General features: G+C 34.4%; 5 protein-coding genes across 21 annotated transcripts in view; 2 read left to right on the top strand and 3 right to left on the bottom strand.

Annotated features, from left to right (window-relative positions):
* The first annotated feature begins 2883 nt into the window (after nt 1-2883).
* On the top strand, nt 2884-97726 carry rap1gap2a (RAP1 GTPase activating protein 2a). Of its 14 annotated transcripts, XM_051129052.1 has the most exons (26): nt 2919-3002; nt 18012-18047; nt 18806-18912; nt 66988-67072; nt 77320-77355; nt 80443-80475; nt 80914-80946; nt 81370-81591; nt 81961-82064; nt 82160-82238; nt 84065-84118; nt 84453-84536; nt 84623-84723; nt 84961-85090; nt 86527-86682; nt 86761-86832; nt 86914-87000; nt 87194-87334; nt 90311-90457; nt 90599-90714; nt 91716-91811; nt 92048-92171; nt 93646-93745; nt 94265-94332; nt 94604-94642; nt 95920-97726. In XM_051129052.1, the coding sequence occupies exons 3-25, from the start codon at nt 18896-18898 to the stop codon at nt 94610-94612; spliced, it is 2094 nt and encodes a 697-aa protein (XP_050985009.1). In that variant the 5' UTR covers nt 2919-3002; nt 18012-18047; nt 18806-18895; the 3' UTR covers nt 94613-94642; nt 95920-97726. The 14 variants fall into 14 exon arrangements, with proteins under 14 accessions (XP_050985008.1, XP_050985010.1, XP_050985009.1 ...); XM_051129051.1 differs by lacking the exon at nt 18806-18912 and having other exon boundaries at nt 2884-3002; XM_051129054.1 differs by lacking the exon at nt 80443-80475.
* A 393-nt stretch (nt 97727-98119) lies between these two features.
* Nucleotides 98120-101756, bottom strand: si:dkey-52l18.4 (uncharacterized protein LOC560708 homolog). Of its 2 annotated transcripts, none has more exons than XM_051129064.1 (5): nt 101152-101756; nt 100418-100753; nt 99083-99229; nt 98539-98567; nt 98120-98445 (listed from the first exon to the last, which is right to left on the bottom strand). In XM_051129064.1, the coding sequence occupies exons 1-5, from the start codon at nt 101207-101209 to the stop codon at nt 98344-98346; spliced, it is 672 nt and encodes a 223-aa protein (XP_050985021.1). In that variant the 5' UTR covers nt 101210-101756; the 3' UTR covers nt 98120-98343. The 2 variants fall into 2 exon arrangements, with proteins under 2 accessions (XP_050985021.1, XP_050985020.1); XM_051129063.1 differs by having other exon boundaries at nt 99083-99232.
* An 11911-nt stretch (nt 101757-113667) lies between these two features.
* On the bottom strand, nt 113668-122372 carry tsku (tsukushi small leucine rich proteoglycan homolog (Xenopus laevis)). 2 transcript variants are annotated; one of them, XM_051129905.1, is made up of 2 exons: nt 122137-122372; nt 113668-115019 (listed from the first exon to the last, which is right to left on the bottom strand). In XM_051129905.1, the coding sequence occupies exons 1-2, from the start codon at nt 122185-122187 to the stop codon at nt 113970-113972; spliced, it is 1101 nt and encodes a 366-aa protein (XP_050985862.1). In that variant the 5' UTR covers nt 122188-122372; the 3' UTR covers nt 113668-113969. The 2 variants fall into 2 exon arrangements, with proteins under 2 accessions (XP_050985862.1, XP_050985864.1); XM_051129907.1 differs by lacking the exon at nt 122137-122372 and adding an exon at nt 117331-117457.
* Nucleotides 122373-126136: 3764 nt separating this feature from the next.
* On the top strand, nt 126137-139392 carry gucy2f (guanylate cyclase 2F, retinal). The gene is given in 20 exon segments (XM_051128498.1): nt 126137-126805; nt 128021-128814; nt 130351-130652; nt 130740-131094; nt 132923-133007; nt 133102-133198; nt 133288-133416; nt 133505-133585; nt 133665-133757; nt 133759-133842; nt 133958-134114; nt 134581-134730; nt 134876-135024; nt 136309-136472; nt 136566-136758; nt 136838-137012; nt 137119-137217; nt 137316-137410; nt 137729-137814; nt 139176-139392. Coding segments are annotated over 19 exon segments (3324 nt in total). The 5' UTR covers nt 126137-126805; nt 128021-128069; the 3' UTR covers nt 139261-139392.
* Nucleotides 139393-142555: 3163 nt separating this feature from the next.
* serpinh1b (serpin peptidase inhibitor, clade H (heat shock protein 47), member 1b) overlaps nt 142556-144179 on the bottom strand; it is a 3592-nt gene continuing 1968 nt past the window's right edge. For both annotated transcript variants that reach the window (XM_051130289.1, XM_051130288.1), the window contains 4 exons: nt 144073-144179; nt 143852-143950; nt 143527-143759; nt 142556-143446 (listed from right to left, as the gene is read on the bottom strand). The exon at nt 144073-144179 is cut by the window's right edge and continues 507 nt beyond it. In XM_051130289.1, the coding sequence (XP_050986246.1) occupies nt 143144-143446; nt 143527-143759; nt 143852-143950; nt 144073-144179 (742 nt within the window). In that variant the 3' untranslated portion in view covers nt 142556-143143. The remainder of the gene's footprint in view (nt 143447-143526; nt 143760-143851; nt 143951-144072) is intronic.

Genomic DNA, 144179 nt, shown 5'->3' on the forward strand with positions numbered 1-144179 from the left:
AAACAGACAAATGAAAGAACCAGGCTATGTTCAACAGGCTCTTTTAGTGGAAGACTGCATTAGCCACTACTTGAGGTTGTTGCTGAGCACAGGGTGAGCAAAGATACGTTTTTCTTGTGACGTTTCCACAAAACTCGTCAGATATGTCATGTGCCCTTTCACATCTATAATGTACTGCTCGTGAATCCAGATTATTGATGTTCCTCCAGTATGTGCGAGTAAGAGTGTATGTGAGTGGACATTGATTTGATTGGATCCCAGTGGTGGCTGACCGCATTGACCACATGCTGGTCTAATGGCCAGTGAGGCACATGTGTCTGCATGTGAAAAAACAACTGTGAAGTGGAATCTTCCTCTTTGAGCAGATTCAGGTTCTCATGTTCTCAAAGCTTATTGTGAAAACTTGAGCTCTGAACTGTTTGTTTTCTTCGCTCATGTGTTAAAATCTAATAACGTCTTTACACTGCAAAACCAGAAGCTGTCTAAAAATGCATTTACATTCTGTTTCATGCTGCTTATAGGCAACGTTTTTTTATTTTTTTGCACGATGTAACTATATTATCGCCCAGCTCTCTGTAAACTTGGACTTATAGAATGCTTGCATATATAGCATATCTTAACTTAATTGCTTGTATCTTTGCAAAATGTAAACTATTTATCAAACAGCACTAATCTGCTAAAGGCCTGAACATATTAAGGTGATATGAACATTAACACCATTATTTTCTTTAAAGATAGCTTTAAAACAGCGTGCATTATAGTCATATCTCGCTATTTTTGGAGGAATTGAGATACGCCATGTTTTTCTATTTTGGATTTTAAAACAATTTGTTTTAAAACTTTTATTTCACTTCCTTTCCAATGTTGTCCAGTGAAACAATGTTCATATTAGAGGCTATGAAAAAATATAGTGTAGCATATGCTATATATTATGTACAAAAAGGGGTTAAAATCACATTACTTTCTAACATTGTAACATTACAAACTAAAAACAAAACAGTTACTGCTATCATAAAAATACACTTACTTGTAGGTTTAAACTTAAATGGTGCATTCATTGGCCAGCAAAATTAAGGCTATATTTTAGTCAGAATTATTGTGCTCCTAATCTATCCACCTTATTTTTCCCATTTGTAAATTTTATGGGTTTGGCTTTAGGTCTTATATAGCTATTTTTAGCTGTACTACAAAACAGCTTGCTTTGCTGTTTGATACTGAAAATTGGTGTGTCGTACCATTTTATAATGTTTTATCTTAATAATGCCCTGGTGAAAAAAACAGCATATGCTGGCTGGTATGTTTTGATGCTGGGATGCTGGTTAGGTAGGTTTTGATGCTGGTTTAAGCTGGTCCTTTGCTGGTTTATGCTGGTCCTTAGCTGGTTTAAGCTGGTCCTTTGCTGGTTTTTGCTGGTCATGTTGCTGGTCAAGGACCAGCAGGAACCAGCAAAGGACCAGCTTAAACCAGCATCAAAACCTACCTAACCAGCATCCCAGCATCAAAACATACCTACCAGCATATGCTGGTTTTTTGACCAGGGTGAACACACTGGTTTGTAGTACAGTTTTACTGTTTACTGCATGCTACTCTTAGGGCTATTTGCCCACAGCGGCTAATAAACCGGAGGTCTCGCCCATATGCTTACTCCCATGTTTGAAGAATAAGGTGTTAGCATCACACAGCCTTTCTGTCAGAGTATCTGACAGGTAAAGTCGCTTTAAACTACACGTGTTAACTAAATCTTACGAGTTATTTTCAAACCTTTAATATAAAGCATGTCTCATGTTTAGTGCTATGCACGTTCACTCCATGTATTCTGCTATTTTTCACATGCTTTTGCCTCGTATCAAATCACTGTATCATCGTATTGTTTACAAAAATATATCAATATGTCATACAAACTCGATATACCTCCCAGCCCTAGTGAAGAGCATTTACACAGAAATTTCAATGGCAAAACAGTGCTATGAAATTATTGTTTTAATATTTTTATTTTTAAATTAGAAATGTACAGTACATTCTGTCATGACAGGCTGGTATGATGCTGTAATTCTGCATTTCATTAACACTTGAGATGTACACTATAATAGAGGTTTTGCACTTGTGTCACGTTTTGTTACATATAGTATCATATTATTTATCAGCTGACATTAGATATTTTGTCTTTTAATTTATTGATATCTGTTGATATTGTATAGCCTGCATGTTGGCTGACATTAAATATTACATTGTGCATGTTAGTTTAATAAAGTTAATTCTTTAAAAACACTAATTTGTTAACACTATTAAATGTAATCTTTAGCTGACAATTTCTCAAAATGAATATCTATTTTTCATTTTTGAATAGAATTTTTAATTTTTTGTGTTTTATGTGAATTTTAATAATTCAGAATTTTAATATCAGCCATTTAGCATGACAAAATTATTATCGGTAGCTCGGTTTTAGTATCAGCGATTCCTAATTAACACAGAACCGAAGTCGCCTTTGACACTAGGGCCTTAAATCTGTCAAAGACGTCATAAATCTTTTGAATTCTGCATGCATTTAGATGGAAAATTTCAACAGAGGTGTTTTTTGCTTGCGAGTTATTAATGCTTTATGCTTTTCCAGCCTCATATGACTGTGCCTGTGCCATAAATCTTCTGTAAGTATGGCTTTCGAGGCTCTATTCAATTTTACGTCTGAGAAATTTTCCTCACCCCCTCACAAGCACATCACGTATTCAATGCCATAGCAACTACTACAACTACTATCTGCATTCTTACACACATATACTCTCTCTCTCTCTCTTGCTGTCTCGCTCTCTCTTCTCACGATTCGCTCACATTCTCTCATCCTTTTCCCTCCCTCCACAGTTTTGTTCTCCCTCTCTCTCTCTCTCTCTCTCTCACACTCTCTATTTCCCTGAGCTATTCTCTCTCCTCACTCGTGTTGAACCAGTCGTTTCATGCAGCACTGCTGTGTTTACTCAGTCCTGCGAGCCTCTGATGGCAGATTCAAGGTAAGGTGGTGTTTTAATAGATACTCAAGTGCATGATGGACGAGGGAGTAAAACGCATTTCCTGGTTGATATTTGTCACACTAATGAACAGCAGTGTGTGGGTTTGAATGGGACCTGACTGAACTGTTGCTTTGCATCTTAGGGTGTGTTTGTATTTGTATCTGTTTTCTTACTTGCTGTTTTTAGGAGTCATGCCTATGAGTTGCATCAGGCTCCCTAAACTAATTTAGAGTTTGAAACTCGTACATTTTCTCTCAAAAAGTCCTAAACCGCAACCATGTCATATTAAAACACACTCCGCTGTCTAAATTAATAGCTTGTTTTTTGCTTGTGTGTGTGTGTTGCATTAGTGACTCATTCCCTTAGTGAATGCCATTGTTTGTGGCAGCCAGAGGGACATTTTCAGCACGATGGCTCAATTTTTAGAAATAAAAAGTATGTGGATCATGCACATGAGTCATTTTGCACAGGCTGTGTGGGATTTGGTAAACAGAAAGTGATCATAAATCACAAAGAGACGTATATATTGATAAAATGAAAGGGACTCAAAGGTGTGAAAGCAGTATTAGCATCATTCATGCACAGTTTAAATATATACACAGTCACATTTCCTTGTGGTTGTAGCAGGAAGCGAAATATGATCTTGGGTTTAACATGACAGAACATTCTGCTGAACAACTGCGGCTATTATTGCAACCTGTAGATTGACCTCCTCCTGAGTGTAATTTTAGTTCGATTACTTGTAAAGCACATACATTAGTGGTAAATGGACCATATGTTGCAGGAGTGTCACGATGCACAGTTCACCTTTACGCCATAATTACGTCTTTTGTGGCTCCTGCCGTGCACATCAGCCTCTTTTGCTTTCTCTGTTGTTCTCCTTTCTGTCCTTATGCTTCCGTTATTGGCGTACTTATCCGATCATTTCTCCTTCGCTCATTTTCTCACTTTCTCTCAAGTCTGTTTCGCTGTCTTCCCCCCCTGCGGTCTCTCATTAGTTTGCGGCGCACTCGCTCCACAGCTCATTTTCTCTGCCTCCTCCCCCTTCGTACCTCTGTTCTGTACCTGCCCTCTCTTGATTCGCTTAAGGGAATGAGTGATGAGGAGAAACTTAAGTGGAGAATGAGTCACTGTAAAGATGTAAAGGGTGATAATTCCACTTATCATATTATTTCTTCTTATCGCATCTCATCTCATTTCTTCTCTTTTGGCTTGTCTCTTATTCTCATTTTGTCTCATTTGTTTCCTGTTTCATCTATTTGCCTCATCTTTTCTGTTGTCTTTCTGTTCTCAACATCTCATCTCCTCTTTTTTCTTTTCTTCTTACTTGTTTTGTTTCATCTCAACTAGTCTCCTCTTTTCTAATCCAGTCTGTTTTCACCTAGTCTTGTCTTTTCTCATCTGTTGCTTCTCATCTGCTGTCATCTTTTGTTTTGCATCTCATCTGGTCTCTTGTCTTGCCTCGTCTCGTTTTGTCTTATTTTCTCTTTTTTCCATTTTGTTTTGTCTCTTCTTTTTCTTCCTCTTTGTTTAGTTTCCTTTCATTTTTGCCTTCATCACTCTTCTTTTATCTTGTCTCTTTTGTTTTGTTTTTGGTTTGGTTATGGTATTTGTGCTTGCAACATCTTATGTAATTTCTTCTTTACTCAGCTCTTCTTGTTTCATTTAATCTTTTTGTTTGTTTGTTTTGTCTTGTTTTCATCTGGTCTCTTCTCCTTTTGCCCCTCATTTTGTCTCATTTATTTTTGTTTTGTTTTGGTCTCATTTGTGCTTGCATCATCTTATGTCATCTTCACTCATCTCTTCTTGTTTCTTCTCATCCCTTTCATCTTTTTTGGTTTGTTTTGTCTTGTTTTTATCTGGTCTCTACTCTTTTTGCCTCTCATTTTGTCTCATTTCTTTTTGTTTTGGTCTCATTTGTGCTCTCATCAACTTATGTCATTTCTTCTTTACTCATCTCTTTTTGTTTCATCTCATCCCTTCCATCTTTTTTGGTTTGTTTTGGCTTGTTTTTATCTGGCATCTACTCCTTTTGCCTCTCATTTTGTTTTGTTTGGTCTCATTTGTGCTCGCATCATCGTATGTAATTTCGTCTTGTTTCATCTCATCTCATCCCTTCCATCTTTTTTTGCTTTTGTTTTGTTTTCATCTGGTTTCTACTCCTTTTGCCTCTCATTTTGTCTCATTTCATTTCTTTTGTTTTGTTTTTTTTGTTTTTGGTCTCATTTGTGCTCCTTTTCTGTAATTTCTTCTTTACTCAGCCCTTCTTGTTTCATCTCATACCTTCCATCTTTTTTGTTTGGTTGTTTTGTCTTTTTTGAATTTTCTCTACTTTTTCTACTTTTTGTGTTTTTTTGGGGGGGTTTGTTTTGTTTCGTTTTGGTCTCATTTGTGCTCATATTATCTTATGTCATTTCTTCTTTACTCTTTTTATCTTGTTTCATCTCATCCCTTTCATCTGTTTTTTTTTTTTGTTGTTTTGTTTTCATTTGGTCTCGTTTAGCTTCTCATTTTTTGTTTTAGTCAAATTTTTGCCTTTCATTTTTTTTCTCATTTCTTTTTGTGTTGTTTTGGTCTCTGTCTCGTGTTTTTATCATCTTATGTCATTTCTTCTTTACTCATCTCTTCTCATCTCCTCCATCTTTATTTTTTTGTTTGTCTTGTTTTCATCTGGTCTCATTCTTTTTGTTTTGTTTTGGTCTCATTTGTGCTCGCATCATCTTATGTCATGTCTTCTTTACTCATCTCTTGTATCATTTCATCCCTTCCATCTTTTTTTTGTTTGTTTTGTCTTCTTTTCATCTGGTCTCTACTCCTTTTGCCTCTCATTTTGTCTAATTTCTTTTCTTCTAAGCGCTACATTTTGTCTCGTCCTACTTTCTTGTCTTTTCTGTTCTTGTCCCATCTCTTATCTCTCAGTCTTGGTCTCTTCTTGCCTAGTTTCTTCTTTTTCGTTTCAGATCTTTCTGATCTTCTGTTCTCTTTTCTTGCATCACTTTGCATCTCATCTCATGACTATACTGTCATCTTATCACTTCTTTCTGGTCTCGTCTCTTTCTCTGTCTTATCTCTTTTCTCTCATTTTGTTGCATTTCATTTTGCCTAGTTTCATCTCGTCTCAGGTAAGTTTTACAGGGAAAGGAACATAAGACAAGTCATAAAGATTGTCTAATGACATCATGGGTGAGGCGCATAAACCATAGAGCTGTGCTGTCCATCTTTCCCTGTAAGTGCAAAAAGATAAAGTACTGCATGAAGAGCTCGAAGCACTGCAGAAACCATCATTTGTTTCTGTGTGTGCACGCACACATATGTGGATGTGTTTGATGTGCCGGTTGGGTGGGTGTAAACGGGTTGCAGGCTGTGCGTGGGTGTAGTAGCTGAGCTCTTTGTCACGGCTATCGAAATCCTCTTGCGCACCACGGAGACGGGTGAGAGATCGGTGTTCATCGCTAATGAGTGGATCAGAGACAGAGTCAAGCATGGGAAGTCCAAATGTGTGAGAGAGAAGTTAAGGGTGAGGCTGAAGAGAGGACAACATTTCAAAACATAAAAAAGAGTAGACTGAAATTAAGTAGAAACACTACCGAAGGTTTTATGGAGAGGTGAAGGGAAAAAATAATGAGGTGGAATAAAGGCAAAGCAGAATCTGTTGCCCTGATTTCAGGTTTTGGTGGCTTGATTCCAGTGACAGATAAGGGGAAGCCCAGACAGTAGATCTAATGAGCCAGATTGTGCGAGCGCTGTGTGTGAGTGATACGACCCCCTCTCTACCCACTAATCTAATGAGAGAGCATGCCGTTCATTTAGTGGCAGCGCTGGAAAACAGCCCCATCAGTCAGTCTTGGCTCAGGGCTGCTGGAGCCCACAAAACACTGTCTTCAGTCCATTAGGTAGAGCACAATCATGCCAAGCGCCTCGCTTAAACTGTTCAACACAACTGCAACATATGCAGTCACTGGAGCAACTGCACACTTCAGTGACTGCAGAATGCAGAACACCAAGTCTAACATCTTTTGGTGTAATGGTTACAAATCTGAGCTGGATCACCATACTTATTACACCTGAAGCATTTTAATGTTTGCCGTTAAACTATGACATATATATTAGTACACAGCAATATTAGTGCAAACACCGGTAGACGATAATAATCTGTTTGTGTACATTATCTGTAAATTTGCTCTGGAAGTGGACTTCTCATTAATGTCAGGTGGATTCTGATTGCCATCAATGGGTTTATTGCTTTATCAGCTGAAAAAATCATTCTGAAAGTGATTCAAGCGGTAACATTCCTCTGTAGCTCAAACAGCAGAGCGCAACACTACCAACATAAAGATCATGAGTAACTGATTAAATGTGTACATTAAATGCAATGTAGGTTACTTTGGGAAGAAAGTGTCTTTTTAAATGCATAAATGTTAATGTTGTAGTTGTGGTATAGACTTCCCTATTCTCACAGAATTAGAATAATTATTAAAACTTTAGAGTTATAGTTATTGTTCTAGTTAGCATCTTTGGTGTGAATAAGCTTTTAGGCCTGGTGTCAGCAATGCAACAAGTTTTCAGCCTTGTTTACACTGTCAGTTAAATGTTACCCTATTCCGGTTATTTGCTCATATGTGACATAGATCGGATGTGTTCTGTGACCGTGTAAACAGGAAAAAAATGTATGCAGTCGGATATTTCGAGGTGGAAATAAATCAGATATAAAACAGATGTGCCAATTTAACTGTCATGGTTACAGGCAGATCTGATTTTCTGAGGCATTGGGTTCTGTACGTCATTAAAACTGCGAAAATTTGGTACTTCTCCTTGGTTTAATGACATCATATTATTCTCAGGAGGAAGCACGTGTGGGGGTGGTAAATGACAACATCATGGTGATGTTTGGCGAACTTCGCATATATCACAGAGCTAGCATCAAGCATATTTCACGTTCGTCTATCTTGCCTGGTGCAAGAAGCATGCACAATGTTTTAGATGGTATGGCAAGTGTAAACTAAAGCAACAAGCCACAAGAAGCTGTGGTTTACAGTGAGTTTTTAACAGCAAAGGGGAGTTGTTAGGCACAACGCGAAGCAGAGCTGTTATACAATCACTGTAAACCACAGCTTCACAGGACTTACTGCTTTTATAAAACGTTTATTCCATTTATATTGTAAGCGTTCACAAAACAGAGCAAATAAAGTGTAATGATATTAATAAAAACATTATTCTTCCGCCAAACAATGTAGTTCCTCAGAAATGGTTGTGGTTGCAACAAAGTGGTTGCTGAGCAACACAGACGTAAACAAAGGTGTATGTTTGTAGAGTAATTTACAACAGCTTCGAACATGGCTCAACCAATCAGAGTCAATAACCAGGACTATTCGTTTGATAAACATGAATCAGATATGGGTCACAATTGAAAGAACGTGTAAACTGACGGTCAAAAAAATCAGATATAGGCAACAAATCAGAATTGGGCATCAAGACCTGTAGTGTAAATGAGGCCTTTAGGCTAAATGCAAAAGTGCTTCACAACTTGACAGAATTATAGCCAATTAGAACATATTTGGTGGGAGAAGCAGGATGTTAAACCTAGTGATTGACAATTTTCTGACCCTCATCAGTTGTCAGGCATGGCTGGTTTGGACAAAAAGTTATAGTAAAACATTCTTAACCTATCAACTTGTTATTTCTAAAAGTAGTTAATGGTTAAGGTGGGACTGTGTTTAAAGAATGTTGTTCCAGGAACAACAGGAGACAAAATCTCCTTTGAAAAATCATGGTCACTAAGTTGGAATCGTATGAGCGTTGCGCTGTCATGCTTTATGTCGCACTCAAGTAGGACTTGGTTTTCTGGACCAATATCCTTAAGTTTATTGTTAGAAATACTGGTAGACCTCACAATATCAACCAATCACTGCCTTCAGTTTTGAGGTTAGGGATAGTTTTAGGGGGTTGATTAGTTAATAGTATGTTGTTTAACAACCTAGAAAGAATGTTCATTATTTAAACTATTGTTGAAAAGTGTGGGGTCAGTTGGACTTTTTAAAGGGGTCATCGGATACTAAGTTCACTTTTACATGTTGTTTGAACATTAATATTAACATGTTTTGATGCCGGAGCAGGGATGTATGTTAGACAAGAATTGAGCGATTGAGGTGTTGTGTTGCTGGATGTAATAATGAACATAGTGGTCATCATTTACTCCCGACATCTGAGCTGCTGAAGATGCAGTGGATTACGTTTGTTTGTGAATGGAATGGGCCTCCCGATCTACATATATCCGTCTATGTTCACGCGAATCATTCGTAATCCAGCTTCACTTATGGCAGAAGTGAGTATAAGGGTTTTTTTAAATCTTTGCAAACGCCTTTCCTAATAATGTGCTAGTTAGCAAGTTAAGCGGCTAAACGCGGTTAAATGTAGCTAAAGTAAACAGGCTCGTCACTCCACAGAGAGAAGAGAGGGGCGGGGCGAGCAGAGCTCATGTGCATTTAAAGCAGCCTCGACCAGAATGAGATGATTTTTGCAGAGCTGATTTTGACAAGGTAAAAAGGGTGTTGTTTTACACTACCATTGGGAATTTTTAACCAAAGTATATTATAGACTTTTCATTAAGACCCTAAAGAATCATATCAACTTGTGGAAAATAGGCATCCGATGACCCCTTTAAAAGAAATTAATTCTTTTATTTAAGGACACATTAAATTGAACGAAAGTGGCAGTAAATACTTTTACATTTATACAAAGTATTGATCAAATAAATGTAGCATTGGTAAGCATAAGAGACTTATTTCAAAAATATAAAAATCTTGCTGACTTCAAACTTTTCAATAGTATAGGTACTTGGGTAATTCATATTATGTGTGTTTTTTCTGGATGCTATTGGTGGTTTGAGCCTAAAATATGTGCATTAATCATTTCTTTGGATAAAAGTGCCTTTGAAATGACTACTTATGTCTTTGCCTTGTGGTAAAATTTAGCATCATTGTATTTTACAGTGAGTTTTACATTTACTCTTATTGGACTTGAGTTGAGTCTCCGCAGGAAGTTCAAAGGACATTTGAAAATGAGATTCAGGAAAAAAGTGGTTTCCAAATCAGATAAATGTGTAAGAGAGAGACCTTTTCACTTCCTGCCTCCCACTTTTCACGGGTTTTGTAAGGTATGATTAACCTTGAGTTTGTTGCAGCACTGCGCTAAGCCTAATGCTGCTTTCCATTTCTTTCTTTCCTTCCTTCCTTCCTTCCTTGTTTCTCTCTCGCTCGCTCGCTCGCTCTCATCACCAATTCACAACATGTACGCCCTTCACTCTTCTTTATCAGAGAAGAAATACTGCTGTGTCTCTAGAGAGGAAAAGGTAAACTGTCCAATAGGGTGGTCAGTGTTTAGCATATGGCTAGTAGATGCAGTATGTTGACTGTAAAATTATTTTTTAAATTGTAAATTGTAAATTTTGCAGTATGTTTTAAAAGAAAATATAATTTCAGTCTTTCTACTTCAAATTTTCACATTTAATTCGGCACCGTTTCTTTGTAATTTTTGGTGAAATAATAATGGTTTCTACACCCAATTTTTTCATTGTGGATGATTTTTTATTTTTTAACACTCGTTTTTGTTCAAATACAGCACAAATGATATATTGGTACCATATATTGGAGATTTTCTATTTATATATTATTGATATTGTATGTGTAACTGTACATGCTGATATCCCATATTTGTACATTAAGATCATCTTCGCATAATGTTAAAATTATAATCACTAATTACTTTAAACCACTGCTAAATGTAATCTTTAGCAAATCCCAAATTGAATATCCATTATTTATACTGTACATCATAATGTCGTGATTAGATTTTAGTGTTTTATTTAGACAAAATAATATAGAATTTTAATATCTAAATGGCTGAATATAATTCAAAGATCAAAAATGTTTTTCATTGGATTTGTTTTTAATCTATTTACTTTCATGCACAAACTCTGTTACATAAAGGTGTCAATAACTAGAGACAGTCGGGGATTCAGTAGATCAGGCATCAGACTATTTCAGCCCACGCTGAGTCATCGCTTTATAAGCTTCTGACTTCACGCCATGGGGAACGGCCTTGAATTTGTCGACGGTTGACAGCTTGCATTCTGTCTGCCATGACGCCACAGCTGTTATCTGGGGTCCGATGCACTTAGATAGATCATGTCTGTCATATTTGTGTGAGTGCGGCTGTCTGTATGTGTGTGCGTGTGTGAACAAATCCTTTTTTAATCAATGCCTGGGACCCGACATGAAACCTCTCACCCTTTCCATTCGTTACGAATCACAAAGCCGGTGAGGAAAGTTCAAGTGATACTTGTCTGATTACCACATATATTGATGTTACGCCATGGCCAGCATTAATCATTATTGAAGCGGATGTTAATGCAGGGGTGCGGAAGAGAAGTGCATGGCCATAGCGATCATGATTTGTCCTCTCTTTATTTTAAAAAGCTCTCCAGCTGTCTAGGGAATGAGGAAATGAAAATGAATGATTTCAAGCTGTTACATCTATTTTCATTAGCAAAATGCATCGCCGCTATACCTGAACAAAATGTGTTCTGCCCAGTAAACAACACACATGAATAGTTTGGTTCATTTGGCTAGGACTAAAAAGGAAAATGATACATTTGGTCCTGGTCAGCTTAGCGTTTACACTGGCATTTTTGATATCGAACCTAAAGGCATAGTGATACGTTCACACATACGCAAGGTTTGAATGATGTATATTTTGTGAGAGAACTCACCAAACACCCCAAACAAAAGGAAAAGGTGAGTTCGAAATTAAAGCGGGTTGTGAGTGTATGACATCAAAGTACCCATTCACTGATCGTCTACTCAGCGCCACTTTAAGTTGAATACACCTAATGCTGTCTGCTGGACTAAGCACGCTCATTGTTGCCTGTATATCATTTTATTTTCACCACTTGCAAAAAGAGCTCATACAATTGCTCCATGTTTGCCCTCTGCTCATTTTGTTTTGAATACCTCCTCATTCATGTCCATGTTTGTAGCCCTCTGCTCATTTTTTAGAAGTATTTCGTCCATATTGCGTTCATTTTAATTCGAACCGCACCAGAGTTTGTTTGGAAGTGGGCCGAGACCCATCTTTTTAGCGATCTTTGTCCGCTTGTTTGGTGCGCACCAGGGTTTGAACCAGCGTTCACCCTTACTCAAATGAACCTCACTAACAGAGCAATCGCACAGAGGTTGTTTTAAAGGGGTCATCGGATGCAAAACTCACTTTTACATGTTGTTTGAACCAGAGGCGTTGCTAGTGGGGGGAAAGGGTGACAAGATGAATAAGACTAACGTTACTTTAGTTTTTCAAGGGAATACGCCAGTCCCCGATCTACATGTGTCTATGTTCAGTTGAATCATTTGTGATTATAAGGGTTTTTTGCAAATCGCCATTTTAATAATGTGCTAAGTTTTGCGACTAAATGTGGCTAAAGTAAACATTACGGCTCGTCAACCCAGAGAAGAGAGAGGCGGGGGAGCACAGCTCATTAGCATTTAAAGGCAAATACAACAAAATGTCTTGCTCTAAAAAAGGGCTGATTTTGACAAGGTAAAAAAGGGTGTTTTTTATACTACCACTGAGAAATTTTAACCAATGTATGTTATAGACTTCTCATTAAGACCCTAACGAATCATATTATCTTGTGGAAAATGGGCATCCAATGACCCTTTTCATCGAACCAAACATGACTAGTGTGAACACACTAGTGTGAACTAGTTCACACTAGTGTGTTCACACTAGTTCACACCAGTGTGCACTAGTGTGAACACACATAAGTGCCACCTGCTGTCAGAGAGTGAAATTGCATCTTATTCAGCCCAGCTAATGTCACACTATTCTATTTTGACTTTAAGGTCAACTGAAGTGCTTTGAAACATGCAAAATTATTCTATTCTGTTGATGTAATTTCAACTAAAACAGGAAGACAGTGCGTATCGTGCAGTCCCGCCCCCTTTTTAAAATAGCCAATAGCGTTTCATTTATATCACAGCTTGGGCTCGAGCCATTGAGCTCAGTAAAGCTGCGTTTCACAGCATATGGCAGCCACAATCTCATCCATATCATGATAAAATACACCATTCTGTGTAGAATTCAAATGGGTCCGATGCATTTTTTTTTTGGTCTGCACCAACTCGTGCATATGATCCGCTCCATGCTAACGTGTCTCTGGAACGGTGCAGTGTGTGCACACTGTGTCAGTTTGTGTGAAACAGAGTGAAACAAGACTTCTTTTACCCCAATGGAAAGCATATTTACACTGTTTGAATCGTTCCCTATCCCCTATATAGTGCCATTCACTGTACATAAAATACTAGTTCTGTGATTTCAGCCACAGCTTCAGTGTCTATTTGTAGTGTAGGGGGCGGGGTGCATCGGATTCTAGGGAGCATTTGATTGGACAGAATGTTTAATGAGAAGTTGGAGTGTGGGGTGATGTCATCAAAATCGTTGATCCATGTTGGCATAAGTTAGAGACTGCGAATTTTGAATGCATAAATCATGTAAATGTGATTTTTGTCACTGTTTTGAAACACACTAGCTTATAGATAACCTAAAGGCTAACATATTCATACTAAAAGCCAAAATCTTCAATTAATGGGGACTTTAAATTTTGAAATGATAACTAATGATAACTAATCTAAATTGCATGCATTCCGGGAAAAACTTTTGTGAACTTGAGGGGAAATGGCATTATGAAATCCACTAAAAATCACCTTGGGACCAATTGGTTAAAAGTCAATACATAAATGGATTTGTACTTCCTGTGCTGGTACTCTTCTGGAAGTAATGAGTAGCCGGTGTGACCCGAAAAGCCACACATAGACACATTTATAAAGTATAGAGGGAGATGAAGTGGAGAAGGGTGGGCGGTTAGGGGTGGGAAACAGGTAGGAGGAGGCATCAGTTTTCCTCCTCTCTTATCCCTTACTCTTCCCCCGGTGGCCTCCCCTAGATGAGCGGAAAGAGAAGAGAAGTCTTCTGTCCGTCACCGACAAAGAAAGCGAAAGACAGAGAGAAAGTGCCGTGGTCAGCATGTACAGGAGGAAAAGAAGTGTGTCATTTGGGGGCTTTGGATGGTAGGATACTTTTTTTTTTGCTCCCTCTGGCCTTAGACAATGACTCAAAATGTGCTTCAGTAAAGTACAGTTGAACTCAGTGCATTTGAAGGTTTTTTTTTCTGCTAATTGAATTTCTCAGAAATGAGTTCACTTGCTTTCTAGGAAGATGGCAAATTGTACATGGTCATATTTCCTTTTTCAAAATGCACTTCAGAGATTTTAATTTAGATATTTAACTAGATGTTCTGGGACAGTACATCATCAGGCCAAGCAAAATTGTCCATCTAGTAAAGATTACGTGTTTTAGATTATTCCTTTAATTTATTTCTAATACATCTTTTGAAGTGCCTTTTGGCCTTTATGAAAGGTGAAATGTGTATGTATTGACCTTAAGGCTGATGTTTTCTTTACAAGGCCAAAAAATGAAAAAGAAACTGAAAATCATTTCAGCTGCTGTCAGGGTTATTTAGTGTGCATAATAGAGATTTATTTTTAGAAAAGAAAGACTGTATGATTAGAAAACAGTTGACATGTGCTTATTTATGCACATAAGCTACTGTTCGAATGCAATTTAAAATATAAAAAATACAGTAGAAACAGTCTCACAATAACCCAGTTATTATTATTTGTAACATTAATCTGACAAATCAGCATGCACACTTTCTGCTCTTCAAACAGTGCAGTATGAAATATTCATAACAATAAATGAACTCTGCAAAACATAGAACCTGAGGGAATAATTTGAACAGTAGACAGGAATGGTCTTTTGAGGGCAAGGAAATGGTGGAGGGAAAGGAGGAGTTGATATGTGACCAAATGTGTGAGTGTTTAATGCATTTAGAACAGAACTCTTTGGAGAATCTTAAATGAACAGAATCTTAAATTTCTTTACATGTTCATGCAGCTGCAATCCATAATGAACATGCATTGTGGTTTTAAGGTGGTGCACCTTGTGGCTGCATGGTTGGCCAGTGCTGATGTTTTGATAGTGACGGACAAAGCTTGCCACATCTGACAATACACACTGATTAGTTGACTGCGTCACAGCTGGGACCGTGACGATACCGGTTTTCATATCCCACACCTTAACTTGCATCAGCGTCACAGGCTGCTCTGAACTTAATATGAATTTCATTGTAGAGAGCACGTTTTGTTGAGACAGATAATCAAAACACAATCAAATAAAAGTCATGCAGAACTGTTTTTTTTTCCTTCTGCTGTGAGGGTCACTGGCTTGGCTTACTAAAATACACATTTGTGACTATGACTAATGTAAGAGTCAATTTTATGAAATTGAGATTTATACATACGTGGTCAAAAAACAACTATTTGAAAATCTGGAATCCGAGGGTGCAAAAAAAAAAAAAAAAAAAATCAAAATATTGAGAAAATAGCCAAATGAAGTTCTTTGCAATGCATATTACTAACCAAAAATTAAATTGTAATATATTTGCAGTAGAAAATTTACAAAATATGTTCATGGAACAAGATCTTTACTTAATATCCTAATGATTTTTGGCATAAAAGAAAAATCAATAATTTTTAACCATACAATGTATTGTTGGATATTGCTACAAATGTATCCGTGCGACTTCTGACTAAAGGTTGGAAGCTAATTTAAGGCATTGTGGATTGGTTTCTAGAAAAAAAATTAATAAGTCAACTCCTCTTTGTATTCTAATGTATTCATTTGTGTGTGCTGTGGGTTAAAGGTGAATGATTGACGCTTGACCCTCTGACTGGAATAGAACATTGCAGTTTCGTCATTGGGCTGTAAATGTTCACACATTCAAATGGGCAAAATGTTAGAAATGTCCTCAGTCTATGCGAACGGTTCGCTGAAACTCTTTAGGGATATGTTGATGTAGGTCTGAAGTGTTTTTTTTGCATGTGAGACAGAAATATAAACACTTTCTCCATGGTGCCAGCAAATTACCAGCGTGTGTTTGGCTCATCACTCATTTAGCTGAAATGATAAACCTCATGCTGTTCTCCACATCAGGCCTAATAGTAGTAATTAGGCCTCAGTAGAATTAGGAAAAAAACCTCAAGAAACAAATTGAACAGAAGTATAGACTCTTTTTTAAAATCATAGACAGACCGTTTCATCAGATCTGCATGTACAATATTTCGTACTCTCAGAAAGTGGATTTGAATTTTTTTTTTTTAAGACTAATTTTTATTTTATTGCAATTATCAATGTCTTGTAATAGCTGATGGGGATCTGCTGCCTGAGCACCACATCTTGTGTTTAGTGCATGTTTGCTAACCTGTAAATTACAGCTTTATAATATTTCAAGATGTAATTCAACTAAGAATACAAATTCTGACATCATTACTTCCCACAGTGTTGTTCTAAACCCATATGATAGTTTTACTTCAGTGAGACTCGAAAGCAATTTTTGAAAGATTATTCCAGAACATCATGAGTTTTCCAGAACGTCATGAGAGCTGCACCAAAGAGCAAGATTTTTAGTAAATAATGACACAAATTTAAGGTCTATTTCTTACACAACGCTGTCATATAACTTCAGAAGACTTGTAATATAGTGAACGAGTCTTACAAACCACTTCAGTGATACTTGTATGGGGCTTTTTTTGTCATTTTTGGAGCTTGATACCCCTAGAATTTGAATAAAATGATGACAATTGAATAAATACATAATATATAATATACACTACCAGTCAAAAGTTTTTGAACAGTAAGTTTTTTTTATATTTTTTAAAGAAGTTTCTTCTACTCACCAAACCTGCATTTATTTGATTTAAAGTACAGCAAAAACAGTAACGTTTTGAAATATGTTTACTGTTTAAAGTAACTGTTTTCTATTTTAATATTCTTTAAAATGTCATTTATTCCTGTGATTTCAAAGCTGAATGTTTAGCATCATTACTCCAGTCACATGATCCTTCAGAAATCATTCTAATATTCTGATTTGATGCTCAAAAAACATTTATTATTATTATGTTGAAAACAGCTGAGTAGAGTTTTTTTTTCAGGTTTCTTTGATGGACAGAAAGTTCAGAAGAGCAGCATTTATCTGAAATAGAAATCTTTTGTACCATTATAAATGTCTTTGTCATCATTTTTCTATCATTTTTTTCCAAAATAAATAAATAAATAAAAAATATATATATATATATATATATATATATATATATATGCTGACTCCAAGCTTTTGCATGGTATAGTGTATAATGCTACAAAAGCTTTTTTTTCCGAAAAATGCTGATCTTCAGATCTTTCTATTCATTAAGAATCCTGAACAAAATCTGCTCAACTGTTTTAAATTTTGATAATAATAAAAAATGTTTCTTGAACAGCAAATCAGCATATTAGGATGATTTATGAAGGATCATGTGACACTTAAGACTGGAGTAATGATGCTGAAAATTTAGCTTTGATCAAAGGAATAAATTACATTTTAAAATATATTCATATAGTTATTTTAAATAGCAAAAATAATTCTAAATTTTACTGGTTTTGCTGTACTTTAGAACAAATAAATGCAGGCTTGGTGAGCAGAAGAGACTTTAAAAAACATTAAAAATCTTACTGTTCAAAAACTTTTGAATGATTGTAAAAAATACAATTATCTGTGGCTTTTGTATTATTAGAATTGGCCTTAAAATATGTACTTTGTATATAGAATGACTGTATGGCAATTTATTTCATTTTTTAAAGAGTTTATGGCTTATTCATTTTAAATGTCATTATTTCCATTTGTCTGGAATATGCTACAGTATGTATTTTTTAGCTTAAAAATCAGGTTCAAGTGTCCACATGGCATGCATCTATTTGTCTCAAAGGGTGTAGCAATGATTTTGACTTTGGTTTTTGATTTTGGTCTTTTATTTTTTAATTTAGTAATTTTCTTTCTCTTTCTTTTTCCCTCCTGCTCTGCAGGATTGACAAGTCCGGCATTGCCGCCCTGAGATCCCGGTGAGTCTGTGCGTGTGTGTGTGTGTGTGTGTGCACGTTGAAAAAAAAACTCAATCTAGTCCTAGTAACACACCTAAATATTCAGTCAATACATCTGCAGTTGATCCAGCAATCATTTCACTCTCCGTGCCCATTCTAATCTGACTTTGTGGGAAGTCTTTGGTGTGAGATCTTCAGTTCTGTATGACCGTCTCAACCTTCAAGTGTCTATCAGCCTGTCTGCCGGGATGAAAGAGGCGAGCGGAGGAGTGGAGGCAATAACCATGAGCTCAGTATAGACAGAAACTGACATCAAAGTCCCCCACTGTGGAGTAGCACAGGTGGCCTTTGTGTGTGTGTGCGAGGACAACATGCTCACATTTATATACGTTCAGATTTTGTCATGTCACATTTCTCTTTGTGTCTCTCTATGTGTTTCAGTCGTGAATAACAATCCCTGATGCTGCTTACTGTTTATATTGGTCTCCATGGAAATGAGTTTACAAAGCGAGGACCATCAAAAAATGTGTGTGTGTGTCTAAGAACAGGTTGGTGTGTCCAGGTTGTTTGACTATGTAAGGCTGTGCTTTGCGGAGCAGAATCCCCCATCCTCTTCCCCCCCATCGCATCTGCAACTACAAAGTGAATGGTCGGCGCTCTCCACCTGAAGGACAGGGCCACATTAGAGGAACGGCATAATCAGGCCCTGTGTGTGTGCCTGTTTATGCAGGTGCTTTTGTTTATGTAATAAAGCTTAGTGTTATGTGACTATGCTTTAGAAATGGAAGGACGCAGAGGGAAAGACAGAAATAGAGAGACTGAGAGGGAGAGAGAGCGGCGTATTTTGGGTGCACCTCTTACCGAGTAAGATGCCTCGCAGAATCTGGTGAGTTTTTCTGGGGTTTGCTACTGATTTTCCAAAGGTTTCTGCTGAGTTTTGAGTATTTTGTGTTGTGTTTGGATATTTTTTTTTATTTAAAAGGGTCTGTGTTTAGAAAATAGAAACAGTCAAACCAAAATTTATTCAGACACCTTCAACATTTCTCACATTGAGAATTTTATTCACTATAGTTAAGAAAATTGTAATAATGTTTTACAATAACTGTCAGAACAAAATTAATTTTGATAATATCAGATAACTTTGATAGAAAGATATGTAAAGGTACATTTAACCAAAAATTCAGACAACTGTTAGTATGACAATATTTACACAACTATCAATACTTTGACCAATTACCAAGCAATGCTTGTAAAAAGGCTGCATTAGCAATTAAAGAAAAAACACTTAAGCAAAACATGGACAAGTCAAAATGTCTGAATAATGGTCCCAAATTTTTATCAATTTTACTGGTAGTCCACTGTATGAAAATTTTTTGGGTATAATATGTCACAGTTTACTTTATTTCGCTATCCTCATTTACATAAATGAACTAAAGTGTCCTGCACCCATTAGTTAAAAAAATATAAAAAATGATATCTGGTGTCTGAATAATTTTTGGTTTGACTGTAGATAGATACACATTAAATTAATCAAAAGTGGCAGTAAAGAGATTTATGATGTTACAAAATATTTCTGTTTTAAATAAATGCTGCTCTTTTGTACTTTCCATTCATCAACGAATCACAGAAAAAGTATCACTGTTTCCACAAAAATAATAAGCAGCATAACTGTTTTCAGCTTTGATAAGAAGAAATGCTTCTTGAGCATCAAATCATGATGTGACATCAGATAATGACACTGACAACTGTAGTAATGGCTGCTAAAAATTCAGCTTTGCATCAGGAATAAAATACAAATTAAACTGAAAGTTTTTAAATTTTTAAATTGTAATAATATATGTTATTACAATTTAAAATATGTACTAAGTACATGTAAAATATATATTAAGTTTTAAACTATATTCTTTATAAAAGTTTATAGTAATAATAATTATACATTTATATAATTTATATAATTTATACATTTATTTTAATTAATATTAGAATGTTATATTTGTATATTTGTATGTGAAAAGTATAAAATGTAATAAATAAAACGTAATAAATTATATAAAATATGTTAATGAAAAATATCAGTTTTTAACCTTCGCTTTCAGAAAGATCATTAGGAAAGTTGTTTCCTAAGTCAGTGGTATCTTTGGGAGACCTAATGAAGATCTCAGTTAAGTGGTATGAATTTTGTTCCAGGTATTTCTCCTAAGTGTCCTAGGAAAAAATACTGTTGACACAGTGAGATTGATGTGGATTGCATAGGATAGATCAATTTATCTTAGTAGAATCTTGGCAGGCTGTCTTGGCAAGTAACCTAAGCAGACCATATTACATTTTCGAGATCTCTGAAGCCCTGGAGGAGACATTTTAATTAAGTTAAACGTCTCTAATATATCTCTATTCAATTTTCTAGCTACATTGGAGAAACAATAATAAAGTAAAAAAGAATACAATATAAAAGATGTTAAAATGATCAGTTCCAGTGGGATGGTATATTTCCATTTTCAGTGCAGTTTTGAACAGCTTGATTGTTTTTTTTTTTTCTTTTTTTTCAGAAGTCTAGCGGTTTCATGTTTTTTTTTTTTTTTTTTTTTTTTTTTGGCTGACTGTGCCTTTAATCAGATTGCATGAAACAGTTGCAGAACCACTGCATTTAATCACAATCCAAACAAACATGTATAGTAAAAGCAGTTTTTATGTAAGTTATATTGTGTAATTTCAATATTTAAAGCAAAAACAGAATGGTCTGACCTTAGCTTTGTTAAATTATGCTAAATAACATATCTGCACGAAACAGAAACAGCAGAGGGGATGGATGAGACGTAAATTCACTCTCTGACAGCAGGTGGCGCTTGTGGAACAACCGCAACACAGCATTTAATTGCTTATGTAAACAAAGCAGCGCTGCTTTTAATACTACATTAATATGCAATGTACTGAGGTAAGATGAAAATAAATATCATCTAAAGACAGTAAGTTCTGAGACACATTCATATAAACACACCACCCCAATTCAATATTTAGGATTTTCTTTAAGCTGGTCCTTTGCTGGTTTATGCTGGTCCTTTGCTGGTTCATCCTGGTCCTTGAGCAGCAACATGACCAGCAAAAACCAGCAAAGGACCAGCTTAAACCAGCATCAAAACCTACCTAACCAGCATTCCAGCATCAAAACATACCTACCAGCATATGCTGTTTTTTTCACCAGGGGTGTTGTGAACAGTGAGCTAATCTGCCTGCTAGCATGTTCTCCTCTTTGTGTTCATCTTCAGCGTCTCTTGCTTCGGTTAGGGTTGGTTTATTTGCACAGTTAAATAATTAGTTATGTGTTATTATTAGTTTTTTAACCATTAGTCAGAAGTGTATGCTGTTAATTGGGAACTCCTCTCAGTTCACCAGTCTGTTTACATTGCTTAGCCGGTGTCACCGTTTAAACCGGTATATCACCCAGCACGAAAGTGTTTAAAAAACGTGTTTTGAACCATAAATGCCTAGTTTCACAGGCAATTGAATTAGATTGCTGTCTTAATACAGGACTGAAGGTAAAACGTCTGACACTTAAATGAAACACCGCCTGAAGAGCTGTTTTCAGCTGTCACAAACAATCACATCCCTACTACCGTGATTTAATTATCTCCCTCCATAACGATCTAATATTGGACTCCACCGCCTGTTCTACAGGGGTGCTGTGAATGGCTGACAGCAGTGACATTAAGTGACTCTGAAAGACTGTTGTCCTTTATCTATAAACTAATTTGGTAGCGGGTCAGCAACCTGCCCCTGAAACCTTCTGCTTATGAGGCTATAGGCTTGATATGGGCTGTTTAGGCTGAAAAGACTGCTGGGAGCGCTCTGACTGAATCATTACTGTGCCTGTATCAGGGGAGTGTGGGACTGAGCTGCTGTTTGGGCTGATCTGAAATCGGTATGACTGCTCAGTGCAGTGTCTTTTGGGATGGTGCTGTGTCTCCAGCCACATCTGCAGCTGTCTCAATTATGCATGTAGTCCTACAGGAGGCAATTAGAGGCATAGACCCACAATTACCCATTACACTGAACGGAGACTGAGAGCAGCAACATTCACGACTCCAGACGGTATGGAGATGAGTTTGCTCTTGTATGAAAATGTTAAATGTCAAGGAGCATAAATTTCCTTTTGCTCTGACCTTCTGCTATATTTTTGTCTTTGCATATTTAATGAAACATATTAATGAGTGTATCCATCAATAATTTATTCATGGATATGTACACAAATCTCACTAGTTTTCTCCAAGTTTTTTATGGATTTAAAACCTGTTTATTCACTAAAAATCCTGTTTTGTACCTAGCGGCCAACTTTGACCTTTTTGTAGGGATTAATGAGAACATGGTTAACTTAATTTGCATACACTTGTATAATATCACAATAGGTTTCACTGAGCTGTGGCACTAGAGGGCAGTAGAGATGCAGGTATTATGCAGTTTTTTTTTATTAATTGTCCTCCAGAGGGCAATGTTCTTGAATGTTCAGGAGGACATTGTTTATACTTGATAATATACTTTTTTTTCCCAAAGTGATTTGCAATTTGTAAGGTCTGCATTTTATTAGTGTGTGTTCCCTGGGAATTGAACTCATGCCATGACCATTGCATTGTTAGCACTGTGCTCTACTTGTTGAGATGAACACATAGTACATATATTTATATGATATATTCATATAATGTTAGTATTATTGTACTATTACTACTATATTTAATAATAATATTTACTGTAAATAAAAGTTAAAACTGTAAAAAAAAATAAAAGTATAACTATGCTAATATTATTAAAATAAAAAATATATAACAGTTTATTATTATTATTATTATTTTATTTTAATAATTTAAACATACAAAATAACTTGCTGCAGTCTGAATAGTGGTTTGCAGTGGTTTTATCATTATTCTAATTATTATTATTATTATTATTGTTATTGTTGTTGTTGTTATTGTTATTAATAATAATAACAGAACCAAAAGGGCTGCAAACCACAATTCAAACTGAAGCAGTTTATTAAATTATTTGAAAATGCAGTAGTAGTAGTAGTAATAATGATAATAATTTCATTAAATAATAAATGTTATTAATAAACATTAGAAATAACAACAATAATAATAATATATTAAATATTAAATAACAATATCTTAATATTAATAATAATTATTATTATAAAAAAATAAATATTGTTATTATTAAATTAAAAAAAAAACAACCAAAAAGGGCTGCAAACCACGATTCAAACTGAAGGAATTTATCAAATCATTCGAAAATATAATCATAATAATAACAATAACAATAATAATAATAATAATAAAGTATAATTTTTTATTAATACATAATATTATTAATACAAAATGATAATAATAGAGCCAAAAGGGGCTGCAAACCGCTATTCAAACTGAATCAATTTATTAAACCATTTGAAAATATAGTAATAATAATAGAAATAATAATAAATATTATTAATAAAAAATAAAAATGATAAGTATTATTATTAAATATAATCAATAATAAATCTTATTAATAAAATTGACTATATATATATATATATATATATATATATATATATATATATATAGTAAATAACAATATAATAATAATAATTATTATTATTATTGTTAAATAATAAAAAAATAATAAAAATCATAATAAATATTATTAATAAAATGATGATGGTAATAATAATAATAATAATAATAGAACCAAAAAGGGCTGCAAACCCTAATTTGATTATTATTATTGTGAAATAATAAATATTATTAATAATAATATAATTATTGTCATATTGTTCTTGCTAATATTATTGAAATAAACACATAATTGTTATTACTATTATCATCATCATCATCATCATCATTTTAACAATTTAAACATACAAAATACATTTCTGCAGTTTGCAACCCATTTTGTTTCCATAATGTGGATAAAAAAAAAACTGCTTGAATGTAGAATTGAATGTAGCCATTGGGAATTAATCAGATTGTGAAAAGTGGGTGTTATTATGCCCAAACTAAATGCGAGTTTGCTAAAACAGAGCCAAAAGAGCTATTTAGCTAAAAAGCTTTTCTTTTTTGGTTCAGATGAATTGTTCACGATAAGACTGGGAGTGTACATAAAGAGTGTAAATATTCTCAATATATTTGACTGGTGAATTTAGCTCATTTTTAGTTTAAAATTGGGTTATTTCCAATCATAATAGTGTAGTCTCATTGTTTTTATTTTTTAATGTGTGTCTTCATGAAAGGGGGTCTCCTCATTTGTGAGCAGTGAAGAAAAAGGCTCAGCTTGTTGACAGTGTGACACAGTCTCTCGTGGGCTACGGTCATGACAATGGAGTAGCAATACATCAGAGACAGTAGAACATTCCAGCCGATGAGAGCACTTGTTGCCATGAGAAAGACAAACATGACGAGAGCTTCATTGTTCATCATTAGTGTGAAAACACCTGGTGCTGATTGACAGCGCTGGAGTTTGGCTGTGGGATCATTTGGTTCAGCTGTTCTGGATGACACTGGCATTTGGCACGGCTTTGGCCGGGACAGCTTGTGTTATTGTTATTAGACCTACAGCCACAGATGCTTAATGATTATCACCAACTGTAGAATTATTATTTCTCTTCACCTCCTACTTTTCCCTCTCTCTCTCACACAAACACACGTCGAATGCCAAAATCTGTCCGGGAAGGCGTGCGCTGTTGCGGACTCATGTACGACTACTCCTCCTCCACAAATCTGTCCTCAGAAGCAGCTGCCCGCGTCTCCTGACAAATATTTACTACTCTGCCCCCAATGCAGTGTTCTGACGGCTCTGATAAGGGCGCCATCTGGCAGCTTGATTTTAATGGGGCTTTTAAGGGCCATAAAGAAGCCGAGAGCCCACTGGGAGGATGGCTCATGCTCCTCTCCTCTCTGAATAGGTGGGTAACAGAGACCTGCGGCGGGCCAGAGCGGAGATCTTGAAAGGAGCGTTTAGCTTTGGTCCTCTGAGTACATCTTTTTTGCCTTGATTGATTTCACATAAGGGCTGAATGTCCTTGAGATGTGGTGGGTTACAGTGATATTGGATGAATAAATCCCACATAACGCTTCTGGGATGTGACACTCACCGGGTGAACTGTCACTCAGCTTTTGTTTTGAATTCATCTCGTGGCCCTAAGTCTCCTGTGACGTCCTGTTATCTGCATATCCATTGATACTCAAGCATAAATGAGCGGATGTACAAAAGCCTGGAGATATATATATAATTATCATAAATATTATAATCATTATTATTGTCATTGAAATGATTTAATCATAAAAATAAATAGCTGCAGTTTTGCAACCCATTTTGGTATTATTATTATTATTTAACCATACAAAGTAAATAGAGTGAAGTTTGTTTTCCTTAATAATAATACTTATAATAATAAATAGCTGCAGTTTGAATGGTTGTTTGCAACCCATTTTGGTATTATTATTATTAATAATAATAATAATTATTATTATTATTATTATTTAACCATACAAAGTAAATGAGTGTAGTTTCCATTAATAATAATAATAATAATAGTAATGAAATATAATTTAAGTGTACATTATTATTTTTATTTAATACTGTTATTATTATTATTATTATTAATATTATTTTATTATTATTTAATTAATATTATTATCATTTAAATTTATTTAAGCATAAAAAATAAATAGCTGCAGTTTGAATGGCTGTTTGCAACGCATTTTGTTATTATTATTATTATTATTATTTATTATTATTATTATTTAACTATACAAAGTAAATTAGTGTAGATTGTTTCCAATAATAATAATAATAATAATAATAATTAATAATTAATAATAACAATAATAATAATAATAATAATAATAATAATTATTATTATATGAAATTTAACTATACAAGGTAAATTAGTGTTATTTATTTCCATTAATTATTATTATTATTATTGTATGTAATTTAACAATACAATGTAAATTTGTGTAGTTTGTTCCCATTAATAATAATATTCATAATAATAATAATAACAACAACAATAATAATAATAATAATTATTATTATTATATAATTTAACCATACAAGGTAAATTTGTGTAGTTTGTTCCCATTAATAATAATAATAATAATTATTATTATTATTATTAGTAGTAGTAGTAGTAGTACTATATAATTTAACCATACAAGGTTAAACAACATTAATTTGTGTAGTTTGTTCTCATAATAATAATAATAATAATAATTTAATTTAACTGCTACAATTTAATTGTAATTTAACTGTGCAAAATAAGTTACTGTAGTTTAATTTTGATTTATTATTATTATTATTATTATTATTATTATGTACATTTAACAGTACATTATTTGTATTATTACTATATGTAATGTAACAGTACAAAGTAAATTACTTTAGTTTGACAAGCTGTTTGCTACCCATTTTAGTTTCTTTATTATTATTATTATTATTAATTAATATTATTATTATTATGTAATTTAATTGTACAAAGTAAATTACTGTAGTTTGATGAGCTGTTTACAACCTGTTTTGGCTCCATTATTATTATTATTATGTAATTTAAATGTACAAATGTACAATGTAAATCACTGGATTGCTGTTTGCAAACCGTTTTGGTTCCACAATGTGGATTTTTGTGTGAAATAGGATATTCAATTATTCAGTTCATTGCAGGACAGAATGTGATTTGAGGCAGTGAGATTGTGAAAAGTGTTTTTGTTTTTGTTTTGAATTCATCTCGGTGGCCCTAAGTCTCTTGTGACGTTTCCATCAAAAACTCGAGCACAAACGAGCTGACATCCCAAAGCCTGGTGACTTACTGCATATACAGTATGTAGAAAATTAAAAACCACCTTGGTGACATGAAAGATAAGCGTGTCAAGGACTCGTTTTATTGATTGAAGTGGTGTCAGGCAGCTTGGAAAAATGAATTTTGATGAGGATGTGCTGGGCAGCGGCACCACAGGAAGAGTTTAGCATCTGAAAGGGATCAGGGTGAGAAAGAAGAATAAAGAATAAAGTACAGAGGAGGGAAGGTGGAGGATGGTGTAGTAAGGCTGCTTTTGCTTCATTTGTCTTCGCTGTGGATTCACACTCAAAGCCCCCAAGGTGTAGGCCGGTCATGTGACCAACCAAGGAGGACTATGATACCTGGAGAGAGCTATCTGTTTACATTCTCATTCATCTCAATTGACCCTTTGCACAAACCTGCCCTCCTTATTTACAGTTGCTATGTCTGATAAACGCTCTCACACTACACATCATGTTCTCACGTAGTGAAAAATACATCGCGGAGCAAAGAGGAAACTAACAGCACATCGACAGAGCAGGTTACTTCTTGGTGTGAAACAAAGTTTTATTGTTAGAAATTGTTAGAATTACTTTTATTAAATGTATTTATTTATTAAATTGTTAGAAATACTTTTTATTCTCAAACGCTCGTCTAGCTCAAGACAGTTAGGGTATGTCGAAAAACTCCAATTGTATTTTCTCCCTCAACTTCAAAAATCATTTCAAAATCATCCTACATCGCTGCAGAAGTTCCGACACAGTCTTCGCAAAGTAAACATGCAAAGGAGATCAAACACCATTAACAAAAAAGGTAAAACAGTGATATAGGACGATTTTGAAGTTGAGGGAGAACATGAGATGGGAGTTTTTCGACATTTCCTAACTGTCATGACCCGGAACAAAAACAGTTTAGGCAGAGTAAGACAAGACGAGCGTTTGGCATTAAAAAGCATATAAATTGTATTATTTTTATGAAAATAACTGATCGTTACACTAGATGTAACCAGCTGGGATCATTTACAACCGCATTTGGGATTGTTTGAAGCCGCATTTAAACTGCATTTTGGAAGTTCAAAATCGGGGCACCATATCAGTCCATTATATGAAGAAAAATGCTGAAATGTTTTCCTCAAAAAGCATAATTTCTTCATGGATATCAGATTTGGATCGACCCTCTATGACCGATACCCGAGCCGAAAAGAAAAGCAGTATCAGAGCCGATACCCAATATGAAAATCGGATTGGCGCATCCCTACAAATATCCAGCAAAATATCAAGTATTGGCAGATACTGACAAATGAGAAAGCTGTAATACTGACTGATAACCAGTGTGATACTGTTATATTGTGTGTCTGTACTTGGAAAACATGTTTATGCATTTCTATCTGAGCATTACCAGTGCTGAGGGTGCCATTAAAGCACAGGCATGGTTCAATCAACATTAGAAGGTTGAGAACACAAGTCCAGGTTGCATGAAAGCTAAAACATGCCTGTTTTCAATGAGAGACACGCCGCACAGGATATGTCCAAAAATTTCAATCATATTTGCTAAATTGACTTTGACCTCTGTTGTCCTCGTCTTCCTTCTCTCTTTGTTCCTGTTCTCTGTCTTTTTGCATGAAAATAAGACCTGTAGCTGGATTCGGTGTGCCTCCTATCTGCACTCATAAATGACTTGAGAGAAATCTATTAAAACTAAGGCCAGCGACTGCATTCTTCCTGCGTCACAGATGAGAGAGAGGAAATCAGTTTGCTTGCTTGTGGGTTTCTCGTTTGTAGCTATTATTGCCGTTTTGTCATAGGAGCCTCACGGCTGTGGTATTGCTATATTGCACCGTATATTGTATCACTCGCACGGTGTTTACTCTTCTCCTATCAGTCTATCCTGTTGTTCTACTTCTCTTCCAGCAAGCAAACACCCTTCTCTAAAGGGAATCAGGGCACGGGTTAAACAATTGTCAGACCAAGCTTTGTCGAACCTCTCCACAAACAGAAGGATAGGACCAAATTGATTTATGACTCAAATTAAATAAATGACATTTGCTGCAGAATGGGAAGAAAGGGTTCGGGAGGAGGAGGAGGAGGAAGAGGAGGAGAGGGGGGAGATCGGTCTGGGTCTGGTTGACTGGACGCATCACGGCAGAGAAAAAAAAAAAGCATGTTCTGTCTGGCTGAGAGGAAAAACAGACAGGAGACGACGGAAGGAGTGTGGAAAAGTATTGGGCAGAGATTAGATGCAGACGTCGTTTTAAATCTGTGCATTCAATGAAAAAATCTTATTTTCATAGAGAGCTGTGGAACAATGGTGCACTCCGTGTCTCTTGAGCCAAATTAATCGGAGATGATAACCTGCTTTTCCAGCACGGAAGGGCGGCTAAGCAATTAGTAGCTGCATAAAGATGAGAAAACGTCAGTCGTTGCGCATTTCAGAGACCATCTTTTATATTTGAGCCACATTTCTATTAATGGATTCACAGTACATTGATTTCAGTGCCAGGCTGTGCTGTTTGTCTTTGAGAAATATTGTTGAAATTTTGGATCGTTAAACCAAATGGTTGCTTGTTTAAAGTCAGTATGAAATCAAAATTGACTGTATTTACACTCTTTGCATGTTTCTGGTTTTATTGTGAATGATTCATAGGTCCACAATGACTGCACCAAAGAAAAAACTTTGTCTTAGTCTTTCTTTGTGATTTTTAATCAATGCACTTCCTCTGAAATGACTTTTTTTCATGTTAATGTCACTAATGAATGATAATCTTAACTATAGGGACGTAGCAATAGTTTTGTTTTTATAAAAGCGAATCAGTGTTTTTAAATTCTACGAGTCAATTTTTTTTAAACACTTCTGTTAAAAAGTTTGGAGATGGAAAGATTGGTTAGTTCTTAAGCTGCATTTATACAGTAAAAACAGTAATATTGTGAAATATTATTAAAGTTTAAAACAACTATTTAAATGCATTTAAAAATTTATTTCTGTGATGGCAAAGATGAATTTGGGGGGGTGGCTGTACCAATGGTATGGTACGGTACTGTTACTTTTTAGGTAACAGTTACTTTACTCTTTACTCTCTGTACATTTATTTTAGTGAAAATATAAGTCAAAAAATCTCAATTTCAGCATTTTGAACAGTGAAGGCATTAAACATTTATTTTTAATGAAATTAAAATTAAACTCTTTTATTTGTTGCCAAACAAACAGAGTTTTTCTGTTAAAATTAATACATGGAAGAAAAATTGTGTGAATATTCTGTTTAAAAAATTTTAATAGTAATTGTAGAATTTTTTTTACAATTAGGTGGTTAATGTTGTAATATTTATTATTATTTTTTTTTAGCATGTAATTGTTTTATTTAAACATTATTCCAGAAATAGGAATATATAAACACATACATTATACTGTACTAAAGTAATACAAGACTAATGCATTTCTGTTACATGTTAAACCGTACTTTTATTTTGACAGCTTGCCGGTTAGTTTTTGTGTGTATACACTATGATATGATGCTAATTTTCTCAAATGAAATGGTAAAATTCACATGAAGTGACTCTCACAGCAGCTCTGGAGATTGAGTTCATGTGTTTATGTCGTCATATAATGAGACCCAAAGGCCAAAAACCACCACAAGCCCCACATGTGCTTCACTATTTGTCTAGTAAACAAAACCGCGTCTCCGCCATTCATTCATACAGAGCCAAGCGGAACATGGAGGATTCGTATTCGTATTTGCTATTGGTGGGGGCGGGCTGCCCCCTAATATAATGGCAGGGGAAACACTGGGAAGCTATGATACATTTTTTAGGATTCTTTGATGAATAGAAAATTCAAAAGAACTGAAAGAAGAAGAACTGTCACATTTGAAATTAGCAGGGCTATTAAATATTCATTTTAAGTAAGTGTTTGATGCTGACAAAGGTCATCCAAATGTAAAAACAGACAGAAATGAGCTTTCAGAATTAAATATTCAATATCAACCAATAAATAGTCCCTCCAGCATCATATAAAGTTGAGGTCAAAAGTTTACATACACTTTGCAAAATCTGCAAAATGTTAGGTATTTTTTTTACCAAAATAAGAGGGATCATACAAAGCGCATGTTACTTTTTTAGTACTGACCTGAATAAAATATTTCACATAAAAGACATTTACATTTAGTCCACAAGAGAAAATAATAGTTGAATTTATAAAAATGACTCTGATCAAAAGTTGACATGCGCTTGATTCTTAATACTGTGTTGTTAGCTGAATGATCCACAGCTGTAGAGCCCAGGTAAAAACTTATTGATTTTAAAGATTATGGTAAATTTAACTTATTTTGTCTTCTGGGAAACATGTAAGCATCTTTTGTAGCTTCTGATGGGCAGTACTAAATAAAAAAAAAAAGATATTTAAGCAAAATATGAAAAATGTAAACATTTTCATTCTGTTTAAAAGTTTTTACCCCCCGTCTCTTTAATGTATGGTTTTTCCTTCTGAAGCATCAGTGAGCATTTGAACCTTCTGTAATAGTTGCATATGAGTCCCTCAGTTGTCCTCAGTGTGAAAAGATGGATCTCAAAGTCATACAATCATTGTTGGAAAAGGTTCAAATACACAAAAATGCTGAAAAATCAAAGAATTTGTGGGACCTGAAGGATTTTTCTGAGAACAGTTTAACTGTACAGGACAATTGAGTGACTCATGAACAACTATCACTAAACCAAAAAAAAAAAACAAAAAAAACCCACACACAATTGTGGATCATTCAGGTAACAATACAGTATTAAGAATCAAGCGTTTTTATAAATTCAGTTATTACTTTCTCTTGTGGACTATATGTAAACATCTTTTACGTGAAATATCTTATTAAAGTCAAAACTAAATAAAAATAACATTTTGTATGATCCCTCTTATTTTGGTAAAATAATTAACATTTTGCAGATTCTGCAAGGTGTATGTAAACGTTTGACTCATTATCCAAGTTTCCTGTCACTCTTCTCAGAGGTTGCAGAACTTCTATAAGACAAAGATTTTTCATGCTAACCTCCAGGCAGCCTGTCATATTGCCTGTCCACAGGGTGCAGACACTTGCAAATGATAGATGATCTGTCGGCTAGTGTCCCGGGTGCCCTGCGTCGGAGCAGAGAGGTCTTAATAATTACAGTGACGATGTCTTTTTCAGAGATGAAGTTAGAAGCTGCCATAAAATGATGAGGTGTGAGAATGAGATTCTTGCACTCCTGAGTTCATAGCAGAACGGTGTGGGAAAAACACAGCTCCTCAGGGGTTTGCCTGGAAGCTAATAGACGTCAGATGAGAATCTTTTATTCCTCAGGTTTTAATCTTTGTGTCTTGGAATTGTTGTGGCGTGAGCCTGGAGGGATTCGTTTCATGATGTTACTCACCGTACCTCAGGTGACCAATCCTTCACCCGGCCCAGAGGGACGGCGGCTCTTCTCTAAAGTGGAAATTGAGATAAATGCATTTTTGAGAGATCAAGAAAAAGTAAAAGAGCTCTTTGTAATCAAACAGTTATTATTCTGCTTACCCAGGTGGGTTTGCAGTATTGTTTTAAGATGTTTTCACATGTGAGACTTAAAATAGGCGAGCAATTACTCAGATAGAAGTCTTTTACGCCTTTTTGACACCATTTCTGTCTTGAAATTTCTCAGTAGAAGTTATCGTGCCACATATCAATGACATTTGCAAAGGTCACGCTCAAATCAAGCTTTAATTTCCATAACATTTGCATTTTCTCATCTTGCAGATGCTTTTGGACCAAAGTGACAGTGCAAACAGTCAAGTTGTGTAACAAATACAATTACAGAGAGCATGTGACTCGGTTAATACTGAGGCAAAGCCGCAGAGAATGACGAAGACCTTCATTTTGGATATTAACTTTGGATCCCCTGCTCTTAGAACAGAGCAAAATTACCTTTGTGAACCTTCGAAGTAATAACAGAAACATCAGTGCAGTGGCATAATGATACTCTAGGGCAACCCGACAAAAAGTATAGTGCATTATAGACATAATAGACTAGTTTAATGTACTCAAGCTAGGTTCGAAATGAATGTTCATGACCTCTGATTGTTTGTTTTTGCTTTCAAATGTTGTTACTGTAAATGTAAGCATGTCATGACCTTGCTGTCTTACTTATATATTGTTAAACATAATTCTAGTTGACCTTGACCTTTAAAATGAGCATATTCTTTATTTTTACGAACATGTACAGTGAAAACACACAGTAATCTCTTTAATGTATGTGATTATGAGTGCCCTGTAGCCTATGGATTATTGAAATCAGTCTTAAAATATGCATGCGCTAATGTGCAAACATTCTTTCATTAGGACATGATCCAAGAAGATTTAAGTGGTGACGGCTTGATCCTAAATGATGTTTGAGGAACGACAGTCGTAAATTGAGTTTGAGCATGGCCCTGGAAACACATTACGCTGGAGAGTTGTCATCACTGCCGAATGACATATCTCACCTTGTAAAAACATTTGCATTGAAACGGCCATAAAGTTTCCATGAGATCTGGTGTTGTTATGCAAGTCTCTAGAATACTTGATTTTGGATGGCCAGTTGCAAGCATATAATGATCCTTCCTGCCTGGTTTCATGTCTCTTGTATCAGTTGACAGGCCAGTTATTTTAGTATTATTTTAGTATTTATTATAGGGGACATCGGATGCAAAATTCACTACAATACAACCACCCTACGATGATAAAAATCCATTCTCTCCTTTTCTATCCACTCCTTTTTGTAATCCCCAAAAAAACTAATCAACCTCAATTTTTACGCCGTTTTGATTTTCTGAGCAGTATGACATCATATTGCTCAGGCCCCACCCACGACCGCTGACGGTATTAGCACATTTCCGCCCTCGGCCAGTTGTACTCTGTCATTTTGTTGTGCTTTTGTCATTTTATTAGTTTTTAAGATTCAATTTATATTAATTTCAATGTTAATTTTAGTAATTGTAGTTAATTGGAAAAACATTCTTCTACTTGCATTATGGAGGAGATATCAGTTAATAATCAATTATATATTATCACACAGTTCCTTAAACAGTACTGTGTTATGACTTAAAACATTTGTACCATTGGAACATGATTGTTAACTAATAATATCCATATGTGAAGCTTTTCTAATGTAGTAAAGTTGATCTGAAGCTAATCATTAAAATAATCCGTGTGACATCAGTGGTTCAGCTGTAATTTTATGAAGATACAAGAATACTTTTTGTGCGCAAAGAATAAACACAAGCATTGACTAGTGTGGCTGCGTTGCAGAGCAGGCTCCAGGGCACCTCCACTGGGGGGCATTTAAATTTCTAGGGTGTGCACAAATCACGTTGAGAGGGAGAGGCTTTCCCATTACACTGTTGCATCCATTAAAATAGCTCAGTTTTGGAGGCATGGACATGGAGGCGCCAGTGCAATCACTTGCAAAAAAAAAATTAAATACGCCGTAATCTTTGCTCATAAAGGTAAGCGTAATATCATCCGGAACTGTAAAGGGTGTAATATTATTTGCGTGCACTCACAATATTAACAAAACGTTGTGCTTTTGTAAAAAGAAAACAAACAAGATGCGTTTTCTGATGTCTCAGCGTTGGAGCGCTGCACAAAAATGAAACGAAACTCAGCGAATACTTGCCTTACAGATAAATATATCTATAGAAAGCTTTAAATTATTACTATACTACAAAAACTCTTTAATTATAAAATCCATAGAGCTGCATTTCTCTCTAAAGGCGCGTCAAATGAGCAGATGGCGGGTCGAGATCATCATCTAGTGACACTGGCTCAGAAAACACTAGTTTATTAATAATTTATTCAAGTATGTCCTTATTTCCCTCCGACACATTCATAGTAATTACTTTTCCCGGAGTTTTGCAAGCTTTAGCCTATTGTGTGTGTATGAACGCGGATCTCTTCCAGCAGCTGCGAAGGCACTTGTGCTCGCTGCTGTTGCCGGTGTTATGCTCATTTTCGACCCCTGCCAAATTATTACCCCCTCTGGTTGAAATCGCTACCTGATTTGCCTAATCCTAAACCCACCCCTAATCCTAACCCCTCCCCCACACCTAACGCTAAACCTACCAATACTAGGGGGGGGGTAGTAATCTGGCGGGGGTCAGAATTTGGCATAACACCGGCAGGGACACTAAACACGGCCACGGCGGAATAAGTATTGTAGAAACACTGTATTTTATGCTTGTTATAGATTGTGTGACATTACATGCAGTACCGCCGGTGGCAACCGACCACCGCAGTGGCGCTGTTGTCATTGCGATCGTCACAGCCCTAGGTGCAATTGCTTTCTTATGTGCACTGTTTTTCGGTTTCACTTTCGAAATCGACCATGTTCAAAAAGGTGGGGAGAGGATGGAAAAGAGGGCACAGTAACTCATTTTGGGGAGCACGACTCGTGAATAAATTAGCACAATAATATTGTGTATCAGCGAGCTCACAGGCTGACAACAGGATGATATGAAAATTGAGCATATTGGCCAACACTAATTTGCGCTGCGCTTGGTATACTGCATTGGTCTATATGTAAATGAGATGTTGCATCTGTGTTCTTTAATTTGCGCGTTGTCAGTAGGGTTGCAGAAAGCTGGAAAATTTCCAGTAAATTTCTGAAACGTTCCAGAATTTTCCAGGATTTTTTGGAATCTTCCAGGGATTTTTGGAAAGTTGAAAAATTCCACCCCTTTGCAACCCTAGTTGTTAGTAAATCACCCGCAGAAATTTCCACGCCCATTGTCGCTGTTTTGGAATTGTGCTCGCGTGCTAATTTGCCCAGTTTAGTAAAACTGGCCCTTTATTTCTGAACTGCTGCGAAACATAACAACCATTATATATAAAATGTTGCCAGATTCAGGTTAATCTGTTTTGGATAAAACTGGACATTCTCACCGCTCACTAGAAAGTGTCATTCTATTTCGAAACGTAGTATCATTGTGCATACGTTTTGGTACAAGCACGTATTTGCGATGAACCTGGGTTTGTTAATTTAATTTTTCAAGGCACAAGGAGGCATTTCTAATTTTTGTTAAAAGTAAAACATTTTTGTCTAATGTTTATCTTAATGTTTATCTTAATGTTTAAGTTCCCGCAGACTCGTTCATTTTTGCATAAAAAATTATTTCTGCTCAAATCAATATTTCATGTCTGTTTGTTTATTGATTCAGTAAGTAGCCAAGAAATAAGTTGGCTTTTGTCCAATCAGCTGGCCATTATCACAAAAATAAACCTCCTGAGACCTGCCAAATCGCCAGGTCTGTTTTGCAATAATGAGCAGCTGACTCTATCCCTGAAGTTCAGAAATGCCAACCAGAATTCAACATTATTTTCACTTTGTTATGCCTTACAAAGTTTAAATATTGCTTACTTGCAGACTTTGTTTGTCCTTCCCAAGCTAATTTACAATAAACTTTTCAGTAACTATCCAAGGTTAACCCTTACCTGTGACCTTTAAATTCGCCGTTGAGTTTCAGCACTTTTTTTATTGATAGGCTCCGTCACACTGTGTTTTCACATCAGTATTTTTGTTTCCATCAAGCTAATTATACCAGTAAGATGAGGTGTCCAAGTGTAGGTGTTTGTGTAAGAGGCTGCCATAGTGTGTGTGTATGTGTTTCAGAGATTGTGAATGAGCTTATCTTTGGGTATGTGAGCCTGTGTGTTAGTGTGAAAGTGTGTAAGCACACACTGATATTGCACTGTGCTCATTAAGGAGCTCTGGCTTGGCTGGGCTTGGCTCCAGGGCCACATGTTTCTCCTGTGCGGTGCTCGGCTATTTCTGTCTGCAGTGTTTGGCTTGGATTTATACTCTCAGCTGCTCTCTCAGTCACCTTGTCTTGTCTCATTCCTCATACAGCGTTGACGCATTTCTATCTAGGCTGGCTAATAGACCTATCTACTGTACACTTGTTTTGATAAATTTAGAGCACATGAGCTTGAGACAGAAACTGGATTGATGGCAGCCTTAAAAACTTTGTGTTCCACTAGTCTGGTTCAGTGTTAGTCACCTTCTTTGTCTCCTTAAAGCAACAGGTTTTGAACTCAAGTAATTCTGCAAAATCACTTATTTCTGAATATGCTGAGTGTGAAATAATGTTGGGTGGGACGTACCCTTTGAGATCTGATTGGTTAACTTATGTTTGCTAACATTATGTGCTAGAATATTATTGGCAGTTATTATTTATGCTAGGATATTATTGGGTAACAGTTTTTTTGCAATTATTTATGTTCAGATATTATTGCCTATTTGTGCCATTTTGGCTAATATTATTTATATTCTGATATTATTGGCTATTATGCTAAAACATTATTGGCTAATATTATTGCAAGCATTTAATGGTTAATGTTATTTATGCTAAAATGTTATTGGCATATTATTTATGCTAGGAAATTACTGGCAAATGTTATTTATGCTAGGATATTGGCTAATTTTAGTTAGGCTAGCCTATTATTGGGTGATGTTATTAATGCTACAATATTTTTAGCTAACATTATGTATGTTAGGATGTTATTGGGTAATATTATGTATGCTAAGACATTATTGGTTAATATTATTTATGTACTATTGGCTAATATTATTGCTAGAATTGTATTGGTTAATGTTATTTATGCTAAGATGTTATTGGCTAATGACTTGTATATTTGTGAATAACATTTAGGCTACGAGTTATTATTATTTATGCTAAGTAAGATATTATTGCCTAATATCATTTATGTATTATTGGCTAATACGTATTTAGACTAAGATATTATTGGCTAATATTATTTATGCTAGGAAATTATTGGCTAATGCTATTTATGCTAGGTTATTGGCTAATATTAGTAAGGCTAGGATATTACTGGCTGATGTTATTTATGCAATACTACTAGCTAACATTATGTATGTTATTATGTTATTGGCTAATATTATGTATTCTAGGATTTTACTGGTTAATGCTAATTATGCTAGAATGCTATTAGCTAATATAACTTAATTTTTATGCTAGGATATTACTGGCAATGTTATTTATGCTAGGTTATGGGCTAATGTTAGTAAGGCTAGGACATTATCGGCTGATTTTATTTATACTACAATATCATTAGCTAACGTTAAGTATGTTAGGATGTTATTGGCTAATATTATGTATGCTAGGATTTTTCTGGCTAATGCTATAATGCTATTAGCTTATATTATTTATATTTATGCTAGGATATTATTGGCTAATGTTATTTATCCTACAATATTATTAGCTAACATTAAGTATGCTATGATTTTTCTGGCTAATGTTATTTATGCTACAATATTATTAGCTAACATTAAGTATGCTATGATTTTTCTGGCTAATGCTATTTATGCTAGAATGCTATTAGCTAATATCATTATTATTGACCAGTGTTATTTATTCGAGGATAGTGGCTAATATTAGTAAGGCTAAGATATTACTGGCTGATGTTATTTATGCTACAATATTAGCAATTGTTATGTACGTTAGGGTGGTGTTGGCTAATATTATGTATGCTATGATTTAACTGGCTAATGCTGTTTATGCTAGAATGTTATTAGCTAATATTATTTATATTTTTGTATTATTGTCTAAGATTGTTTATGCTACATGGTTTTGTTTACTTCAGATTGGATGTTTTGTCAGATTTGGAGAAAATGGTTTTACATTAAATTTTCAAAAAAGTTTGATCTTCCCTTATGAAAATTAACCATGGTTTTATTATAGTAACATTGTAGTATCCATAGTTTTTTGACATACTGACTACCATTTGTATGACCACAGTTTTACTACAAATACCATGGTTAAACTATGGTTAGTGTAGCAAACGTGTGGTTAATTTTAATTTAAGTTACTACGGTTTAACTATGTTTTTTTGGTTTTATTTATAGTAAAACCATGGATTTTTTTTGTAAGGGTTTCACTTTCAGTTTGCTCATCTTTTACTCCAGGAACAGTGAACATTTTGTCTCTGACTGCATTTTAGGGGTTGATTTTGTGTGCTTTTTTTGTGTTAGCATGCGTTAACCTTCACAGGTGTGTAGTTTTCAGGTGACCGACACTCTGCAGGTTATGTGATGTAACTTGCCGCCATTCTTTAGTCACTTGAGATGCTCAAAGTGTGTTTTTGCACCTGAATGAAGAAGACCACTGGGATAGCATGTGAAGTGCAGTGAAAGGTGTGAGAGATATGTGTTGCTCTGAGCTACTACAGATGTTTGGAGGGAAGAATTTGTGATTTGCTATAGGATATTTACTGTATACTATGCATCCAAGTGTGTGTGTGTGATGTGCTGAGGGGCAGTGGGAGTTGTGTTTGTGTGTGGAAGAAGACGAGGGAGTGGGAGAGGGGGATGTGTTTGCCCATGCATCTGTGTTTGTGGCTCTCTGAGGGGTTTAGCCTGAAGCTTCATAGTCTTTGTGGAAAGACTGCTCACTTTGTGTCCATTCTGGACCTCTCGCTCTCCATCTAACTGTTGAGAGAATACAGTTCACCTTTTCTTACCAGAGACGTCACACATTCATTTCGCAGTACCTCTCCGCAGATACAAGATACCGAGTCTCTTCCACTGATCACATGACCTGGCTTGCTTGTCAACCAGCCCCTTCCCCAGAGGAAGCTCAGGGTTGCCGTGGGGATGAGGATCCTGGTGGCAGATTTGGGGAATCTGAGGTGATGTTACCATGGCAGAGCCTGAGTCTGGGGAAGGGGTACATTGGCTCTTCGAAGCACTTGTTGTTTGAAGCAGCTGTTTACTTGTTTTTGTCTCATTTTTATTAATTTTTGCACTCATGAGGGAGCAGTATCTTACATTCAACAAAGTCATAGCTCAGTAGCTTACCTTACAAACTTCACGTCACATTCATATGTAATTTTAAATCCAGTTTACTGCAGTAATTTAATGTAAACTATAGTTCAAAAGTTTGTGGTCCGTTTGTGATTATTTAAAAAAAAAGGTTAAAGGGATAATTCATCCAAAAATGTCTGTCATTAATTACTCACTCTCATGCCATTCCAAACACAAAGTATCTTGTAGCTTCATAAATTTAAAGCTGAACCACTGATGTCACATGGACTATTTAATCATGTCCTTACTACCTTTCTGAGCCTTAAACGTGTCAGTTGCGTTGCTGTCTATGCAGGGTCAGAAAGCTGTCGGATTTCATCAAAAATATCTTAATTTGTGCTCTGAAGATGAACGATGGTTTTACGAGTTTGGAACGACATGAGGGTGAGTAACTAATGACAGAATTTTCATCTTTGGGTGAACTGTCCCTTTAAGAATATGAATGTGTGCACTGAAGATCAGGAATGCGTTTTAAGAAAGTTAAGCAGAAAAGTCCATTTTGATTTCATGTCAACTTTAATCCTTATTGATTATGAGAGAACCAGCTGGCCACTGTTTCTATTTTAGCTTTCATTTTAGTTGTCAGAGAACCATCTGTTTCTGCAGACATGGGTAGTTAATCTTTTGCAAACAGAACAAAAAAACTGGAAGGGTTATGGCCATTATTAGACACAAAGAGCACATCTGACTATAAGCGGTGGACAGCAATGAGATAAGGAAATGATCATGACATTACTGTGCCGTGACACACTGCATACTTCCAGTGTTGATTGGGCGGCAAAGATCAACCAGCACCACAGTTTTTATAGAAACTGGTGTAAAAGCAATTTTCACTTAAAAAATCTCAAATATAATGACAGAATTGTCAAGAAGTGATTTGAATTAAAGATGTCATGACATGAGAAACCAAGTTTCCCTTGATCTTTTGACATAGAAGAGGTCCTTGTATGCTTGAATACGTCTTGCAAGTTTCATAACTTAATGTCCTCATCATCAATAAAAAAGTGTTTATGTAATAACCCTTAAAAAATGGCTCAATTGAATCCGAGGTGTGAGGTGACATCTGAATGCGGTCGCTGATGCTTCAGAAGGAAACAATGCATTAAGAGCCGGGGGGGTGAAAACTTTTTAAATTTGAAGATCAGGGTAAATTGAACTTACTTTGTCCTCTGGGAAACATGTAAATATCTTCTGTAGCTTCTGAAGGGCAGTACTAAATGAAAAAATATGATATTTAGGCAAAATAAGGAAAATGTAAATATCTTTATTTTGATCAAAAGTTTTCACCCCTTGGCGCTTAATGCATGGTGTTCTCCTCTGAAGCATCAGTGAGCATTTGAACCTTCTTTAATAGTTGCATATGAGTCCCTCAGTTGTCCTCAGTGTGAAAAGATGGATCTCAGATGGATTAAGGTCAGGACACCAAGCCAACGGTCGGGCAACTTCTCTCTAACCTGAGAGACGTTGCCCAACATAACTGATATTCAAAATAGTAAGTAGGCGCTGCTTTGTTTACATTTCGTATATCTGTGGTAATCTCGTATGACTTCGTTTCGGTTTCTCCTTTTGAATGCTGATTATATATGCTATTAAAAGCTGCTGATATAGACAGGTAAATGTTCTCGCGCAGACACAGAACGAATGTTAGTTTGCAGTCGGCTGAAGTCTGTGCGGTGTGTTCAAGCACAGCTTTTTGGTCCAGATGCTGTCGAAGCGATGTGACAACGTCGTCGGCTTTTGTGCGCGCTAGTTCTTTGCAGTCGCCTTGGTGTGTCCCAGCCTTTAAGGATCAAGCGTATGTAAACTTGGAACGGGGTCATTTTTATAAATTCAGCTATTTTTTTCTTATGTGGTTAGTGCGCCAACGTAGCATAACTGTGTTTGCGGTGACCCGAGTTCGATTCCCGTCTCGAGGTCCTTTGCCGATCCTGCTCCGCTCTCTCTGCCTAGTACTTTCCTGTCATCACTCTACTGTCCTGTCCATTAAAGCCACAAAAGCACACCCATATCTTATTCAGGTAGTACTAAATAAAAAATAACATGCATTTTGTATGATCCCTCTTAATTTGGTATGATAATTAACATTTTGCAGATTCTGCAAGGTGTATGTAAACTTTTGACCTCAAATGTATCAGAAGGATCCAAGCGTAAAGAACAAGTGGATAGTTTATTTTTAATGGCATCCCGGATCATGTCAGAGGATTGTTCGGACTTTTTGGTATGTTGTTTTGTAAGCGAGGCACAGTGTCATGTAGAGTTCGCAAAGAAATATTTGTTGAAAGATGAAGCGCTAGTAGATCTGACTGCAGCTGCATCACAAACTGTAAGTACATGGTTTCATAATGCTTTGTCTGAAAATGACCGTTTTTATTTTGTACATGTTGTCAAAACACTCACATGCAATAGTGAGGGGGCGCGGCATTGATACGGTTTCCTGTGTAATGAAGTTTTCCACATATTTGTTTTTTTTTTGGGGCAAAAAACTTGTGAACCTCATAAGTGAACTTCAAGGAACGTATTCAAAAAAAAAAAAAAAAACATGTCATGACCCCTTTATTCTGTCATTAATTACTCACCTTCATGTCGTTCCAAACCTGTAAGACCTTTGTTAATCTTCAGAACACAAATTAAGATATTTTTGTGAAATCCAAGAGCTTTCTGACCCTGCATAGACAGACACGCAACTGACGAGTTCAAGGCCCAGAAAGGTAGTAAAGACATTAAAATGGTCCATGTGACATCAGTGATCCAACCTTTTATGAAGCTACAAGAATATTTTTTGTGTGCAAAGAAAGCAAAAATAACTTTATTCAACAATTGAATTTTGCTGAATGCACTTGGTGAATAAAAGTATTAATTTCTTTGAAAATAAAAACCTACTGACCCTAAGCTTTGTTATTTTTATTTAATGTGGTGCCACAAGCAAAAAAACATTACTTCTGGGGGTTCCTGCACCAGCTGAGCAGCTGCCACTGAGATGAATAGAAATGCTAACGGATAGCCTTCTCCAGGTATTATAGACCTCCTTGGGGCAAATGCTCAGCAGGTCCACACATTAATCCGTCTATGAGCGAGATGTGCATGGAAAGAGTCAGACCCAGCGCACTAGGCAGACAGCAGAAGAGGGAGTAACTTCCTGCAGTGGGAAAAGGCAAACAGAAAGAGAAGATGAAAGACAAACAGAGACAGGGGCCAGAAATGAAGAACAGGTCAGACAAGATGCTGGAAGGAGCGAACCGCAATATGTGCCTTCAACCAGACCGTGGCAAATACAAATGCAAATATGCTGAAACATAAGGGAAATTCTTAGTTTGGTACAGCGAGGTCACTGCCTTATATGCCTGATGTTTTTGTGATGCTAAGAAATGCCATAGAAAACAGAAAAAGGGGTCAAGGATGTTGACTGACCGAGAGTTTCTTTCTACACTGAATAAAAGGTGCATTTTGATTCAGAAAGATGCAAGATGCAATTAAGTTAGACTGTAGAAGAGGGCAGGAGAGGACAGATTTTTTTAGATTGAACGAGTGTGGAAAGGTCTGGCAACTCAGAAAGCCGAGTAGTCCAGGAACAGAGCGATGGAAAACGAGTGGAAAGTGAGAGAGGGATTGGGAGGGAGGTGCTGGAGAGAAGTGGGCGTGGCTTGTATTCTATTCTGCCTATCAGATCCAGACAGGGGCAGGCAATGAGAACTGGTGTAGGAGCGAGTGAGGGGAGGAAAGAGAGAGAGAGAGAGCATGAGAAGGAAAAAGGTTGCTGGAGATGTATATTCTCAGTCCCTCAGCCCGTGGCAGAGAGCTCGGTCATACCAGAATAGCGCAGGACGGTCCTGGTCCAAAGTCTGTTTCGGAGTGTGGGCCGGCCAGCATGTCGGATTCTGAAGCCAAAGTGAACTCCAAAAAAGCCGGCATTCGGGCTGCTGTCATTCTGATCGGACTACTGCACAAGTCCAGACGGCAGAAGGAGAAAGAGAGGGACAAGGAGCGGTGGGTCAACTTTTCTTTTTCCCACCCTCTAGTTTGACCTGTGATTCAGATCTGGCTGCTGGCATTCTCTGGTTGACCTGTGTTCTTGTATGAGGTCTGGCTATGTAGGTCATTGAATGTACACTTTATACATTTATTGTCGTCCCAGAGTGTGTTGTAATTGGGTCAGTATATAGTAAAGGACCGTTTTTTTTGTGGCTCAGTTGAAGATGTTCTCGTTACGAGCTCGTCTTCCTCCTCATATGCCCCAAAGCAAATTTTCAGACTTGGATATTTCTTGTTCGTAACTCAGGAAACTTAATGGAGTTCTCAGTTATGTGTCATTGAAGTATCTCTGTTTCTGATGGAGAAATAACATAACATATGAATAAGACAATTGTTGATATACAGTAAAAGTGTGTATGAAATGATCATGGATTGTGAAATGTTTAATTTAATCCCAGATTTAGCAAATCTCAGCAAAGTTTGAGACATTGCATAGCACTGTTATTTACGTACTATTATAGTTATTCATATTTTAACTGATGTTCAATGTTATTTGGGTACTATTATAGTTAATATTTTGAATGAACTTTTATTTTTATATTTTCAGTTTTTATTTATTTTTGTATTATTTATTTTGTAATATTGTCATTTTTATTTGTTTGTTTTATTTTTTAATATTATTATTTAGGTTTAATGTTTATAATTTTAGTTTTGAGACATTGTTGATAGCAGTGGTATGTATGTACTATTATAGTTTTAATATTTTGAATGAGCTGTTATTTTTATATTTTCAGTTTTTATTTTTAAAATATATTTATTTATTTTTAATTATTTATTTTGTAACAATTTTTTATTAGTTTTTAAAATTTTATTTATATTACTATTTAGGTTTCATTTTTTAAATACATATTATATTTTTTTAATTAATTAATTAATATATTTATTTTTAGTTTTCTGTTTTTTAATATTACTTTTTAGGTTTCATTTTTTCAAATTTCACTTGTTATTTATGTACTATTATAGTTATTAATATTTTGAATGAGCTTGTATTTTTATACATTTTTTAAATTATTTATTTTGTAATATCATTTTTTATTAGTTTTGTATTTTTTAATATTAATATATGTTTAGTTTTTTATTTCAGTTTTGAGACATTGTTGAAAGCAGTGTTATTTATGTACTATTATATTTAATTTGAATGAGCTTTTATTTTTAGATTTTCAGTTTTCATTGTATTTATTTATTTATTTATTTTGAAATGTAATTTTTATTCTTTTTTACTGTATTGTAATTTTTTTTTATTTTAGTGCTACAACTTTAGTTGGCAACATTTCTAATTTTTCATTTAATGTATATTTTATTTTCATGAACTAAAATGCTTTAAATAATTTTACAATTTATTGTAATTTATTTATTTTGTAATATAATTTTTATACATTTTTATATTACTATTTAGGTTTAATTTTTTATTTCAGTATTGAGACATTGTTGATAACAGTGTTATTTATGTACTATTATAGTTATTAATTTTGAACTTTATTTTTATATTTTCAGTTTTCATTTTATTTATTTAGTAATATCTTCATTTTTATTTTTTTTTTAAATATGACTATTTACATTTAAAATTCATTTTAAATTTCATTTTTTTTTATTTTAGTAACAACTTTAATGTATATTTTATTGTTATTAACAAAAATGCTTTAAATAATTTTACATTGGTTAATAATATCAATAATAGTTAAGAGTCTTATAAAGCTCTATGTGAGTTCGTTGAGGTCTTTTATTTTTTTAACTTTCTATCTAATCTTATTTCTGTTTAAGAGAAGCAGTTAAGATAATAAGACAGCATGTGTATTTTTCTTTCCTATGTAACAGTCCAAGTACAAAGAGTTCAAATCAAATACAGCTCTGTTATAGCAAACAGAGAGTAAACAGAAAAAGAGAGAGAGAGCGGCAAATCTCTCCTGGTCAGGGTCATCCAGGTCAGATTGTACAGTATGTGGAAGTAAATCTCAGAGGATGAGACCATGAAACTATTTCTCAGCTATCATTTACTCAGCTTCTCCAGTGGATGTCTGCTCAGTAGTATCACCTGGCATCATTATTGCTAACAGTGGCCCCAGTGTAAACTTCGTCTAATCATTAATTAAAATCCAATTTGACTACACACTAACACAAACCCAAACACACTCTTTTACGCAGGTGTCGTGCCGCGTGGAAGCACACAATACGATTTGTGTTCTCAGGCGCTGTGTGCGTGCCTCCATTTGCATAGATCTCATCGATAACTGGCATGGTTACTGACATCACTGCGAGACGGCCCAGCTGGAGTCGCCGATTTTATTCCCCCTAGATCAGTTCTGTCCTGTACTTCAGCTCAGATGTGCACTCTGTGAGAAGAGAGTCTATAAATCTAACAGGCTTTCAGATCTGTTGTGTTTGAATGGGGGCAAAACGCTATAATGTGTTTCACTTTGATGGTTGGTTGTTTCAAGTTTGGTCTGTCAGGAAGGTTATTGCTCCCTCTTGTTTTAATCGAAAAGTTGATTGCTGTAGTAATTGCATTGTTTTATCTTAAAATTAAATGTTTTGTACCAGATTCGAGAGCACTTCAGAGTGTAATTTGTTCCCAGATTAGAGTTGATGGACGTTCTTTGAGTAGGTAAAAAGCTCTTTAAAAAGCATTTTGTTTTTTAAGCATCTGTGTTTTTTTTTATCTTGTTTTCCTTTAAATATATCATAGAGACTATCCTTTGAATTAATTGAATTGATAATATTTTGCCTTGAATTATTTATTAATAAATAATAATAATGTATTATTTGTTTTTACCTCATTGGCAGATTTAAGAACTTTTTGGGGCATAAATAAAATAAAATAAACATATATTATAGAGACTGTCCCTTAAATTAATGTATTTTCTAATATTTCATATTTAATCATTTATTATTAAATAATAATTTATTATTTGTTTTTATCTCATTGACAAATTTAATAGCTTTTTGGTGCATAAATAGCATAAAATAAAAATTATCATATAGACAATCCCTTGAATTAATGCAATAATATTTCATCTTAAATTATTTAATAATTATTTATTATTTGTTTTTACCTCATTGGCAGATTTAAGAACTTTTGGGTCATAAAAAATCACAGAGACTACCCCTTGAACTATTTTAAATTATAATATTTCATCTTGAATTATTTAATAATAAATTATTATTTGTTTTTACCTCATTGGCAGATTTGAGAACTTTTTGGGCCATAAACAAAATAAAATAAAAATATCACAGAGACTATCCATTGAATATTTCATTCATAATATTTTATCTTGAATTATTTATTTCTTTAATATTCATTTATTATTTGTTTTTACATCATTGGCATATTTAAGAACTTTTTGGTGCATAAATAAAATACAATAAAAAATTATCATATAGACAATCCCTTGAATTTATGCAATAATATTTAATCTTGAATTATTTATTTCTTTAATATTAATTTTTAACTCATTGGCAGATGAGGCAGAACTGGTCCTTTTGATATTTGTACTAGAAAATAAAATGTACTTAAGATTATATTTGCGTTAGTTTTTGTTTGCATGCAGTCCCTCTGCCAGCTTGACTAGTTTTATTTTGGTTATTTATTAATTCTTAATTCAACAAGATGTTCCTCTTCCATTTATCTTGGCAAGTGCTGTAAGATGAGAGCATCAGCGAAAGCATTTCTTCATAAGTTCATTAAGCACCAAAGCAAATGTTTTTCTGGTTTCCTGTTTCATTCAGTGAAATCTAATTTTCTCCACCTTCATCATTCATTTCTCCCATGAACCTGTCTCCCGCAGCTCACATGAACTGCCCTCACCTCCTGACTCATTCTGTTTCCATCACACTTGATTTTCCTTCAGCCTTTTTCACTTTTCTCCTTCACGTCGTTTCTTCACGTGAATTTTTATCCCTGTGTACCTCCGCTGTGCCCTCACCACATTACTTCCTCTCTGCTCAGTTGTTTTGCCCTTCTTTCTGTTGTTGAGAAACCGTTTTTGATTAGCAGCTGTGTGAAATTAAACTAAACTAGGTCACCTTTTGCCCTCTACCTCACATATAAACATACAAAGACGTGAAGTCCTTTAGATACGATTCCTAGCAAAAAGTCCAGTTTAGTTCCTCATTCAATACCACAGATGCATCATCGTCTGTAACTGTAAGAGCGAGTCATTGTGAGTACCTGGAAAAAAACATGCAGCTCATTCATCCAGAAAAGGCTGTAAAACAGACTCTGGCTTCCAGCACAATGGCAAAGCACACTCAGTGATATACACACACTATGTCATAAAAACTCAAAGTAAAGAGCTCAGATGGCAGCACAGCACTTTGAAGAAATGATGGGTTATGATACTATCATGTTTCTTATCAGTTCTGATAAATGAGAACATTAAATGGACAGAATAACTTTTCTAGAAGTCCAAGAACATTTTGTGATGTACTGTCATAAAAAGGCAAAACGCAGTCATATTGTCAGAGTCAATAACAGATAGGTCCACTATAATGTCTAGTGTTTTAATAATCTAGTTTAACTTTGTATTCATATTCATTTGATTTTGGTTTAGTTTATTTTAACCCTTTAACTGTCACCGTCCCACATGCTCTTTTTTTTCGTTGTCCTTTTTCTCTATCAAATATTTTAGTAATCATGATAAATTATATATCATTTGAAAGCTTAGAAGCCCAAGAATCATCCTATGAAAACCATTTTGAAATCGGACATTGTGTTACTATGGAAATGGTACTGTAAAATGTTTTGGCGGTCTCCTCCCCCTTATCGGCGGTATCAAGTGTCATATTACGAAATGCATTACGGTCTTTTGGAATCCAAACTTTTTATAATCTTGACAAAAAACATGTCATTAGAATGGTCTGAGTCTCAGGATTTCATATTAGGTGGTTATTTTGTGATAAAAGTAAAATTAACAAAGAAATTTAGCCTTTTGTGACAGAAAAATGCATTTTAAAAAATTCGATAGAGTTTGTATGGCACCCGGTGGCTGTTTGTGGTATAACGCCCTAAACAAACTTTCCCAGGAACCCCAATTTTTTTCGTATCAACTTCAAATTTGGAACATAACTTATTTAGACATAAGGCTTCAATTTGATGTCAAATTTAGGGTAAAACCTGTTATGTAAAATATGTATTTTATATAAAATAAAATAAAAATGGTACAGTGCATTTTCTTTTTAGTAAATTTAAACTTCTATAACTTATTAATAATTTATTTTTTTGAAAAAAATCTGCCATAATCTGCTGACTGTCTTCTTTAAAAAAAAAAAGACCAACCTTAGATCTGTATTCCAAAGTGTTCATGAATTACAACAATTTAAGTTTGGATAGTGCACTTTCATGCCTATTTTAAAAAAATTGGGGGGTGACAGTTAAAGGGTTAATAACTCTAAGCATTGTGGTGTACTAAGTAAAAAAATCTTGCACACTGAATATATGTGAGTGTCCACATATTAATCGTTATTATGTTATATAATATAAACAATATGAGCAATATCAAACTTGTAGTTGTGCGATATAGTTGTATATCTTGACGGCTGTGATTTGGTCAGCTGTCGGTAATCACAGCTAATATTGCGTTTATACAACAGTTCGACGGCACGAGTGTGTAAATACATAAGAAACAACAACCGAGTGTCTTTAAAAAAACCCTACTTCTTAGAAGTAGCCCAGGCCGAAAACGTCACTTTAGAACTAGTAATGAAGGAAAGTTACTTTACTGAACGCTCATTGTATTACTGTATTAAAAGCTCACTGTATAATGTGGAGTTTTAAGAGAGAGAGATGCACAGAGTGAGTGTGATTATTACCTGATACAGTATTCGTTCTTCAGCTCAATCTCATATTCACAATAAAATATTAGTTTGAATGTCCGCTGAGGAAAGCGATATCTTTGTCAAAGTATCCTTTCATCTGTTAAGGGCGATTTCCAATGACAGCGCTGATCAATGCATTGTTGGCTGCGTCAAAATAACTTCCTTGTTTACAACCCTGTTTCAGTATCTTTCAATATGAAAGTCTTTACTGCTGACTTACTCATAAAAACAGTCGCCACGTGATGAGATTTTCCCCTCAGCTAAAACTATTTGCTTTGGGACAAATAATAGATTATTGAGACCAGAGACTGCCCGTTAGATTTACCCAAAACTAGGGCTACCCCCTAATAATTGATGAAAAAGGCGTTCCACAGGATGTGGCGAAGTCACGCAGTCGGTGACAGACAGATCGTTAACAGCTGGTCTTTGTGGTAATATAAAAGTACATCGGGCAGGATATCCAGATGCTCACCTATCATTCATCAACCTCAAATATGGCTTTTCATGTGAAATATGTATGTACTGTAGTAGCAACTTTACATGGCCGCTCAATTTAATGTTAACCTAGAAAATTGTGCGCTGTGCAAGTGTGAAAGCTGAGCAGTAGCGCGCTCCTTGCATGACAAATGGAGGCGCCGGTGAGGTCACTTGCTCTTAAAATACTCTGTCATTTTTGGTCATACAGAGTAATACATCTTTCAAATCTGTAATGACTCTACATTTATTTGTGTGCACTCACAATAACAACAAAACATTGCACTTTTGTAAAATTAAGGCTCAATTAAAGGCTCATTATTGGTTTATTAATAAACGTGCAACTAATAGACGACTAATGCTTAAAATTAACGACTACTAGTCGACCAGAAAAATCTTAGTCAAGGGCAGCCATACCCAAAACGAATTAAAGCTCATGTTTAACAGCTGTAGAGACATCAGAGACAGCGGCAAATTGAAGAAGAACCTGAGGTAAATCTGCTCTTGGTGCTTGTTTGCAAGAATATTCATACCTACAAACTCTTAAAACTACATTCCGTGACACAAAAACAGTATTATTTATAAAATTATAGTGAATTTGGGCGTCCACCATGACACTCGCAAAACGGAGAAATGGTTGGAGTTGCGATATCACTAGAATATCACACTCCTCTCAACCAATCAGATTCAAGGACCAGAAAGAACGTTATAAAACAAATAGTTCCGGTCCTTGATTTTGATTGGTTGAGCCGCATTCTAAGCTGTTTTAAATTACTCTACAAACATACACCTTCGTTTACATTAGTGCTTTGCTCGGCAACCACTTTGTTGCAACCGTTTCGGTCAGCCGTTTCCGAGGAACTACGTTGTTTGGCGGAAGAATAATGTTTTTATTAATATCATTACACTTTATTTGCTCTGTTTTATTTTGTGAAACCTTACTACAATATGGGATAACCGTTTTATAAAAGCAGTATGCCCCGTGAAGCCATGGTTTACAGTGAATTTATAACAGCTAAGAGGGTTTTAGGCACCCTGCTTCACGTCGTGCCTAACAACGCCCCTTAGCTGTTATGAATTCACTGTAAACCATGGCTTCACAGGGCTTATTGCTTTATTTTGCAACTTGAATATCCTTGCCATGTTTTGAAATGGTCTAATTAACTAATATTTTACCTATGAACTTATACCAAGATACTACCTAAGAATCTTTTTTTCTCTATATCACCTTGCTGTCAAAGTCAAAATTAATTAATCCAGAAATATATATATATATATATATGTATATATAATTAAACACATACGTGTTGATTATTCAAGTCAATGTATGTAAGAATTGCATTGTTTTAAAAATATTTTTGAATAAACCAATGTATCCGGACAAAAAATAAGCATCATGTCAACCTCGTAACTGATTTATGAGCAAAATCAAATCTTCTAGAATATGATCTGTCGTGTGACAGATGAGTTTGGCTGAGCCGTGCTCAGATTTAGAGAAAACTGTGTGAAAACTGATATCAAATCAATCAAAATTCAATCAAGAAACATTTGAGCCATTTCTCCCAGCTTTACTGTTGCCGTAGTTACTGCGTTTTACCTTTTATAGGGCGGTAGTATAGTTGCCACTCATTATCAACATAAAAATATCTCTTCTGCTGTGTGTGTATATATTGGTCCATTGAACTGTATCAGTAAGTGGAATAGATGAGGTGACCGTGTCTCTCTTAACAAGTGCTCCGAGACGGTTTCACTGACAGGTTGTATAGAGCCTATTTACAGAGCAGTTGAATCGAGGAGGATATTTTTAGAAGTCACTTTTCTTCTCTCCCTTTCTCGCTCTCTGAAAACCCTGTGGCGTCCTCTTTGTCTCCTGTTAGACTGTTGATTTAGTGATATGGACAAAGGATTAATGCATTTAAAAGGCCCAGAGGAGCACAGGTTGCTTTAATAGAGGGAGTGATATCAAAAGCCTTGCTCAATGCCAGCGTCTCACCGACCCCCCTTAAGGCCCCTGTGATGGTCTGTTGGGACTCCTCTAGAGTCTAAGAGTTTGTTTAGGGAGAAGAGGGCTTCTTCGGGACTTTTTGGATGCGGTAAACCTTCAAAAATGAACAACTGTCCAATTTGTCTGAAAGCAAATAAACACAAGCTGCTCTCAGAGTCATGCTGGAGGCAAAAACGTACCGAGACTGAAAACTGTCAGACGGGTGAAGGAAGGTATCACTGATTTGAGAATGAATTTGATTTATTCAGACAGTTGGAAGGAGGGAGTACATATAAACATGTTTGTTCTTTATACTCTGATGTGGTCTGTTCTCTTGCCACTACATGTTTTCTTCTTTGTTTTAACATCATCTGATTTGTAAAGTCAAACTCTAGAATTACTTACCAAAAACACATTGGTAATACAATTTGTAATGGTATTGCCAAATATGATGAAGTAATTTTAACTCAACACAAATAATTACAAATTTGCCATACTGAATAGTATTTTATTAGTAAAAAAAAAATAATAACAATAGTATTTGAAATAGTATTTTCTTGTTACATAATCCAAAAATAGTTGTTTTAGATTTTTTAAAAACATTTTTAGTGCATATATTTATTTTATTCTGTTTAATCGTTTTTTTTTTATTTTATTCAATTTCATTCTGTTTTATTCTATTCTATTTTATTTTCCTTTATTCTACTTCATTCTATTTCTTTTTCATTGTCATTCTATTTTATTTAATTCTGTTTTATTTTATTCTGTTTTATTCAATTTCATTTTCTTTTATTCTATTTTATTTCATTCTGTTTTGTTCTATTGTATTTCATTCTGTTTTGTTCTATTTTATTTTATTTTATTTAGTTTTATTCTGTTCTATTGTATTTTATGCTGTTTTATTACATTTTATTTTTTATTTTATTTATTATTTTATTCTGTTCAATTTTATTTAATTTATTATTTAGTTTTATTCTATTTTATACTGTTTTATTCAGTTTTATTTAGTTTCATTCAGTTTTATTTATTTATATTTTATTATATTCTGCTTTATTCTTTTTTCTTGTATTTTTTCTATTTTATTTAATTACTTTTTATTCAATTTTATTTATTTTATTTTATTCAGTTTTATTTTATGCAGTATTTTATTCAATTTCATTCTATTTTCTTCTATTCTGCTTTATTCTTTTTTTTCTATTTTATTCTATTTTATTAAATTCTGTTTTATTTTAATTTAATTTTATTTATTATTTTGTTTTATTCTACTTTATACTGTTTTAATTCTATTTTCTTCTATTTTATTTAATTCCTTTTTATTCAATTTTTTTAAATTAATTTTAAATATTTTTTTAAATTTTTTAATATTTTATTCTGTTTTATTCAATTCTATTTTATTCATTTTGATTCTGTTTTATTTATTTTATTCAGTTTTATTTTATTTTATTTTATGTGGACCCATCACAGCACTTTTATTTTAGTATGTTTCATTTTATTTGACATGGACCCATCACAGCACTTTTATTTTATTTTATTTTATTTTATTTTATTCTATTTTATTTTATTTTATTTTATTTTATTTTATTTTATTTTATTTTATTTTATTTTATTTTATTTTATTTTTATGTGGACCCATCACAGCAGTTTTATTTTAATTTTACTTATTTTTACTATACTTTATTTTACATGGACCCATCACAGCAGTTTTGTTTTATTTTATTTTATTTTACATGGATCACAGCAGTTTTATTTTAGCTTAGTTTAGTTTAGTTCACTTTTCCTAAAGCTAAAAACTGGTTTTCAGCCTTATTCTTTGAAAAAGGAATGAAATAACACACATAAATGTATACAATTTTATCCTGACTGCTTCACTGCTACTCTCGTCCTGCTGAGACTTATTAGCCAAGCATTGCTGCTGCTATAAGATGTCAGCCTCTGAGCAGTTGCCATAGTAGCACAGCTAGTCTTGCTAATGTGTAATAGCGACTGAATGGCTTTATTAATTGAGTTATTGATTGTCTACAGACGGTGAGCAAAATCTCAGGTAAAGTAAAATGAAGAACAGGTGCAAATGAGCAAGGGCCAACCGGCTTCCTCTTAGAAAAGATGACTTTGTAGAGATTTAATTATAGCCAGATGTGTATATTGCGTCATGAAATGAGCCTGTAAAGACTGACGACTGCTGTTTTTGTCAGATATTGAACCGTCTGTGAGGAAGGAAGAAGTCTGAATATGATCAAATAAAAGTCATAAGCACAATACTCTAATACTTACAAAAGTTAAACAAGAAAACAAAACAAAACAAAGAAAACAGACTGAATGCTTTAATTGAGCCCTATTGAGCGACTTTTGCGCGCCGCTCTAATTCTTGTTAGCACAGCAGGGACTAAAAGCAGAGAGGGTTTTAACAGCACTCTGTATCGATTGTTCCTTTTATGTGTTGAAACGTCCTGTTTCAGCAGCAATTATTTCTTAATTAAATTTCCATATGGAGCTGATCAAAATTACCTTTGTACAAGACATTTTCCTTTTGCGAGCGTGTTCGTTTGTGTACACAACTAGTGTGTGATTGAATAAGTCTATACCGTACGCCATGTTTGGGTCATTGGCTGCTGTCCACATTTCTCACTTTCTATAAATAGCCTCGACATATCATCGTACAACAGGAAGCAGTACTCTGACCAGCTATCTAAAGGAAAAAATATTATCCTTAAAAGACACTGATATTGCTTCCCATAATCCCTTGCTGGAAGAAGAATGATAAAAGACCACCTCAGCTTGTGGACTGTCGCTGTAGCTGACAAGCCGAGCTTTGACACTGTCGTCATAATCGTGTAACTGTAGCGTATAGATAATGTTTAGGCCGTGGACTCAATATCTGTAAAACAATGAACCTGACAGGAGTACTGAATTAGTTTATGCGTGCAGAAACGTACTGCTATTGGTAGGTAACAATCTAATTTGCTGAATATTAAGTCCATTACTGTAGGGATGTGGCTGCAGTTTGCATTTGAAATGGTCATAGAGGGAATGATCGAGTTTGTTATTGGTTTTCATGGGTCAGAAATGACATTTATAATTAGGATTTAATTATCAACCCTCTGGCAATATCTCCTTTGCTGTAGTCTGGTGTCCTCTCCTGTCCTGTTTAATTTGTAAGTGATAATGTATAATCAGCATGTCAGTATCACTAAATAAACTCCAACAGGGTAAACAGTTTCTGAGATTTCCAAATAAATAAATAAATATTTTTTATTTTATTTTTTTTAGTTTTTTTTTTTATTTTAATATTATTTTATTGCCCTCTAAAAGTTTGTCATCAATACGTTTTTTTGTTAATATATTTTTGAAAGTCTCTTTTCACTAAGGCTGGGTAATTTATGAATAAAGTAAATAAATAAATAAACAAATTGATTTTATTTTATTTAGTTAGATTTTATTTTGTTGCCCTTCAAAAGTTTGCGTAACATTATTTTAATATATTTTTGAAAGTGTCTGTCAACCAAGGCTGCATTTATTTGGTCAACAAAACAGTAAAAACAATAATGTTGTGAAATATTATTACAATTTAAAATAACTTTTTTCTATTTTAATATATTTTAAAATGTAAGTGATAATGTATAGACAGCATGTTATATATATATATATATTTTAATCTCTGTCCGCCATTGATCAACAATACATTAAAAACAATTTTTTATTTTATTTTATTTTATTTTATTTTACTCAAGAATGTTGTGAAATATTATTACAAATTATTTGAATATATTTTAAAATGGCAGTAATAATGTATAGTCAGCATGTCAGTATCACAAAATAAACTCCAACAGGGTACAGAGTATCCAAGATTTCCAAATAAATAAATAAATATTTTTTTATTTTATTTTATTTTATTTTATTTTATTTTATTTTATTTTATTTTATTTTATTTTATTTTATTTTATTGTCCTTCAAAAGTTTTCCATCAGTAAGATTTTTTTTTAATATATTTTTGAAAGTCTCTGTCTACCAAGGCTTCATTTGTCTGATCAACAACAACAAAAAAAAAATTGTAAAATATTACAATTTAAAATAACTGTTTTCTAAGATAATTATTATAAATTGTAAATGATAATTATAGTCAATATCACAAAATAGAGTCCAACAGGGCAAACAGATTTCCAAATAAATAAATTAAAAAATAAACAAAAAAAAAATATATTTTATTTTATTTTGTTGCCCGTCAAAAGTTTACCATCAATAAGATTTTATATATATATATATATTATATATATTAAAGCAATGCTGCATTTACTTGATCAATAATACAGTAAAACAAAAATGTAAAATATTATTATAATTTAAAATAACTGTTTTTTATCTTAATAGATTTTTTACATGTAATTCCTCCAGTCTTTAGTGTCACATGATCCTTCAGAAATAATTCTAATATGCTGATTTGGTGTTTAAGAAACATTTCTTATTATTATAAATATTGATAACAGTTGTGCTGCTTAGTATTTTTGTTTAAAAAAAAACTTACTGACCAGAAACATTTAAGTTTAAATAATTTTAATATATGAGGGAAAAAAAGACCACAGAACGATACAAGATGATATTTATTTAGGAAATATTTCGACCAATCAGAATCAAGACAGCTGCGTTACAGCTCTCTACTTACATAATAAGTACCCAGTCTGTATGTTGTCTTTCTCTCTTTGGACTGTAATCAAAGCATGAGGCATGTTGCCGGAACATTAGATAATCATAATCACTGGGCAGATGTGATTAGTATTGAATCAGACCTAATTAAAGAGGCAGATATACAGCCTTGTGATGAAGCTGTGGACTGGAAATGAAGGGAGACAGCATGTGCTGGACAACTAGAGATATCGCAGCTTCCCGCTTCTCCCTACGAGCTGATAAGATTCTAATGAAGCAATAACTGTGATTTACTGGGATTGTTAATTGTGTTGCAGGGCTGCTGTAAGGCTTTATTCGTAAGTAAGCATCATAAACATACTCTGCGGTCGACTTCCAGGAAAAAGTTTTATATAGCTTTGAAATGATCCTATTTATAAGTCTTCATCTGTCCATTGTGCACAGCACAGCAAAGCTCTGACCCTCTTTCCACATCCCTCATATACATTTTATGAATTTAAACACACAAAATCTTGATCACAGTTTGTTCTTGTGCAATGAATTACAGTAAGCCTTCATTCAGTCTTAAAGGAACAGTTCACCCAAAAATGAAAGTTTGCTTAAAATTTAGTTCCCTTTCGAGGAACTCGAACTGCGTCCTCTAGGGGGCGCTAGGGGGAACGCCGTCAGCGTGACCCGTGTCTGAAGTATATATACAAAACAACAACAAAGTTGGCCGGCGACAGCCTATGACGTCACTGCCGGCGCGACTCGTCGCTGCCGGCGCGTCACTACCGGTGCGACCACAGTATAAAAGGACACCGGTAGAGCAGGACGGCCTCTTCTTCGTCTTCATTGACTCTTTGTCTGGAGTGTGTAGCAAAACGGTAAGAGACCCCTTTCTTTGGAAAAATATGGCTAGCACTAGTAAGGCGTTTAGAAAGTGCGTGGATCCGTGTCCTCGTTATTTGACACCCGATGACACGCACGATCTTTGCGTCTTTTGTTTGGGCGAGGAGCATGCACGCGACGTCCTCGAGGGGGCAGTCTGCGTGCACTGTGAGCTTTTTCCCATGAGAAAGCTCCGTTCTCGTCTGTCTCTCTTCTCGAGGGAAGAGGGACAGCCACCTGTTCCCCGTGGCTCAGGACCCTCCGCTGCTGAGGCACGGAGAAAATGAGCTCATGGGGATCCCAGGTGGACCTCGCTGACGAGCTAAAAAAGGGACTTTCCCTTTCACGCGCGTCAGTCGCGGGCGAGGACGAACTGCTGGCTGACGATGATGTTGTTTCTCTTACATCATCCGATCCAGCAGCTAGTGCTCTGTTGGGTCCTTCCCAAGAAGAGCAGGAGATGTTGGAAGATGAGGAAGCTGAGGCTGAACCCTTTCTAATCTCCTGCCCTGCATACGAGGAGCTGTTGGAGGTTATGGATCGCGCCACGGTAAGGCTTGACTTGCCGTGGAAGCGAGCCAGAGAGGTGGCGCCTCGGGGTCGTCTCGATGAGCGCTATCTTTCTGATCATAACCTCCCGGCCCAGGTGAGTCTTCCATTCCTTCCCGATCTGCATACGGAGATCGAGAAGGTATGGAAGAGGCCGTTTTCCTCACGCATCCATAATTTTCCGCACTCTAATTATGCGAATATTGAGGGGATGCGTGAGCACGGCTATCAGAGGATGCCACCTGTAGAAGAGACGCTGGCCAGCTATCTCTCTGTAGGTAAGGCATCTTCCCTGAAGACTCCCTCCCTGCCATCCATTCCCCTTCAAGTAACATCTCGTTTGAATGGCAGGGCGTATGCAGCAGCAGGTCAGGCTGTGGGTGCGTTGCACACTATGGCGGTGCTTCAAGCCTACCAGGCTGACTTGCTGAAAGATCTGGATAAGGGTCAGGGTCTTTCCCCGGACGAGGTTGCTGAGCTGCGCCGCACCACGGATCTCGCTCTCCGTGCCACCAAGCAGGCCGCCACTGCCATGGGCAGGTCTATGGGGGCCATGGTGGTTACGGAGAGACATCTGTGGGTGAACTTGGCTGACCTCGGGAAGAAAGAGAGGGGCTTTCTTCTCGACGCACCAGTCTCGCCTTCCGAACTTTTTGGTACCTCCGTTGAGACGGTGGTTGAGAAGTTCAGGGAGGCGAGGGCGCGCTCAGCGGCCTTCAAAACCTTCATTCCACGAAGGTCCAGATCTGAGCCCGAACAGTATGGGGGTCCTGGCCCGTCTCGTTCTGAGGGACGAAGACAGGCCCAGAAGACTAGTGTGGCCACTCGCGCCCCTCCCCCACCTGCGGGTGGTTCCGGGAGGAAGCGTGGGTCTAGAGGAGGTAGACAGGACCTGAGGGAAGTGATCCAGACGAGACAGCGTGCTCGCCGGGGTCAGAGTAGAAGATAGCTTCTGCTTATCTTCCTTTGGGGGCTCCTGTCTCCCTCCTCTTAATTCCCCCTTCATATTAGTCTCTCCACCTGACTGAGGTTTGGTGGTACTTTTCCTGCGCACCCCTGCCGGACCTATGATGTTTTAGGTTGGCTTTTTTGTTAAAAAGCAACTTTTACTGATGGTCTGGCTCGGCCTTTCGGCCTCCTCTCAGGAACCATGGATGGGTGAGTTCGATCCATTTTTCATGTCTAACTATGAATCATATTTCTAGCTCAGTGGTCGCTCCCCTTTTTAGGGTTTCTAATAAGCGATCTCTTTGAGGTAACCAGGTGAGTGCTGTCTTCCCCTACGAAAAATGAAAGCAGGGTAGACAGCCCATTTTTTATGATTTGCTGTACTCCCCTATAACCTGGTCTCTTCTTAATCTCTCCCGACAGGTCATAGTAATGGTCTAGATGGTTTCTCAGAAGGATTTTCTGAGTCTTCTGGAGTTATGCGCAGGAACCATGGTGGGGTGAGTACGACTCATGTTTAATGTGTCTACCATGCTGTATACAATTGGGTCCTGTTTTTGTGCCTTCCTTGGTAGGTCCTCTTCGAGCACCCCCCTCTGATCTTCAATCATGGTTATGGGCTGCTTGCCTGGGTCTGCCTCCCGTTTTCGAATAGGAAGCTTTCAGGTTCCCTTTACAGCACTGAGAAAAACTAGGACTTCGGTCCTACGTCTGGGTAAGCTCTTCAGAATCTCTTTTCACAGGGAGCTCCTGGACATTTTGGATAGACACATTGACCACCGGGTTAAGACCCTCTGTCTTCATCCTGCCCTGAGGGGCTTCGGTTGCGGGGTTTCCGCCCTTCACACAGACCTCCTACCTATGCCATCTGGTGATCTAGCGGTCGCCCCTCCGAGGAGTGGGCTTGGTCACGCTATTTCACTGTTTCTCAAGTCAGAGCTGTTTCTGTGGAAACCCTCTGAGTGCTCCGAGGAGCCTTCAGCTAAGCATTCTTGGCCCTTGGTCCCAAGGCTCTGCGGGTCTTGGTAGAGCAGGGCCCGTGCTTTCCATCGAGGAGGTAAGCATAGGTCTGTGTGGGGTGAGAAGGGCTTATGCCCCTTGAGAGGTTACCCACAGAACAGCCTGAGGGCTGGGGATGTGACTGCTTTCTGTGCAGTCTTGTAGAGGTGGCTCCCCGTCATTTCTGATCCCCGTATCTCTTCCTGGGAGTGTGCGACGATGCTCCCCTTTCTGCGGAAAGAGTTTTTGCTAGAGTTCGTCTTCCTTGGAGAGATCAGGTGTCCCTCCCATGTCTCGGGAGTGGAACCCGGTCTCGATACACTACCTTTCCTTGGTACGTATATCAGCTTCAGGGCAGTATTATTAGACAGTTAGCTGCGGCTACTGCATAGGGTGCTCCCCCCCATCGAGGGTTTACCTGAGCACTGCCCCATTGGGCAACTGAGGTTCACCCTTACTGCCTTCCCCAGGCCAAAGGGAACTTTCGCGGGTCAGATCTCATCCAAGGCTTCTGTACAGGGCACGGTGATGCTCCCCTTTCTACGGAAAGGGTCTCTGAGCTCGTCCCCCTGGGGGGATCAGTGGCTCCTCCTGTCCATGGGAGTAGAAGCCTGTCGCGATACACTGCCTTGTCCTGTGTGGCTAAGTGTATCGGCTCTTGGCAGTTTTAGTGGATAGATAGCCGCGGCCTCTATCTGCTTGGCATCTTTGTGCTCCCCTCTCCTTGAGGGTTTTGCTTTGAGCTTTGCCTAATTGGGCGGCTAGATGCGCCCCTACTGCCTTCCCCTTAGAGCCTTGTTAAGCCGGCAGTGCTCCCCTCACCCTGAGGGTCTTCTTATTCTACCGTTTCTCAACGGTACGTCTAAAAATAGGCCCACATGTTTGTGGGCGCTTTCTCAAATCCATGTATATGGTAAGTGCACACGTTAACCTTTGGGCACTTTTCTAAAATCCACGCTGTGGTATGGAAGGCACCGGTGTTCTGCGTCCATTCTAAAATCCTTTATGGTAGGGATTCACGCGCTATTGCCCGTACCCTTTCTCGAGGTGGTCTAAAACCCGGTCGTCTCGGGTCCATCTCCAGAGCTTCTGCCAGGCTAAAAGAACGGTTTTTACGCGCCCTAGTTCCGGTGCGCATTTTATGCTCGCTCAACCGGGTTGAGCAGGGAGTTACCACTTGCGTTCTGTGTACGACTTCTGAGGGAGTCGTGCAGGGCTGCAGTAGCCCCTGTGTGACAGGCCAACCTGGGTATCCTAGGCTTCTGGCCGTATCCCCTTAAAGGAATACTTTGTTTCCAAGCTTGGGCTCTACCCGGGCGATATCTGCCCTACAGGTAAGTTGGGTATGCAGCCTAAGCTCTGGCCGTAGGGGATATGTCACTGACAGCCATCACTTTATCCTAGGGCGACTCCCTTAAGGCCTAGGGAGTTGGTACTTAGTGCCTGTCTCTCCGGAAGTCAGGCACTCCCCTCAGCATGGCAGCGTGGGTATAACCGTTCCCCTAGCGCCCCCTAGAGGACGCAGTTCGAGTTCCTCGAAAGGGAACGTCTCAGGTTACGTATGTAACCTTGGTTCCCTGAGAAGGGAACGAGACACTGCGTCCTCTAGGCTCGGGGCCATGCTTCGGGATGTGAGCTTCAGACGAAGAAGCGGCCGTCCTGCTCTACCGGTGTCCTTTTATACTGTGGTCGCACCGGTAGTGACGCGCCGGCAGCGACGAGTCGCGCCGGCAGTGACGTCATAGGCTGTCGCCGGCCAACTTTGTTGTTGTTTTGTATATATACTTCAGACACGGGTCACGCTGACGGCGTTCCCCCTAGCGCCCCCTAGAGGACGCAGTGTCTCGTTCCCTTCTCAGGGAACCAAGGTTACATACGTAACCTGAGACGTTTGTTTTTTCATCAAAACAAATTTGGAGAACTTTATCAGATTATAATTTGCTTAATGGATTCTCTGCAGTGAATGGGTGCCGTAAGAATAAAAGTTCGAACAGCTGATTCATTACGATTTTTTATATTTACTCACGCTCAAGCCATTCTAGGTGTATGACTTTCTAAAGTTGTCCAAATGAAGTTCATAGCAATGCAATGAAAGTTTTGATATATTTACGGTAGGAAATTTACAAAATATCTTCATGGAACATGATCTTTACTTAATATCCTAATGATTTTTGGCATAAAATAAAATCAAGTACTTTGACCCATACAATGTATTGTTGGCTATTGCTACAATACCCATGTAACTGATGACTGGTTTTGTGCTCCAGGGTCACATATTACTTCAATATTCAGTTTACTTCAGAAGGCCTTTATCTACTTTTTTGGACTTCAAAATCTCAACAGCCATTCACTGCAAAGTTACAAACATCTTAATGATGAATTTGTTTCTTAAAAACATGCTTTTTGCTGCACAATATGTTAATTGATGGACTGGAGTCATGTGGATTATTGTAATGTTGTTATCAGCTGTTTGCACTCTGATTCTGATGGCACCCATTCACTGCAGAGGATTTATTGGTGAGCAAGTGATGTAACGCTTAATTTCTCCAAATCTGTTTAGATGAAGAATCTAACTAATCTACATCCTAAGTCATTTTTAGCCTTTTTTTTTCATTTTTGGATGAGCTATTCCTTTAATAAGAAGATTAGCGGTTGAAAAGCTCCCACTGATGTACACTGATTGAATGCTGAGCATTCAATGGTCTTTGTAATGCTGTGTCTGTGAACCTGTCCCTTCATGCTAAGTGAGACTGATGTAGTCGGTGATGCAGTTACATCAGCAATGAGTGTCATTAGATGGTCAAAATGCTGATCACACTCCCTTTAGCAAAAACACATTACAATGGGTCTCTAAAGCCACAGAGTTTCACACTTAGAGATGTGCCTGAATAGTGAATCCATAAAGAGTGTTTTCACACCGCGTCATCAATCGACCATGTTGGCAGCACGGAACGTAAACAATGCCACTGAACTGAACAAACCTCACATATTTTGCTGATTATTGCAGCTGAAAATAGTCAATTATTGACATGTTTTGGGTTGTACTAATCGGTCTGGGGAAAACATTTTAAGTATTATAGACTGCCAAAGTTATAACACATCAAGGAGAAGAGTGCAAAAAAACTCTCTGAGGAACAAAAGGTATTTCTGGTGGATTTCCAGAGCAAGAATCTTGACAACATTCGTGTTTGTTCTTATCATTAACAGTCAGGTAGGTGAAATATTAGGCTAATATCTTAATTAATACTGCTCATACATATCTTTACCACCTGTTAACTTTAGTTTGTCAAAATATCACGCCCCTTCCTGATTACTAAGTCATTCTCTATATGATTTAGCAGCTTCCACATGTTTTTTCTGTGGTTTAGACAGCATAAATTAACAGAACAACGTATTCAGTAGTACATTAACTGTGCAATCCATGCTGTTGTTTACAGTACATCCGAGAATGGCCGATATAGCCGCGGGAGAAAGTACTAAAATATATTTTTCCTCCCATTTCGTATTTATTAGTGTGGTCGACACAAACCAAGTTGTATAAAAATATAGCCTTGGTTGATTTTCAAGTATGAGGAATGTCACCCATCCCATGTTGGCATCTGTCTAGTTTGATGTATCTCTGCCAAAATACTGTAGACGTGTACTGACCCCACAACCTTTGGCGTCAGCTTCTACTGTTGTCCATCTGTTCGTCCTCTTGACTTCAGACCCACAGCAGCAGCTGGCACTGTTCTGGTGACCCAGCTTGGAAAAAGGTGTGGATGCAGTATAAAGTTGAATGTGAACATGACTTGGTCATTTTCAACAAGGTTTGTGGTGTTCTGGAGCATGTTGCCTCAAGCAGCTGCAGTCATGGCTGGATGGAATAGATGTTTACTCAGTGTTTCCTATTAAGAATGGAAAGACTGGCAGCCAGACACACAGTCACATTTGGCTTTTAGGTCTAAGTGAACTGTTTCTGTGTGTTGGATGCATTTCAGAAAGGGAAAAAAGGAGTATGCGCATCAGCAAAGTACATTAACATTGACTTTGTCCCTGCACCTAATGTGATATTTTAGTAATGTCCAGGTCACCTACCTATGTTGAATCACTCTAGAGAGTAAAACAGAAAATGTGCTATGTCACTGTAGTAGTCTACTGGATGTTTCTTTCATAATTTACAGTCAGGTCCTAAGAGATTTTTTTTTTTTTTTATAGCATTTTTCTTCTGATCAGTATTACACATTTGATTTGATTTAATTTTAAAGAGTGCAGAATCTTAAATTTCTTCTTTATTTTATTTTATTTCTTTGATATTTTCTACATTTTATTTTATATTTTATGTCATTTTTTCTTTGTTTTTAATTTTTCGAATTTTTTTTATTTTACGATTTTAAATAACAGATTTTCAATATGGACTAAATCTAATTATGTCTCCACAGACAAACCTCTGTAACAGATGGCATGTTTATTGTGGTGTCATTGATATAATTAAATGATTCTTTTAGATTTAAATGACTCTCACATCCTCATATATGTATTGTTGTGACATTTTCCAGCTAGGGATCTTCATGTGTTTAATCATTTTGCAGTTTAATGACCCTCGGTGGTGTAATGTAAGGAAAGATTTTAATGGACCCTTACTTGAGACTGTCTGCAAGCAGACCAGAGTTTGTCTGCCTGACTAATTTTATCCTCTGATTCCAAGTAGCCCCTCTCTCATTTGTCTTTGGCTGAAAGAACTGCTTTTAAAATGCGATCATGTTCCTGCTTGGAGTCTTACGCCTCTCTGTACGCCCCTCCTTTACCCCTCTCCTCTCTATGTCTTTTTTTGACCTACAGCAGTCTGTCTGCAGGGCTGGCTGAGTTGTTCTTGTTATGTCTCTGTGCAGATACCGAAGCAAACAGAAGAATTGTTGTTATCGAGTTTTTCTGTAGTCTTTCACCTTAGTCTCTGGAGGCCGTGTTCTTTTCAGTATACTTTTTCAAAGGGTATTGCCCTCTTTGTTTGTGTGTGTGTTTATATAGATCTACATCCAAGGGCTAGTCTTTTGTTTTGGAGAAAAGCAACCATATCTTGGTTTTGTCTTGGATCTGCCCGGCCAACTGTTTATTTTGAGGAAACCAAATTTCTGAAATATTGCACATTGAGACCTGTTTAGTACACATAATAAACGGTTAAAGAGATAGTTCACCCAAAAATGAAAATTCTGTCATTAATTACTCACCCTCATGTCATTCCAAAACTGTAAGACCTTTGTTCATCTTCAGAACACAAATTAAGATATTTTTGATTAAATCCGAGAGCTTTCTGACCCTGCATAGACAGAAACGTAACTACCACGTTCAAGGTTCAGAAAGGTAGCAAGAGCATTGTTAAAATAGTCCATGTGACATCAGTGATTCAACTGTAATGTTATGAAGCTACGAGAATACTTTTTGTGCGCAAAGAAAACAAAAATAACGACTTTATTTAACAATTTCTTCTCTCCCGTGTCAGTGCTGCTGACTCAGGAGACGGCGTTTTGACATTGTATTTTTTTTGTGTTTTCATAAGTATCTCAATTTGTGTTCCAAATATAAATGAAGGTCTTATGGTTTTGGTTGATGATGAGTAATTAATGACAGAATTTTCAGTTTTGAGGAACTATGCCTTTAAGTAAAATGTAAATGGGTCATGTGACATATTTTTTTTTCTACCAATCTGTTCATCAATTTATGTGAAATTCCATAAATAATACTACTAATCATTAACGTACTGATTTATTGTTGTTGTTGCTGCCGTTGTTGTTGTTGTTGTTGTTGTTGTGTTCAGTTAGGATTTTTTCCTCATTATGGTATTACCTTGACTTTACGTCTTCTGAAAAAAAAAATTATAATAATAATAATTTTAACCAAAACTAAAAAAAAAAACATGCTACTTACAGAAGAGGTTAAGTGGATGGATGGATGGACATTACTTTAATATAGTGTCTAATGAAATTTCACTACCAGTCAAAGGTTTTTGGATAGTAAGTACAGCAAAAACAGTAATTTTTTTTTTTTTTTTTTTTTAATAACTGTTTTCTATTTAAATATATTTAAAATGTAATTCATTCCTGTGATTTAAAAGCTGAATTTTTAGTAGCATCATTACTGCAGTCACATGATCCTACAGAAGTCATTCTAATATTATGATTTGCTGCTCAAAAAAGATTTTATTATTATTATTATTATTATATTATGTTGAAAACATATTGATCTTTCCATTCATCAAAGAATCCTAAAAATGTGCTGAACTGTTTTAAATATTGATAATAATACTAATAATACTAATGATAAATGTTTCTTGTTTCTTGAATGTTTCTTGAAATGTGCTGAAAAATTTGCTTTGAACAATAAATGACATTTTAAAATATATTAAAATAGAAAACAGTTAATTTAAATAGTAAAAATATTTCACTGATATTCAAATATTTATATCGAAATAAATGCAGGCTTGGTGAGCAGAAAAGACTTTGAAAAACATTAAATATATTATTGTCCAAAAATGTTTGACTGGTAGTGTACGTTTTGGGAGAAAAAAAAAAGAGTATCACATTTATATTTTTACTAATTATTTTATTTATTAGGCAGTCTCAAAATGTAGATGATGATTGCAATATTAAAGTCATTTGGTGCAACCAAAATGCTGAAAAATGGTATAAAGTTTTTCAAAACCATATTAAACCTACATAAATACAAAGAGTTAATTTTTAAGAACTTGGGACATTTTCTAAACTATTTTTTTCATTTAAACTATATGTTTGCTTTTATAGTGCTGACACTCGTTTACCCAAATGCGCAAAATGAATATCATTAGCTAAGTACAAAAGCAGAAGTCAATGCAAAGTCTCCTGATAGATAAATGATAGAAGTGTCTGTTTGCTTCTGCATTTAAACGTCAACCTTATGTTTTAGTGCAAAACCCCACTATATCTGATTAGTCTTCTACATAGTGTGCTCATGCTGACCATTTGCCTGGCTAACTGTATGTGTGTGTGTGTTTTGCAGGAAACAAGAGCTGCTGACCATCTCCAGTGTGCCTCTGGGAGAATGTCCACCCTCACCTCCCCGCACTGCACCACCCACCATGAAGGTGAGTGTTTTGGCCACGCATTCACTCACACACACACACACCGCTCTATTAGCTGCTGTTAGCCGAAATCTGCTGCATTCGTCTCCCAGACACACTTTTGTGCTGAATTAACCTCTATTAGCAGTAATAGCATGAGAAAGTGAGAATGCCCTTTGTAGCATGGCATATAAAATGACCCTCCTTTCACTACAAAAATGTCAACATGCTCTTACATAATGCCTCTAACTGATTTAGACACGCACATTAACCTGCGGTTTCGTCTGTGAAGGTGCATGCGGCGTGTTTGAGGTAAAGCTCTTCATTCAAGGTTACCTCCAAATGTAATTCTAATTCATTTGGACTGAGAAATCCATTTTCTTCCAAGCATTAAGGTCCCATTGAGTTCACATGGTATCGCTATCTCTTTATATTTGCAACAGCCTCAAGAGGGGCTGGAAAGATTTTCTGTCTTGTTTAAAAGTGGTACACCGAGTTCAGAGATGGATTGTGTGGCGTGAGCGGAGCACAGTCGCCCGTGTCACCTTGAAATGAGACGCACTTGCCGAAAATCAAAAGAGGGGGGAGAGATTGGTGTTTATGCAGGAAGGGAGGGTGAGAGGCCGAGGCGTCAGGTGTGATATTAAGATGAGCAGACATGAAGTTGAACCCAGAGGTCATGATCTTGTTAGCCAGTGCTTTAATTATGAATATCATTTCTCATAAGGACTGATTAAATGTCTGAGGCGCACAGCACTCAAATCACACTTGAAATTAATTAAGGTCTCCATCAGGCTTTTGCTTAGTTGTTACCTGTTGTTGGAGGATTTGAGGATTTATAAATAGCTTAAATAGGATTTGCCTTTCTCGTGAGCAGCTGTTGTAAATTCTGTCGTCATTTATTTGCTTTTATGTTGTTATGTTGATCCACCATTTTCTTAAACGCAGAAGTAAGCCTCTGGGTGAGACTTCCCATTCTTTATCCGCTATAGGGAAATAACAAGAAGAATAACAAGGTGCAGTAAATGGTAAAAAAGTTTGTACTACAAACCAGTGTACTCATAATTAAGAAAATACTTTAAAATAATATGGTAAGACACACCGATGCAATATCAAGCGGCGAAAAAAAATAGAGTCTGGAAGCCAGACGCATAAATTATACAAATGGCCGCGCCCTCTTTTATGGTAAAAAAAAAAGATGGATATGACGTACTTAATTCTGTAAAACATAAAGATGCCTATTTTTTTTGTCTACACTATGAAAGTCAATGAGTTGCAATATTGTTTTTTGTTGTGTTGTTGTGCTTATACAGGTTTTAAATTACATAAAGGTGAATAAATGATTAAAGGGTACATATTATACTACTGTTCAAACATTTGGGGTCAGTAAAGTATTTTTTAAGAACTTAAAGGTATAGTTCACCTAAAAAAAAATACACTCTGATTTACTCACCTTCAAGCCGTAAGTATATATGACTTTGTACTTTCAGATGAATGCGATCAGAGTTATATTAAAAATGTCCTAGCTCTTCCAAACTTTATAACGACAGTGAATGGCTGTTGGGATTTTGAAGCAAAATAAAGGGCATCTATCCATAATAAAAAGTACTCCATACAGCTCCGGAGGGTTAATAGAGGCCTTCTAAAGCGAATCAATGTGTTTTTGTAGGAAAAATATCCTTATTTAAATTTTTACTTTATAACCTGTAATCGCAACTGCGCTCCCAGCGAATCCCGTCTCAAGGTCCGTTGCCGATCCTGCTCCCCTCTGTCCTCCCACTGCTTTCCTGTCATCTCCCAACTGTCGTATCTGCAAAAATGCATTAAAAAAAGAAAAAAGTGCAGTATGAATTGCAGACAGCTAGAAGTTTAAATGGGGTACTAAAGTCCAAATTCAAAATACCTCTACTGTAGTGTAAAGCAAAAATAATATACCTGTGAAATATTCATTTTAATTTATTTTGCAGTGCAGTTGTTTTACAATATATGGCTATTACTGTCATTGTTGTTGTTGTTGTTATTATTATATTTTAATTTATTTAGCTTCCTGAAACACCAGTGTAAATTTAATTTTGACTGAGACAGTATATCACAAGTAAAAGAGGGTTGAGTCCCCTTTAAAGTTCAGGTACAAGTCAATTCACTGACTTTTTTTTCTGACTTAAGTTTTCTTAGTTAAGAACATGGGTTGGAGGGTTGGCGCCGATAGCCTTGTGGGCAGCGTGCTGACATACAGCGCCGTTGCGCTCTGGGTGTCCCGTGTTTGAATCCCGACTTGAGGACCTTTCCTGATCACTTCCCACTTCGCTTCCTGTCCTGTCATAATAAAGGCAAAATGACCAAAAAAAGAGGTTTGGAACTTTTAATTTTAAACTCTCAAAGTGCATTATATAGAATAATTTAACTTTAAAATATACAAAATGTTCCTTTCCCCCCCAATTCTTTATTTGTCTTTTTTAAAATATCACAAAAAATATTGTGTAGTGTTCTTCATATTGCAATATTATCATATCGTGAGATTTTGATGTCTCACAATGTTCCCTAGTGAACAATGTATGACAGTTTATAAAGTTTTAACTATGGATTTTTTTTGTTTGTTTTTTAACACAAACGCATCAACTCACTTCATAAGGCCTTTATTAACCCCCCCGGAACTGTGTGGAGTACTTTTTCTGATGGATGGATGCACTTTATTGGACTTCAAAATCTCAACACCCATTCACTTCCATTATAAAGCTTGGAAGAGCCAGGACATTTTTTTTTATATAACTCCAATTGTATTCGTCTGAAAGACGAAAGTCATATACAACCAGGATGGCTTGAAAGTGACTAAATCACGGGGTGATTTTTATTTTTGGGTGAACTATGCCTTTAATACTTTTATTTTGCACTGACGCATTACAGTGATCAAAAATAACAGTAAAGACATTTATAGTGTAAAAAAATTATTACAAAATATATGCTGTTCTTTTCAACTTTCTATTCATAAAAAAAAAAAATGTGTCACTGTTTCCACAAATATATTAAACAGCAACTGTTTTCAACATAAAATAATGGTTAATAATTTTTTACCAAATTATTAGAAGGATTTTTAAAGAGTCATGTGACACTGAAGAGTAATGGCTGCTGAAAATTCAGCTTTGATATCACAGGAATAAATTACATTTTAACATATATTAAAGGGGTCATCGGATGTTAAGTTCACATTTACATGTTGTTTGAACATGAATGTGTGTTGGCAGTATATGCGCACATCTACCATATAATGATAAAAATCCATGCAGTGGTTTTTAATTAATCTGTAAAAATAATATCCCCTTTTTTAAATCAAGCCATTCTCAGAGGCCGCTCCCACAATGTTGATTGACATGAGCATCTTACCTCAGACCTGCCTAAATCAGCTGTAACAGTCCAGTAACCTCCATTGTTTCGATGAGGGAGCAGGGATGTAAGTTAGACAAGAATATCTCTGATTGAGTGATTGAGGTGTTGTGTTGCTGGATGTAATAATGAACATAGTGGTCGTCATTTACTCCCGACATCTGAGCTGCTGAAGATGCAGTGGATTACATTTGTTTGTGAATGGAATGCACCTCCCGATCTACATAAATGCGTCTATGTTCGCACTAATCATTCTTGATCCAGCTTCACCTACAACAGAAGTGAGTATAAGGGGTTTTTTTTTTATGAATCTTTGTGATCGCCTTTCCTAAAAACGTGCTAGTTAGCAAGTTTAGCGGATAAATGCGGCTAAAATAAACAGGCTCATCACTCCACAGCGAGAAGAGAGGGGCGGGCCGAGCAGAGCTCATTAACATTTAAAGCAACCTCGACCAGAACAGGATGAATTTTGCAGGGCTGTTTTTGCAAGGTAAAAAGGGTGTTGTTTTACACCACCATTGAGAATTTTTAACCAAAGTATATTATAGACTTTTTATTAAGACCCTAAAGATGGGCATACGATGACCCCTTTAAAATAGAAAAGTAGTTATTTTAAATTACAATACTATTTTACAATGTTGTTTTTACTGTGCATTTTTGATCAAATAAATGCAGCTTTGGTGAGCGTAACAGCCTTCTTTTAAAAAAACATTGAAAAACAAAAAGCAGTACTCATATAAATAACATGATATTTTGACTAGGGCCAGTTGACACTACACATAATTGTGTAAATCTAGTATTAGTTTGTATTGCACAAATCCTAAAACATATTTGTAGTTGGAAAAACTCGCATAACAAGTTTCCAGTTCCAACTTTGTCCTTAGACTACCAAGTCAATTTACACATTACACTTCACACAAGAAATGTTTGCAGAACGCACATTAACACAACACAATGTACTCTACCTCATTTCAGGTTTAGCTGTTCTTGTAAGGACATTAGGTCCAAGTATACTTTAAACACTTCCACAATGTGCAAAGACTCCTGTGTCTGAGTGTAAACACGATACATTTAGTACATTTTAATGCGTATGTGTACTTGTCCTTTAAGATATATAATTATGTGCTGTTCACACAGTTGGTGGCCACTCCCAATGTAAACCCAGTGTGTAAAGAAGAAAAGAGGAAAGGGAGGAAAGCAAGTGTGCAGACTTGATAAGCTCTCTTGTACTGTGGTTCGATCAGCTGTTGGTCATATACAAAGCAGAACAGCTACAAAAGACCGAGTGAATGGGAGAACTTAATGACTCTTAAGTACAGACACACACTGGTAAGACCAGTTTTAGGGTGTGGAGCTAGAAAACACTGCCAAGCGGATTTGGTCGTCCTCTTCCTGTTTTGTGCTGCTGAAAGTGTTTGCATAGAGGAGTACAGCTAATCAGAGGAGAGAGGTAGGATCGCCTGTGTGACGGGGGGAAACACAATGTGATAGGTATTAGATTCACTGTGTGTTTATTGCAGGATGAGTTTATTGATGAAGCTTGTTGGTGTGTATCTGACACAGCACAGACCTCCTGCACCACTACAGTTCATTCATTCATTCTGGTGCGTCTGAGTCTTTATGTAATATCTGTTTATCTGCCAGTCCTGGACCGAGTCCCAGATGCCCGCTTTATTACCCCACTGCCTCTGTCTGTGTCTATTTATACCTATAACTACTTGGTCAAAAAATCCTTTGTATATTTGAATAAAAAATACTTTGAAGTGTTTATATAAAAAAATGGCAAGATTTTACATTAAGGTTCAATTTGCTGTTTATTTAGCTATTAATTTTTGATTATAATGAACTGACAATGAACAAATCAATGATTTTTACATCATTTATTAATCCAAGTTATGTTAAATGATTTTTTATACAAGTTAAGCTCAGTCGTCAGCATTTGTGCATAATGTTGAGTACCACAAAAATTATTTCAGCACATCCCTCAAAATAGACGGATAAATAAAAGCAGGAATGTGAAACATATAATTTTATAAAAGCATTTACATTAATTATTTTATTAGCGTGTGTATTATTTGAGCGTTAAATTTTTTTTCTTCTCATTTCTTGTCATTTTAGTGTTTTAAGTGTACATTGTTATGGCTTCAAAGTTGTAAAATTGAATATAACTTAACTTAGAAAAGTGAGTTTTTCCTCCCCGTGCTAAAATCATGCTAGAAACAGAAAAATTATTTTATTATTTACAGATTGACTCCTTTCACTTCCAATTTTTTTAGTAAGTTGTTAGTTGTTAACTTACTAGAAATGTTAAAATGTGTTAGTATATGTAGAAATTAACTTGATATTTACTGTAATACTTAATATTTTCTTTCAGAAGTTTCACAAATAATTACAAAGAAATGGCAAGTGAATGTAAATGTAAAATTTTATAAGTAGAAAGGTTGAAATTGTATTTTCTTTTAAAGCATACTCCAGCAATATTTGTTTTATTTGCAACTTGTTTTTTTTTAGCAATTAGTATTAATAATTAATAATAAACAATAATTATTTTGTAGTATTTTTAAAGTAATTTAGTGGTTTATTTAATTTTTTAATAACTGTAAAAATGTCTTAGTTTGTAAGTACAAAATATACTTTATATTTTATTTTATATTACAAAGTATATTTTCAGTACTGTATTTTTTGGGTTTCGATTGGGGATGCTCAGTAAATCAGTTCTATGTTGGTTAAAGGTTTTTATTTTATTTTAGATTTTATTTTATTTTTATTTTATTTTATTTAAAAATATTTGTAGTGTCTTCTAAGTAATTTCGTTATTTGTTTAGTTTTTTAAATAACTGTAAAAAAAAACTTTATTTTAAACTATATTTAGAGTTTCAAATCGGTTCCATATTGGTTATAGATTTTTATTTTATTTTATTTTATTTTATTATTATTTTATTCATAGTATTTTTAAAGTAATATAGTTATTTATTTAGTTGTTTTTAATACCTGTTATAAAAAAAAGTAGTAGTTTGTACTGTGTATTTTGGGTTTTGATTAGGGATACTTTTTTTTACAATTTTATTTGTATTGTAAAAGTAATTTAGTTATTTATTTAAGTTTTTTTTTTAAATAATAATGAAAAAAAAAATCTTACTTTGTACTGTATATTTTGGGTTTGATTAGGGATGCTCAATAAATTGGTTCCATGTTGGTTAAAGGTTTTTATTTATTTTATTTTATTTTATTTTATTTTATTTTATTTTATTTTATTTTATTTTATTTTATTTTATTTTATTTTATTTAAAGGAATTAAGTTGTTTATTTTGGTTTTTTAATAACTGTAAAAAAAAAATGTCTTAGTTTGTACTGTATATTTTGGGTTTCAAATAGAGATGCTCAATAAATTGGTTCTATGTTGGTTAAAGGTTTTTATTTTATTTTATTCTATTTTTATTTTATTTAAAAATATTTGTTGTATTTTTAACGTAATTTAGATATTGTTGTTTAGTTTTTTTTTAATAACTGTAAAAAATATCTTATACTGCATATTTTGGTTTCAGATCAGTTCCATATTGATTTTAATTTAATTTAATTTAATATGTTTACATTTATTTGAAAATATTTTTAGTATTTTTAACGTAATTTAATTATTTATGTAATTTTTTTTCAGTTCCATATTGGTTATAGATTTTTATTTTATTTTGTTTTATTTTATTATTTTATTTATAGTATTTTTAAAGTAATGTAGTTATTTATTTAGTTGTTTTTAATACCTGTTAAAAAAAGTACTAGTTTGTACTGTGTATTTTTAAAGTAATTTAATTATTAATGTAGTTTTTTTTTTTTTTTTTTTTTTTTTAATCGGTTCCATATTGGTTGTAGATTTAAAAGAATTAAATAATAAAATTTTAATTTTAATAATTGTAAAAACAAATTCTTAGTTTGTACTCTATATTTTGGGTTCGATTACGGATGCTCAATAAATTGGTTCCATATTGATTAAAGGCTTTTAATTTGTTTTATTGTGATTTATTTTACAGTGATGGTGTTTTAACAAAAAATAGGGACTTTTTATGTCTGCTAGAGAATATTTGTATATATAGTGTGTGCTTCATTGTAATATGGGTGAAGCTTCAAAGATCCTGGATGGGGTGCTAATCTTATCTGAGACAACAGTGGCACTAACAGGTTGTGGTGGTAGATAAGCTCCGTCTCTTTATAACCTTGCTATGACACTACAGGCATAAGACGCTGTGAATTTTTAATCACGTAGCTCTTATGTTTTTATATTTGATTTGATGTGCTCACGCAAACAGCTTCAGGCGTTGGACTGTGAGTTTTGTTTGGTTGGGGAATAAAACCAAGGTCAATATCCACATATATAATCAAAAAAGGTCAAAAGGTCGTAGCGTTGCAAAACTTTCAAAGCCTTTCAAAAAATATACACACCCATTGTTCCTTCTTTGACCATGCGTTCCTCTTTTGCATTAAGGAGTTACCCTTTTGATGTTGTGGTCTCAGTTCATCAAAGTTATGTGGGCAAATATGTCTTAGCTGGGCTTTACTCTGTTGACATTGTGAAGTGAGTTGCCCTTGGATCCATGGCAGGTTAAGCATTAACCAGTCTGCATTTGTTTTGTCTCACTTGCATCTGTTACACTCCGTCCGATCATAGGAATATCCTTAAATATCCCAAGGGATCTATTCTGAACAAAAATCAGATGTTTTTCTGCTCTACTGCCTAGCTGGGGGTGCTCTGTCGAGGTAAGAAACTCTGGGTTTAGTAGAAATATTGTGCAAAATTATCAAGAATAGCTGAGAGTTGTTTTAGTATAAGCCCTTCAGGTCTAGACTTCAAATTGTGCTTTAAACCTCTGTTGCATTTCTTAAATAACTAATAATTAAGCCCTAATGGTTGCACAGCCCATAAATTAAATGCAGCTGTAAAGGTCCAGTAAGTTGAATTTCGAGTGAGGACGTATTATGGTTTATTATGTCTGCATAGAGATAGAGTCATTTGATGTCGCTCAGCTTGCGTTGAGTTTATCTTCACCCATATCACATTCCTTATTTATGATATAATGCTACTAATGTGCAGTGGATTGCAGACAAGTCTGTAGTTGTTGACTTGATTTTAAGTACGATCAGGCTTTGCCGTGTGAGGCTGTGGGAGTTGGGTGTGTAGGCTTGAGAGTCACGTGGGATACATTTGAACTTCTTTAGTATGGTTTAAGAAGCATCCAAGGATGCACCTCATGTTGACTGAAGGAATGTCTATAGTAAGCAGAGATGGATCTAGACAAAGGGTGGTGACTGAAATGAAATATGAGACTGAAATGTGAGATTTGTTTTTTTTCTTATTATACTGAAGTCATTTATTAAATTTTACTATTAAAGTTTATATTGTAGTTTATATAAAATATAATAAAAAAAAATAAAAATATATATAAAAAGTTTATATTAAAGTTTATATAAAATATACTGTTAAAGTTTAGCATTTTAAAAGGGTTTTTAAAGTGTATTCCTTGTACGGTATATTTTGGGTTTCAGTTAGGTTCCATATCAGTTATAGTTTTTTATTATTTTATTTTATTTGAATTTAAATGTTTTATTATTTTATTTTATTTATTGTATTGTTGTTAATTTTATTAAAAGTATTTATTTAAAGTATTTTTTTGTATTTTTAAAGTTATTTATTTATGTGTTTATTTTAATAACCAAGTATTTTAAAGTATGTTAAAGTTTTTTTGAACTAATTTAGTTATTTATTTAGCTATTTTAATAACTTCATTTTATTTGTTTTTGTTTTGTTTTATTTTATTTTTTTGTTTGTTTTGTTATATTTTTAAAGTAATTTAGATTTTTTTAATAACTGTAAAAATACTGATTTTATTTTTTATTTTATTGTTTTTATTTAATTTTATTTTAAATAAATTTTTTACAGTATTTTTAAAGTAATTTAGTTATTTGTTGTGTTTTATTTTATTTTATTTTATGTATTTTTTTTATATTTTAAAAATAATTTAGTTATATTTAAAAAATTTTAATAACTGTAAAAACAAATTCCTACTTTGTACTGTATATTTTAGGTTTCATCCAGGTTCCATATTGGTTACAGATTTTTATTTTATTTTATTTTATTTTATTTTATTTTATTTTATTTTATTTTATTTTATTTTATTTTATCTTATTTATTTTATTTTTTTAAGTAATTTAGGATTTTTTTTGTTTTCTTTTTTAATAACTGTAAAATTTTAGTGTGTATTTTTTATTTTATTAATTTTTTATCTATTATTTTTTTTGTTTTATTATTATTATTATTATTATTATTATTTTTATTAATATTATTATTATTCTTGTTATTATTAGTTATTTTATTTATTTATTTATTTTTTTGCTTATTTGCTTATTATTTAGTTATTTTGTTATTTAGTAACTGTAACAAAAATCATAGTTTGTACTGTATATTTTGGTTTTCCATTAGGTTCCATATCACAATGTCAAATGTAAAATTCCAAATCTCAAAATGAATGTCCACATTTTAATATTGTATGTTATGTTTTAAAGCCCATTTTCATCTGTAGCATTATCTAATGATTTTGATTTGGTTGTTTTATTTTTTTATTTATTTCAAAAGCATGTATAGAATTTTAATCTGCCATTTATCTGTTGTAAATAATTATCGGATTCTTGATACTGGTGAGAATTTTAACAACGGTGCAAGTTTTGATGCCTTTATTATTATTTTACAATATAGAAAATAGTAATAAGTAAAAATGAATGATGTTTTTAAATGAATTAACCTCTGTTTAATTCATTATTTGGCGTCAAATAAAGAAGAAAAAAAAGGTTTGATGTAAATGTCACCACATAACCACAAATCTCAATTCTTGTTTCTTTTCCAGTCGGCGGAGTTCTTCGACATGCTGGAGAGGATGCAGGTAAGACTCCTTCCATCATTCAAATAATCGTATAAGTGCGTGCCCCTCTTTACAATAAGATTCCTCTAATAACAGTATTCTTTCGGTAACTTTGTACTTTAGCTGAAGAGCATTTTACTGTATAATAATATAATAATCACAGCATGTTTTTTTGCCCTTGAGTGCTGGCTAAGTGTTCTCTCCCAAGTGGACCAGTCCTCAATTACTCTGAATGAATAATTACACATTCCAGCTCATTTCAAACTCATTGATTTAGCAAGCACTTTTCTCTGTGGTGGGTCTTGGGGTGGTGGGGGTTTGGTAGGAGAGACTAGGAACAGGACATACTGACCTGGTAAATAACAGCAGCATGATGGTGGTGTTGTCATTGTGTGTGTGTTTGTTAGAGTAGATGAAGGGCAGCAGGTAGCTAAAGATCAGCTGATCAATACTATGTTGAGGCAGGAGCATGGGTGGTATTAAAGCCCTCAGTATGAGTGACAGATCGATGCAAAGGTTTGTCTGAAGGGCTGATGTCTCTCTCCAATGGATCACATGCACTTGTGATGTTTTTCGTCAAGGATGAAGGTGTGTCTTAGTCAGCTCCCTAGTTCTGTAGCATGTAAAGTGCCCAGGGAGTTGAGCTTTCCCTATTGTCTTTTTCAGTGTATAATTACATTGCATATCTAATGCTCATGAAAGGGAAACAATCCCACAAATTTTTAAGAATTACATAGGAATAACTTATTTTTATTTTACATAATATATTTAATGTCTTTATATTTAAAAACTAGAAATTAATTGAAATTAAAATGTAATATTAATTAAAAAATATTTATATATTTTAATTTAAATTAAATATTTAATTTGTGTGCATTTGTATAATGTATCTGTTTTATTAATTAAATAAAATCTTAAATTAAAAATAAAAATATTAATTTAAATATTACAATTAAAATAATAATGTCACATAGGACAGTCTCTGTAAAGAGTTTGACATACAGCGTTTATATATTATTCTCTACTATTCAGACTTAATAACTCGCAATTGCGTTGTAAAGTCAGAATCGCAAGATGTAAACTCACAGAGAAAAATAGTCACATTTCCGACTGTGAGTTTATATCTCGCAATTTAGAATTGCAACTTTATAACTCGCAATTGCGCTTTATTTCTCAGAATTGCGAATTTGTCTCACAATTCTGACTTTATAACTCACTATTACAACTTTATATCACGCAATTCTGAGAAAAAGTCTGAACTGCAAGTTTATATCTCTCAGTTTTTGCTTTATAACTCATGATTGCAAGTTTATATCACAAAAGGCTGAATTATGACTATATCATGCAATTCTGAGAAAAAGTCTGAATTGCAAATTTATATTTTGCAGTTTTGACTGTATAACTCACGATTTCGAGTTTATATCTAACAATTTTGACTTTATAACTCGCAATTACAAGTTTATATCACATTTCTGAGAAAAAAGTCAGGATTGTGAGTTTATATCCCGCAATTCTGTGAGAAAAAAGGTCTAAATTGTAAGTTTATATCTCGCAATTCTGAATTTTATATCTTGCCATTTTGATTTTATAATTCACAATTATGAGTTTATATCACATTTCTGATAAGAAGTCAGAATTATGACTTTATATCATGCAATTCTGAGAAAAAAGTCTGAATTGCTATTTTATATCTCGCAATTCGGACTTTATGTCTCGCAATTATAAGTTTATATCACATTTCTGAGAAAAAGGTCAGAATTATCAGTTTATATCTAGCAATTCTGAGAAAAAGGTCTGAATTGTAAGTTTATATTTTGCAATTACGAGTTTGTATCTCACAATTCTGACTTTCTAACTTGCAATTACAACTTTATATTACGCAATTCTGAGAAAAAAGTCTGAATTGCGTTTTTATATCTTACAATTTTGATTTATAACTTGCAATTATGACTTTACATCACGCAATTCTGAGAAAAATTCGGAATTATGAGTTTATATCATGCAATTCTGAGAAAAACGTCTAAATTGCAATTTTATATCTTGCAATTTTGATTTTATAACTCGCAATTATGACTTTATATCACGCAATTCTGAGAAAAAAGTCTGAATTATGACTTTATATCATGTTATTCTGAGAAAAAAGTCTGAATTGCGATTTTATATCTCACAATTCTGACTTCATAACTCAGTTACAGTACGAGTTTATATCACATTTCTGAGAAAAAGTCAGAATTGCCAGTAAAAAGACTGAATTGTGAGATTATATCTAACTGAATTCTGAGACTGAATTGTGAAAGATTATATCTCACAAAAAAGACTGAATTGTGAGGTCATATCTCGCAATATTTTCTCAGAATTGCATGATATATTTATATCTCACAATTCTGACTTAATAACTCGCAATTATGAGTTTGTATCTTAATTCTGACTTTATAACTCACAATTACAACTTTATATCATGCAATTCTGAGAAAAACGTCTAAATTGCGAATTTATATATCATAATTTTGACTTTATAGCTTGTGATTGCAAGTTTCTATCTCACAGTTTTGACTTAACTCACAATTGCAAGTTCATATCTCACAGTTCTGACTTTATTACTTGCAATTTTGACTAAATCACACAATTCTGAAAAAAAGTCTGAATTGCGAAAAACTTACAACTGCAGGCTTAAATCTCACAATTTTGAGAAAAAAGTCAGAATTGGAAGTTGTAAACTCGCAGTTGCAAGGAAAAATGTCAGAATTGTGAGATTAAAAAGTCACAGTTTTTTTTTTATTCAGTGGTGAAAACGGGCTTCCGCTGATAATTATCAGTGTCTCAATGTAAAGATGTAGAGATTTGCAACAAACATTATAGATGTTTCCAAGTAAACAAGAGCTTCTGCCTTTATTTATCTCTATCAGATGGAAACAATTTATCATGGTAACCACAGTTTTTGACAAAATAACTTGATATTAGCCACCATAAAAAATGTTCTGAAGGCTTTATTGTCTATAAACAGAGCTGCTTTATTTGGGGAGCTTATTTGACTACCAGGGTTTAATGTTCTAGTTTGTCATTTATTCTTCCTCTTTCCGCTCTCTTTTGCTTACCTGGACATGGCAGATTCCCAAAACTGAGGAGACTAAGAAATACAAGGTTTGGCTGGTATTCTGAGTGTGTGTATATTGTGTCTGTAAGTGCATGTTTGTGAGTAGGTTCTTTTCTTTTCTATTAATATTCTGATAAACATCAGCCACAGTTTTGAGTTATACAGCATCAATCAACATCTGTCATTTTGAAGTGCTTTTTATATTTGGTGATGTAAAGGTCAGTGATGATGGCCTTCAGAGAGTCCAAACGCAGACTAAAAAACCTTTATATCCCTTATATGATTATTGAAATGCAAGCTGAGAATAATCAGATGCTTTTTTTGCTGCTGCTGCCTTTATTTAGTTTTTTTAACTCTCATATTCTGGTGTAGATATTATTCCTCTATCCTGCTCCTGGGACTTTTCATTGCAATAAACAGAGTTTGATATATGTGGTTGAATTTTGGTTTTATGCTATGATTAAATTTATTTTTCTCATCTACAGGATGACTACATCCCTTACCCCCGGATTGAGGATGTGAGTCCACGAAAACACATAAACACTTCTAAACACACAAGAGCACAAATTAAAGATTAAGCCTCGTTCTATGTACTCTATATTATTTTGTTCTTGTATTAGCAATTTAACACGAGAGTTTTCATTATGCTCAAGTGTTTTAGGGCTGAAAGGAACAGATTGCCTCTATTTATTATACGGCTTTTTGGAATACTTGATTCTGATTGGTTAATCACTGCATGTAGATGTTTATATAATGATTGCTAAACTGTTGTCCCTAGCAACAAATCTCATACACCGTGCTATTTAATTTTCCATAATTTTATAGGTAGCCAGCCATAATAGTAAGATAAATTTATATAATCATTAAGTAAGTAAATGAGCTGCTGATCTGTAGGGTTTGTGACCTTTCTGACCTTTTATTTGTTCATATTTGTTGTCTAGGTCCTAGAGAAGGGTGGGCCCTACCCTCAGGTCATTTTACCCCAGTTTGGTGGGTATTGGATTGAGGATCCCGAGGCTCCAGTTGGGACGCCCACGTCCTCAGACAGCAGCTTCTGTGAGGAGGATGATGATGGTCTGAGTCCCGGTGGAGGAGGAGGCTTTGGTTACAGGCTGGAGTGTAACAGCATCTCACGGGCTTATCGCAAACATTTTCTGGGCAAGGTGAGGATTCATTTGTTAATGCTGACAGCATGTGTGATTTTCACACAGGGCCAAAAGTATCCCCAGCACATGCCTTTTTAGCTGAAAGTAAGTGTCCTGTCTGAGGTAATATTTCATGTGCGTGTAGCTTATTCACTCACATAACACTTGGATATGAGGTGTGATGGCGCCTCTTTGAACAAACTGTTTGTTTGCCACTTTTTGGTATCAGTTGTGTGTCACAGAGAGCCTGACTGGAATGACACAGAGTCACACTTGAGTGATAAAAATGCAAACTCAGTCTATTGGAAAATGAACCTCTCCGTATCGAAATACGTGAGGAACGAAGCTGTGCAATGACGCCTGTGTAAACACCTTTCTCTTTCTCAGGAGCACATGAACTATTACTGCACAGCCAGCAGTATGGGACACCTCATCATGTCTCTGAAGTATGAGGAGGCAGATGGACAGGAGTCACTCCGTATCATGCTCAGGTGCAGTGTCCAGCACATATTGAAACTCTGGTTTAGTCATTGCTAGGTAGGCCTATGTTGTCAGACAGCTGAGTGTTTGTTTTGTCATTTTCTAGATCAAAAACAAAGACCCTTCATGAGCGAATCCCACTTGAAGGCCTCCTGCAGCTACCCAGCGTACCACAGATAGCCAAGGTGAAATACAGCACCAGACAAAAGTCTTCAAAGCTATTAAACACACAAATAAGAATGATGCGGTGACCAAACAAATCAAAACTGTCTTTGTCATTTTCTAAATAATTTTATGAGGTGCCACATAGGATGCTTTGAAGGAGCCCATGGCTGCTTTTTCTTTACTATCTGCTAGAACTCGATTGAAAATAAAAAAATTTATTATTTTGTAAAAGTGCACACAAATAGATTTGTCTCATGTCTTTAGGATCATAAGAAACATGTGAATTAAAAGGTTTACCCAAAAATTTTAATTCTGTCATTAATTACTCACCTTCATGTCATTTCAAACCCGTAAGACCTTCGTTCATCTTTGGAACACAAATTAAAATATTTTGGATGAAATCCAAGAGCTTTCTGACCCTGAATAGACAGCAACAAAACTGACACGTCCAATATCTAGAAAGGTAGTAAGGACATTGTTAAAATAGTCCATGTGACATCAGTGGTTCAACCTTAATTTTATGAAGCTACAAGAATACTTTTTGTGTGCACAGAAAACGAAACAGCGTTCCTACAAGGTGCTTAAAGTGCTTGAAGTGCTTGAATTTCACTTGAAATGTAAAGCCTGGAAAACCTTGAAAATAACAATATTCCTGAAAAGGTACTTGAAAAGTGCTTGAATTATTTAAACAAAACGTACCTATTAAATAATTGTTTAATTTTGTCATTAAACACATAAAATTCACGCATTTAAATTAATGGCATAATACTAGCGAGCTAAACCAGTAGTAGTACTGAAAATGTTGTGTAAACATGGCTGAAGACACAAAATGAGGAACAGATGAACCAAATCAATTGAATCATTTCATGACTTCAGTCATTCATTTCAAGCTATTTACTAGCAAAAGCCAGATCAGAAAATTATTCATTGTTTAGAGGCGCTTCAATCAGATTGCGTATCGCGAATCATTTGTTTCAGATCGGGACTTTACGCGTATTTAGACCGAAACGGGTTCGTGAATCATTTCACGAATTGCATGATTCAGATAAAAATGTTTTGTGATACGCATTTTGAAGTCCCGATCTAAATCAAATGATTCACAATACACAAGTTCTGGTCTAAGTCAAATGATTCGCGATCTTTGCTGTGAGTCCTGATGTGAAATGATGGTTCGTGAATCATTATTCAGATCGGGACTTCAAAGCGTGAATTGCGAATCATTTGATTCAGTTTGGGACTTAGGAGCAGGTATGATACCTGGATTTCAAAAATTATCCAGTCGAAGACATCGCATCATGTACGCTACCAGTCAAAAGTTTTCGAACAGTAAGATTTTTAATGTTTTTAAAGAAGTCTCTTCCGCTCACCAAGCCTGCATTTATTTGATCCAAAGATGACAAAAACAGTACAATTTTTAAATATTTTTACTATTTAAAATAAATGTTTTCTATTTGAATACATTTTAAAATGTAATTTCTTCTGTGATTTTTAAAGCTGAATTTTTAGCATTTTAAAATATATTTAAATAGAAAGCAGTTACTTTAAATAGTAAAAATATTTCACAATATTACTGCTTTTGCTGTATTTTGGATCAAATAAATGCAGGCTTGGTGAGCAGAAGTGACTTCTTTAGAAAACATTAAAAAACTTACTGTTCAAAAACTTTTGAGTGGTAGTGTAGGTCTGCAGTTGAACTTTTAAAGTGTACAAGGACACAAATTCTCAAAAAAGTCTCTCTTGCAAAGTCTCTCCAGACTTCAAGTACTTAACAGACCTCTTTTGACCTTCCCTTAATCCACTCAAAAGATACGAGATGTTCACATCAGATGTGTCCTGTCTGTTTCAGCTGCTCTGCGACGACGTCACGGGTCTGAAGTTCAACCCCGTCCTCTACCCTAGGGTGAGCATTTCTGTGTTTCTCAGTCCATCTGTGACTTACCTACTCCAGGCATCCAGGGTGAAATAGGGCTGGGCTTTGCTCCGTTTCACCCTAGTACCCAAGTCATCTGAATTAATATGTTCCCGTGCTCCAGGGGAGTTACAAATCCATCTGTTTTACACTGCCCGGCTTGTATGAAGCACATAGTGTGTTTGAGAGGAGCCTTGACCATCTCAAGGCTTTGCATGGTCTGTCAGGCATGGCAAACACAAACGCCTGAATTATGGAAAGGCACTGACACACATATTTACCCCTGCGGGTGCCTTCGCTCACTTTCCATTTTCTCTCGCCCAAGGCCTCACAACTGATCGTCAGTTTTGATGAGCACGAAGTGAACAACACTTTCAAGTTTGGAATCATTTATCAGAAGTTTGGTCAGGTGAGAGTCTTGAGTCTTCAGTTATTGTCTTCATTCTACATGCTCTTACTGAAAATCTACCAACTGGTGTCGTCTCTTCACATCAGACGACAGAGGAAGAGCTGTTCGGGAACAATGAGGAGACGCCAGCCTTTACTGAATTCCTCAGTGTTTTAGGAGACAATATTGAACTGCAGGATTTTAAAGGGTGAGAGATGGAGATTAATATCTGAAAACTGCTGCCAGGGGTCACCTGCGTGCACATAAAAGGCCCGTTTTAATATTAAACAATATTCAAAGAATCCATTTGTGAATAATTTATTTAATTTTCTCATTGTGAGTGATTTTGACTGGAAGTCTGCTCGCGGTAATCAGATTGAGCTCCCTAAGCAGCGCTTCTGCAGAACTGATTTGTCTGGTGTGTGTGTGATATTGTGGTGCTTAGGTTCAGAGGCGGTCTGGATGTGTCTCACGGGCAGACGGGATCGGAGTCTGTCTATACCACGTTCCGTCAGAGAGAAATCATGTTTCACGTTTCCACAAAACTCCCCTTTACGGAAGGAGACATTCAGCAGGTGGGCTAAAAAAATCCAGATGATTTTTTTTTTTTTTTAAGATTAATCATTTAAATATTTTAAATCAAATTAATATATAATATTTAAATACTATGTAATTATTATAATTATTTTTTAATCATATTTCTTATCTTTATTTTTTCATAGATTTAATACACTCCTTACATCTTCACATGAGTCTTCCAAATCTAAATTACTGTAATGGACAAACAAACAAACACACAAACAAACAAATAAATAAAGTGTTCCTGACTGCAGTTCTAAACACTTTACTTCACACTGTAATAATATATCACAATATTTTCACAAAATCATATTATTTTTTTATAATAATATATATATATTTTGAAATAAATGTGTTTAAAAATAAAATGTTTTTATTTTTATTATTATTATTATTATTACTATTATTTTGTGTTAACCCTAAAGCCTACGGTAAAGAGATAAATATTGAAAAATATTTAAATATTAGGATTTTATACACTCTTGATATTCATGTTTCTCTCTAAAATCAACAACAAAAAAATATTTTCTTCACTTTTTCTTTACAAATTACAAATTCTTCACAAGTTATTGTAATGGACAAAACAAACAAACAAACAAATAAATAAATAAATAAAAATTCCTGACTGCAGTTTTGTTTTTGTTAATTAATCAGAATTAAAGAATAAATTAAAGATACTACCAAGATGTATAAATACTTTACAGTGCAAATATTATATATATATATATATATACACTATAATATGATATTATAGTAATTATACATTATATATAATTACTATAATATAATATAATATAATATAATATATATATATATATATATATATATAATATTTGCACTGTAAAGTATTTATACATCTTGGTATAACATATAACATATGTTATATATATATGTAATAGTAATTATATTTATTTGTTATTTATTATTATTAAATTATGGAGATGAAATGAAAATTGTGGAGAAATCTAGTTAATGACATTCACATTGCAAAAAATATAATTGTCTTATAAAAATTTATAAATAAATATTTTATTTTATTATTATTAAATTATGGAGATGAAGTGAAAGTTGTGGGGAAATCTAATTAATATAAAATAAACAGATAGATTGATAGATACACACACACACACACACACACACACATATATATATATATATATTATTATTTTTTATTTATTTTTATTATATTATGGAGATACAATTAAAATTACAGAGAAATCTAATTAATGAAATTCACATTGAATGAAATTCAGACAAATATAGTTGTCTTAAAATATAAATATAAAATAAAAGTAAAAATATTTTGATATATATTTATAATGTTAGATTTATAATATAATCCCTATATGTTTATCTTCTCTGAAATGTGTTGGCAAATCTGTTAGATTCTAAATATTAATAAATATTTTCCTCGTGTGTCATATTCTCTCAGCTCCAGAGGAAGAGACACATTGGCAACGACATTGTCGCAGCCGTCTTCCAGGAAGAGCCCACACCATTCGTTCCCGATATGATCGCATCCAACTTCCTTCATGCTTACGTGTTAGTGCAGGCGGAAAACCCCTGCACTGATCACACCACGTACAAGGTTTGTCAAACACCTCACTGAATTACTCCACCAACCCCATCAATCCCACTGATCTGAGACATCGATCGGCGTTCACAGGTGTCCGTCACAGCGCGAGAGGATGTCCCTCCGTTCGGCCCCCCTCTCCCAAACCCTGCGGTCTTTAAAAAGGTAATACAGATTATTTGCTTCTATGAAATGTTGTAGATGATGATTTGTATCATAAGATAATGGAGATCAACTCTTCCTCAGGGCCCTGAGTTCCGGGAATTTCTCCTGACAAAATTAATCAACGCAGAAAACGCATGCTGCAAGTCAGACAAGTTCGCCAAACTAGAGGTGAAGAAAAAAATCCTGATATAAAGGATACCCTATAGTATAAACAATTCATTTAAATGGATAATTACCCAAAATATTAACATTCTGTCATTGCTTACTAATGAATTTTCATTTTGGGGTGAACTATCGCTTTAATTAGTCTAACTGCATCATTGTCTGTCGTTCTGTTTGTGTGTGTGTGTGTGTTTGACAGGAGAGGACACGGGCAGCACTGTTAGATAACCTTCACGATGAACTGCACAGACAGACGCAGGCCACAGTAGGACTGGGCTCAGCTACAGATGAAGAAAAGCTAGAAAATGGAGGTCATGGAGGGCTGCTGGAGTCTTTTAAGGTGAGATGTCTTGTCCTTGAGCACTTAAAAACCCAGAAAGAAAAAGATTTTACTGAATGATCTTTGGATTTGTTCTATTTAGACAGGAACTTTTGATTTCCTCTCAAATATACACTACCAGACAAAGATTTTTAGTGTTTCTGCTCACCAAGCCTGCATTCGTTTGATCCAAAATACAGCAAAAGCAGTAATATTGTGAAATATTTTTACTATTTAAAATAACTGCTTTCTATTTGAATATATTGTAAAATATTATTTATTCCTGTGATCAAAGCTAATTTTTTTGCATCATTACTCTTCAGTGTCACATGATCCTTCAGAAATCATTATAATATGCTGATTTGCTGTTTAATTTTTTATTATTATTTTTATTATCAATATTTAAAACAGTACATTTTCCAGGATTCTTTGACGAATAGACATACTTAAAGATCATCATTTATCTGAAATAAAAAGCTTTTGTAACATTATACACTATACCGTTCAAATGCGTGGAGTCAGTTTTTTGGGGAGGGAAGAAATTGTAGGAATTAATAGTTTTATTAGGATACTTTAAATTGATCAAGATGATAAAGACAGTTATAATGTTACAAAAGATTTCTGTTTCAGATAAATGCTGTTCTTCTGAACTTTTTATTCATCAAAGAAACCTGAAAAAATTCTAATCAGCTGTTTTCAACATATTAATAATAAATGTTTTTTTTATTATTATTTTTGAGCAGCAAATCAGAATATTAGAATGATTTCTGTAGGATCATGTGATGTAATGATGCTAAAAATATAGCTTTGAAATCACAGGAATAAGTTACATTTTAAAATATAATAATACGACAGAGGAAGTATAACATTAAATATAATATTTAATTTTTTTTTCTGTTTTTGCTGTTCTTGGATCAAATAAATGCAGGCTTGGTGAGCAGAAGAGACTTCTTTAAAGGACATCAAAAATCTTACTGTTTAAAAACTTTTGACTTGGTAGTGTAAAATGACTACCAAGCTTTTTTTTTTTTTTTTTTGTGGTCAGTAAGTTTTTTTTTTTTTTAAGGAATTAATGAATTAATACTTTTATTCAGCAAGGATTCATTAAATTGATAAGTGACGGTAAACACAAACATAATTTGAAATATCTTTTTAATGAAATAAATGCTGCCTTAGTAAGCATAAGAGACTTATTGTAAAAAGTTAAAAGCTTTACTGAACCCCAAATTTTGAACAGTAATGTATAGACACCGTAGGACACAAATAGTACACATTATTGGTACTGCTAAAACTTTTCCTGTTTATATGTCTGTCTGTCTGTGTGTTTGCATGCGATTCTATTTGTCCGGATATTAAAATGTATGAAACTGAGCTGCTCTCAGAAGGCCTGTGCGTGTGTTAGTAACCATATGCATGATTTTACTATGTGTGGGTGTTTTCAGGCAGGGTGGAGGTGTGTGTGGGGCGGTTTGCAAACACACACATATACCGCAGTGCTGATCTGTGTAGCAGCCGTGACTGTGTATCATTACCAAGCTGAACTGATGCAGATGACCAGTGCACATGAAAAAACACATTAAACATGTTTACAACAACACAAGACTCCTAGATTATTTCATAGATTGTTTACACTTTTGTGCAAGTTCTTTTTCACTTTTGTATTATTTCTTATTTAATTAATTAATTAAAGGTTAATTAAATGTTTAAAGTTTAATTTTTTTAAGGGTAACATCTAAAAAGTGAAAAAAGTGAAAGTGACGACGTATTGTCAACTATCAACCCATAGTCAAAATTGGTCCTCTGCATTTAACGAGTGCACACACACAGCAGTGAGAAGTGAACACACATGCACACACACACTGTGAACACACACCCGGAGTAGTGGGCAGCCATTGTTCCAGCGCCCGGGAAGCAATTGGGGGTTCGGTGCCTTGCTCAAGGGCACTTCAGTCATGGTATTGAAGGTGGAAAGAGCGCTGTTTATTCACAATCCCCACCTTCAATTCCTGCTGGTGCGGGGATCGAACCAGCGACATTTGGGTTACAACCCGACTCTCTAAGCATTAGGCCATGACTGCCCATTTTGTATTAAATAAATAATAAATATATTATTTAGATTTTTAAATGTGTTTTTTTTAAGAGGAAATGTTATACAAAATAAAAAATAAATGAATATATATTTAAAAAAAAAAAACACTTTGAAGATTAGAATAGAATAGTGTTTTCTACCCTTTCTTTGACCTTTGGCTTTAACATATAGCTAGTGTTTAGCTCCATCTACTGGTTGTTTATGGTAATGTAATTCAGTGTTCCTAACTACTTCATCATTATTATAGTTAATTTTAGGGATAATAGAAACAAATAAATAAAAATACATCATAAAGTAAATAAATAAATAGCCAAATAATATCAATAATGCACATATGTGACTCTGGACCACAAAACCGGTCATAAGGGTCATTTTAAAAAAAAAAAAAAAAAAAAGAGATTTATACATCATCTGAAAGCTGAATGAATATGTTTTGATTCATTGATTTGTGGTTTGTTATGATAGGACAATATTTGGCTAAATCACAACTATTTGAAAATCTGGAATCTGAGGGTGCAAAAAATTAAAATATTGAGAAAACTGCCTTTAAAGTTGCCTACATTAAGTTCTTTGCATTGCATATTACTAATCAAAAATTAAATTTTTATATATTTATGGTAGGATATACATGATCTTTACTTAACATCCTAATGATTTTTGGCATAAAAAAAAATCGATCATTTTGATCCATACAGTGTATTTTTGGCTATTGCTACAAATATACCCGTGCTACTTATGACTGGTTTTGTGGTCCAGGGTCGCAATCTTAATTAAACTGTGGCATAAGTTCTTGTTTCTCTTTATTTGTCACTGTAAATATATTTGTACTTATGCTTAGTACTGTTTTTACTTTTAGATGTGTTTTCTGTTCCTCTCTTACCGTCTTTTTCTGTCTGTGTCTCTGTCAGAGGGCCATGCGTGTGAGGAGCCACTCCATGGAGACAATGGTGACTCATAAACACAAGAGTCCTGGTGGGACATCAGGGGTCCCGTCTAGCGTCAGTGGTGGAGGACTCCAGCAGAACAGCATGGAGTGCACCAAGAGCACCTTCACTGTACTTCCATTATTCTCTTACTTTAATTTTTTCAGATTCAGTTCTTATCTTATCCAGTGTATAAACGTACTGAAGCCTTTTATTATTAGTATAGGAGTGCAGCAGTTCATGAGCTGATATTTGTGTGTTATTGTTTGTCAGCCTCCAGTTCTGTCTGCAAAATCTCCATTGAAGAGTCCAGTAAAGCGGCGCTCTGGTTTGTTCCCCAGACTGCACTCCAGCACAGAAAGTCCCAATGAGAAACATCCAACTCGCAGGTAAACAAAAATACACACAATTTTATGCATTTATATTTCATATACACTACCAGTCAAAAGTTTTTGAACAGTAAGATTTTTAATGTTTTTTTAAAGAAGTCTCTTCTGCTCACCAAGCCAGCATTTTTTTATCCAAAGAATCATTTTAATATTCTGATTTGCTCCTCAAAAAACATTTATTATTATTATTATGTTGAAAAGAGCCGAGTAGAATTTTTTTCAGGTTTCTTTGATGAATAGAAAGCTCAGAAGAACAGCATATTTCATCTGAAATAGAAATCTTTTGTATCATTATAAATGTCTTTTGATCAATTTAAAGCATCCTTGCTAAATAAAAGTATTAATTTCTAGAAAAAAAAATATACTGACTCCAAGCTTTTGAACGGTATAAAGTGTATAATGTTACAAAAGCTTTTTATTTCAGATAAATGCTGATCTTTGCATCATTCTATTCTTCAAGGAATCCTGGAAAAATTTACTCAGGTGTTTTAAATAATTACAATATTAAAAAATGTTTCTTAAACCGCAAATCAGCCTATTAGAATGATTATTGAAGTATCTAGTAACATTGAAGACTGGAGTAATGATGCTGAAAATGTAGCTTCGACAGGAATAAATTACATTTTAAAATATATTCAAAAAGAAAACAGTTATTTTAAATAGTAAAAGTATTTCAATATTTTAGTTTTTTTCCTTTACTTTGGATCAAATAAATGCAGGTTTGGTGAGCAGAAGGGACTTCTTAAAAAAAAAACATCTTACTGTTCAAAAACTTTTGACTGGTAGAGTATATATATTTTTTATACATACAACAATGTGCAAAAGACTAAATATATACACTGCGGCCTAATTGATTTCTGAAAATGTCATGTGACACTGAAGACTGGAATATTGGATGCTGAAAATATTAAAAATGTTGTGTTCGTCTGTGAAAGCCTTGTTTGTACAGTATGTTAGTATTTCAGAAAAGCACTAATAAACTGTATTCTGTGTTTTTCTAGTGACCAAAAAACAGAAGTGTTACCTCACTCGCAAGAAGTGAGGTCAGAGACGTCGTCCAATCCGAGTTCACCAGAGATATGCCCGAACAAAGAAAGGTGGGTTTCAATGGGGGTTCTCAGTTTCAGTTTCTCAGGCACAGCAGATCTGAGTGCCAGGTTGGAGTTTTTTCACCTTTAATGACTCAGAAATGTAGTCTGGCTTAATTTTTAAATATTTTTAGCAATGTATGTGAAAGGGTATTCTTGGCTTCTTCGTAGTTCTTCATTTCAAAAAAACAAGAACTATGTATCCCTCTCGTGTAATCTCTGTCCTGTTGGTTTGGTCCCTGCAGGCCATTTGTGAAGCTTAAAGAGTGTAGCGGCAGAGCTAATATCTCTATCTCACGATCCTCCTCCAGCACCAGCAGCTTCAGCAGCACAGCAGGGGAGGGAGACGGACTGGAGGAGCTGGAAATGGTGACACACACTTATACACACAGACAGAAGAGTACTGTTGACCTTTTGAGAGATTAAAGAGATGCACTGCAAAAAAAAAAAAAAAAAAAAATATATATATATATATATTTTTTTTATTATTATTATTATTATTATTATTTATTTACTTTTTTTTTTTGACCTGTTTTCCTTTCAAATATCTCAGCATTCTTAAACCTTGAGTATTTTATATAGCTGAGGTCAAAAGTTTACATACATCTTACAGAATCTGCAAAATGTTAATTATTTTATTAAATCAAGAGAGATCATGCAAAATGCATGCTGTTTTTTATTTAGTACTGACCTGAATAAGATATTTCACATAAAAGACGTTTACATACACTTGATTCTTGATACTGTGTTGTTACCTGAATGATCCACAGCTGTGTGTTTTTTTGTTTAGTGATAGTTGTTCATGAGTTCCTTGTTTGTCCTGAACAGTTAAACTGCCCGCTGTTCTTCAGAAAAATCCTTCAGGCCATAGATTCTTTGGTTTTTCAGCATTTTTGTGTATTAGAACCCTTTCTAACAATGACTTTATATTTTGAGATCCATCTTTTCACTCTGAGGACAAATGAGGGACTCATATGCAACTAATACAGAAGGTTCAAACGCTCACTGATGCTCGAGAAGGAAACACATGGCTTTAATAACAAGAACCAGGGGGTGAAAACTTTTGGAATTTTTAGATCAGGGTAAATGTAACTTATTTTGTCTTCTGGGGAGCATGTAAGTATCTTCTGTAGTACTGAAGGCCAGTACTAAATAAAACAAAATATGATATTTAGGTCAAATAAGAAAAATGTACACATCTTCGTTCTGTTCAAAAGTTTTCACCCCTGGATCTTAATGCATTGTTTTTCCTTCTGAAGCATCAGTAAGTGTTTGAACCTTCTGTAGTAGTTACATATGAGTCCCTCAGTTGTCCTCGGTGTCAAAAGATGGATCTCAAAATCATTTAGTCATTGTTGGAAAGGGTTCAAATACACAAAAAATGCTGAAAAACCAAATTTGTGGGACCTGAAGGATTTTTTTGAAGAACAGTGGACCTCATATAACCTCACTATGAAAACAATTCAATTATGCTTCAGTCACGTCTAGGTGGTTAAAATATATTTTTTTCAACTGAAAAGCAAGACAAAATGATTAAGAAAATAATTTTTGCAGTGTGTTCTCTTGCAAAGCTCCTGTAGATAATCATCTCGGATAAGCTCACTATGAAAACAATTCAGTTATGGTTTAGTCACAGACTAGAAGCTTCCTGTATGCAGCTGATTTGCGGATAACCATCACACACTAAATGGCCCTTTGCACTGATCCACTCAGCCTGACGCCTGTCGATATGCCTAATTACTGCAGCACAGCTAGTTCTGGGACAATCTATAGCGATCGTGCTACTACTAACATTACCTCTGCAGTTTACTCAGACTCATTTGGTGTGTGTTGTGTCCTGTAGAGCAGTCACCCATCCACGGCTTCATCTGTGTACAGTCCGTCTCTCAGCGTGGACAGCCAGACCTCCGGAACGCCGCTGATCATGTGCCGCAGTCCCACAGGTGAAATAAGCAATCATACACAATAAAAAATAACTGAAGCAAACATATTACACATACTAGTTAGCCAAAAGTATGTGGACACCAAAAAACATTTTTCATTAATATGCGATTGGTGATAGTTGAAATAGGACAGGAACTATTACTATTATTTTTTTTTTTTTACTTTAAAAAAACTTAGAAATTAGAAATGTTAACTAAAATAAACAAGTGCTAAAATTTCTCAGATTAAAAGTGAAATAAAAGTTTATTAAAGAAATCATACACTACATGGCTAAAAAAAAATGGGACCCATATATTTTTGTTGAAAATTTCCTTATCAGAACCATTAATACGAAATTGGTAATTGGTAGTTAAAATAGTCAGACTCACAACTGAAATAGTCTGACTCACCAGTTAAAAGGTGGTGTCAACATATTTGTTGCTATGAGATGTGAATAAAGACGAGTACTTGCATGTACACACGAAACTTACAACACTCAAAAAACAAGAACTCACCCAGTCACCCACTGTTTTTCTCAGATGGCAAGAGCAAAACTTCACCAAGGTCGAACTTGAAATTCCGCTTTGACAAACTGAGCCACTCCACAGTAAGTATCATGTCCTCCAATAACCTTTAATATTCGCTTTCAGTATTGTGAAATCGGTTTCAGAGTCGGTTGTTTTATGGCAGATCAAGTTAACGACAGTGGCGATGTTGAAATTATAACAGGATGTATTGTATGTTACTCTAGGCTTTAAAGTTAAAGTGCATTTGTTATCACAAGTCTAACAGTACATTTGATTCCATTTGTAAACTGAATAATGAGACTTCAGTAATGGAATTCATTTACTAAGAACAATCCTTCCCCTTTCTTTCAGGGTCATTAGGTCAGACAGAAACCACTGCAAAGACAAAAGGTACTTTGCATATTACAGTATTCACACTATTTATCTTTAAGCTAGGTATGGGCAAATGCATCTTAAAATACAAACTTGCATAAGCATAGAAATCTAAAGTTTCAGGTCTAAAGTCTTAGTACTAATTTTATTACCTTTTAGTTATTTATTTGAATGTTTGAATTGAAAAAAAAAATTATTAAGTACAGTATATATTTAAAAAAATAGTAACTATTTCTCCTTTTACTCAGAAACAAGTAGAAATACTGAAATGTGTTTTATAATGTTAACAAATAACAAATAAACAGCGTGATCGTTTACAGTTTAGCTCCTTTTAATGCTAATAATAAATTGTTAAATGGTGCTAAATTAATTACTAATTTTATTCTCAAACAACAAAGGATTTCTATCAGTGTTGTTGATATTAACTAAAATTAAAACTATTACAAAATTGTTTTTGTTAATTGAAATAAAGTGGAAATACAAAATATATCAAATGACAAACATAAACTTACAAATTAAGAAATGTTATTTTGGCAAGTGACTGAAATAAGTTTGAGTGATAAAATGACAAACAAAAAATAAAATATACATGTGACCCTGGACCACAAAACCCAGTCATAAGTAGCATGGGTATATTAGTAGCAATAGCCAAAAATACATTGTATCAAAATGATCGATTTTTCTTTTATCCCAAAAATCATTAGGATATTAAGTAAAGATCATGTTCCATTAAGATATTTTGTAAACTTCCTACTGTAAATATATCAGCACTTAATTTTTGATTAGTAGTATGCACTGCTAAAAACTTCATTTGGACAACTTTAAAGGCGATTTTCTCAATATTTTGATTCTTTTGCACCCTCAGATTCCAGATTTTCAAATAGTTCTGTCAATATCCAAATATTGTCCTATCCTAACAAACCATACGTCAGTGAAAAGCTTATTTATTCAGCTTTCAGATAATGTATAAGTCTCAATTTAAAAAAAATTACCCTTATGACTGGTTTTGTAGTACAGGGTCACATATAGGACAATGTTTTAGTATTAGAAAATATTAAAAATTAATAAAATGACATAAGCACATAAAATTTTTACTTAAGCTAAAATTAAAATGAAATGCAAAAATATAAATCTGTTTTTTATATTGCTGTCAGAAATAGTGGAAAAGAACAATAAGTGGTATCACCCATCCCTATTTTAAACTACATCTATCGCAGTTTACATGTACTTTAGTGAATCTGTGCACTTTTAAATATACATAATTTAACCAGTATGTCTATCTTTTGTGTTTCTAGGCAGTGGCTTTGAATGGATTTTTATAGATTGGAAGAAAAAGGGACCATTTTCTCTTGCCGATGCAACAGTTATCACTGTTCAACATAATACACAACTGAACACTATTGTAAGAACTGATCATACAAACACACAAGGACAGAAACGAACACCAGTCTTAGTAGAAAAAAAGCAACAAATGTCTCTGTTTTTCCAACATCTTAAATGTAGTGATCAAACAAGTGTTGAAAACTATCCTTGCGTACCTGCGATTGCTTTCTAGACCAGACGCTCAATATTAACACAGCCACTTGAAATACTTGAAGAGTTCTCAGTCATTAAATGTTGCAAGATAAGATAAGGACTTCAAAATAAGGATTATAAGCACCTGTACTGTACTCAGTCTTTTGCAGAGATTACGGGTCATTTTGAGTCTTGTAACACATCGCCCATCAGTGTAAGCCTTAAAATACTGTACATTATAGAGAACTATGCTTTGCTGAAGATTTAGTTATTTTGGAGTAATGTGAAAAGGTCAAATTCACCTTTCCTGAGAAGGGTAACCAAAGATGAAGATTGCCAGGGTTTATTTATGGTGAAACAGATGGCGAAGACACATTTAATTATATTTTTAAAGCAAAATTGGTCATTTCAGTGTACATTTAGTTCTCTACATAAAGACTTGAGTATACCGTTAAAGTCAAAAGTTGACATACTCCTTGCAGAATCTGCAAAATGTTAATTATTTTACCATAATAAAAAGTATCATACAAAATGCGTTATTTTTTTATTTTTTAAGACGTTTACATATAGTCCACAAGAGAAAATACGTTGAATTTATAAAAGTGACCCTGTTCAAAAGTTTACATATGCTTGATTCTTAATACCTGAATGATCCACAGCTGTTTTTTTTTTTTTTTATTAGTTATAGTTGTTTATGAGTCCCTTGTTTGTCCTGAACTGTTAAACTATCCGCTGTTCTTCAAAAAAGTCCTTCATGTCCCACAGATTCTTTGGTTTTTCAGCTTTTTTGTGTATTTAAATCCTTTCCAACAATGACTGTATGATTTTGAGATCCATCTTTTGTCTTTTAGGGAACATTTTAGTATCTACTGGTGCTACTGAAGGGCAGTACTAAATGAAAAACAAAGATATTTAGGCAAAATAAGAAAAATGTACACATCTTCATTCTATTCAAAATGCTCTTATTGTAATAGTTGCATACGAGTCTCTCAGTTGTCCTCAGTGTGAAAAGATGGATTTCAAAATCGTACAGTCATTGTTGCAAAGGGTTCAAATACACAAAATTGCTGGAAAACCAAAAAATTAGTGGGACCTGAAGGATTTTTCTAAAGAACAGCGGGCAGTTTAAATGTTCAGGACAACACAGTATGAAGAATCAAGTGAATGTAAACTTTTGAACATTTCGATAAATTCAACTATTATTTTCTCTTGTGGACAATACAAGGACAATATCTTATTCAGGTCAGTACTAATTAAATAATAACATGCATTTTGTATGATCCCTCTTATTTTGGTCAAATAATTACAGATTCTGCAAGGTGTATGTAAACTTTTGACTTCATCTGTATTTGTTTCACACAGGGTTGGCAGCTAATGCTAACTTCGCTGAACAGATATTTTTGCACAATTGAACTTAAAATTATTTGCTTCATTAAATTTCATTTGAGAAAGCACAGACACATAAACATGGTTCTTACTTTCAGACTTGTGGATGTACAAAAAGGTCCTTTTTTTGTAAATGCTTTGTTGTTTAACTATGGCTGACATAATTTTTGAACATTTTTTGAAGGATTTTCTTTAGAAATTGTGTTATTTATTTACATACGTGTGTCTCTCCTCATTCCTCATTATTCTGTTAGTTTTCAGCAGTACTCACTGGTGAGGGCATTAGACTGCAGAGAGCGAGTTAAATATTCTTGTACAATAGTGACGAACTTTGAACTTTAAAATGTGTTGGCATATATGTTTGTACTGCCATAAATTATTGCTTTTAAAAACTGTTGATGTTACGTAAAGAAAAGTCAAATGAAAGATAATTTAAAAGATAATTTAAAAGACATGTATATGTATATTTGGTTATGGCATGTGCCATTAAAAATTTATTATAAAATAAAATGTATTTTGTGTCAAAACTGGTGTGTACAACTTTTGAAATACAAGTCCAATGCAATTTGTTTAGCTATGTCTTCTTTTATTTCAGATACAGCCACACAATTTATATACAAAAGGCACATTCCTGGAAGAACAGCATTTAATATGGTAATACAACTACTGTATAATAAAACAAAGTGTAACAATGCTAGCATTCACATTTCAAAGGATCTTTGCAACAGTACTGCCACTATGTTTCCAGTCATGTTTATTTTGCTATTGAAAATAACCCACAGCCACATTCGAGATAGAAATGCAAGATGTCTTTTTGTTCAGGAGAAATGCACAGAGGAATAGACAGTTGGCTCAGATGCTTGTTTTGGATGATCATTCTGCCGCCTTGAATCGCTCAATGTAACTTCTGCATACACCAACTACACAAATAATGACAAGTAAAGAAACCAATCATATTCACTGATTAAACAAATTAGATTCTTATCAGAATGCACAATAACTGAGGTACTTACTTCCTTTTTTGGTTTCACTCCAGCTGCAACTAGAACAAGAAAACAAAAATATCAATTTATAATTTTTACATTTTAAAGGGTTAGTTCACCCAAAAATGAAAATTCTGTCATTAATTACTCACCCTTATGTCATTTCAAACCCGTAAGACCGTTCATCTTTAAAACACAAATTAAGATATTTTTGATGAAACCTGAGAGCTTACTCAAAAAGATAACACTCATAGCTTCACAAAATTAAGGTTGAACGACTGATGTCACATGAACTATTTTAACAATGTCCTTACTACCTTTCTGGGCCTTGAACACATTAGTTTTGTTGCTGTCTATGCAGAGTCACGAAATCTCTCAGGTTTCATCGAAAATATCTTAATTTGTGTTCTGAAGATAAACAAAGGTCTTACAGGTTTGGAACGACATGCGGGTGAGTAATTAACGGCACAATTTTCATTTTTGGGTGAACGATCCCTTTAAGGTAAAAAAAATAAATAAATTGATAAGTTGATTGATATATGACACATTTGCAGAATATGGAATTGACTCTTACAGGACGTGCGAGGCGGGACAGGGGGTGGTGGCAGTCGATGATTCCGGGTTAGACACCAAACAAATCCCAAAACAACAGGAAAACACATCAAGGAACCAAGACAAAGCAGGACTCTATGAGAGAGGCTTCTGCCTGGTGAATCTACTGCTGCTGTCAAGAAATAAAGAGAGATACTTTCTCATTTTATCATTAGCAATGTCCAGTTGAGGTTAAAAGTTTACATACACCTTGCAGAATCTGCATTATTTAGAATCATTATTTTACGAGAGTAAGAGGGATCATACAAAATGCATGTTTACATATAGTCCACAAGAGAAAATAATAGTTGAATTTATAAAAATTACCCTGTTCTAAAGTTTACATAAGCTTGATTCTTAATACTGTGTTGTTATCTGAATTATCCACAGCTGTGGGATTTTTTTTTTGGTTTAGTGATCTTGAGTCCCTTGTTTATCCTAAACTGCCCGCTGTTATTCATAAAAATCCTTCAGGTCCCACAAATTCTTTGATTCCTTAGCATTTTTGTATATCTGAATTCCAGCAATGGCTTTTCACACTGAAGGACTCATATGCAACTATTACAGAAGGTTCAAACGCTCACTGATGCTTCAAAAGGAAACACAATGCATTAAGGGGTGAAAACTCTTTTTAATTTGAATAACAGGGTAAATTTAACTTATTTTGTCTTCTGAGAAACATGTAAGTATCTTCTGTAGCTTCTGAAGGGCAGTGCTAAATGAAAAAATATGATATTCAGGCAAAACAAAAGAAAAATGCATACATCTTAATTCTGTTCAAAAGTTTACACCCCCTTCCCCTAATGCATCGTTTTTTTTTCTGGAGCATCAGTGAGCGTTTGAACCTTCTGTAATAGTTGCATATGAGTCCCTCAGCTGTCCTCAGTGTGAAAAGATGCCTCTCACTACCATACAGTCATTGCTGGAAAGGAAAGAATGGAAAACCAAAGAATTTGTGGGACCTAAAGGATTTTTCTGAAGAACAGCGGGTAGTTTAACTGTTCAGGACAAACAAGGGACTCATGAACAACTATTACTAAACAAAAAAACACAGCTGTGGATCATTCAGGCAACAACACTGCATTAAGAATCAAGTGTGTGTAAACTTTTGAACATGGTCGTTTTTATAAATTGCACTATATGCAAACGTCTTCTATGTGAAATATCTTTTTCAGGTCAGTACTAAATAAAAAAATAACATGCATTTTGTATGATTCCTCTTATTTTGGTAAAAAATAATGAACATTTTGCAGATTCTGCAAATTATACAACCAAAATTGAAACATAATTTCAAACCAACAGCTTGTTCTTCACGCACCTGCAGTCACATTCACATATGTCACATGTCCACTGCTAGTGACACTATCAGGCCAGTATATCAGGCACTTGTACGCTCCAGCATCTGTCTGGTTAAGGTTGTGAATGCGGAGGAACAGATGCGTGCCATTGGCTGTTGAGGTGTAATTGGACATCTCGATTCGTTTAGAGGGAGTGAGGGAAGTAAATCCTGCTCTGTCCAGTTCCTGGAAAACCCATCCTCCAGTCCAGCCAGGAAGCCCACAGTGTAGCACTTCACAGCTTAACTGGAGACGGCTGCCCTCCGCCACAAACTTTGTAGCGCGACTTGCTTTAACACTTGAGCACAATTCACATACTGAAATGAGAATAAAACAAGCGAGTTGAGTTTTTAGTTGCAAAAAGCACTTTTGGACTTTGTACAGATTGTTTAATTGTTATGGAGCCCTTGAAGTGACTTTAAGAGAACCGAGCGTGGACAAAAAAATACAGAATATTATAATAAACCGGAAACAATAACAAGTGAACGTGAAGAGTGCGTAAATATTTTCGTTCGCACACGCACGTTTCTTTCGTAAACACGTGAAAATGAAACTTTGGGAGCTCCGTGTATATGTTTCTGAGGGGAAAACATTAAAAAAGCAATGTGAATGTTTATAATACTAAAACATTATTTAGAGTCATGAAAATAAACATCTATTTTATGTACTTTTGAAAGTGAAGAAGCTTTAGCTATGAATTTCAGTAATGTCTTACCTTTTATCATACACAAAAGTGCCAGAAACGTCAAGGAACATCTGTAAGCTCTTTTCATCCTTTATACTTTTCCCATACTATCTGTCGAAAGTCCTTGCAGCTACTGAACAGATTCGGCAGAGCTGTTACAGTCCACAGCCGACTTTTCTGTCAAGTCTCCGGTCGGGGAACATCAACAAAAGGTACTTTAAATTCTTCTAAACTCTTCCTAGCTCCGTAAACACCCACGCTTTTTATTCACTGCTGGAAAATTGACTCATCTTTCAGTTTAATTACAGTACGGTAGATCTGGCAGTTTAAGCCGTATTGTAATAGGCATTTAAGGAAGGAAATGCAAGCTCACCAAACGCTAGAGGGAAACCTATATCATATCCTTCCTGTTGGAACAGGGAAATCACTCTCACTCAATCACTTGTTGGCATTCCATTATAACTGCACTGAAACTAGGTCACAAATGCTGGGATCTACATAGACAACATTGATAAAATGTGAATCTTTCCTTGTAATGATACTGTGCCAAGCTATGATATTGGCCTTTTTTTCCATTGGGCACTTTGGGCAGAAAAAATAAACAACCCTGAACATGTATAAGATGCATATACACTACCGTTCAAAAGTTTGGGGTCAGTACATTTTTATTGTTTCTTTTCTTTTCTTTTTTTTTTTTTAAGAAATTAATACTTTTATTCACCAAGGATGTATTAAGTTAATAATTAAAAGTTTATTAAAAGTTCATAATAAATAATTTACATTGTTATAAAATATTTATATTTTGAATAAACACTGTACTTTTTAAACTTGTTATTCATGAAAGAATCCTGAAAAAAAAAATTACAGGTTCCAAAAAATATTTGGCAGCACAACTGTTGATATTATCCAACATTGATCATTCTAATAATAAATCGGCATATTAGAATGATTTCTGAAGGATCATGTGACACTTAAGACTGGAGTAACAGCTGATAAAAATTCAGCTTTTATTCACAGGAATAAATTCTATTTTAAAGTATGTTAAAATAAAAAACATTATTTTATATTGTAAAAACATTTTGCAATATTACTGTTTTTTTTCTATATTTTTAATCATATAAATGCAGCCTTGATGAGCATAAGAGACTTCTTTAAAGACTATTACAAGTCTTACTGACCCCAAACTTTTGAACGGTAGTGTATATATATATATATATATATATTACTACCGCTACTACTGCTTCCAGTAATAATAATTGTGATCCTGGACCACAAAACCAGTCATAAGTAGCACGGGTATATTTGTAGCAATAGCCAACAACAATACATTGTGGGTCAAAATTATTTTTCCTGTATGCCAAAAGATTTGAAAACAAAGTACTACGAAAACTGTGACTCTGGACCACAAAACCAGTCATAAGGGTAATTGTTTGAAATTGAGATTTATACATGTAAACTTATACTCACTTATACCTGAAAGCTTTTGGTTTGTTAAGTTAAGGTTTGTTAAGACAGGACAATATTTGGCAGAGATACAACTATTTTAAAATCAGGAATCTGAGGGTGCATTTTTACTTAAGATATATTTAGGTGAGAAGAAAAATGAGGAAAGACATGTAGAATATATCTTTTTGTGGTTTATTTGTTTGTTTATTAATTTACTTTTTTGAGTAGATATAACACAGAAAGCCACAGTTGTTCTGGCTGAATAATTATTAATAGTATTTATTTATGGGCCATTCTACAGAATTAGTCCACAAACAAAAAAAAACACATTTAAAAAGCATTTAAGTATTCAAATCTTGTGTTTACTAAGATTCTTCTATTATCTATTAAAATCCCCAATAACATTTAAAAATTAGTAAGTTTGATATATATAAAATCATCATTTATTTGGTACTTTCAACTGGGAGGTGGCTGTCCCAAACTATTATGATATTGAAATAATTTTGTGGGTTTTTTTTACACTGTTGTTTTTAAAAGTATCTTTTAGATATTTAAAAAAAAAAAAAAGTATATTTTCACTACCGAAACAGTGCATGTTTTAGTCAATTGGCTGAGACTGATTTTAACGACACCCCTAAATTTAAGATTAGGAAATATGGTGAGTAGATATGTACCATCATTTTGAAGTAAATGTGATCAAAAGTCTGAAAATCTGTGTAAATTTAAAGAATGTCACTATACTGAACACTTTTTTTCTACAGTTAAGCACATTTTTTGTGAGTTATTCCATTACATTTAGATTTTTTATGTGTACCACTGTTCATAACTGTGCTAGCTAACCATGTACTGATTGGCATCTTTGAGCTAGGTTCAAAAGTAACAAAAATTGTCACTACCAAAACAGTCGCGATTGAAACATTTGGTTTTCGACCAAAAGTTTCAGTAGTGACATCTTTGATTTTTTGGGTTTTATCCCATAAAATCATCACTACCGAAACAGTCACGACTAAAACATGTCATCATTGTTTTGGTATAGTCAAAGGAGAACACATAATCCTCATATTTTGGGTGAATAAACAAAATTTTAGTACAGTTATGCAAACTTTTTGTATTTTACACTCCTTCAAATAAAGGTTAAAAGGTTCTTCAAAGCAATGCCATAGAAGAACCATTTTTAGTTCCACAAAGAACCATTTAGTCAAAGGTTCTTTAAAGAACCATCTCTTTCTTACCTTTTTATAATCTGAAGAACATTCTTTGGCCACAAAGAACCTTTTGTGAAACAGAAATGTTCTTCAGAGGTCAAAGGTTCTTTGTGGAACCATTTAAACAAAAAAGGTTCTTCTATGGCATCGTGAAGCACCTTTATTTTTAAGAGTGTAGTATGTTTGAGTATGCAAGTTAAAATTCTGTAATGTAATGTGGTCGGTTGTTTTAAACCAAAGCATTACTGTCACTACCAAAAATGTGCAGTCACTACCAAAACATGGGATGTTTTGTCAGAAATAAAGTATACTGAATTATCAACTAAGATGTTATGATAGTTTTTGTTTCAATGTATATTCAGACTAATGAACCCTTACCCAACTTGCATACATACACATTTTTTTGAAAAAAAAAAAACATGTTTAAACATGTTTCCAGCTCTGGACTGATTCATGGCAGTTAGGGTATGTCGAAAAACTCCCATCTCATGTTCTCCCTCAACTTCAAAATCGTCCTATATTGCTGTTTTACCTTTTTTGTTAAGGGTGTTTGATCTTCTTTGCATGTTCACTTTGCAAAGACTGGGTCGGTACTTCTGCAGTGATGTAGGATGATTTTAAAATGATTTCTGAAGGTTGAGGGAGAAAATACGATTGGAGTTTTTCGACATACCCTCAGTCAGAATACACAGAGTTCAGGGAGAAAAAGGCAAGACAAGCGTTTGAGATTAAAAAGTATTTAAATTGTATTTTTTAATGAAAATAACCGTTCATTTCACTAGATAAGACCCTTCTTCCTCGGCTGGGCTCGTTTACAACCGTATTTGGGATCGTTTGAAGCTGGATTTTTCAAAATCGGGGCACCATATCAGTCCATTACATGGAGAAAAATGCTGAAATGTTTTCCTCAAAAAACATAATTTTTTTACGACTGAAGAAAGAAAGACATGAACATCTTGGATGACAAGGGGGTGAGTACATTATATGTGAATCTTTGTTTTGGAAGTGGACTTTTCCTTTAAATCATGATTTCTGCTGTAGTCACAAGGTGGAGCTCAAAGCAAAATAATTTCTCAGCAGTCAGCTGGGAAATCTAACCTATGGTTGAGGCAAAAGGGGGCATGTGCGGGCAATTACACAGCTGCTGCAGATAAAAGCCAAGCTTTAACAGAACCTGCTGCTGCTGCTCTGTTGCTTTAAGACAAATTACCTTCACATTGTCTTGATACGCAGTACATTACACTTGATAAATTTACTTACAGTCTCTAAAAGTTAAATCCATATTACAAAGGCAAACCTTGAAAGTTAAGGTTTCAGAGTTAAAGGTGTCAGATTCAGATCCAGTGAGTAAAAGCTTAATCAGATTTCTAATGAAAATTCTGTCATCATGTACTCACCCTCATTTCATTCCAAACCTGTATTATGTCATTCCTAAGACAAATGCGCTTATTAACAGTAATATGGGAGCGGTCTTCAAAATATCTTTCTTTCTTGTCACTCTCTTGTTCCAGAGGAGAAAGTCATACAGGTTTAACCATTTACAATTTAGTGTGAACTATCACTTCAAGCAACAAATGAGGCTCGGGCAGCATTTTGGCATAGGGAGGCTCCTCAGAAGGTTTCTTTAAGCTGTGCGATTGTTTCCTGCAGCGAGTAACTTGAGTCAACGGACCTTAATCGTAACCAGATGTGTAGGACGTCAGTATGGGCTTACAATCTCAAGATATGTCTGTTTTGCTTGGAAAGCCCGCAGTTCAACACCAACCCAAAGTTACGCAAGCTCTAACAAAATCATTCAACCATTTAGTTGAGTCATATAAGCTTGTAGGTACAAAAGAACTTTTGTAAACTGCATTAACATCCCTAAAAGTGAATCTGATCGTCAATCCTAATTGTTATCAGTCCAAACAGGAAACTGGACATTGACCACCCAGGAATGGGTAGGAATGAGTGCATGCTGGTCAACCCTCAAAGCAGATAAGTAAAAGCAAACACTCACAGCAGCAAACAACAGTGTATAATTGACTAAACTTGCAATTTTGTCAATGTTTTTAATGCATACAGCGTCAGGACAAAGGAATTAGCTAATGCTCAAAGCCGTGTACTGTACAAATCTTTTTTATTCACAAATGAAAAGGCAGATTAGTGTCCTCTGAATGGTGCAGTCCCCAGAAAGAATGGTTTCTTGGCAGCACAAATTGCTCCATGATCAGATTACTCCGTAGGCACGTCCTCAACCTTCATTGAATGTACGACAAGGCTTTTTTTTTTCCCCCTGGTGATGAGAACAGGCCCTTTGAGGTTTCTTGAATTCATGCTGCAGAGGTATGCAATGCAAAATAATGACAAGTGTGTGATGGTATTGCACTAATGCATTACATGGAATGTAAACATCATTATGTGGTCAGCACCTCTGTGAGTGAGTTTAGCTACATCAAATGGCATGTTCTGACACAAAACACTGACCCGGTTGAGCGTGACGTGCCAACATAGAGCCTGCAGTGTCTATTCTGGTGCACAATAAAGCTTTTCTCTTGCACGCAGTGTTACAGTGAGAAAGCCTCTATTGTGCTGGTTTCCTGATACTGTGAGACTTAAGCTGGGTCTTTAACAAAAGGGAACGAAGATGACTGTACTGCGTGTGACTCCAGCAGCAGCTTCAGAATGAAACTTCTGTGCACTGCAACATACTTAATTATGGAAGCTCGTTTCCACCACGCAATAACTTATTTCCCAATTCAGACATGTTTTTCTCAAAATTTCGAATTGTGAGATACAAACTCATAATTAAGAGAAGAAAAAGTAGAAATTATGTAAAGAAAAAATATTCCACAGTTTATGAACAAACCTGAAAATCATGTAATTCACAATCTCTTATCGTCTAATCCTGAAACCAGACATCTTGGTATCTTGCTTTTTTCGTGCTTTTGCAACAACGGTATGTACTAAGCACCTCAAAGCAGTCTGGTCCACTGAATTGAATGATGAAGTGGCAGATGAGACTTGGGAAGAAGCACTGTTGAGAATAAAGAGTTGTTCAGTAAATTCGAGATATAAATTAATCCAGTTCAAAGTTATACATCGCCTTCATTATTCCAAAACTAGATTAAATAAAATATTTCCCTCAATATCTTCTCGATGTGACAGATGCAATAGGGCAGAGGGGACACTGGCACATTTATTTTGGTTTTGTCCTATTCTGTATGTTTTCTGGTCTAACATTTTCAAATTGTTTTCTAGTGCTTACAAAATTAATATTCAACCTGACCACAGTCTGGCTATTTTTGGCCATTCTAATGTGATGGACGCTCTCCCCCATACTCATCAACAGGCTTTAATGGTTGGCGTGATTGCAGCCAAAAAAGTGATACTACTCAATTGGAAATCTCCACAAGCCGCTTGTTTTCAGAGATGGTTGAATGAGATGCTATACATTATCCAAATGAAACAATTCCGTTTTGGTGAGCTTTCCTAACGAAAAGATTTGAAGCCACATGGGGACCTATCTTGAGACTTTTGGAAATGTAGCTTCTTTATTCTGTAAACCTCCCCTTCTATTATTTATATAAAGCCTCTCTCTATATATATATATATATATATATGAAGAGTTCAGATGCAAAACCAGCTAAATGCATCTGACGTCTTTCTTTAAAAAAATGCATTTTTTTTTCAGGCTCAGATGTATAGGTTTCTAACGTAAGTACTGGCACTTCTGATTGGGCTGAGGCTGGTATTTTAGCGAGTTGCGAGTTTGAAGAAAAAGTATTTGATGGACGTATAATATGTGTCATTAGCATTTACTCAGTATCATTATCTCATTTTTGACCAAGATGGCTTTTAGCTGGTTTTGCATTTGAACTCTTAATTATAATAATTATATTGTATATATTTGTTAATTGAGGCAATCCAGGTTTTCTTTTTCTTTTCTTTCTTTTTTTCTGTCTGTGGGTCTAAATATGTATATTTTGTCATCCTATGTTGGTTAATGTGTTTTTTTTTTTTGTTTGTTTGTTTGTTTGTTTGTTTGTTTTTTGCATTTGTGTTTGTTAATATAACTTCCAAAACTTTAAATAAAATAATAAAAAAAGAGAGATGAAAATTATGAGTCAAATCTCCAATTCTGACTTTTTCTTAGAATTGCAAGTTTATATCTCTCTGAGTATATATCTGTGTGAAAAAAGTCAGACATTTAATAACAAAAAAAAGTCTGAATTGTGAGATTAAAATGTTGCAATACCCTTTTTAAAAAAAAAAAAAAAAAAAATCTGTAACAGAAACCTGTTTCTGCCACTAAATAAATTAAAAACCTGCAACTTTTAGTTGATGAGATATAGTCATGAGATAAAAAAAACTTTGCAATTGCAAGTTATAAAGTCAGAATTGTGAGATGAACTTGCAATTCTGAGAAAGTCAGAACTGTGTGATATAAACTCGTAACTGTAAGTTATAAAGTCAGAATTGTGAGATAGGCTATAAACTTGCAGTTCTGGGAAATTAAGTTAGAATTGCTTGATATTAAACTCGTAATTGTAAGTTTTAAAGCTGTATGTAAACTTGCAATTCTGACTTATTTTCCTGACAATTCCTCACAATTGCAAGTTATAAAGTTAGAATCGTGAGATGAACTTGCAATTCTGAGAAAGTCAGAACTGTGTGATATAAACTCGTAACTGTAAGTTATAAAGTCAGAATTGTGAAATGTAAACTCACAATTCAGACTTTTTTCTTAGAATTGTGAGATAATAAACTCGCAATTGCAAGTTATAAAGTCAAAATTAGACTATAAACTCAATTTTTATAAATAAAGTCAGAATTGCGTGATATAAACTCATAATTGTAAAGTTATAAAGTCAGAATTGTGAGATAGGCTATAAACTCTTAGAAATTCTGAGAAATAAAGTCAGAACTGTGAGATAAATTATGAAGTCAGAATTAGGCTAGAAACTCTGAGAGTTATTGCGACATAAACTCAAGACATAAACATAAAATTTTGAGTTATAAAGTCAGAATTGTGAGATATAAACTCAATTCTAAAAAATAAAGTTGTAATTCTGAAAATTGTAAGATATAAACTTGCAATTATGAGAAATAAAGTCATAATTGTGTGATATAAACTTGTATTTGTGAGTTATAAGGTCAGAATTCTGAGATATAAACTTGCAGGTCTGAAAAATAAAGTCGTAATTCTGAGAAATAAAGTCAGAATTGCGAATTTTATCTTGCAATTGTGCATTTATAATTTGCAATAGCGAGTTTATATTATGCAATTCTGTCAGAACTGTGAGATGAAAAGTTACACTTAGCTTTTTATCACTTATTCAGTGGAGGAAACAGTAAGGGAAATTGGCTTCTATACTTTAAAGTGTATTTAGAGGAAAAAAAAAACTTTTTATACTCTTTTTTTTTTTATACAACTTTTTAAGAATGTGAAATCCAGAAAAAAGGATGTTGTTTGCTTTTTATGTGGTGTCTTTTTTTCAAAGTATGGTGAAGTATATCAGCCAGGAATAATTACAGGCCCGCCTTTGTTTATTCAAAGAACCACATGAGAACTTAAAATTGTTTGTACTGTGAAACTGATCTCATGGGAAATAAAATAAGGTGGGGATTTTGTATGAACTCATAGGTTGTCAATCATACATGTCGTATGAAATCATATGAAATTACACAGATTCATACAAATTAGGACACCAACTCCCCAAATTGTAAAATAGTAACGAATTGCCATGAGACTGTGTTGGTGTAGATCATGTGTCATGTTTTATGAGCATATGTAGTGCTGTTTTTCTGACCGTGTAATTTTAAACCTGCAACTATGAAATAGATTTCATATTTTAAACAGTTTTTTTTTTCTGAATCCGAATTGGAAATCAATAGCAGCCTGAAACAACAAGTACTATTATGGCACTTTGTAAGAATGCTTTTCCAATGAAAAATTCATGAGATTTTCATGAGTGAAATGTGACCATGGCTGCATTTTTTCCAGGCTTCATTACATTTGTTGTTTGTGCTCTGGTTCCAGACATTGAACCCTTTTAATCAGACTCAAATTTGATTGCTCGTTCTGTATCGATTCTCTTGTGCTTTTAGTTTGTGTCAGGTGTTTGGCATTGAGCCATTGGGTCTTTGCTCTAGCAATAAATATTGTACTCTTAGTATTGAATTAACTGGACACTGGGAGTGGTTGAGAGTTTATGAAAACTAGAGAATTTAACATTGTTGGTGTTTACAACTGAGAGTTTTTTTTTTTTTTTTTTTTTTTTAGTGAACTATGTCAGCTTCTTTTCCTACTGAACTGTGGCTTACATTGATTATGCCATATCATACGATTCACCTAAAACCCATTTAATTTCTGTCCTTATCTAAAGTTAGAGTAGGTGATATGAGACTCTAATAGGTTTATGATGGTTAACATGCAGTACAGCATACAGAAGTAAAAGTATTCACAGTAGTTCATTACCCAATGAACTGTGTCCTACATGATCTGCTTACATCATGATGTCTAGTGCAACCTCTTACATAGTAAGGCAAGTTGAGACTCATGAAAGACAAGAAAAATAAGCAACGTCTGTCCTACATTAAATTTAGCAACTCATTGTAAACATTTACAATGTTCTGTGACAGAAAGGAAAAGGTTAATGCTGGTTTGTTTGGATTTGTTAAGTAGGTCACTACAGTACAGTTGACCTACCAATGTCAACAAATAAGAAATCAAAGAAATCCTCCTCTTTGGTTTTTATAAGCTATAATACATATAAAAAGATGTAAGAATAAACATTGAATATCTCTAAATAAAACCCTGGTGAAAAAACCAGCATATGCTGGTAGGTATGTTTTGATGCTGGAATGCTGGTTAGGTAGGTTTTGATGCTGGTTTAAGCTGCTCCTTTGCTGGTTTTTGCTGGTCATGTTGCTGGTCAAGGACCAGCATAAACCAGCAAAGGACCAGCTTAAACCAGTATCAAAACCTACCTAACCAGCATTCCAGCATCAAAACATATCTACCAGCATATGCTGTTTTTTTCACCAGGGAATGGATTACTAGAATGTTAATCTTCCAAAATTAGCAGCGATGTCATTTACACTAAACATGTTTTTGTGTTTGAAAGCACGTGATGTAGCCTTGCGGCATGACAAACAGGGTTTTCTGCAGTTTTTACATTGTTTTTCAATGTAAACATGCAAGATGGATGTCTCTGATTGTTGCATATGTTAAAAACAAGTCTCTAGACATGCCATGTGTCTGGTGTAGGGCCTGAAATCAGTTTTATTTTTTTCCAAATTTAATTTTTCAGATTCAGTTTTTTTCTCTAGATTCTGAATTAATAGTTAAATAAAAATATTATTCAGAATACATGTGTAATTAATTGTAACCATGAAATGTACAAAATTTACCAGCAGTTTATTAAAAGTTTAACAAAACTTACATTTTAAAGGCCCTATGAATTATGTTGTAGTTTTTTTTTTCTCAAATTCAGTTTTATTGTTACCAAATTTTGTGTTTTCTGTTCATTTTCTGGATTCCAAGAGCATCTAATCCAAGAGAATCTAATTAATTGATTATATATATATATATATATATATATAGTTACCTTTTTTTAAACAATGTGTTGTGCATTTTTTGTTTTTTATTATTTATTTATTTTTTGGGTAGAAAAAAAAAATTCTGGTAAATATTCTTTAAGAAAATAAAGTTTTAATAATAATTTTATTATTAGTAGTAGTAGTACCATTACCTTAAGTAATATATTTCTGTCACAGTTTCTTCAAGAACCTTTATTTTGATGGGTTACTGTGAAGACCTTTAAGTGTCTGTTTGTATATGACCATAGTTTTTCTCAAAAGTAATGATAAAATGCTCATGAAGTGACTCTCAGAGCAGTTTCATTTTTATAGTTTTATTAACTTTTAATAGCCAAAAGCATATCTAATTAATTGATTTTATAATTTGCATTTATTTGTTTATTTATCTTTTTTTCCCCAGAAATACTGTGTTTTGTTGTTAATTGGTTTTTTGACACTTCAAATGATGGATGTTGTAATCATAGGGCTTCTATACTCATCTAGCTGTGGACCCCTACATCTGCCGTGCCATGCTTTTAAGCCAATGAGCACTATGTTGCGGACCATAACCATAAAGAAAGATTATAACTGCACACTCAATTAAGTATATTGTCCTGACGAAGGCTTTCACAATGAAACATTGATAATGAAAGATAATATACTTAAAGGAGAAGTCCACTTCCAAAACAAAGATTCACAAATAATGTACTCACAACCTTGTCATCCAAAATGTTCATGTCTTTCTTTCTTCAGTCGCAAAGAAATTATGAATTTTGAGGAAAACATTTCAGCATTTTTCTCCATATAATGGACTGATATGGTGCCCCGATTTTGAACTTCCAATTTAAATGTGACTTCAAATGATCCCAGCCAAGGAAGAAGGGTCTTATTTTCATTTTTTTCATACTAAATTGTGATTGGACTTTGTATTTACACAAACCTAATGCTATTCTTTTTGGTATTTCCTGCAGGAAATGCTAATCTAGTCTATTATGAAGGATTTTTCCCCTCATAAAAGGGCGTTCTTGTGTTCTCCAGAGAGAAATCACATAAAAATGGAAAGAAAGTCATGATAACATTCACTGTTTGCTTTTGACTGTTGTTCCTCTTTGGCCCACGTTTATTTACATTACTTATCCTGAGCAAGGCAGAGAACGTGAAGTGATGAAGAGAAAGTTTAGCCGTTAAGTAAACCTTTTTTCCACTAAGCTTTTGTGTAGAAAAGAAGAGGGGGATGTGTCTTTGGCATTAGTCTCCTAGAATTTCAAAGAGCTGGATCTTGGCAATAATTCAGAGCGGCTAAGGGGACATATGAATACTCGGCCTGTGAGGCCTACAAGCCTAAAGCCTGACAGGCTGAAGTCATCTGTTCCAATTCAGCCATCAAGTCTTCTGTTTGCCTAAAACTGCTGTCCATGGTTAGTCTGAGTGAACGGATAATGCCTTATTCTTGTAAAATACGTGTGGGATCAAACACAGGGTGTGTTTTTTGTTAACAAATCATGGGTGTCTGAATGTGTTAGACTGAAGACAACCACATTAGTAAGGCCTGTATTATGACTAAATGCACTGCGTGACTCAGAAGGATGTGCCGAAAGGCACACCAGCCCTGACTTAACTTTGGAAGTTTTGATACAGTTTGGGGAAGTGAGCATGAAATCACAAGATTGAACACTGTTGTGTGTAAAGTTGATTATCTTTTATTAGGAGTATAATTTTGTACAAACATAAAACATACCTCGGTTTACATGATGAACAACCATCATGCATTTTTTTTTAAATCAACAAATCTCATGAGAACATCAAAAGTGCAAAATTCATCAAGTAAACATCTGTGAAATTACAATTTAGGAATTATAAAGAGATGTGAACTTGTTACATTTCCCTCAAGTATCAGTCTGAGTGATGTGTAGAAAAAAATTTTAGTTTGTAAATCATATTTTAGGTTCAGTATAAGGAAAATATTTCTAATACTAATACATTAAATTTAAATTGTATGTTATCCTTTGTGTTTGTCAAATATGCTCCATTTTAAACCAAGCAAATTGAATAGACCTAAATTAAATACGCCAAATTTTATTGCCCTCAGTGTTTAAGGTCAAATCATTATAATATAAAAATCTAAAAATTGAATTATGCATTGGTGCAAACTATACAGCTTTTATAGTCATTTAAAGTTGATTGTAAGTAGAGATCCAGAGCGAATTCCAAACATTAGAAATGTATAATTCCAAAATACTTACAATTTAAGGCACCATGGCTTATAAATTGACCTGCAACACTGGTGTGTTTGCACAAAGTGTTTGAACACACACCTTTAAGACTGTTAGTGTTTAAAAAAAACAAAAAAAAACAAAAAAAAAAAAACACACACATCACGTCAGAGCTGACAACACACCGCAAATCTCAGGTTACATATTAAGTAGAAGAACAGAAATGTGGTAACTAAAGTGCATGAGTCATTGCGATGTACTGTGCGTGCTTAAATGTGATGAACACATGTAAAATATTGGACCTTAGATGGCATAGTATGTGCAAATATGATGCAATCTTGAATTACAAAAAAATAAAGATCTTATGAGATACTAATAAGGCACAGAGATGAGAAAAGAAGTCTTTTCTGGCACTTCAGGCTCATAAGATCATTCCTGCGTTGTCACAGGTTAGTATATCATTGGGTTTGGCTTGTCCAATCTGTCTGTGAAACTGTCCTGGCTTGTGTGTCTTCCAGCAATGCACGTTTGAACCTAAAGTTATGCTCTTTATGCTTGGCATCTGGGTAAAGACAGTCCTTGATAATGGTGTGACTGCAGTATTGGACAAATTGAGCTCTTGTAAAGAGACAAGTCCACTAAATACATCTGGGCTCAACGTTTTGAGCCGGCTGTTATTTGACAAGTCTAAGACTTGTAGGTTCTTCAGACTCCTAAAAGCACCTGGTTGAATTAGGGTTAGCTCAGTCAGGCCGCTAAGAGACAAGTGAACCAGTTCCGTCATCGAATCAAATGCTCCTTCTTCAATGCTGGAGATGAGATTCCCATCCAGGTTCAGATACTGAAGTGGGATCCCGTTAAGCATCGGCACCGTCTTCAATCGGTTCCCTGCCAGCATAAGACTCTTGATGTTCAATGGATGGCCAGGCATCTTTTTTGAAACCGAGGTAAGAAGGTTTCTCGATAGGTCAACCATGATTGGTACATCCTGTGGTCTGGTGGTGAACACATCAAGGCTAAACTCTTTAAATCGGTTTTCACTCAGGTCCAGCTCAACCAGAGGGAGTCCGGTGAAGCAGCCATCGCCGAGATCCTCAAGAGCGTTGTTGCTCAAGTCCAACGTCTCAAGATAGCGAAGTTTAGAGAACGCTTTGGGACTGACGTGTGAAATGAGATTGCTGCTCAGGTCCAGACTGACCAAGGTGGTGTAACCTGGTCCGGAGAGCATCGAGTCGCTGATGGAGGTGATGGAGTTTAAGGAGAGATCGAGATGGGACGTATCCAGAGGGATGGGGACTGGAGCATTCCCAGGACCGATTCTACTGCAGTCCACTTTAGTAAGGCTGAAACTGTCGAAGAGGCCAAAACTCTCCACTTCACATCGACACTGCGGATGGCAGTTCTTCACCGCTCCCATGACCGCCAGGCCAAGCAAAAAGAAGAAGAGACACAGCAATGTGGGCATGGTGAGCTATAAACAAAAAAAACACACAGTACAGGGTTTAATTTCACAGTCGTAAAAGTTCCAAAACAGAATGAACCAATCAAAATCAAGTGAAGTTCAAATTTTAGTTCTCAGGGGAAGTTTCTATAACTGAGTTCCTATAACTACTAGCTCTTAGTATCGTGCATTGATCTTTTGACATAAGAGGTCTATAAAAACATCTTGTAAGTTTCAGAACACAAATCATTGTTGTTAGTCTAAAAACAGTTTATACTGAAGGCAGTCTGCCAAAACAACAGCTTCTGGAATATTCCTATGTATAATGTAATAGGTCAATAAACACCGCCTCCACAGAAGAATATTGAGATCGCTGCCTGTTTAGCCCCGCCCACCAATTCGCATATGTACCATTTATGAGAGAGACAAATGCAGGTCTACGCATAAACAGAAACCAAATAATAAAGATGGCTCTGAAAACAACTAGATGCTCTGCAGTGCCAATTTGTCTACAAAACAGTCTTTGCATTGCCTTCCATCTGATCCCAACGTTAGGAAAGGGTGGATGAACTTTATTTTTAAGTTCGGTCCTTTGTTTAACGCTACTTCATTTCACCGTGGATTTGTTTACAATTACCCATAGCGTCAGCGATGCAACGCTTGATCCCTTATCTCATGGAATCGAGGTTACCTCAGTAATCGGAGCATCAGAATTTGATACAGGATTTTCAGAAAGATTTAAACTAAAAGGCGATGAATAAGCAGCTCGAAAAGTAAAATACTGATACGATGCCACATTGTGCGACTAATTTTCAGTTGAAAGGCGACAAGAGAAGCCATGTAAGTCTTCACTGCTTGCCTAGCAATAAGATTAGGATCTAAAGAATGGAAAGATGCAGAATAAAACTTCCTAAAGACCTGCGTCTTGTTCTCTTCACTTTAGCCCTGATGCCTTTGAGGCTTTTAGTAGACCACAGGTATGAAAAGAGCTTACAAACGGCAGAGACAAGAAACGCTAGATGCCATCCCGGCTGGTAGGGCTGTGACAATAAATCGTTGCAGAATAGATTTGTGGATCGATTCATTTCTCAATTCGCGAGCCCTCCCAGCCCTACTGGCAGGATATAAACATTTAAGCCTATGCTTACATCCATCGCTTCCTATAAGCTCTTTCAGTAGTAAATGTGCTCATTGTATCAGTATTTTATTTACATATTCTGAGTTGTGTTCTGGTAAAAATAGCAACAGGTAGCTGCAGTAGCTCACTGCAACCATTTTACATCATCAAAATAAATAATTAATGGGTTTTCCACTACATATTTCAGCAAGAGACATCATTTACATTATGTTGAGCCATACAAGTCTTAATACCCTTAATATTTTTATAGTTACTAGCCTTAAGGATCTGGCATTCCATGTTACAAAACCAAACCATAACACATTTCAGGGTTATTTAAGGTTTGAAGAAATTAGGACTCGCTCATTACATATGGTAATTTTGTAAACCTATGCAGCTAGTCACATTACAGCTGCACGTACATGCTTGTCGCTCTCAGTCTGTGTTTATTCATCCGTTACGCTAAAAGTATAAAGACTCTTCTCTTCTAGAGTAACTTGATGAGTCCTAATTTTCATGCACCTTCTCAAAGGATTTGACCTAATTCTTATGATCAAAGAGCCTATTAAATTTGAATTTCTCAATTACAGCAACAACTTATCATGATTATGAGGGTGCAAGGCTGTTCTCACGGAGAATTTGAAAACGGTTAGCACTTTAGTTAATTATTTAGTTAAAGAATATAAAGAAACTCAAAGACTTTAGGCTTTAATATATAATTATACAAACTAGTATTAGCAATTATTAGGTCCACACATAATATCTATATATTACAAGGTTTATTTGTGAATCAAATAAAAAGGCTAGACATTTTTGTCTACATTTATGGTACATTCTGTAATAATAATTTAACATATTCAAATGTGTAATTCAGGTTATTCAATATAAAAGTAATGTAATAATACAGTATATATATCCCATACATATTCAATATAAATTCATCAATAAATAGCCATTGCTTCAGTCTTCATTCACATAACCCTTCAGAAATCATTCTAATTTGCTCATTTTGTTTCTTATTATTATCAATGTTGAAAACAGTACTGTTACTTTTTGCAGAAATCGTGCTACATGTTTTTCAGGACTCTTGATAAATAGATAATGACGAAATCCCAAACTTTTGAACAGTAGTGTACATATATTGCTTTATATATTAGCACATGTAAAATGATTACTAATTAAATCACTACGCCATCATTATAAAAATAACTGAATCCCGCTTACGTGTTGTCATGAAGTACGCAGAAGACTTTTTTTAAAGTAGACAGAAGATCTATGTGTCACGCAGGTGGAGATGATCTGAACTGAAGAGCTGAACTCTATAAATGCTCCGCCACGCTCTGCTGACGCTTTTATTGTCAGACCGCCCTACCATGTGCTCTTTGTTTAACTAAATGACCTGAACTTAAACCTCTTTCAACACTTGGCTCCAGATCTAAATACAAACAATACTGTTGAATCTGGGCATGGGTTAACCTGATTACAAAACAGGGTGAAAGAAACTTGACAGGTGTACACAATTCATTAGAATGAAGCAGCATAAATGAAAGTCAGATTGCATGTAGTAGTATGTATAATAGATTAACAGAAACAGCACGCTACACAATTACGTCTTATGTAATCGATTGCATAATAGGTAAAATGAAAAAAAAAAAGTCTTTGTGACACCCTAAATTGCTACTTAAAGTTGATGAACCTGCTTAAATGGGAGTATTTGTTAGGGATTTAAACACAGACCTGAAAGCTGAAGGCATGTCTTTTCTTTTCTGCTGTGGTGAGAAAGAGAGACAGATGTGCAGATGTGTTTCTGCCCAAACTGCATGTCCCGCCCTACTCTCTTCTCACAGTTGGTCATTTTAAAGAAATAATTCACTCAGAAATGAGAATTTGCTGAAATTCTCACCCTCAGGCCATACAAGATGTAGATGAGTTTGTTTCTTCACTGAAACAGATTTGGAGACATTTTGCATTACTTCACTTGCTCACCAATGCATCCAGTGTAGTGAATGGGTGCCATCAAAATGAGAGTTCAAACAGCTAATAAAAACATCACAGTAATCCACAAAAAACCCACATTCAGGGCTCTACTGTGTGATTATTTCAGTCGCATTTGCGACTGAAAACTACTGCATGTTAAGTTTAATAAAATGCTATTACAAAGGTAAAAACAAAATGTGCCTGTAAACCACTTTAAGGAGTCAAATATCTTATATAAATAAAAATCTATATATTATTATTTTTTTTTAAGTCAGAAGTACAAGTGCTCCTAAAAAGAAAAGTAAGCGTAGAGTCCTGACATGACTCCAGTACATCAATTAACATTTTGTGGAGCATGTTTTTTTTTTTTTTTTTCAAACATTGCTTTCAGCTAAAATATGAGTCCTCCATCCATAAAAGTGCTTTCTCCAGTGAAAAAAGTCATCTTATCTGAATCAGGAGAGATGTATGCACAGATTAAGAATTGTTGAAAACAGTCCAAAACAGTTCTAAACAAATACGCCAGTGGGTTTTGATGTGAGAGGACAACAGGAGATGGACTTTTTCCGCAGGAGAAAGCGTTATTATGGTTTACAGACTCATATTTCGGTCAGAAGTGACAGTTTAAAGTAAAAAAAACCCTTAATGATGGATTTGTTACTTGCAAACATGCATTGTGATGTTTTTATCAGCTCTTTGAACACTCATTCTGACGGCACCCATTCACTGCAGAAGATCCATTGGTGAGCAAGTGATGCAATGCAAATTTCTCCATATATGTTTTGATGAAGAAACAAATTCATTTACATTCTGAATGGCCTGAGAGTGAGTAAATGTTCATTTCTGGGTGAACTATTCCTTTAAGAGAAAGTCTTCATCAGTTTATGTTCTAACAGGGCCTTGCAAAAGCACTAAAAATGATTTTCTGCCACATTCTCCCCCTCCAATTAATTTAGTATTTTCAGATTGATTACTCATATGCAACAGTAATTTTAGAACACTCAAGATGAATGGAATTTGGAGGCATGGAATTTTCTGTCAAGCTTGTGGTTGCATGTTTCCAAGTAGCCATACGTCGACATCTGCCCGTGTGACAGGGGTTATGAACTCTCCAGGTGTTGTACACCTCCCACTGTTAAAATTACCTCCTTAAAAACTCTGAAGTCTAAGTGGAATGTATTTTAAGAGCAATCACTGTCAGTGGTTAACAGCTACATATTTAAACCATTTATCTTTCTCCTAAATGTGGGAAATTACCCTCACACCTTCCCTTTCAGTGAGACCCATGTAAACGGTCTAGTGTTAGAATGTTAACACAGCCAGAAGAGAACTACAGTACATGAGAACTAAAATCGGTTCTTAACCAATTTAATTAGCAGACAGCAGACATCCTAATCCAATAAAGCTGAAAGAATGTAGTACTCTAAGGGGGTTAGATTTAATGGGAGCTTAACGTCTCTTGAATTCCAGGTACTTTTTTTTTAATGCCAACTTCACAGCAGCACGTAACTTTTTAAATACATTCTAGAGACATGCAACAAAGTGTTCAACACAATCTTTATGGGGGCTGACCACAGCACAGCTAACATAATGCAGGCTGCCACCCATATCCTAGAAAGCTCACGCACAGCTTTATCTCACTCTTGTGCAATTTAAAAAAAAAAAACAAAACAAAAAACAATATCTAGACGGGGATAAATTGCGGGTCACATGTAAACTTTCTTTTAGCATTATCGATGGGTTGCAAAAGTCTACTGACAAATGGCACCATTTGGCGGGTGTCTAAAACAGAACTTAACAATGCTAATGCATCTATCTCCAACAGGAAACAACATAATTGCTCAATTGTGTCTTTCATTCAAGTGTGAAAGAAGCAATTTAAGCCTAATTGTCAAATAGAACCAAAAAGCAAAGATGCATAAAAAGAAAAAAACATAAATATGCTGCTAATATTGTTATAATAGGCCTTTTTTTATGTGACTCTGGACCACAAAACCAGTCAAAAGGGTCAGTTTTTCAAAATTGAGATTTGTACATCATCTGAAAGCTGAATAAATATTTTTTTATTCCACTGATGTACGGTTTGTTAGGATAGGATAATATTTGGCTGAGATACAAATATTTGAAAATGTTCAATCTACGTGTGCAAAAAAAACCTTTAAAGTTGTCCAAATGAAGTTTTTAGCAATGCATATTACTTAAGTTTTATTATATTCACGGGAGGAAATTTCCAAAATATCTTTGTGGTGCATGATCTTTACTTAATATCATGATGATTTTTGGCATAAAAGAAAAATTGATATATTTTGACCCATACAATGTATTGTTGGCTATTGCTACAAATATACCCGTGCGACTTACGACTGGTTTCATGCAGGGTCACATATATTAATAATAATGATTTTTTTTTTTTTTTTTTTTTTTAACAATAAACCAGTCGAAAAGTCAATAAATAAGTTTTCCATTGATGTATGGTTTGTTAGGATAGGACAATATTTGGCCGAGATACAAGGAGGGTGCAAAAAAAATCTAAATATTGCGAAAACCATCTTTAACGTTGTCCAAATGAAGTTCTTAGCAATGCATATTACTAGTTTTGATATATTTACGGGAGGAAATTTCCAAAATATCTTTGTGGTGCATGATCTTTACTTAATATCATGATAATGTTTGGCATAAAAGAAACATTTATAATTTTGACCCATACAGCGTATTGTTGGCTATTGCTACAAATATACCCGTGCGACTTACGACTGGTTTCATGCAGGGTCACATATATTAATAATAATGATTTTTTTACTTTTTAACAATAAACCAGTCAAAGAGTCAATTTTTTGGAAAATTAGTTTTATACATAATCTGAGAGCTAAATAAATACGTTTTCTATTGATGTATGGTTTGTTAGGATAGGACAATATTTGGCCAAAATACAAGGAGGGTGCAAAAAAAATCTAAATATTAAGAAAATTGCCTTTAAAGTTGTCCAAATTAAGTTCTTGGCAATGCATATTACTAATCAAAAATTAAGTTTTGATATATTCACGGGACAAAATTTCCAAAATATCTTTGTGGTGCATGATCTTTACTTAATATCATGATGATTTTTGACATAAAAGAAAAATTGATAATTTTGACCAATACAATGTATTGTTGGCTATTGCTACAAATATACCCGTGCTACTTATTACTGATTTCATGCAGGGTCACATATATTAATAATAATGATTTTTTTTTTTTTTTTTTTTTTTTTTTTTTTAACAATAAACCACTCGAAAAGTCAATAAATACGTTTTCCATTGATGTATGGTTTGTTAGGATAGGACAATATTTGGCCAAGATACAAGGAGGGTGCAAAAAAAATCTAAATATTGAGAAAATCACCTTTAAAGTTGTCCAAATGAAGTTCTTAGCAATGCATATTACTAATCAAAAATTAAGTTTGGATATATTCACGGGACAAAATTTCCAAAATATATTTGTGGTGCATGATCTTTACTTAATATCCTAATGATTTTTGGCATAAAAGAAAATTTTATCATTTTGACCCATACAATGTGTAGTTGGCTATTTCTACAAATATACCCAGACTAGTTTTGTGGTCCAGGGTCACATATTATGTTTTACTTATAATGCAAACAGCAAAACAGAAATAAAATTGTGCAAAACAATATTAGTTAATTTCCAGCTAAATCAAATGCCATCATACTAGATGCTGTCTAGGTAGGCAGCTGCCTAGGTTGTGAAACACAGCCAAAATCTCTGCTTTGATGGTTTGATTCACATCTGTATTTAGTTAAAAATACAATCGCAAACTTTATAACAACTTGACAATGCTCAGCAGACGTGTGGGTTTTCACGGCAACAGAATGTCAAAATTATTATATAACGTTACTTTTCCATTGTGCCTTTATTTTCATTACGCCAACTACTGAAGATGAAGCAATCAGTAGACATTTTGATTTTGTCCAGTAAAAAAGGGCAACATAGAGAAACGCCAACAGTACGACACGTTTGATACAGGAGAAAACTTTTTTTCTTTTTCGTAAAACTTACCATGTGCCGCGACTCGTCTGTCGGAGAGCTTTTACTTTTCCAGGCCAGCATCGGAAAAGACTTCGGTTTTAGGGATTGTCATATCCTGTGTTTTTGTCGTGAGGCGAATGAGCACGTCTGCGGTATTGTTTGGGTTGTGACTTTGTAGATCTATCTGTTACAGACCCGCCGCAAAAAGATGAAGCGATAAAACGCCACCGCAAGCACGGGCTCGTCTAGAGTTCCACTCACTGGAGATAATCCGCGCCCACCAACGTCTAGACGCGGCGAGCGTCAACAGCGGCCTCTAGCGGCGAGCGTATGACACTACAGACCATTTAAACGCATACAGAGGGTTGAATTGGTTCTGACATTTTCTTAAATACATCCGAATATGTTAACGTTTGTTTGTTTTTTTAAACTAACTAAATAAATAAATAACAGCTTTAATACCGTCGCTGTGCTGGAACCAAAACAAATTATTATAATGTTTTCTGAAAGATATTTACTTTATAATAAAAGAAAGGCTTGCCTTAGGACAAGTCTAAAATGAAAAATAACTATGTGTTTAATCAAAACAAATATTCTTGTTTTGACTGAACATCGCTGTAGGGCTTTTACAGATGCACATTCATAAAGAAGATGGTCATTTTTTATTTATGCACCATGGTCTTGTAGCATTTATGTCTTAACTTGCAACCATTTGAAACATCTATAATAAAAATAGTAGTAATAAAAAAAGTTTTGACGTGGCAGTGGGTTCTACCATGAAAAGAATGATTTCCAGTTTAAGTCAAATGGATTTATATAGTGTTTTTTACATTGAATATTGTTTTTTTCAGTATTAAAGGCTGCAATAAAACTAAAAACTAATCATGATCAATCTTGTACTTTCCCATCACACTTTAGAACCTGGAATTAAACAATAATAATATCAAATTTAATAAACATTAAAAAAGTTAACATGTTATCTTTAAAAGCCTGTAAATCTTGTAGATTTTCTATGGACCCCCTTTATGGACCACTGCAATATTTCACTGAAATCATATGAGAGGTATTAAATCAGAATTAATTCATTATTAATATATTCATGTTAACATAAAAACTCATGATAATCTTATTAATTCTACAATTTAATGTTGAAGGTTCCCATCATACAACTTGAGCTGAAATTACATCTGTAATGTTAAGTATTTAAGCCTCAAATATGCATGCAGTATTATTTGTATTAATATTATTATTACTGGTTCATGATTTTCAGGGGGATTTAGGTCACAAGTAAACCTTTGCTTGCAAAATTTGAGTTCTTAAAGCTTCTTATGTTTTTCTGCTCTGTGGAGATTTTAATAGCTAAAGAATAAAGACAGTATCCACCTCTACATTTGTGAATTTTATGGGTCTGGCTTCTGATCTCATCTGCGTCCAGCTATTTTTAACTGTACAAAACTCATTTTGCTGCTTTATATTGCAAGTTGTGTTTAACCAGGTTATTGCAATGTATTATCTTAATTATGAGCACACTTGTTTGTATTGCAAACAGTTTTGCTGTTTACTGCACGTTGTTATTCTTCTCCATATTTTAAAACAACCTCTAATCTGTTCATCATGAATGAGTTTGTCTAAAAGAGTGCAGATTTTTTCCATCCACTAGGTGGCAGTGCAATACAACAAAAACTTTATAAAGCCCTCATGTCAATAAAGAGAGTGAAAGATTTTAGTTATATTAACAAATATTATTAACTGTAACACAAATGTTAGAAAACATATAACGTGCATCTTCTGCAATGGTTAACTAACTGGTCATCCCTAATAAAATCTATACAGATATGTCGGTTCTAACCCTGTAAATGTTTAAAAGACGCAATCACTTTGGTTTGTTTTCTTTAGAGTTGGTTATTGAGTGCTGCAGATTGCTGTAATATTACGTGTAAGTGCTTTGGGTGCTGTTTGCTGAGTTTGCATCCTCTGTTTCTGGTTGTAGGGCAGAGGTGTCAAGGTGTAACATTTAAGAAGCTCAGAGGCTTATTGGATATGGGTCAGCACATCTCTCTCGGCCTCCTCCCTCTCTCTCACTTACTCTCACTGCACATAACACCAGAAAATCTCTACAGTAACCTGAAGGCAAATGTACACAGGTCTACACCCATGCCCAGCTGCATTAAGCTCCTCAAGCACGTCAGAAAATCATGTGATCCCTCAGAAAGTCACGACTTCTGCAGCCGGTTAAATTTTTAATAGCCAGCGGGTGAGAACCGATTAAAATGTGAATCAAGCAGTAAAGCTGTTTGAACACAAGAGGGTTTTGTTCCGTAAATGTTTTTAGCATTACCTGGGCTCATATTTCGTAAACCATAAACATTGTGCTAATAGTGCAGATGAGCTCAGAGAGAGCACAGACGAGTTCTCAAAACACAAGGATTAACTGACGCAGGCAAATGTAAGAGAACTCTAGGGATCGTCCAAGGGAGCGCCCTTCGTTAACTTTAATTATACCCAATACACCTTGTGCAAATTCAATTGAAGTGGGCCTATCACAGCTACACCAAACAAATGCTTAATTACACTGCATAAACTCTCTTGCACCACGGGGTCTCCATGGCGAAGTGGAAATGGGCTGCTGAGACCTTGCTCGACCTTAAATAAGAACCTGAAGATGAGAGCCCAAAAACATATAAAAAAAGTTTTTTTTCCCCTTCTTTTTTTTAATTGAAGGTCATTTTGATATATTTGTGACGCTGTAATTTACTGGACACTGTAATTTTTGAAGTATACCAAGTTTGGTTTGTATATATATATTGTTGTAAATGTATATATGTACTGTATATGATGTGTATATACAATATATATATATATATATATATATATATATATATATATATGTGATATTTTATTATTTTTTATACATATAAATTATTTAACTCTATTCAAATGTGTTCATAGTCATTTGTAAATAATATTAACAACTATATATATAGTGATATGTAAAAACAAAATTATATATATAATTAAATCATTTAATATTATATATATATATATATATATATATATATATATATAATTAAAAATTAAAACATTGAAATTAAAATTTACTAGTTTAAAAATATATATGTATAAAATTTATTTGACAACGTATTTGACTGATGTTAATTAATTAATTAATTAATTAATTAATTAATTAATTAATTAATTACCAAACTATCGAGAGATCTCTCAAAAAGTCCAAACAGTCATATAATTTATGATTTTTTAATTTTATATATGACTTTATTTTGTATACAAAAATAATATTAAGTAATATTAAGTAAACATTATTAATATATTTAATAAATAACTTTAATTTCAATAACTCTTTAAATCAATAACTTTAATTTGTAATTTAAATTAATGAATTAAAAATTCGATTAAAATGGATTAAAAATGTAATGATTAAAAATAAAAAATTAAAATGTAACAATTAAAAATATAAATACCATTTATTTGAAAAAAAGTAAAATAATTATCTAATTAATTAATAAAAAAAACGTGTCAAAACACTGCGTCAAGTTGTGTGTGTGTGTGTGTGTGTGTGTGTGTGTGTGTGTGTGTGTGTGTGTGTGTGTGTATATATATATATATATACATTTCTTGGTTAAGGTCCAAAAAGTAACCCTATGCAAACGTATTCATATACCCAAAAATTCACGGTACCCATAACTAATATTTTTATCTTAAAACGTTTTAAAAACGTGTTTTAATTTATTTAATATAGTTTATTATTCGAGTTTAAGATTGCGTTTTATCTCGTTCAAAATAAAATAAAATGTAGATATGACCGAATATAAAATAAAAATGGTTCATTTAATGGTGAAGATTAATAAGTATTTGGCGTTATGCCATTGGTTTATTGCATTTACTTATTCATCTTGGCCCATCATGACGTCTCCTAAAGTGCAATTTACGCTTGTGATGACTTTACACCATGATGTGCATTAACATTATTTTATACTTGCTTCGTTTGTCTAAAAAGTAACTAGTTGCTTTCATAGCTATAGCTCAGTGAGTAAAGGTGGGTCTGAAGCGTTAACGTATGTCTGCAATCCTCTTATTTTGTCCCTGACCAAGTATGGATTAGATTCATCCGCGGGTCACTTTCAAAGGACTTTCATTGAATAGAGAAACATCTAGGCCTCTTGATATTTTCGAGGGAATTAATTTAAAAGGCAAATCGCTTTTTTTAATCGCGATTATTGTGATGTATTTAATTATTTTCAAGCTCATCAAGAATTTCAGAAACTGCGATGTAACGAAAATAAGGTAAAAACTGAACCCATATTGATAACACTATCGAGTAGCTGTACTGCAATATTCATAACAGTGAAGCTGGAAAATGTTACTGAACGGTAGGTGTGAATTGTGAAGGTGCAAAAGGGCACCTGGATTGATGACTCCAGGCATTAAGTAGCTCTCCAGGGTGCTGAAGTTGAATCTCTCAACGCCACTGACGAGCCTCATCAAACTCTTGTTTGTGAAGCTGAGATCTACTCAACATTTGTTTATGCCCACGGCGCGACTGGTGCTGGAAAACCGTCATGAGAGATGATCGTCTAAGTCTATGAAGGATATAAATCAACTTTATAAAAGAAAACACTGGAGAAAAAAATAAAACTTTGTGGAAATGTTTTTATGCAGCAAGAGGCCCATATAAATAATGGTAAGTTCAGTTTCTCAGTTGCATTGTACAGTATGTAGCAATGTGTCTCAGTTTGTATAGCATTAATGTAAGTGCAAATAATTTTGCAGTTTTTTTTTTATTTGGATTTGTAGTGCATCAAAAAGTTGGTAGTGAGACAATTTTCAATCAGAAATTGCTGGTTAATTTAACAATTACGAAGGAATGGCAAGTAACAGACTGAATTAAACATGGCATTTAGATGTAAAGACTAAAATATTATTTACTTCCAAAAATAATATGTAATGTTTTAATTATCAAAAATATTTTTTTTCTCCTTGTCACAATCATTTCATATAAATTCCACAATGTTCTAATCTTTTAGTTGAGTTTCAACTCCCATTTAAATTTAAAATGAACTGCTTTGACTTCTACCAGTCAAAAGTTTTTAACCAAGCCTGCATTTATTTGATCCAAAGTATGACAAAAACAGTAACATTTAGACTTTTTTTTTTTTTTTTGCTATTTAAAGTGACTGTTTTCTATTTTAATTATTTTTTAAAATGTAATTTATTCCTGTGATTTAAAAGCTACATTTTTAGCATCATTACTCCAGTCACGTGATCCTTCAGAAATCATTCTAATATTCTGATTTGCTGTTCAAAAAACATTTATTATTATTATTATGTTGAAAACATCTGAGTAGGATTTTTTCAGGTTTCTTTGATGAATAAAAAGTTCAGAAGAACAGCATTTATCTGAAACAGAAATCTTTTGTAACATGATAAAAGTCTTTATCATCACTTTTGATCAATTTAAAGCATCCTTGCTAAAGAATAGAATTAATTTCTATCATTTCTTTTCCAAAACAAAATAAATCAATAATAATAATAAAAAATGTAATTATACTGACTCCAAGTATAAAATATTGATAATAATAATAATAATAATAATAATAATAATAATAAATGTTTATTGAACAGCAAATCTAAATAATAAAAATAAAATATATTCAAATAGAAAGCAGCTATTTTAAATAGTAAAAAAAATATTTCACAATATTACTGCCTTTGCTGTATTTTGGATCAAATAAATGTGGGCTTGTTGAGCAGAAGACACTTCTTTGAAAACATTAAAAATCTTACTGTTCAAAAACTTTTGACTGGTAGTTTATATATAACAGATAAGCCTATACTGTTGAATATTTGGCCTGATAAACATATGTCCTGACTTTATGCCTAATCCTCTGTTTTCTAGGTGTCTCTTTGTAACATCCATCTCTCATAACGGCTTCTGACGGAGGACAATGCAACATATTCACCTCCCATTCGGAGGTGCTATATGGGAGTTATCCAGTTTCCCCTGCTGCCCCGTCCTCCGGAGCAGACACAGCCTCTCCACGCTCCCGTTTTATAGCATTACACTATGGATTATTCTTGGTGTTTTGACATTTCCATGCTGTGTCCAATGCCTGATTTTCAAAGTAGGCGTCTTGGGGCCTTGGAACTGTGACCCTTATTATGCAAAATCACTTCCTGCCATTGCATCCAGACTGGCTGTTGGCCGCATAAATGAGGATTTTAGTTTAGACCTTGGCTGTACGATGGACTTTGTCATTCTTCAGGAGGCTTGCGAGACATCTAAAGCCTTGACCTCATTTGTGCAGTTTGAGAACGTGGTTGATGCATTTGTAGGCCCTACGAATCCAGGATACTGCGATGCTGCGGCGCTCATGGGAAAGAATTGGGACAAGTCTATGTTTTCATCGGCGTGCATTAACTATGAGTTAGACCGGGTCCAGGGCTACCCAACTTTTGCTCGAACTTTACCGTCCCCGACGCGGGTGCTTTTTACCGTGCTTAGGTTTTTCAGCTTGGCTAACATAGCCATTGTGTCTTCTAATGAGGATATATGGATCGACACGGCTGCCAAATTGGCGAGCGCTCTCAGAAACCAGGGGCTTCCTGTTGGCATCGTCATGTCCATGGGGAATAATGACACCATGTTGGAGAACACGTTGCTGAGCATACAAAAAGCAGGGGAGATAAAAGGTAAAGTGTTTTGGATGCATAGATTTGCAGTGTCTGCATAAACATTCCTTTTATGTTTAGAAGCATCAAGAGATTTTTGCTCCATTAAATATTTGTAAGTAGCCTGTTTTTCTAAAACGATGACAATTTTAAGTAGTATAACAAAAGGTATCATACAAAGCATAAACCGTTGTTTTAACCAATAAATATTTAATTAAATTAAGATAATTAATTAAACACAATTTCACATTAAAATTATAATTTTATTTATAATTGTATAATATAGAATTAAATAGCATTCACGATTCATTGATTCAATGAGTACTCGATTAAAAAAATAATAAAAATACTCGATTGCGTTTTGCGCGTGTCGATTAACCAGCAAAATACCGGAAGTGGCGCATTCTACTGACATGTATCCAGACCTCTTTCTAAGGCTGCATGATATATTAAACCCATTTAAAATCATAATAAAGATTAATGCTATTGTGAAATTACAAATGCTACGATTCAGTTAAATAAATATATGCGATGCAGGTTTAATATCTCTGAATTAAATGTTGTTTAGTCAATAATAAACAATGATTAGATGTGCAATAAAGTGTAAAAACAATCGTCAGGCCGTTGGCGCCCCCTGCAGGCATGGGTTATAATGCCTAATGTACATTAGCTCTTTTGTTTATAGTACTTTATAAACAATAAATACCATTTGATTACTTACTTTTGATACTTTATTTGAACTAATTATTATTGCCTCATTGCTATTATATATTTATTTTAAATAATTTTAAAGGCTGTTGTTTGCTTAGGTCTATAAACACTACAAAAATTAATCATAATTGTCTGATTACTCAATTAATCATTTGAAAAATCGACTGCTTATTCAAAACCAAAATAATCGTTAGTGACAGCCCTATTTTATTTTCAGTTTATAACTTTGAATGTTTGTCAATGGGAGTTTCTCAGTATTTTTTAAACTCAAAAACATGTCAGGAAGCAGCAAACCATTGTTATATATGCATATACATATATATATATATATAAAGGAAAAAAAAAAAAATATATATATATAATTTAGAATTATTATCATACCAATATAATGAAATCAGCATACTGCTATAAATAAATAAATGAATAAATAAATAAATAACAAAAAGCATTCATAATTGAACTTTCGAATCAAAATCCTAGTTACTGAAATGCATCATATATATTTTAATTAAACAGATGACAGATGAAAGCTTCATCTTTCATCACTTTCACTTTCTTTTGCTACAATGGTCAAAAGGAGGTTTATCTATAACAAAAAAAGCTTTTGTGTAAATGCACGCACTTAATTTGGTACTCAATTAAAGATATTTATTTATATAAAAATTTGTGAAATTTTCTTGTTTATTCAATTGTTTGTTCATAGGTTTGTTCAGTTGTCACACAAATGTCTGAACACGCTCTCTTTTAAAATTTATACAAAACATTTTTAAATTTAGGGTAAATATACTGGATATTTTTTAAATGATGATTCAACATGAATTAATTTATTTTTCATGTGTTTTTTAGTCATCATAATGTGCATGCACTCAGCGCTCATTGGAGGAGAGCAACAAACATCATTCCTGATAAAGGCTTATGACATGGGACTGACAAAGGGTCAATATGTGTTTGTACCGTACGACACCCTCCTGTACAGCCTGCCCTACACCAACACCACCTACTTCCCACTGCAAAACAACACCAAACTTCGCAAAGCCTATGACGCAGTACTTACCATCACCGTGGAGTCAGATCTAATGTCATTTAATGAAGCGTACAATATGGCCAGACGATTTGGAGAACTGATGGTGTCACAAGAGCCAGAGCAGGTGTGCACGGTGCACTTTAAGACATTTTTGAATCTCATTTGTACACTTGCATAAAATGTTACATTAAAACGCTCTGTTACATTTCAGGTCTCTCCGCTCTTTGGCACAATCTACAACAGTTTGTATCTCCTTGCCAAGTCCATGCACAATGCCAGAAGAGCTGGTAAGTGGTTCTCCGGGTCCAATCTGGCCTCCTTCACGAGGAACATTACATTTTCCGGGTTCAACCAGAACATCCGCACAGACGCCCAAGGGAACGGGCAGACTGACTACGTGATCTTGGACACGGATGGCTGGGGATCTGATTTGTACCGTTGCTTTTATGTGAACCTGATGTTAGATAGGGTGCTGTTTGCCGGCACGTACATTCATTTCCCCACAGGTTCACCTCCACCTTCAGACTCCAGCTGCTGGTTTGACCCTAATGGGATCTGCAAAGGAGGTACAACAAACCCACACAGAATCATACTGATTTTACGCACTGTTGTTAAATGAGAAACAGATATTTGACTTTTAATGATGTAATTTTTATAGCTTAAAAGTCAGCTGCATTATTATTATTATTATTATTATTATTATTATTAAAATAATATTCAAATTCAAATAAATTTAAGAAATATTATTTGGTATTTTATTTTCAGTATTTTTAGTAAATGATCAATTACAAACATTTAATTAATTAATTTGTTTATTTATTCTCTTAAGAAATATTTTAAAGCAGAAAATAGTTAAATTTTATTTTATTTTTTACATTTTTATTCATTTTATTTTAAAGAAATAGTAAAGTAAAATTAATAATTACAATTAGATTATAGTTACATACAGTAATATTCATACAATATTTTTATGCTCAATATTGTGTTGTAATTATTAAATGTTATTTTTATTATCATTCAAAGACAAATAATTTAATAAATAATTAAGAAATAATTAATTAAAATTAAATGTAATAATTTTGCTGTTTTCATATGATCATTGTCACTGTCACATGACTTGTATCATAATGACTATAATATTAGTTATTATTATTTTATAATATATTATTATATTATATTATTATTAAAAATAACATTCAAATTCAAATAATTTTAAGAAATATTATTTGTTGTTTTACCATCAATATTTTTAGTAAATCATAAATATTAAACATTTTATGTATGTATTTATTTATTTATTCATTCATTTTCTTAAGAAATATTTTAAAGAAAGTAGTAAAAAAATAACAATAACATCAAAATTTTTAAGAAATAATCAATGAAAATTAATAATTACAACTAAATTATAGTTACATACAGCTCTCTCTCTCTCTCTCTCTATATATATATATATTTATATTTATACATTTATATATAAGCATAGTACAAATATCTTTATGATCAATACTGTGTTTTGAATAATCATTATTTTTATTATTATTATTATTATTCAAGGCCAAATCATTTAAAGAAACAATTAAAATTGAATTTAATTAATAAAATTAAACAGTAATGTTGTTTTTTAAATCATGCTAACTGATATGACATTGCTGTTTTCAAATGATCATTGTCACTGTCACACCATGACTATATAATTTTATAAAATAAAATATTATTATTATTATCATTATTATTATTATTAAAAAATAATAACATTCAAATTTAAATCATCTTAAGGAACATTTGGTATTTTATCTTCAATATTTTTAGTAAATTATCAAAAGTAAACATTTTATGTATGTATGTATGTATGTATTTATTTATGCATTCATTCATTTTATTCATTCTCTTAAGAAATTTTAAAGAAATAATCAATGAACTTTAATAATTACAACTAAATTATAGTAACATGCTGCTCTCTTTCTATGTTTATATTTATACATTTATATATGTAATATTAGTAAAAAATATCTTTATGCTCAATATTGTGTTGTAAAATAATCAATATTAAACATTGTTATTTTTATTATTATTCAGGGCAAAATTAAAATAATTAATGACATTTAAAATTAATAATTAAAATCAAACTGTAATATTTTATTTTTATCATGGTAGCAGATAGGACATTACTGTTTGTTGTTTTCACATGATCACTGTTACCGTCACATCATGACTATATAATTTATTATTATTATTATTATTATTATTATTATAAAAATCAAATAATCTGCATAAATCATTTAACATTTTAATATGACATTAGTTTATATGTTAACTGATGAATGTCATTTTATGTATAATTAATAGCTTTTATGCTATGCATTTGTCAACTAATTTTTTTTGTGTGTGTTATAGGTGTGGAAATAATATATGTCATCATAGCGTTTGCGATTGTCCTCATTATAGTTCTTGGTTCTGTTGGTCTAACTCTAGTCATAAGGTAATACTGCTATGGTTTTGATAACATCCTATGATTTTTTCATTTTCTGAATATATAGAAGGTACAAGAAGTTGTGCTTGTCTGATCTTTGTAGGAGGCGAATCCAACAAATCCAGTTGATCAAAGGACCCAACAGAATCCTGCTTACACTTGAGGACCTGACCTTCATCAACCCTCAGCTGAGCAAGAGAGTATGCATCACCTGACCAGATGCCTTCTTTAAACATTAAGCTCTTTTTATATGTTATGTTATATTTTATACACATCTCTTTTCTCACAGAAAATCACCCTTGAGGATCTTAGCGACTCAAAAAGTTACATTGAGGACAAGAGCACAGGTGAACGCTCCCGCTCTGTAAATAGCATGGCAACAGCAACACATGAAACTTCAAACGTAGCTGTCTATGAGGTGATTTTATGTGTTCTTTCATTTTATTTATTGAACACACCATGTTTTTTTTCAGTTTGACACATTTAAATCATTTTTAACTTTGCAGGGTGACTGGGTGTGGCTAAAAAAGTTTAAAGAGGGACATTTCAAGGAGGTTAAACAGAGCACCACTAAGATCTTCACCAAGGTACTGGCTCAAAACACTTAACAGTTTAGTATGAGCTTGTTCTTTGATTGACACTTCCTGACATCTTTGTAATTCCCAGATGAAGGACCTGCGGAATGAAAATGTCAATCCGTTTTTGGGGTTCTTCACCGATTGTGAGGTGTTTGCCATTGTGACTGAACACTGTTCTCGGGGGGAGTCTACATGATCTCCTTCGTAATGAAGATGTCAAACTGGACTGGATGTTTAAATCCTCCTTGGTGCTAGATCTCATCAAGGTACATTTCAAGGAACATTTTGATGAATATTAATGTAAAAATGTGAACTTGTAATGATGTCCAGATCATTTTTGAATGCATTTGTAATATCTGTCTTTCTGGTACCATCCATTAGGGCATGAAATATCTTCACCACAGGGAATTTCCTCATGGGCATCTGAAGTCTCGTAATTGTGTAGTAGATGGACGTTTTGTCTTAAAGATCACTGATTATGGTTACAATGAGATTCTGGAGACCCAGAAAGCACCAAAGGAAACCCCACCTCCAGAGGGTATGTGTGTTTATTTAAAGGGGTCATCGGATGCAAACTTCAATTTTACATGTTGTTTGAACATTAATGTGTGTTGGCAGTGTGTCCATGCAGTGGTTTTTAATTAATCTGTAAAAATAATATCCCCTTTTTCAAATCGAGCCATTCTCAGATGCCTGTCGGTGTGGCGTCACACCGACAGAGGCCGCTCCCACGATAGTTGATTGACATGAGCGTCTTACCTCAGATCAGCTGTAACAGTCCGACCTCCATTGTTTTGATGCCGGAGCAGGGATGTAATTTAGATAAGATTATCTCCGATTGAGCGATTGAGGTGTTGTGTTGTTGGATGTAATAATGAACATAGTGGTCGTCATTTACTCCCGACATCTGAGCCGCTGAAGATGCAGTGGATTACGTTTGTTTGTGAAGGGAATGCGGCTCCCGATCTACATAAATGCATCTAAGGCTTTTCTTCGTCTCACAGATTTATTCTGGACAGCTCCTGAACATCTCAGAGACCCTGACATGCCACGGAAAGGAACTTATAAAGGAGATGTGTACAGCTTTGCGATTATACTTCAGGAAGTAGTGGTTAGAGGAGCGCCGTACTGCATGCTCGGCTTGTCTCCTGAAGGTTGGTTATAAATAAAATCTACAAAATGATTCCTATTACATTATTAGTTAGATGAACTAGATATAAAGAAGCTGTTGCAACAGTAACTGGGCAGGTATTATCAGTGAAATTTGGCATATGAACTACATGTTTATTGTATCCACAGAGATTATAAGGAAGGTGAAGAAACCTCCGCCTATGTGCAGGCCCACAGTAGCTCCAGATCAAGCTCCACTGGAATGTATCCAGTTAATGAAGCAGTGCTGGAGTGAACAACCTGATAGACGGCCTCCATTTGATCAGATCTTTGATCAGGTGAGCTATAAGGAGAAGTTTTTGGAGTTACAGAGTAACAAAACTTAGGATCTAAGGAACTTTGTAGTTTTTAGAATGGTTGCTTAATACACTACCAGTCAAAAGTTTTTGAACAGTAAGATTTTTAATGTTCTTTAAAGAAGTCTCTTCTGCTCACCAAAGTACAGCAACATTTTGAAATATTTTTACTATTTAAAATAACTGTTTTCTATTTAAATATATTTTAAAATGTAATTTATTCTTGTGATCAAAGAGAGAAATTACAGAAATTAATACTTTTATTTAGCAAGGATGCTTTAAATTAGGGCTGGCAAATGATTAATTGCGATTAATCGCATACAAAATAAAAGTCTGAGTTTGCCTAATATATGTGTGTTTACTGTGTGTATTTATTATGTATATATAAATACAAGCACATTCATGTATATATTTAAGAAACATTTAAGTATATGTATTATAATTATATATTATACTTTTTTATAGAATTTATATAATATATAAATACAAATATTTTGTACATAAATAACATATTTCTCTTAAATATATTATTATATATTTATTTAAATATATTATTATAATATATTATTTCTCTTTTATATATTTGTGTGTATTTATATATACATAATAATTACACACAGTACACACACATATATTAGGCAAACCCAAACTTTTTTGTATGCGATTAATCGCAATTAATCATTTGCCAGCCCCACTTTAAATTGATCAAAAGTGATGATAAAAACATTTATACTGTTACAAAAGATTTATATTTCAGATAAATGCTTTCTTCTGAACTTTCTATTCATCAAAGTAACTTGAAAAACTTCTCAGATGTTTTCAACATAATAAAATAACAATAATAATAATGTTAATAATAATAATATTAATAAATGTTTTTGAGCAGCAAATCAGAATATTATAATGATTTCTGAAGGATCATGTGACTGGAGTTATGATGCCAAAAATTCAGCTTTGAAATCACAGGAATAAATTATATTTTAAAATTTATTAAAATATTATTATTACTATTAAATGTTATTTTAAATAGTAAAAATATTTCTAAATTGTACTGTTTTTGCTGTACTTTGAATCAAATAAATACTTCTTTAAAAAACATTAAAGATCTTACTGTTCAAAAACTTTTGACTGGTAGTGCCTCACTGGATAGCTTTGCCTCCAAATTTCACATTAAAGACACTTTAATTAAAATTTCTTGGACAAGATCTGATATTTTTAATATTTTTTTATATTCAGCGATAATGGTTCCTTATTTTCTATTCTCAGTTCAAGCTCATCAACAAGGGCAAAAAGACCAACATTATTGACTCCATGTTGCGTATGCTGGAGCAATACTCCTCTAACCTGGAGGACCTGATCAGGGAAAGAACAGAGGAGTTGGAGGTGGAGAAACAGAGGACGGAGAAGCTCCTGGCTGAGATGCTTCCTCCGTGAGTATATATTTTCATACTGTACACCAGCACACCTCTCAAATACTCAAACATTTTATTTTCTCCATCTCTCATGTCAATTTTCATTCACAGTTCTGTAGCAGAAGCTCTGAAAACGGGTGTCTCCGTGGAGCCAGAGTACTTCGATCAAGTCACCATCTACTTCAGTGACATTGTAGGCTTCACCACCATCTCGTCCCTTAGTGATCCAATTGAGGTTGTAGACCTGCTCAATGACCTTTACACACTATTTGACGCTGTGCTTGGCAATCACGATGTCTACAAGGTGAGCTTGGTTGTCTGAGTCAACATGCCAAACGGCAAATGATTTCCATGAAAAGCCATTTAACTCTTGTTTCTCACAGGTTGAAACCATTGGAGATGCCTACATGGTGGCCTCCGGGCTGCCGAAGAGGAACGGTAACAAGCACGCAGCCGAAATCGCCAACATGTCCCTGAACATTCTTAGCTCCGTGGGCTCCTTCAAGATGCGGCATATGCCAGAAGTTCCGGTCAGGATACGGATCGGCATTCACTCAGGTGGGCTCTCAGTCTCCAGCTCTTCTAATGCTCATATAATCATATAATCATTTGACAGATTAAATTTCATTGTCCTCATCCTATCATGTTTTTCTTCTCTATCCAGGGCCGTGTGTTGCTGGAGTCGTGGGTCTAACTATGCCGAGATACTGCCTTTTTGGAGACACAGTCAACACCGCCTCTCGTATGGAATCTACAGGGTTGCGTACGTTCTATTCAGACATTTTTTCCTTAAAAATATGATATACTAACTCGTGATGTACTGTAATGAGAAGATACATCAATAAACATTATTTCCTTCAGCTTACAGAATTCATGTGAACATTAGTACAGTGAATATTCTCCGCTCACTGAACGATGGCTACAAAATAGAAGTTCGAGGAAAGACTGAGCTAAAGGTACTAACACAAATGCTTTATTTGAACTAACTAAATAATATTTGAACATGGTCAGTTAATATTTTTGTTCCGCAAGGATGTATTAAATTGATCAAAAGTGACATTCTATTTCAAGTAAGAATTTTTATTCAGTACCAAATTTGTATTTTAGAATGATTTTTAAACATATTAAAATGTTTTTAATAAATGCAGCCTTGATGAGCCTAAAAGACTTCTTTCAAGAACATAAAAAAAAATCTTACTCAATCAAAAATTTTGCACTAACTTTCTGTGGATATTTTTAATTTTTTTTATTCATGTTTATGTTTTTTTTTTTAGGGGAAAGGCATTGAAGAAACATACTGGCTTGTTGGAAAATCTAATTTTACAAAGCCTTTGCCAAAACCACCAGAGATCAAACCAGGGTAAGATTTTAATAGTGTTTACCATTTATCATTTATTTTATAAATAAATATAAATTATATATACTACCAGTCAAAAGTTTTTGAACAGTAAGATTTTTAAAATAACTGCTTTCTATTTGATTATATTTTAAAATGTAATTTATTCTTGCGATCAAAGCTAAATTGTCAGCATCATTACTCTTCATTGTCACATGATCCTTCAGAAATCCTTCTAATATGCTGATTTGCTGAATAAAAAACATTTCTTCTTCTTCTTCTTCTTCTTCTTCTTCTTCTTCTTAATATTTAAAACAGTTGAGTACATATTTTTTTCAGGATTCTTTGATGAGTAGAAAGATCCAAAGGTCAGCATTTATCTAAAATAAAAAGCTTTTGTAACATTATATACTATATCATTCAAAAGCTTGGAATCAGTAAGTATATATATATGTGTGTGTGTGTGTATAAATATATTTTTTTGGGAAAGAGATTATAAAAATTAATACATTTTCATTTAGCAAGGAGGCTTTAAATTGATCAAAACTGATGATAAACACATTTATAATGTTACAAAAAGATTTCTATTTCAGATAAATGCTGGTCTTCTGAACTTTCTATTCATTAAAGAAACCGGAAAAAAATCGACTTTTTTTTTTTTTTTTTTTTTGAGCAGCAAATCAGAATATTAGAATGATTTCTGAAGGATTATGTGACTGGAGTAATGATGCTAAAAATTCAGCTTTGAAATCACTAGAATAATTTACATTTTAAAAATATTTTCAAATAGAAAGCAGTTATTTTAAATAGTAAATATATATCAAAATATATAATAAATGCAGGCTTGGTGAGCAGAAGGGAATTCTTTAAAAAAATCTCACTGTTCAAAAATTTTTGACTTGTAGTGTATAATAGAAATGCACTTAACATTTAATGAAAATTTAGTGGTTATATATTGCATTTTACTGCACCACTTTTCAAATAAATTGTATTTTTAGATTAATTTTGTGGTTTAGATTAATTCTCTTTATACTTATGAATGGGATACTATTTACGGATTGGATAATTGGATTTATGCATCAGGGAAGACAACCATGGTTTGAGACCTGAGGACATTGAGGCTTACAGGAGAAGGAAAGCTGAAAAAAAGGCATGAACCCATAACCATTTGCAAGGAGGTAGTACCTTGCATCCTGTGGTGTGCTGTATTTGTCATGTGGTTAGGGTGTACTCTGCTGGGTTTTTGCCGTGATTGTGTTCATTGTGGTGTTGGACTTCTTGTTTATCCGTGCATGTTTTTGTGAAATGCATCACTTACCAAAGCCAAAAAACGATCTACAGTTCATCATCATTGATAACTTTCTAAATCACTTCTCATCTTTTAGAGATAACTGGCAAGACATGGTGACGGAGGAGATCAAGTCAATATTTCGCAAGGCCAAGAGACAAGTGGACAAGCCCAAAATCTGAGAAGGATATTAAAAAAACTGACAATGAAGGAAAGACATAACAAGTTGCATGGGAGAGAAACGAAGGACAGCACAAGCATGAGTGTTTCACTGCAGCTTACAAAGACTACTTTAATAGGATTGGTTGTCGTCTGTCTAATCCGACTCTGCCAAGCGCAGCAGAAACAACAGCGCTAATGAAATGGCCGCTGAAGAACAAGTAGTCAGTGAAAGTGTATTTCTTTCCCTATGTCTAACACTGTCACACCTACTCCGTCTTGGCCACAGAGTGGTTCAGTGTGCATCTCGTACCAAAGGAGAGTTCACGTTTGTTTTTTACAAATCACATTTTCGCGTTTTGTGTTCTCATGGTGGAGCTTTAATAGATTTTCTTTGATCTTCTCTAACCAAAAAAACAATGTAGTGACATAATCAGATTTGACAAGGCTTAGTGGACATCTGCTGCAGATACCAAATGGGATATTCTAGTGATGTTTATGCAAAAGCCAAATTGACTGAGGTTGGTTGATAGCAAGTTATTACAAATGTGAGGCTTCTGTATGTTGTCTCTGAACTCATGACTGTTTATGCTGAGTAAGAAGTTGCTTAAGAGAAATTACAAAATGGAATGCAATAATTCTGTGAATTCTATTCATTTATGCAAAGATATTTATACTATGCAGAATATTTATTAGTTGTATCTTGCGATACATTTAGAAAACTGGACAAAACTGATACCGCTTTTAAATTACATATTAAATCAGACTAATCGGTTTAATAAAGGGTCATGTCTCTCTCTGATGAAGCACATGTGCTTGTACTGGATATAAAATGAAATGTTTAAGATGCTGTGCAGTTTAAGTTGTATTAAACATGTAGGCTGGGTTTATCTGAGAGGGATTGACTGCCTTACATAAGCTGTTTAAAATGATGAACTGCATTTTCTGTAAATCAAACCTATCAGGCACAGCCTGCGTGGCATTTTTAATTACAGTTTTCCTGACTGATCTCATTTTCTGGGAGTCAATGTCAAGGCCAGTCATAACTCGAACGGCCTCTGTGTAATAGTTCAGTTTTGCACTAGCATTTTTTAATTGTCTGTTAAATGTGTATATAAGTACTGTACAATATTATATACTATAATTGTTACATGAGCAATTGGATGGATAACGATAACAATAGGACACTAAACATTCAAGTTCCTGCTAGCAAAAGACAGTGTTGTTCTGATGCTATGTATAGACAATAACATGCTTAGTTGAACAAATCATTCTTTTGATGTGTTTTTTGTTGTTGTTTCTTCTTGCATTATATGATATAATGAAAGCTAAGGAACAGCCTCAGTAAACAATAATTTACATAATTTCAAAACAGATGAGTCACCTGATTCACAGTTTATTAACTGTGGTGCGCATGCACCCGGGGGAACGTGTACATGTGACACAACAAAAGGAGCAGCTAGAATAAAAATGTTTAACTTTAATTCAAGTTGTTTAATTGTTTTTAAAGACTACCAGTGTCACGTCTGATATTAGCTATGTTTCGCAGCATATCAAGGCAGGCACAAAATTATCATTCTTGTCACTATGGAGGGTTGCACTTACGATTTGGCCAGTTACCCGAAGGCGCAGCCACATTGGCGATACTTGGATGTAAACAACAGCATGGACTGCACGGTTAATGTACTACTGAATACATTGTTTTGCTAATTTATGCTGCCTAAACCACAGAAAACGTGTGGAACCTCCTAAATCATATAGAGAACGACTTAGTAAGCAGGAAAGGCAACGTTTTGACAAACTAAAGTTAATAGGTTGTAAAGATACGTACAAGCAGTATTAATTAAGATATTAGCCTAATATTTCACCTACCTGACCAATGGTAAAAACAAACACGAATATTGTCAAGATTCTTGTCCTGGAAATCCTGGTTCAGGTTGGCCAACCACAAACGCCTTTTGTTCCTCAGACAGCTTTTTGCACTCTTCTCCTTGATTTTGTTATCACTTTTGGCAGTCTATAGTACTCCAAATGTTTTTCTCAGTCAGACCGATTAATACAGCGCGTAACATGACAATAATTGACCACTTTCAGCAGCAATAAACAGCTAAATATGCGAGTTTTGTTCCATTCAGTGGCATTGTTTACGTTCAGTGCCGCCAATATGGCCGACTGATGACGTGTCATGAAAACGCTATTTCCCCTAAATATTATTTCCTAAGTTTTTATAAATAAACTAAGGTAATGTGTTAAAAACATATGTACATTCCTAACAAGTTGCTAATTAAGGGCTGCAACTACACAAGTACAAGTATTTAAGTTTAGAATTGGTGACACTATAGAAACTTGTTAGTTTTAAGCGGTCACGTCTAGTTTTATTAGATTTGATTTTTAAAATAAAAGGTAGTCTATATAAGTATAGCATATAAGGTGTTGTGACATAAAGGCCTATGTGTGCAGTCACGAGGCTCAAATGTGTCTAAAATTTTAAAGTTTTTTGTTATTATTGTTAAAAATGTGATAGCGCGTCTGTTTATTATTCTCAATCATTTCTCATTCCTCAAAGGAAACAAAATATTTCTGCATTTTTCTTGTTTACCACAAGATGGCCCTGTTATAAAGGTTTTGTTCTGAGGGCCAACCCAAAGCAACCGTACATTCACAGTATTCTTTTTAATCATACTTCTTAAAGCCATTGCTTTCATTCTGTGAATATTATGCATATTAAATTAAGTCAGCTGGGTTATTCTGGCAAGATATACACGTTGGTTATTTATCTTGACCACCTTCTCTTTCTTAGCCTCTCCTGATTGCCCATCTCACCATGCGAGCCCTTGGCTCCAGCGTCTAATCCTTCTTTTGTATGCGTCTAATCATTTGCTCATTCAGCCTACAGGGCGAATTTGCTAGCGTGAAAGGAAATAGCTACTTTCTCACGTCAAAACTCCTCTTTGTGGTTTATGGGTTTATTGTGCCATAAAGATAGCAGGGTGTCTGGGAAATCTATCGCTTAACAGGTGAGGAGGTGAGACTTAACACTTTAAGCCCTCAGTGGAATAAACACAAAGCTAAAACTACACATTCCAGAAGGTTGACGCAACAAACCAAGCGGAATGACTGGGATTAAACTGGTAGGAACGACAGAGCAATGATAATATGCTGTGCTTTTTCTGTCGTTATTAGTTATTGTCAGCCAGTCAGGATGGTGTGACTTTTATTTCATTTATTTTTAGATATTAGATATTTTATGGATTTATTTCTGTTTTAATTTATTTTATGGATTTATTCATTTATTTAAATAAAAAACAGGACAATGTATATTTTTTAAATTTCAGTTTATTGAAGAAAAAAAACATACAACAGAATGAAATAAAGGAGAAAAAATCAGCACACTTTCTCAAAAGATAATATATGGTAAAGACATACTGAAATAGAATATTTAACAAACTGGAGACAGACATCAGTGCAGGAGTCAAGTTTTTTGCTGGATAGAAGTGAAATCATAGAACCTACCAGCTGTGCTTGAGAAACAATTAAATAGGACTACCTTTTCCCTTTAAACATTAAAGATAAGGCAAACCCTACAGAGATGTCACATGCTCATAAAGAGACGTTCTACAAGCACAATCATAAACACCACAGCTTAACATCAACGGCACTACACTTAATGTAAGCATAGTGTCTGATTGAATATTACACCTGAACTAATTGATGTCAAACCTCTTGTTACATTAGTAGGGATCTAATTCCTCACCTATAGATATGCATTGCTCCTGATGTTTACAACCAGTTTCCTTAAAAATATGTTTTTGTACTGACAGGTTCGCTGAGATCGTCCATACACAGATAATCAATCGGAATGAGGTAACAGTCAAACAATTAATAACAATAATACCATTTTAAAACCTACAATTCGTCTCTCATTTTATCACCCTTAGGCCGAACTAGTCTGCCAATAAAAAGAATGGAGTTGGTCTTGTTGTCTTTCACAAGGAAAATGAAGGGATGGTCGGCGTAGAAGAGCTTGGGGTTCCTGATCTTCTCGCTGCCATAAATGCTGGTGTCAAATGGGTTTCCCTCTGTGTCCCACTCCAAGGCGGAGGCATGGAAGACGTTGGCGAGGTAAAGATCTTTCTTGCCGGAAATGTTGGACAGGTCTGCCTTAGACTTGTCCACAGCTTCAGTGAGACCAAGTTCTGCAAGATGTTTCTGCAAAAAGAAAAGAACCTCATATATCATGTATAAAATAGCAATAGTGGTTATATAGTAACAATATCAGCATTATTTACCTGAAGGTCATGGCTGACTTCCATGCTAACTTTAGGCAGGGAGATGGCGACCGCTCTCTCCTCGAGTTTGCTGACCCAGGTGTCCAGCTGCTGGCGAGTGAGCAGTTTCTCCAGCCTTTCCAGAGGCTCCACGTGGTAGGGCATGATGAAAATCATGCTGGACTTCTTATGTGCCAAAGGCATGCTGACCACAAACAGCTTGTTCTGTGTGTCTTCATAGAAGCCGTAGAGACCTGTAAAAGGCAAAGTTGAACACTGTTAAGTTTCTATGTAGGTGTAGTAGATTTTGAGATTTTGAGACTTCAAAACAAGCTGTTGGTTTTACCTGTGCGATGCATCATTGGAACAGAAATCGTGTGAGAGCGGGAAACCAGGAAACCACGGTTGTCAACCATCTTGTGGTGGAACTTCTCATCCCAGTGAGCTGTGGAATAGAAACAAGACATTATATTTTGTGTTGGTTATTTTGGCCTTAGAGCTGTATTGAAATAAATATCAGTTGGGGGTTTGTCCGGGATGAATAATTAAATACAATTTAATACTTACGTTTAAAGAACATAGCATTGACAATCATAGCCCCATCTGTGTTTTTCACATCCTTGGTAATTTCTGGCAGCTTTCCGTCAGTTGACTTGGCAGCCCACTCATTGATG

Source organism: Labeo rohita, chromosome 15 (assembly GCF_022985175.1).
Source record: "Labeo rohita strain BAU-BD-2019 chromosome 15, IGBB_LRoh.1.0, whole genome shotgun sequence".
In the NCBI taxonomy this organism is placed as follows: domain Eukaryota; kingdom Metazoa; phylum Chordata; class Actinopteri; order Cypriniformes; family Cyprinidae; genus Labeo; species Labeo rohita.

What these genes read in the sequence shown, in the direction of transcription:
- tsku (XM_051129905.1), bottom strand. Translation starts at nt 122,187, where the DNA reads ATGCTGGCCTGGAAAAGTAAAAGCTCTCCGACAGACGAGTCGCGGCAC. An exon ending in CAGACGAGTCGCGGCACATG is followed by an intron (nt 115,020 to 122,136) that starts GTAAGTTTTACG and finishes TTTTGTTTATAG; the next exon opens with CTCACCATGCCCACATTGCT.
- si:dkey-52l18.4 (XM_051129063.1), bottom strand. Translation starts at nt 101,209, where the DNA reads ATGAAAAGAGCTTACAGATGTTCCTTGACGTTTCTGGCACTTTTGTGT. An exon ending in ACTTTTGTGTATGATAAAAG is followed by an intron (nt 100,754 to 101,151) that starts GTAAGACATTAC and finishes TTCTCATTTCAG; the next exon opens with TATGTGAATTGTGCTCAAGT. An exon ending in GAGTGAAACCAAAAAAGGAA is followed by an intron (nt 98,446 to 98,538) that starts GTAAGTACCTCA and finishes TTATTTGTGTAG; the next exon opens with TTGGTGTATGCAGAAGTTAC.
- rap1gap2a (XM_051129047.1), top strand. Translation starts at nt 43,435, where the DNA reads ATGTATATTCTCAGTCCCTCAGCCCGTGGCAGAGAGCTCGGTCATACC. An exon ending in ACATGCTGGAGAGGATGCAG is followed by an intron (nt 77,356 to 80,442) that starts GTAAGACTCCTT and finishes TGGACATGGCAG; the next exon opens with ATTCCCAAAACTGAGGAGAC. An exon ending in GCGTACCACAGATAGCCAAG is followed by an intron (nt 82,239 to 84,064) that starts GTGAAATACAGC and finishes TGTCTGTTTCAG; the next exon opens with CTGCTCTGCGACGACGTCAC.